The sequence below is a fragment of the Papaver somniferum genome, chromosome 8, assembly GCF_003573695.1.
Source record: "Papaver somniferum cultivar HN1 chromosome 8, ASM357369v1, whole genome shotgun sequence".
NCBI lineage: Eukaryota > Viridiplantae > Streptophyta > Magnoliopsida > Ranunculales > Papaveraceae > Papaver > Papaver somniferum.
In genome coordinates this window covers 113,026,794-113,170,972 of record NC_039365.1, presented here as the reverse complement: position 1 = coordinate 113,170,972, position 144,179 = coordinate 113,026,794, and the positions used below count along the sequence as shown (strand labels likewise).

Here is a 144,179-nt window from a genome sequence, read left to right as displayed (position 1 = left end):
AACATTGTTGTTGTTGTAAACTCCTCAGAGGTGTCATCCAGAAGTAACCCCAATAAGTTGAACCTTGAAGATTTACTTTCTTTGAAACCATTGTTCTGCGTAATCTACTGTACAGTAAAATGGTCTAGAGATTGGTCAGTAAATAGTCTTGTTATTGTGTAATGTTTTTCTTTAAACTTGGTAGAGAATGTGAGGTGGTTTCTGAATTTGTGTCTTGTTGTATCTACTTGGGAATGAACCATGCTTCTATAAATAACTGTTTTTGTTTGTCTTGTTGGAATAATTAGGAATATGATGGTGAAATGATCTTTATTGAACTGATGGGAACTTCTTTTTGATATAGCCAAAGAACACGCAAAGTGATGACTACGTCGTTCTTTTTTGTATATGTACTTGTAAAGGAAACACGCATTTATCTTTTGGGGCTTCCACACTTCTTTTTTGATAGGTTTGTCAACTTCTGTGGCTATATTACGACAGATTACTAACTACGGCTGGCGAACTTGTAGTTATCAGGCTAAAAAAGTCCGCCAACTTTTGTATTTATTATATTATGGCAGATGTTTACTTATAGATAGGAAAATAACTTTAATTTTTCAAATTTAAGCTTAAGTTTAAAATGGTTAGTTTTCTTTTCTGTTGAAGACAATAATTTTTTTATTTTAAGGACTCCAGACACAAAATTGAGACATCTGTTTTTAGTACCCAGCGGGTACTCGGACCCGGTGATTATCCGTATCTTTTACTGGGTCCGGTTCTGGGTCAGTAGAATAGGGAACCGGTTCCGAAACCGACACTGATATGCCGGGACCGGTTCTGGGCCATGTACTACCCGGGGGTACCCGGATCCGTTGACATCCCTGGATGTTAGACTCGAACATTAAGGGGTGTTGGTGGTGGTTGTAGCGTAATCAAGACGCATGAACTGAGCAGGAATTTGTGTGCCAGGTCGTAGATGGGGTGTGCATTGGGTCGTCAGATGGCGCTTCTTATACGTTGTCATTTAAGAAAATTAAATTTCCTGGAGGTACGAACAGGCCTATGAGAGAACAATCTCAGTATTTAATGAACAGTGGAAAGAAGAAGGACCCAAAGCTAGGCCTGAAATTCGCAACAGTACATGATAGTATGTTTAGCAGGAGTCGGAAGCAGTTGCTATAGCCTAAAACATAAAGTTTCAAACAGGAAAATACCAAGACCATTGGTGGATGTGGTCATTTAATTTAAATTTTAGCCAAAAATGGTCGAAAACAAAGGTCCAATTATGAACACCTTAGTTTGGAAATTGGAATAGAGCATGTTCTTCACATTATAGTTTCCACTGGGGATCAAAGAAACGGTTTTTGAAAAATTTACTTTGCTACATATATTAAGGTGTGAATCATAAAAAAAAAACTTAATTCACCCGGATTGGACAGCTAGTTAGCCGCACCAACAAGTTCTATGGTGGTAATTGTGAGTGCGCAATCGGATACATACGCACGTATTAGCCTAACCAATGAAGTGTCAGATCGCAGCGCATCAAATCAATCCTCTTCTACCCGTCCAATCCCGAAGCTGTTAAGATGGATGGCTAGAGATGAAGACACGTTGTTCTGTCACGTCTAAGAAGCAGAGGATTGATAAATCAAAATCTTGCAGAGAGTTCAACTTCAACCTGTGGAAAAGAGGTTGGAAGATCATCATAAGAAATGATAGGGCGAATCTACTAGTGTTCTATTGTAAATCATCTGGTAAGAGAAGACCAAATTAACTTAACATATTTGTAACCTCATTCAAATCGTTACCATACTCAAAACCCTTGTGGACATAGGCATTCGATCGAATCACGATAGCGTCGGTTATATTACTCTCTTTAGCTATATTAACAACCGAGGACTATGCATACTTGCCTTGGATCTCATTGGAAAACCTATAATTACACTAATGATAACAAAGACCCATGATAGTAAACGTACTATTTATTCTAATTTAACTTAGCTGGCTCTGGGCCTATGTATATTTATACTGCTCTGGTCACATATGCTCTCCTACAGAGGCTGCTAACCAGTCGAATGAAAGAGAAGAAAAATGTGGTTGCGGAAGTGGAAGGACCACGCTAATAGAATAGCATTGACGTTGAATAGCAAAGGCAGGCGGCCTTGCGTAAATCACATCTCATTACTAGTGAAGGTCGGGAATTTGGGACTCTCATCCATATGTAGGTGTGTACCGTGTGGCAAGTTGCATAATTATATCATTTTTTTTTGAAGCATGACATAATAATATCATTAATGAAGAAGAAATAAGAATGTTTAAGAAAGGTAATGACGACAGGCTCTGACGCGGATATAAAACTTTTTTTTCTTTTTTTTGAACTGGAAAATTGCATTGATAATCAAATAGTGTTTACATAGTTTGCATCCTCAGTGAGTTGATTAAGAATTTCAAACACCACTAATTTTATGAGTTCTAGCTAATTTAGAAAGAGAATCAACTACTTTATTTTCTTTCTTTTGGCACATACAAACACTGCCAAGAGATATGAATATTTAATAAGTTTTTTATTTCTAATATTAAGTTGTGCAACCTCCAATAAATGTTGAAAGAAACACCCACTACTGCGTCCATTATAAACTTTGCATCCAACTCAAAAATCACCTTCTCAAGTTTCTTCTCTATTGCCCACTGCATTGCCTCCCGTAGAGCTTTATTTTCAGCTTGTTCCGGACTAGTAGCTTCAGCTAAGTAGATGCATTTCGAGCCTTGGTGCGAACCTGCAAAATCACGACAAATTAGTCCAACGACACCAGTTTTATTGTCTGCAAGATAAGAGCCATCAGAGTTATTTTTGAAATAACCCCTGAAAGGAGGCTGCCAATGAAGATTAATCATGTTTTGAGGCACTGAAAGTCTATGATTTGTAACTGGTTTGTTCTCTAGGACTGCAAATTCTCTTCTGCATTTCTGAATGATGATTTCAGGGGTTAAGTTGGCTCCTTTGAAGACCATGTCACACCTAGCAGTCTATATACACCAAGCCACAATCCCTATTTTACAAACTTCATTTTTATGAATATGTCTGGCAATGAGTTTATCAAACCAAGCTGCTAGATTACTCCCCTGTGAAATATGAATTTCCTGAATTGCAAACCAAACTGCTTTAGATAAAGAGCATTCTAGGATGATATGATTAGTGGATTCAAGTTCATGAGAACAAAAGGGACAGCTAAAATCTTCATCTTGAATAACCTCCATCAAATTGTTTATAGTTGGCAAGATATCTTTTAACACATTTCTACAAGAATTGATTAGTTATTGGTAGAATAGGTAACCTCCACAGTTTCTTAAAGATTCCTAGCATCCTTGTACCTATTGAATTATCCCCATTTCTATCCTTAATCATTTTATTATAAGCTGACTTCACGGTGAATTTTCTACTTCTTTCAAGAGTCCACACTAACCTGTCTTCTTGTTGAGTGTGAATAGAGATATTCAGGATTAAAGCAGCAGTATGAGGTTCAAATAATGATAGAATTAAACTTGTATTCCAACCACCATTATCTGCAGAGAATAGTTGATTGATGTTGATACATGAAAAATATTACCCCTTAACATGGCTAGGGAGCCCCTAAAGGGGTGTCAAACCCAACATGAAACAAAGGAGACTTGGGGAAGAAGTATCCATGAGGAGAAAAGGATAATGAGGGAACTAAAGGAAAATGAAGAGGTTGCATTAGAGAAGGAATGGCATCGGTGGTAATTAAGGAAGTTTAGGACATGTGGTATGATATCATTAAAGGAATAACTTTTGGGAAAGTCTATATAAGGAGGTACATAGTAAAATGGAAAGCAAGTTCTCTCTCATACCATTCCTAGAAAGTGTAGTCATTTGGTGTAGCTAGGACGGGTAGAACCAAAATCATATTCACCCCTCAACATTTGGTGACCACACCCGGAGGCTCGTGCCTAGCTCTTCATGACGCACCCAGTTGTACCAGCTCAATCGCGTTAGGAAATCAAGCAGTTAATCAACCCACTAATCTCGACCAGGTAACAATAGAAGAAAAAAATGAAGATAACAAAGAGGAAGTGCTAGCACAAGGCGCGGACAGACAACGAACAATACATTAACCCCAGAATAGGGAGGTGGGAATGTGGTAGGCTTAGAACCTACGATTATATACCACAAGCGCACGGTGCCTATAACATAGATAACGGCAAATATGAGTCGATCCTACGGGGAGTCGGAGTGGTGAAACTAAATTTCTAAGGTCTACTAATACAAATGTAGATGAAGTGGGTTTGTTGGTACGACTGAATGGTGTTTATGTAACACAAAATAGAGAACAAAATAATGGAAATAAAAGGCACTAGGGCAGTCGAATCCACCTCTTAACCTACACTAAGCCAAATCAGTTTTAACACTATTCTTGTCCTTTGTAATGGACACTAGTCAAGATGCAAGTTTGTTGTTTATCCAGGGTAATCTTAAGTAGATGGCCTAATATCAACTAAGGTAATCAATCCCTAGCATTAGCTGTCTTCTTACAGCACAACTAATCACAGATCAAATTGAGTATTGAAGCATGAGTTGAAGCACAACATAGAGTTATTCTAACTACCTAGGTTGCATGTCAAACAAGGTGAAAAAAATATGTGTAACACAATGATTAAACCATTCCTATATCATTTAAGCACAACAAGAACAATATCATAAAATGAGTCAAACTTAGAAATAGATTAATGGTTTCATCTAAACCCTATCTAATGAGATTAGAACATGATGATAGAAATACTGAAGATAAACTACTACAGCTTGGTGCACCGGCTACTCCGGGCATGCCCTCTTCATCACAATCCCCTCCCTATTTATACACAAATTTCACCTTAAATTGGGTTTTTCATATCTCCACTATACAACTGAAATTAGGGATTGAATTTAGGGATTTGAGATGTCAATCACTCACCAAATACAATTGAAATATACTCCACTGCCTTCAACCACTTCGTTATCATCAGAACCATGCTGCTGCTGAGGGAGTTTCAGAGTTGTATTCAGACCTTAGGTTTTCAATTCCTACCCCAACGACTTTCAACCAATCTCTTCAATTGCTTATATTTCACATAAACGGCTACGGAAGAGTAGGTAAAGATGATGAAAATGGGTGATTGACATTAGAGAAAATAGTGAAGTGGTAAGGGTTTTGGTAGCAAAATTATGGTGAGGGTGTCGTAGGAACAGTATGGGAAAGAAGAGGAAATAAAATGGAGTTGGTGATGTTACAGACATCTCTCGAAATCAAAACTAACAGATTCATGAAGGACTTACTTTGGTGTTGACCATAAATACCTAGCTTAGGTATACGAGAGTTGAAGGAAGTGTTTGGTTTTGGTTTTCTTTATTAGGTGAATGGATAGCAATTTGACTTTGTCACTTGGGCCTTGTGTTAGTATCCATCTTCTGTATTAGGAAGCTTGTAAACCTTTCCAAACTATTGCACCCAGCTTGTACTTCTTAATATTTCCTTCCACCGACATTGCACTTCTTTCTTCAAAATACACTTCTCGTATGGAGCACCAGTAACATCAAATTACTTCTCATTCAGATCTTCTTGTATATCATCATTTCTGTCACTCTAGTCTCTTCAGTCACACGCCTCCATATTAATCATATCATGTAAAACAAACATAGACACCACTTAGAAGCAAATATAATTGTTTCCGACTCGGGACGCAAAATATGCAATTTGACATAAAATTAGGATACTAATGCACTTGAGATGTGATAAACACATATAAAATGACCTAGAAATATGTATTATTAGGCCCCGATCAGAATGGTATAAGGAAAGCTCACACAACAAATGACTCAACTATCACAGATCTCGCCCATAACACCGCAAGACATACAGAAGGAGTTGGAAGTACGTGCACAAAGGAAACAAGAGCTAAGAATATGGATGGAACGGGCTACAATAACAAGCCAATATATCTCCAAAGGAATGACAGCGAATGAGGAACACAAGGATGACGAGCCAACAACAATGTCACAAGAAGCCGTGGAAAGATACCTAGAGTCAAACTACCGCGTGGTGAGACAAGACAACTACGGTGCTATGAGCAGCCCCTACCCAGCGAGAATCAATACTCGGAGGATTATATATCCCCAAAATTCAGAACATATGACGGGTAAGGGAATGCGCGAGAACACCTTAGTCGATTTTTATCAACAATGAACGATAGGGCCTCTAACGGGAAGTTATGCTTAAGATAATTCTTTAAATAACTCACAGGAACGACGTTCACTTGGTACGATAACTTAAAAGCAGAAAACGTGGACTCATGGCAAACCATGTACGCCCTCTTTCTCGGGAAATTTTACTCGGCCAAAAGAAAGATCATATCAATAGACTTGAGCAGGTGCAACCAACGGGAGGAGAAGAAATAGGGAAATATATTCTTCGATTTCGGCATCTCGCGTTGGACTGCCACGACGACATCGGCGTAGGAGCGCTAGATGAGCTTTGCATACGCGGGATGGCGTCTTCCTTTAAGAGGAGTCTGATCAACTTCAGATTCCAAACGTCCGTCGAGATGGAAGAAGCATTATAGAGGATTTTCGACTGTGTCGAAGAAACACATGCATACCATCCCTGGAAACACACAATCAGTGTCGTCTCTGAATACCCACGTAATGTAAGGCTCAACATTGGCAAAGGGCGGAAGGATTCATTCCAGACCGCTAAGGGAAACCCCGGGGGATTCATAGGAACAAAGAGAGACAACCCTCCATGTCCTCTACCATGCATCCAGGAGCAGATAATCGAACTCTTGGAACAATGGGTAAAAAACAATGAAATCAATCTACCTCCAACGGTGCTAGATGTCAACAAAATAGACAAAAGCGCAGCCAGGTAATGTCATTATCATCAAAGGTCAGGCCACCCAAAAATAGAGTGCTTTGCCATTAGGAGCATTTTCGACCGCAAGCACACAGCTGGAGAAATCGAAATAACATAGCAAGCAATCGGACACGACTTCCTCCCTCGCCATTAAACCAAAACTGAGAACGACATCCATAGAACAAGCATGCTAGTAAAAAGTCGTAGCCCTCCCCTTGAAAAACCAGCAGCGGACAACGACGTCCAACAACTAAGGAAAGATGTATTCCTTTTTTGTATCTATGAATAATAATTTATAATAAAGAAGCGTTGGAAAAAAGAGAGAAAAACAAAAAAGGCTACGAGATGCATAGACACCCGGATAGCTGATGAATTTACAAAAGTCCACGAGATGCGTAGACACCCGGTCAGCTAACGAGTTTATAAAAGGCCACATGATGCATAGACACCCGGTCGGATGACGAATTTACGAAAGGCTACGGGATGCATTGACACCCGATAGCTAACGAGTTTACAAAAGGACACGTGATGCATAGACACCCGGTCGGCTAACGAATTTAAGAAAGGCTACGGGATACATATACACTCGAATAGCTAACGAGTTTACAAAAGTCCACGGGATGCATAGATACCAGGTCGGCTGACGAATTTACGAAAAGCTACGGGATGCATAGACACCCGAATATCTAACGAGTTTACAAAAGGCCACGGGATGCATAAACACCCGGTCGGCTGACGAATTTACTGAAGTCTACGGGATGCACAGACACTTGGTAGGCCGACGAATCTACAAAAAACTATGGGATGCATAGACACCCGTATGGATGAAAAATTCACGAAAAGCCTCGAGATGCATAGACACTCAGCTGGCTGATTTATAAAAGGCTATGAGATACAAAGAGTACTTGGATAACTAATTAACTCGCAGAGGTACTAAATCAAACGCTACCTTCCATATAAAATGAACAAAATATGGAGTAGGCGCGTTTCAATTCTACAATTCCTCGGAAAAACTAAAAAGGAGTAGGCGTGTATGTTATACGTCCTGTCCACCCAACCCCCCCCAACCCCCACCCCACCCCCACCCCACACACACACCCATCCCACCCACTTATTTAAAGAAAGAGGAGGGAGTAGACGCGTTCCACGCAATCCGATCCATCTAAAGCAACAAGAGTAGGGCGGAGTATGCGTGTTTATCACACGCCCTTCCAATCCAAATTCCACTTTCCATTTAAAGAAAAATGGGGAAGTAGGCACGTTTCTCACACGCCCTACCTACCCAAACGTCGCTTTCCATTTAAAGAAAGGGGGAATAGGCGCGTTCCACGCAATATGATCCATCTAAAGCAAAAAGAAAAGGGCGGAGTAGGCGCGTTTCTCACACGTCGTGCGCTACTCACGATCTATTAAAAAAGAGGGGGTAAGCGCGTTTCTCATGCCCTTCCTGAACCCGTTAATTCGAACACACAACGCCACCTTCTATCTCAGAAATAAGCGTGTTTTCCTTCCCAGAAGGAAAAACACAATGTCGTGGCCCAAACGTAAATCTAGCCTAAATTTTGACAAACGCTAAGTTAGCACATTCGGCACAGAGAACTCCACATACAACATCACAAGACAGAATTAACAATAACATGGGATAAATCAAAGAAAACACGGAATGCATGTTCCAAACTTAAGATAACAATCTAAAATAACACAACACCCCACATAATATCTATAAACAACCAAACACATAAATCGTTCAAAGGAAAGAAAATGTAAGGAATGAAGAGGAAATGGAAGAAGAAGCATCAGGTGGACTGGAACAGAGTCCACTCATGTCTTTTCCTTTCGAGAACCGCGCGAACTTTCTCCTCTGCGCCCTCTGCTTGCTGAGCTGCGACGGCCGTCGTTCCCGCGCTGGCGGTAAGTTGGTTCGGCGCAACTTTATTATCGTAAGTAACCTTTGAAAGACGGGCTATCTCCTCCTCGAGTTTTGCAATCTAGCCAGGGAAATGTACATGCGGGTCATTACGATCTTTCACCTTCGTCAACAACTCGTCCAACCATTTTACTCTAAATCCGAGATTGTCCGCGGCACGAATAGTGGTCTCCCAACCACGCAAAACACTAGTATCAATGGGACCATCCCTCACCCGCGCAAGCTGGTCGGCTACCTCGAGGAGATTCTTGTTCATATAGCATAATGTCCTCATATCAAGGAGATCACCATATGACCACCGATGCGCTCGACGATATCCGTGTAAGTTACATCAAGAGCAGATGGCACCCAAAATCCATGAATCGGTCTGTAAACGGCAGGATCAACGCGAGCCTCAGCAGCATCTACCACCTTTGGAAAGCGAAACTGTATATCCTCAGGAATCGATAACGGGTTAGAAGTATTGGGGTGCCTCTCCGGATGATCAACTGATGAAGAGACATTACCATCTAATCGAGAAAGTTTCACAGTCCCATCACCAGGGATCATGCTTCTCCCACCTTCAATGCTAGAACCCTCATGCTTACTGGTTTCCTTACGTTTGTGACCCATATCCTAGAAAACGGTATACGCGATGAGTAAGCACTAATAAACGTACAAAAGAGTAATGAATAAGGAAAGCGCTAAGGTAAAAGGCCAGGCAGAGAAGAGACCAACCTCGGGAGATCGTGAGGTTTCTGATAAGACGCAGACGAAGTAGAAGAAGACTCGGAGTCATCGTAGAACCTACAAAACAAGGAATAAATGACATTACAGAAAAGAACTCGAATATATAAAAAAAAGGGGGGGGGGGGAGAGAAAGCGGGAAGGCAAAAGATACCATTAAATAAAGGTACACATGTCAATGAGTAGTCACATTCAGAATGATCTGGCTGGGGTGCCATGTAAGCTAAGGACCCACCTGGAATCGACCGATTTGACCCGGAAGGACTCAGCGAATATAGCACATCACTAGGGGATTCCAAAGCTTGGACCCTAACACGAAGGGTCTATGCCCACAAAGGATTGACAGATGATATGTGAAAGCGTGGAGACCCCTAACCATCCCCTTTAGACAATTTAACGCCGAGGTTTTGCACAAGATTTACGAATGATGGGGTCGGGCTACCACCAGTTCCGCTCTGAGATCGTGATTGGGCTGTTTGGACGAGCCTGCAGAGAGCGCATAAACAAGACATTAGCAAGACTCTTCTCGGACTAATCACTCATAGGCATGTTGAGGTACTCATCCATCAAATAAGAAGGCGCCTTCCAACCCACGATATTAGACAAAGAAGCTTCCTGAGACTGCAGGTTTCACCCGCCTCTTTTACGAAAAAGATAACAAGCAAAACAATGACAAAAACGAATAAGACGTGAACAAAGGAACTACATGGAGCACTAGTGAACTAGCCGTGGGCTTAGGAATATGGAGTCTATGAGGTTTCCGATTAGAATACGACTTCACACCTTTCTTATTTCTTATGGGCTCGTGACCATCAGGAGGATCCAAGGAAGTCACCAACAGATCCAGAGGGCGACCCTTGGTATCCGAGGTGAGGCTATTTTTGTCGGTTATCCCATCGTCAAGCTTAATCCGACCAGACGCATGCAAAATACGGAGATCCGCAGAAGACAAGTCAGGAGGATGAGATGCGTCACGCAAAAGAAGATTCAAGGCTTGGCGGCGAGTGAGAAGCTGATATCCGTGAGCCAACTTAGTTAACGCTAAAGGACGCTCGGGAAAAGGATGTCGCAAGAGAAATTAATTCTTCGATCGCTTAGGCGCGTTGGTACTCTAAAAATAATACGATCAAAGCTGGCGACAATAATGTCCGCAATCTCGGAGCCAGTCCAAGGTGGGAAAATTGCGGGATCCCCCTGATCAAGCCCAACTTGCGGAGCCGCATGGTCAGGATTATAATACATAGCCATAAACTTACCATCATGAAAACCAGGGAAGTAACCGGTCATCACCGCCATCACGGAATCACAATCGGATTCTGATAATTATTATGTTGAGTCCAATTCCACTTCCTCCAGTGGAGAGGTGAAATCATAATACCCCGGACCTGAAAGACCATCATGGTAAGGAAAGGGTTTGAAGTCCTTGGCTACATCCATAAATTTAGCTATGTCGCCCTTGGGTACCTTCCCTTTACCATTCCAGAGGGCCATCCGTGGATAACCATAAGTGACAACGGTTTTCTTAGCGATACCATCTTCTTGTTCAATATCCTCCTCTCGAAGAACTTCCAAAACATGAGGATCGGGAGCATACTCGGGGAGGTGTTCCTAAGACCACGCTTGCATGAAGGAAGCGGGTATATAAGTCTCAACCTTGTGAACTCCATTAACTATGCGAACATCATGAAAAAACAGACCCAAGTAACGATATAGACCACCCAAGAACATAGAAGCAAGAGGAAAAGAAACACCCCAAGACAACATCACGGCCATTGGCACAAGCTCGCTCTTGATGGTATCCTGAGGATATACTCAAACACATCATGACAAATCTAGAATAAAATGTAAGCTTCCAACTCAGTGCGGGTATTCTCTTCTCTCCTAAGAGGAGGCATAACCTTTTTATTAACCATCCTCGAACCCCCAATAGTTGGCCCACAAAAGGAAAGAGGCGTGTTTGTTGCGCTTGATAACCATCTCAGGAATTACTGCGTCGAACCATGGATTGCTTCATAAGCGCGAGTGGATATAGCAAGTAAGCGCTCCCCTGCAGGGCGCGATGGAGAAGGCTTCTTATCCTTGACTGCTCTAGTTTTGTCTTTGGCAGCACCAGATGATCGCTCTTCCTTGTCTATAATCGTAGCTTTTCCTTTACTCCCCTGCCGAGCTGGCAATTGATATTTTCTCATACACTCATTGCGCGAATCATCTTTATAATCTAACAGATGAGCCCACAACTTCATGTCTTTATCATTTAGATACGCGTAGACAGCAGCCTCCTGTATGAATGATTGTCATGGACGGGCAATCTCGTGAGGGAAACCACGTCCTCTAGAACCATGTTGGCTTCCCCCCATGCAAATGACAAGGTGTGGACAGGGGACACCCAGCGATAGAAAATCCGTGTCATGTCGCGCATACACCTAACCACTTATCGCTTAAGAGACGAGTTTATAACCTCATCGATACCTGCTAAACGAAGAATAGTTGCATGGTCCGGGTTGGAACGGATGTAAGACGTCCAATGCGGCCATATGGCAGGCGTCGCAGATGAATAACAGATCTAAATAGCAGGGAGATCATAATCATCACGGTGAATAGCCGCTCGCGGAACCTTCTTAAACGAAAAAGTGTCCAAGTTATCTACCTCGAAATACATAAGTCATCCAAGAGAGCAGGTTAGGGTAATACAAAAGGATTGAGGAGGTTTGGAACCAAGATTTCGTCTAAGGGGGAAAATGATTTGACCATCACGGAGGCCTCTCAGTTTCGACGCGCACTTCAGAATGGGGGTGATCGTGATCCCTCTAATTGTGTATGATACTCCGTCTATTGGCAGTAGTAATTGTAATTCTTCCTGAGCCGTTTAATCAGTCTCTTCGGACGGAGACCTCACCACCTCCTCGGACTCCACCTCTTCCTCTTCGGATGAACTATTGCTGGAAGAATCGCTGGACATGGCGCGCATAAGGGTATGTTCAAGGATGAAGTGAAAGAATAAATGATGGGGTAAAACGAGAGAAATGAACAACCCAAAAAATCTATATATAGGCGATCTTGAGACTTGAACGTAGCGGTTATAATGGGCAGAAAAACTGAAAGAAACCGTAAAGTTTCTCCCAAGTCGCGGGAGGCCAACCCTCACTTAAGAGATGTGTGTAAAGAACTTGTTGACTATCGGGACATTTTGCAAGTGACCCAATAGTCAGGGAACTAATGTTGATACATGAAAATTATTACCCCTTAACAGGGCTAGGGAGCCTCTAAAGGGGTGTCAAACCCAACATGAAACAAAGGGGACTTGGGGACTAAAGTCCAAGTCCACTAAGAAGTATCCATGAGGAAAAAAGGATAATGAGGGAACTAAAGGAAATGGAAGAGGTTGGATTAGAGAAGGAATGATATCAGTGATAATTAAGGAAGTTTAGGACATGTTGCATGATGTCATAAAAGGAAGGGCTTTTGGGAAAGTCTATATAAGGAGGTACATAGTACAATGGAAAGCAAGTTCTCTCTCATACCATTCCTAGAAAGTGTAGTCATTTGGTGTGTCTAGGACGGGTAGAACCAAAATCATATTCACCCCTCAACAATTAACATAAGTATAACCTTGAAAATGAGAAGAACCAGCTTTAGGAGTGGGAGGATTTTCCAGTTCAGGCATCCATCTATGACGCCATATCATTATTTTTTTGACCATTTCCTACACTCCAGCAGCTATATCTCTTGATGAAATGCAATTGAGACCTGATAATTTTCCAGGACCAGGTGGAGCTATCATTATCTGAAATATTGAAGAGTTGACCATCTTGGAAATATTTGGCTTGTAGAGAGGCAACACAGATAGAAGTGTTGTCAGTACATAATTTTCATACGGATTTTGCAAGAAGAGCTCTGTTGAATAAATGTAAATCTCTGAAACCCAATCCTCCAACTAATGAAGTGCTTTCCTCTATTATTCTTCTTGTTTCTCCAAAAAAAATTGTTGAATAAAGTTTAATTGATCAATGGTGTTGTCTGGTAACTTGAAACTGATCATATGGTGTACTGGAACTGCATTGGTCACATTTTTTATCATGGCAGATCTTCCAGATTCAGACATGTTTGAACCATTTCATCTTGAAAGTCTATTTTCCATCTTAGTAATGAGGGTGGTAAGGGGAATCTTCTTGTTCCTGCATACAAAGAAAGGAAGACCTAGATACTTGTCCTCTTCAATGTTTAATTGCCTAACTTGAAGAATACCACTTATAAGTTGGCAAGAATGATGACTCATGTCGTTGCTAAGGTATACTGCAATCTTGTGAAAATTTATAAGTTGGCCTGAGCAGGCGCTGAATTCTTCTATCAACTGAAGTATCTTATTTGTTTGCACCTGATTAGCTTTACAGAAGAGTAAGCAATCATCTGCATACAATAGGTGGTTAATCTTTGGAGCATTTATAGATTTTTTCATACCTTTTAACAGATCCATGTGTTCATGATGATTCATTGGTCTTGAAAAAGCTTTAATTGCAAGAATAAAGAGGTAAGGAGATAAGGGATCTTCTTACTTGTATTCCTCTTGTAGTTTTGTAAGCTTTAGAAGGAGAGCCATTAACCGTAATTTCCACTTGAGTAGTACTGGTAAACTGCATTATAAGATGAAAAAAATTCACATAAACCAAATTTTCTGACCACCTCCATGAGAAATGACCATTCTAGTCTGTCAAATGCTTTTGACATATCCATTTTAAGTGCAAGGTGACCAGTTCTTCCTCTTTTCCTCTTTATTGCTTTCACAAGCTCTTAAACCAAACATCTATTCTTAGAAATTAATCTACCAGGCACATATGCAGATTGCAATGGTGATATAATGTTGACCATGTGTTTTTTGAGTCTTAAAGCAATTATTTTTGAAATAAGCTGGTAAACTGTGTCGCAAAGAGCAACGGGCCTGAAATCTTCTGGCTTATGTGCTGAAGTAGTCTTAGGAATCAATGTAATTATGGTATTGTTAAGTTTCTTTAGGAGAAATCCTGAGCTGAAAAAAGACTGAACCGTTTTACACACATCATCTTGAACTTTCTGCCACTGAGATTGATAGAAACCTGGAGGAAAGCCATCAGGTCCTGTGGAAGTCCATGGATCCATTAATTTTAAATCTTGTAGAATCTCTTGGTTTGAAGGAATATAAATTAAGTCTGCATTGTCTTCCTCTGAGATACAAGAAGTAATGTGTTGCGGAAAATTATCTCTATCAGCTGGGTTTGAAGTTGTGATTATTTTCTTGAAATGAGAAACTAGAAGGTCTTATGTAGTGCTTTTATCTTGAAACCATGTACCATCTGGAGCTTCCAAGGAGTCTATTATGTTTCTAACTTTTCTCTGGTTTACTCTAATATGAAAGAACTTGGAATTTCTGTCCATGTTATTGTAGAAGTGATCTTTGGACTTCTGCCTATTTGAGGAAGTTTGTATTTCATTTAATGTATCGATTTTTTTCTCAAGATTCACGACCTCATCAGTGTTACTACATTGAATATTTGCAGATTGCAATTGAGATAATTGTTGTTGGAGAGTTTTGATTTTTCCTTGAATATGCCCATAAATTTGTTTACTCCATCTAGATAAGATATGTATATTGTTAGAAAACTTATCATTCATAATAAATGTTGCAGAATATGTAATGTTACAAACCCAAGCATTCTTGATTTCATTTATGCATGTATCATTTTGAAGCCAATGTTCAAAAAATTTCAAAGTTCTTCCTGAGCCTAAGAAGTTTGTATACAAGGAAAAAAGTATTGGGGCATGATCTGAACCTTTTATTGGTAGATGAACTAATTTTGAATCAGGGAAAGTAAGTAGCCAATCACTATTGACCAAAGACCTATCTAATCTGGTTTTAATTCTACCAGTGCCATGATTATTACTACTAGTCCAAGTAAAAGGATTTCCACTGAAGCCTAAATCATGAAGATCAGCTTCTCTAATATGATCAATGACCTCATCAGGAGTTGTTTTTGTATTAGTGTTTCTCTCAGATGTTTCCATAGTGATATTAAGATTCCCTATAAGAACCTAGGGAACATTGACCAATTTCCTAAGATTTTGAATGTATTCCCATTGAGATGGTTGGTCATCTCTGTTAGAGCATAGCTCGGTTGAACCCACCAAGCGTTGGTATGTCAAGTTTGGTTGTCATATTTTAGTGAATCAAAACTCATTTAAAGACTCGCTTGATTATTACTAGAGTCAACTTCGTATAGGTTAGCTTGAAAGTATTATGATATGAGACATTACAAGTATTACATGAATACTTGAAGATGCGAAGAAGTAAGGAGATACAACGACAACATCATCCTTCCTCTTGAGGTTAGTAATATTTGACTTGAACTGCTTCATTCCCTAACGTATCTTTCAAGTCGTGCATATTGAAAACATAATTGTGAAGCATGAATGATTATACTCTAGTTAGACATAGTATTAAGGAATACAATACGAAGTATAACGCTTATCCTTTGAACTTTGTATATAAGACATCGACATAATCGTATGAGGTGAAGATTTCATCCAAGGAAACAATGTTTTACATTCGTTTAAAGGAAATGGTTCATAAACTTGATTTGTGAATCGAAAGGGAAATCGCTAGGCTTATTGGTATATGTTATTCATTAAAAATATTTGGATTACCAATATGTGTGATTAGTATAACCGCTCATGACTTGTTTATGTTCTTGGTAAAACTATTCACAAGGCCTGACTTTTGTGTTGGTATGACTTTTATTAGTGAAACCGATCTTAAGTAATCACCTGAGATGGTATGATCGATTTGTTTGTTATTGGTATGACCAACTCTAGTCATTAGGGAACCGATCCTATGAAGAGGTGCAACCGATCACAAAAGGGGAATCGACCTTGTAAAGGGTTCAGCAAGTTTCTAGTTATTGGGGACCGATCCTATGAACATGTGCAACACGTTTTTAGATATTGGGAACCGATCCTATGGACATGTGCACCAAATACAAGTTATATACCATATATATGTGAGAACCGATACTAGTACCAAGTCAACCGAATTTTGGAAAGCTAGTGTGACTAAGTCCAGTACTCACATGGAGGTAGAACCGAAACTTGTTTTGGCAGAACCGTGAAACCCATGATTAGTGATTGAGTGTTCTTGATCAATCATATAGTTTTTGGAAGTCAGATGAACCAATTCTAAACTTGTTTGGAAGTGTGGTAAATCGGTTCCAAGATTGTAAATATGAAAAAGGATTTACAAAGTAAAGATGTCGATATACGTTGAACATGTGCAATAACTCTTATCTTTTATTTTTCAAAGATATTCCTTAATAGCTAAAGGAAAGAATCCTGGATCGAAATAAATTGAGAATCTTTTAATTAAGGTTTTTTAGTTTTATATGCTTTTATTTTCCAACAAATAAATGCATATCTTTAGAAAGTTAAAATTGGTAATGTACATTTACTAATTAATATTTTCTTTAGAGATTTAGGTCAATATTTGGACAAAGCATTTATAGAAATTATGAAAACCGAATCTGGGCGTCAATGCATATCTTGAGAATATTTTGGTGTCCAAACTTCCTTGGTCCATAAATATAAAAGTTTGCATTTTAAGAAAACTCATCCTCAGAGCCAGCAAAACTACCTAGTTGTGTTGTTACTGGTGGAGCCGCCTATTCGGAGAGGAAAGTAACCTAATTAGGCGAAATCTCTTACGGCCGCTCGGTTTAAAGATTTCTTTGGGATTGAGAATCTCTATTAGTACCGTTGGTGGGAAACTAGATAATTGCAGTTTATTATTAGTTTTCGATTGATTTGATTGACTAACGGTGGTTGAACTTTAATTGCATCTAGTTTGTTTATGCTTGAGAATCTTTTCTTATGATATAAGATTCACTCAAACTAGATCAAAGTTTCGACGGGGATCTTTAGACTCCATTATGTGTGTGATTGATCACAAGATTTTCAAGTTGATTGTGTGAAGGTGTTTATTGAAGATCTAAGAAGATTTGAAGATAAAGAAGACTTTGAAGATTTCTGATTTGGGTTCATAATCTTTAGTGTGCACAATACTTATTTCGGCTGGAAAAGGATCCAACTATAATCGGTTTATCCTTGTGGTAGATTGGATTGATTAGTTGTGTAGATCGGCATCAATATCATTTTTTGGATTAAGAACATTGATTACATAATCTAGACGATTACTTCGGTAATTATTATTGGATTGATCTAAGAACCTGACAAAGGAGTTTATTGGGATAAACGGAAGAGCCTTTTTTCGAACTCATATCACTTGATTGAAAAGAATTGTTACCGAACAGATTTTTTATTCCTTTACTGTTTGGAATACGAGCCAAAGGAATTGTTCCAAGCGCGTTACTTATTTATAAGTTGGAGGCGTGAGAATACAGACGGAACTAGGTGAACTATAGATTTAGTTGCTTGGTCTCAACTATATGAAGTTGGTTTAGATTTTGTATAGCGGCTTAATCCTGAGAGTATTCAATTCTGGACAAGGTCCAGGGGTTTTTCTGCATTTGCGGTTTCCTTGTTAACAAAATCTTGTTGTGTCATTTACTTTTATTTTCCGCAATTATAATTGTTGTTATTATAATTTAAAATAAATCACACAAACGTTAATTCCTATTTACTTGATAACAACCCTATTGTGTTTGGTTAAGTCTGAACCTTTTATCAAGTAAACATACTTCGTTGTTGTATTGTCTCGATCTTGTATCCATAGACGATCACACGAAGTGTGAACCGATTAGTTATATTATCTCGACTCAGTCCATAGACAATCACTTTCAGAGAAAGGAATTATAGCTGTAAAAGTTTAAGATTGTGGTGTATTTGGGTACCCTCGTCTTTTCAATTGGTATCAGAGTAGGCAAACACAAAAAGATCTAACAATCTGTGTTTGGTGCGATCCAACTGTTCGAGGGTGAAAACAGTTTCTGCTGGTTTCGGTAATTTCGTGTGTTGTGGGTGAGAAACGAGTCTAAACCCTAAAAATGTACTGCAAGGGAGTACTTTAGATTCGAGAGATCAATCTGTACAAATCCGGCCTAAACTAAGAAATGGCCGTTCCAGACTTGCTTCGGTCACAAAGTGAAAGAGAAAGGTTGGTTTTGAGGAGGGAAGCGAAGAGAGTGTTGAGACCAGAATAGTTGATCTGGAAGAGTATTTGTTTTGACTTGTATCAGAAAGCGTAAGCTAACAGATGGGAAAGCTAACAGATGATGATTAAGTGTTATATGCTCCTGACCAAAACTTGTTGTTCGGTGGTAATAGGTAAGACCTATTTATACAAGTCGAAGTGAAACGTACTATGATCTCGTAAGAAATGGAAACTGATGAGTAAATGGGAGGAGGTGGTAACTGGTAACGCCTGGAATTGATGTTCCATAATGAAGGAAAGCGTTTCACCATTACTCCCTGTATTTACCAACCGCCTCATTCGTATGACACTGTTTTGTAACGGGCGTAGTGTACGCCGCATGCTGTACACCCCAAACCAATACCCTAATGAGCATCCCCCAGTTTGTGACATGTGTTGATGTCTCGAGTGTTTTCGTCGAAAACATGTAGCATGTTGTGTTTGGCAAGTTGAGCTTGGGAGACTTGCCGGCTCGGTGGTGACCCTCGACGATCGAGATTTGTATCTTGAGAGGAAAGGTAGCCATTGATTATTGCAACCCTTCGTTTGGTAGCCAGCGGCATGAAAGCATGGCCGACATGGCTTTGACTTGGTTTGGCGTGGCCAAGCTTTTATTTTGGCATAGTTTAGGCGCGGCCAAGAACTAGGGTTTTGGCATAGTTTGGGCGCGACCAAAATTAGGGCTTGGCATTAGGTCAAAGGTCGCCACGCGTTAGATGGTGACCTTGGACGGCTAATATCTGAATCTTAAATGGAAGGGTAGTCGTTAATTGTCTCAACCCTTCGTTTTGGCAGCCAACGACATGGAGAAAGGCTGGCATGGCTTTGGCACAACGGTGCGGCTGGCATGGTTTGCATGCCTTGGAGTGGAGATGTGGCTGGCATGCCATTGGCACATGTGGAGCACCATCATGGTTGGTATGCTTTGGGAGCGGAGATGTGGCGTGGCATGCCTTTGGCACATGCGGCATGGTAGGCATGCCTTGGCGCGGAAAGGTTGCACGGCATGCCATTGGCACATGTGGCATGGTTGGCATGCCTTGGCATGGAGATGCGGCTGACACGGCACGCCATTGGCACATGAGGCACGGTTGGCATGCCTTGGCGCGGAAAGGTTGCATGGCATGTCATTGGCACATGTGGTGGGGCTGGCATGCCTTGGCGTGGAGGTGCGGCTGACATGGCATGCCATTGGCACATGTGGAACGATTGGAATGCCTTGGCGCGAAAAGGTTGCACGGCATGCCATTGGCACATATGGTGCGGACGGCATAGTTTAGGCGTGGCCAAGCTAGGATTTTGGCATAGTTTAGGCGCAGCCAAAAACTAGGGTTTTGGCATAGTTTGGGCGCGGCCAAAATTGGTGCTGGGCATTGGGCCAAAGGTTACCACGCATTTGCTGGCAACCTTGGACGGCTAAGATTTGCATCTTAGATGGAAGGGTAGCCGTTGATTGTTGTAACCCTTCGTTTGGGTAGTCGTGAAGGAAAGGCCGGTCATGGCATGATTTAGGCGTGTCCAAGCTAGGATTTTGGCATAGTTTAGGCGCGGCCAAAAACTAGGGTTTTGGAATAGTTTGGGCGCGGCCAAAATTAGGGATTGAAGTTGTCCAAAGGTTACCACGCGTTAGCTGGCGACCTTGAACGGCTAAGATTTGCATCTTAGATAGAAGGGTGGTCGTTGATTGTTGTAAACCTTCGTTTTGGCAGCCGTGAAGGAAAGGCCGGTCATGGAATGATTTAGGCGTGTCCAAGCTAGGATTTTGGCATAGTTTAGGCGCGGCCAAAAACTAGGGTTTTGGCATAGTTTGGGCGCGGCCAAAATTAGGGCTTGACGTTGGGCCAAAGGTTACCGCGCGTTAGCTGGCGACCTTGGACGGTTAATATTTGCATCTTAGATGGCCGTTGATTGTTGCAACCCTTCGTTTTGGCAGCCAGCGGCATGTAGTAGGGCCGACATGGCTTTGGCATGGAGACGTAGCTGGCATGGTTTTCCATTGGCACGGTGGCGCGGCTGGCATGGTTGGCATGCCTTGGCGCGGAGACGTGGTTGGCATGGTTTTCCATTGGAACGGTGGCGCGGCTGGAATGGTTGGAATGCCTTGGCGCGGAGACATGGATGGAATGGTGACGCGACAGGCATGGTTGGCATACCTTGGCGCGGGGATGTGGCTGGCATGGTTTTCCATTGGCACGGTGGCGCGGCTGGCATGGTTGGCATGCCTTGGCGCAGAGACGTGGCTGGCATGGTTTGCCATTGGAACGGTGACGCGGCTGGCATGGTTGGCATGCCTTGGCGCGGAGACGTGGCTGACATGGTTTGTCATTGGCACGGTGGTGCGGCTGGCATAGTTGGCATTCCTTGGCGCGGAGACGTGGCTGGCACGGTGGCACGGTTGGCATGGTTTTCCATTGGAACGGTGGCGCGGCTGGCATGATTGGCATGCCTTGGCGCGGAGACGTGGCTGGCATGGTTTTCCATTGGCACGGTGGCGCGGCTGGCATGGTTGGCATGCCTTGGCACGGAGACGTGGCTGACGTGGTTTGCTATTGGCACGGTGGCGCGGCTGGCATGGTTGGCATGCCTTGGCACGGAGACGTGGATGACATGGTTTGCCATTGGCACGGTGGCGCCGCTGGCATGGTTGGCATTCCTTGGCGCGGAGACGTGGCTGGCATGGTTTGCTATTGGCACGGTGGCGCGGCTGGCATGGTTGGTATGCCTTGTTGCGGAGACGTGGCTTGCATGGTTGGCATGCCTTAGCGCGGAGACATGTCTAGCATGGTTTTCCATTGGCACGGTAGCGCGGCTGGCATGGTTGGTATGCCTTGGAACGGTAGCATGGCTGTCATGGTTGGCATGCCTTGGCGCGGAGACGTGGCTGGCATGGTTTTCCATTGACACGGACGCGCGGCTGGCATGGTTGGCATGCCTTGGCGCGGAGACGTGGCTGGCATGGTTTGTCATTGGCACGGTGGCGCGGCTGGCATGGTTGGCATGCCTTGGCACGGAGACGTGGCTGGCATGGTTTGCCATTGACACGATAGCGCGGTTGGCATGGTTTGCCATTAGAACGGAGGCGTGAGAATTAGGGTTTAGTACGGTCAATACTAAGGGTTCTGTCGTGGAACATGACACATGTATAAAAAAAAGGTACCCTGGTAATTCTTACGTAGGCATGTTGAATGATTCAATAAATGCACTAGTGGTCGTAGTGACGTCATGTCAGATATAAGGTTTTACGATTTTAACCCTAAGCTAAAAACCACCATCAACATTAAGCCCCCTGCTTAGCTCAGAACAGAAGCATTGTTGAGAGGTAAGCATAAGATGGTGACATGCAAGGACAAAATCGAAATGGCAAGTCATGAAAAGATGGTCAGGAAGACCCGGCTAACCTTTTTCGAGAGGTAAGGAGAATTCGTGATTCTTGTGTTGGCGGCCTTGTGTAAATTCTACTCGTGGTATTGCTGGCTAAACCGTGAAATGGTAGAGGCGGTTGCTGGTTGAGATGCAGACTGTTGGCATCAGCTTGGAAGGGAGGCGCTAGCATAGACTTGGCGTGAAATGGGGAATTGGCGTTAGTTGGCTTAGAATGGAGCCGTCAGCATTGGTCGGCTTGGAATGGAGTCGTCAGCATAGGTCGGCTTGGAATGGAGCCGTTAGCATTAGTCGGCTTGGAACGGAGAAAATGATGATGATGCTGGAACTTCGGCTATCAAATGGTGGTGATGGCGCTGGATCTTTGATGTAGTTTTTTAAGTGGTAAATAAAGTTCGTTCAACTCGGACTTGTGTAAACTCAATTTCATACTTAACAATAGAAAACAATAAAAATAAAGAAAATATATACACAAGGTTTGTCACAATGTCGAGAGATTACTGAGACTCAGGATTCCACCAAACCTCATACCATGTGGTTCAAAAATCAATTCTTAGACAATTATAGCTCTTGTTTATTGACTCTAATTCTTTGCCAGGGTAGATTTTAAAAAGATTAACTGTAAATCACTAGCATGATGCATCAAAAGCACTTAGACCAAGCATACATCATCATACGACTTCACAACTAATTAAGAAAAATCATAAAACGATGAAATTAATGCAAAAAGTCATAAAAAGAATTAAATATAATTACCACACGTATGAAATATGGCTTCCTACGTCATCCCAGTGTTGGGGTTTAGCTCCTCATATTAATCATGATCTCAAAATATGTGTTTGTTGCTCAAAAGATGATTAAAAGAGTGAAAAGTAATAACACAGACTGTTTGCAACAGTGTATTGGTGTTGCAAAACAGCTGTTACAATGGAATTATTACAGAAAAACTGTTGCTTTGTCGCTGATTTTAAAACCCTAGAATAAGACTTCCCTGAACAGCTTAATGTTCTTCAGCTGTTAAACAACGACACTTTTTTGCGACTGTCTACCGAGGGTCAATGTTCTTCAGCTGTTCTTCTTCTTCAACAGCAGCAGCAGCAGAAACAGAGTTTGGTAAAGCTCTGATTTCTTCTTCTCTTGCTCTCCTTAGGTTCCCAAACTCTCGACACCTATTCTATATGACCCAAGACATCTATTTATATCAAAAATACTGATTAAATCTCTCCCAAATCTTCCAGAATCTCTTTCCTTCTCTTCACGGCCAACTTGCGACAATTTCTTGTTTTAGGATTTCTACACGTTTCTGAGCTTTCATTTTTATTCTAAACTCTTCCTTAGATAGATACAAATCTTTGAGAAGGTTTACAGCGTTTTAATCACTCTAAAATTCCCTAAAACAGGTCACACACGTGACTTTCCATATTTTCTTGTTGTGAGAAAAATCCGTCGTTTGAGCCCAATCTAATCGATTTAAACACCCACATAAGATTCCTAGACCCATAAGGAGTCCATCCTATGAAAATCAGAGGTTTAATCGACCTCAAACTCCTCCAAATCACGATTGCCAAAACTGCTCTTTAACTACACTTTTTTCCCGCCAAAACCTGATTTTTGAATGTTGAAGATGGTTGCCCCTTATCCAGAGTAGGGGTGCGATCAGCAGATGCCTGGAAATGGGATTCCCTTAGTAATTAGGTTACCCCTTATCCAAAGTGAGGGTTTGAATAGCAAATGTCCTCCCATGAACGCAATAAACACTTTCCGAGCCAATTTCGCCACAAAATCTTATTTTTCCAAAAACACCTACAAAGACATAAAAAGCCAAAATAAATACAAAATCGAGCACTAACAATATATACAATTGAGATTATATCAGACACAAAAATGTGTCTATCAAATACCCCCAAACCTATTATTTGCTAGTCCTCGAGCAAAAATAAAATAGAAATAAAATCCTAACTCACTGTCGCAGGCATATTCGATTGCATTTAGCGTATGCAATAAGCCTTTAAACCCCTAGATGTCCCTAGTGACGGAGTGTTGTCTCCGGAGGGCTTACCAGAGGTATGCCCACAAAACCTTTTTACTCCAGACCCTAGCTATCTACACAGAACCTTGGAAGGCACTAAAGAATCTCCGGAGTCAAAACTAATCACATGGATAGATCAAGAAGATGGATATAGAAAAACATAGATGGTTTTGATGTTTACTAGGTGAACGGTGTTTCTCATATCTGTCTGAAGGCCTCCGCCAAAATGAACCTGTCATAATGGACTGAGATACTAGTCTGACTAATATCAACACACTGGCATATACAAGGGAACCAGTGATTGATAATCCTAACTCTAGGTCAACACAACTGGCATATACAAGGGTTCCAGTGGTCGACTTTATTGAATTTATTCCAGTTGGTCTGATGGTCTGGTCTCTTTTTTCTTTCTTTTTTCAACTTTTTTTTTTCAACTTTTTTTTTTGTATCTCAATCACTCTAATTCACCCTAGCATTGGTAACAACTTGAATCGTGAGCCCCACCTAATCACTTAGAGAAACATAGTTTAAAAACAAAACAAAATAAAAACAGAATTGAAAAGGACTCAACGAGATATGGTGAAACTACCATGTTATTTCTAACACCTGAGCTCTGTGCTTTTATGAATAGACTCTTTAGATGTTGCCATCTAGTCAGATTGGTTCCTCAACTCCTACAACCAAAATGCTTCCATCCACTTAGATTGGTTAGTGTCATCCTTAATAAGCATAAATTTCTAGGCTCTGGAGTTTAATTGTGCAACTAAAAAGTTTCTCCTATACCCCCAAACTTAAATCTAACATTGTCCTCAATGTTCTAAAGATCAAATTAAAAGCATGAACAAGGAGAAACTGTTACCATTTGAAGCAAAAGAGATAAGGAAAGATATTACCGTGTTGCATGAGAATGGGTTACCTCCCAAGAAGTGCTAAGTTTAATGTCTTCAGCCAGACTAAGAAAGGATTAGTCACCTTATAAAATCATAAAGTAATAGCCGAAATATCTGTGGGTCATCAAAACCAAATAGAGCTATCACAAGTAAAAGGAATCTGCAACATGCCAAGAAAATGAACAAATAAAGCACACCCTTGTCTAGTTTCCTGTTTAAGACAACTACATCTAGTTGTGGTTCAGGTTCAGGATCTATAACTTGGTCCAAATAAAATATTTTCATGGGTTGCGTTTCCTCATAGGTTAGATCCAAATGTTCAGGTTCTAGAGTCTGGAAAAACTCAAATAAAAACTTAGAAGCACATAATAATAACATGAATAATTGAGGATCCTCTAAGTCAAACAGATTTGACTTACACAGTTGACCACAATGAGAGTGGTGATCTTCCTTAAACAAGTATGTCGACCCTAATCTCCTAAAGTAATTAGGTTTAGTCTCAAAACTTAATATTCGACACATTTGAAAATCAAACATTCCCACATTTGGAAGAAAAATATTTGGTGGGAAAACAAAGTCAATATGGGTATCATAACCTGGGTAAACCACATGAACCAGAGGATGGGTTTCTAATAACTGAAATTTCTTATGGACATCACTAGGTTCAGGAAAACGTGCATGAAGATAATCTTGTAAAATGGTTGAGGCACATATGTCAAGTCCCAAGTGAGGGATCTCTGTAAGAGCTAAAGCTAAGGCACAATGAGAATGATAATCACCCCCAAACTTAGAGTTTTGTGTGTCCCTAGAAAGACTAGTCACAACTTCCCTAATTTCAAGGTCATCTAGTTCACGAAAATGGTCAATTGATTCTTCTAAGTCAGGTACATCCTCACTCATCTCGACGAGTTCATTTTCTTTTTCTAAGTCTATTGTTTCTTAATCGCTACACTCAAAATATACTCGTTCCTCTAAACCATTATTAGCTTCGTAATCAAAAGGAAATACTACATCGTCTAAAACGGGGGTATCTCTAGTCAAATCCTCGTCCTTTTGAACAGGTGAATAATTATTAAAATTATTTGGATTTGAACTAGAAATAATATTATTATTAAGCTCAGTTGGAGTAGCAAATTCCTGATCACTATGCCTATTTATTTCAAATTCTTCATCAACACTATCCTCATCATAATCATTATAATAACATGAAAATGGTTGAACCTCATATAAACAACAAGTAGTGTTACCAATTATATCCTCATCATCTTGATTATGCAAATAACTATCCTCATTTTCAAGGGTATTATTGGAGACACTGTATTGAAAATTAAGATTATTTCGAGCAATTCTTTCGTTCGTCTCAGCTATCAGCTTGAGGGATTCCTCTAAAGAAAGTTTTCTTTCGTCATAAACTAAGTTATTCATCTCAGCTATCCTACGTGTCGACTCTTCTAATTTCCTGAGAGACTCTTCTAAAGGAGAAACATAAGAATTTTTCTCATATGATCGGTACTTATATGGATAGTAATTGGGCTCACCATGGTATGGACCATAATCTTCAAAAGGCTGATGTTCCCAACCACTATTCACACAATGGTCAAAGTAGTAACGTCCATTTTGAAACTCAGTCGGATATTCGTTGTATTGGCTATTGTAATACCAGTTCGACATTCTACAGCAGGAGTGTGAGTTGTCACACAAAATAAAACCCACTGACAGGGGATTCGTGGGTGGATAAAGTCTTACCTCCCGTACCAGACGGGCGATGAAACGTTGAAGTCGACTCAGGCCACCGACTCCTATGTCAGTGTACGAACCCGAGGGGCCGAGACAGTATCGTAACTGTCGTCCTTCCGTGCAAACAGTTTATATTTAATTTTAACCCTTCCTTAGGGTTTAAAAATAAAAATGTCCAAGTGCAAAAATAAAAATGTCCAAAAAGGAAAAGAAAAATTACAAAAATAAAACCATATTTACAGTTTCTAAAAATAAAACAAAATAACTATATACAAAATCTTCTTCTTCACTCCTTTCAGATTCCTCTTTTCTTTCCTTCTTTGGCGATGCTTTGCTTTTATAGTACTTTTCTTTCCTTGTAGCTTCGCTCCAAATCTGAAAAGAATCGAAAAATACCAAAACGCGTAAAAAAGAACAAAAAAAAATAATAAAAATAAAAATAAACCTAAAATAAATCTAAATACAAATCCGCGTCGGCGGCGCCAAAAATTGATGTAGTTTTTTAAGTGGTAAATAAAGTTCGTTCAACTCGGACTTGTGTAGACTCAATTTCATACTTAATAATAAAAAACAATAAAAATAAATAAAATATATACACAAGGTTTGTCACAATGTCGAGAGATTACTGAGACTCAGGATTCCACCAAACCTCATACCATGTGGTTCAAAAATCAATTCTTAGACAATTATAGCTCTGTTTATTGACTCTAATTCTTTGCCAGGGTATATTTTAAAAAGATTAACTGTAAATCACTAGCATGATGCATCAAAAGCACTTAGACCAATCATACATCATCATACGACTTCACAACTAATTAAGAAAAATGATAAAACGATTAAATTAATGCAAAAAGTCATAAAAAGAATTAAATATAATTACCACACGTATGAAATATGGCTTCCTCCGTCATCCCAGTGTTGGGGTTTAGCTCCTCATATTAATCATGATCTCAAAATATGTGTTTGTTGCTCAAAAGATGATTAAAAGAGTGAAAAGTAATAACACAGAATGTTTGCAACAGTGTATTGGTGTTGCAAAACAGCTGTTACAATGGAACTGTTACAGAAAAACTGTTGCTTTGTCGCTGATTTTAAAACCCTAGAATAAGACTGCCCTGGACAGCTTAATGTTCTTCAGCTGTTAAACAGCGACACTTTTCTGCGACTGTCTACTGAGGGTCAATGTTCTTCAGCTGTTCTTCTTCTTCAACAGCAGCAGCAGCAGAAACAGAGTTTGGTAAAGCTCTGATTTCTTCTTCTCTGGCTCTCCTTAGGTTCCCAAACTCTCGACACCTCTTCTATATGACCCAAGGCATCTATTTATATCAAAAATACCGATTAAATCTTTCCCAAATCTTCCAAAATCTCTTTCTTTCTCTTCACGGCCAAGTTGCGACAATTTCTTGTTTTAGGATTTCTACGCGTTTCTGAGCTTTCCTTTTTATTCTAAACTCTTCCTTAGATAGATACAAATCTTTGGGAAGGTTTACAGCGTTTTAATCACTCTAAAATTCCCTAAAACAGGTCACACACGTGACTTTCCATATTTTCTTGTTGTGTGAAAAATCCGTCGTTTGAGCCCAATCTAATCGATTGAAACACCCATATCAGATTCCTAGACTTATAAGGAGTCTATCCTATGAAAATCAAAGGTTTAATCGACCTCAAACTCCTTCAAATCACGATTGCCAAAACTGCTCTTTAACTACACTTTTTTCCCGCCAAAACCTGATTTTTGAATGTTGAAGATGGTTTCCCCTTATCCAGAGTAGGGGTGCGATTAGAAAATGCCTGGAATGGGATGCCCCTTAGTAATTAGGCTACCCTGTATCCAAAGTGAGGGTCCGAATAGCAAATGTCCTCCCATGAACGCAAAAACACTTTTCGAGCCAATTTCGCCGCAAAATCTTATTTTTCCAAAAACACCTACAAAGACATAGAAAGCCAAAATAAATACAAAATCGAGCACTAACAATATATACAATTGAGATTATATCGGTCACAAAAATGTGTCTATCAATCTTCGGCCACCAGGTGGTGATGACGCCTGGCAACTTTGTCGAAATCAGGGTTTGGGATGCCGAAACCCTAATTAGCGCTCCTTGCTAAAATCGTTGTAGAATTCTCGTACGAACTTGGATTTTAACGGTCCGCCCCTTCATATGACCGGAAAAGAATTTCCTATCTTCTTACGCGGGAATATTTAGGTTTTAAGCTCGTTAGGTAGGTGAAAACTGCCCGACAGTAAAATTCAGGAGGGATGTTGCTGGACCGAGGTGGCATAGTCGCGCCCAGTCATCTATTCCCGTTCATGGAGCAAGAAGGAATGTTTATTCTGTTCAAACTCTAGAAACTACGTCTGCATGAAAAGAGGTATCGACCCTCTTCCGTTTTCTGTTGCTCGTCTGGGTCCGTGCTTTCGTCTGCAGTGTCTCTCCAGTGGATTCCAAAATTTACCAAACTCCATTGCATTCTTGGGATGGATGGATGAAATATATGCTCGGCAACGATCATGTCAGGGCTAATCTTCGAGATTGTGGTTGCGTTGTCGGTCCATCATTGACTTTAGGTTGTTCAGTGTATGGACCTTCTGATATGTTGTGGATCATTTTATGGTAGAAATATTCCGAAGCCACGGGATGAAATAGATGAGTTGGGAGATATTCTGTTGTCGATGTGCTGCTATCGAGTCTTCAAGGACTTTGTTCCAAGAGACATCCTTCGAACCAGCTTCTGAATCTTGGGTTACCGTATGGACTGGGATGCGGTGAGCAGTCCCCAGTTATATTTCCGTTAGATCCGATGGCATGGCCGAATATATGAATGTATCTTTGTGACGTGCTTTTGGAGTATTCGATGCATATATACGGCTTTATGTTGAGAAATTCCTGCGGCTCGTAAAACTTTGGCAGTGATGATGTTTAAATCGGAAATAATCAGGGTGAGGGGGGTGAAAGCGTCCCATGTGTAGCCTAATTTCATTGCATCGCCTTGAATCCATGCCCACGGGATTCGATACAAGCTTATTGTACTCTTCTGGATGTGACGCTGGGATGCTCAGGATATCACAAGGACGAAATATTATGGATAGAGAAGAGGTAGGAATGAGAGATATGTTGTTTATAATGGCTCCCTCTGTTTCTTCAAGAAAATGTTTCAGCCGCGTCTCTGGAGTTATCTCATGAGTCTTTGATGGTCGCCGGGATGGACTGCGATGAGCAGTCCCCAGTCGCATTTTTCTTTAGTTTTTGAAGTTGTTTTCCTCTAAGCAGGCTCGGGATCCTCCGCGATCTCATAAAGTGTTGAAGGCGGCTTCTAGACAGAGAGGTGATGATATTCTTGCATTGCACCCTCGAAGAGTAGCTGACCTTGTTGTGGATGCGGCCTTTTGGTTGAATGTGTCTTCTGAGCTTTGACAGTGAAGGGATTCCGTATATATTCTCAGTCCCCAAGTATGGTTTACATATTTTCATCTTTGTAGTGATTGCTGCTATGGTGAATCTCTGGATGGTATCAACAAATGAGTGGCAACAGTTCTTGGTAGCAGATGTAATCAGAAATACTACATTGTCGTGGTAACAAAGTAGGTTGGCTGGAATTGTATGGGCATCCATGGAAGTAAAAGGATTGGTTGGATGCATAAGTGAGAAAACTGTCCACTATCATGAGTTTTGGCGGGATTGATCAAAAGGCGGTCATGACTACGAAGATTGGCTGGCTGCGATCATGATCCTTGACATGGGGAGTGTGATGGTATGACCCTTTACAGGAAGGAGTAGCGGCCACGGTACGATCCTTGGCAGGCGAAAGCCGCGTTGAAGCGGCTTCGGCTCTTGGAGAGGATGTTAAAACTTAAGAAGCCAAACGCCGAAGCTTCGGCTTCGGATCCTGGAGCAGCTTATGGAGAGAATGCTGAAGCGAAGCGGCTTCTGGAGCGAGCGTTAAAGCGGAGCGGCTGCTGAAGCGAACGTTGAAACGGAGCCGCTGCTGGAGGATGGTGAAGCGGAGAAGCTGCGTCAATCAATATGCTGTCAAAATGGACACCCTTCAAGCGAACTGTGGTTAGGAGTCCCCAGTTCCATCTATCGTGCTTTCCAAGAGAGGTACGGGTTTGAGAACGGCTTCCTGGCTGGAAATAGCTTCTTTCCTGACGCGGCGCGGTTGAGGGCTGCAAGTATGTCTTGACGTTGCGCCTTGGGAAAATATATAATCTCTCATAAATGTTTCATCATAGACTGCACGATTTTTTAGACGAAGTCCCCATAAATCATGCATCTCCTGACAGGAAGAGCGTCTTTGTGGACTCAGGGGGTTGCTGATTTCCTTCTACTGAGCGTTCAAGAGCAACGCTGGAAGGATGCAAGCTGCTGGTGCTGGGAAGATGCAAGTTGTTAGCGTTGGAAGGATGCAAGTTGTCAGTTGGAAGGGATGCAAGCTGTTAGCGCTGGAAAGATGCAAGTTGTTAGCGCTGGATCGGCTTGGAATGGGCGCTGGCTTGGCATGGGCGCTGGCTTGGCGTGGACGCTGGGTTGGCGAGGCGCTGGCTTGGCATGGATGCTAGCTTGGCATGGCGCGGACTGTTGACTTGACACGGCGTTGGCTTGGCACGACGTCGGCTTGGCGTGGCGCGGTAGCAATAAAGTGGGCAAGCATATTCCAGGTATGTACTCCAGCGTTTCTCTTTCAATTTATTTTCTTGTTTTTCTTGTGTTGGTGCAAACCCTAGCCATAGGTATTCCTTCCATAAATCTGTAGAAATATTGTTCTTCTGAACTTGTGTAAACCCTAGCCGTAGGTATGCCTTTCATAAACTTGTAGAAATAATTCATCATAAACAATTCCTCTTCGAATATCACCGTAGTAACGTCGGTACCTCATGAATAATGACGGGTAATCATTATTATGCAAAGTAGGTATGTACGGGTAGGTGACTGATTCCACGAATAACCGAGCGTTAGGGTTTTGCTCTCTTTTTTTTAAGTCAAACAAAGCGCCTGGTTTATAGTTTGATTTGAATTGATAGATAACTTTTATCTATGAGGGTTTTGGATTATTCTTTTTGAATGAATTGTTTTAGAATAATGTTGTCTTGGTTACGATTGCAAGTGACGCAAGCATCCCAGGAAAACCATGGAACCGTGAGCGTTCCGTGTCGGTAGAGAGCATGAGATGAAACATGACATGGCTATCGGTTTTATCATTCCCGTGAAAACTTGAGGTAGTAAACCATGTATTTTGTCTAGGCAAGACTTACTTGGTTTTTCGGATCTCTTGACGAAAAATGAATCTTCCGGGTGTAAGTCCGAGTTTTGTGGGAAGCACCTCCATGATTGTGGAAAGTCCCCAGTCTTCCCTGAGTCACCTGATAACCGAGTCGTCGATCCCTGGGTGGATCGTTTGCTTCTACCATCTTGGAAGTCCCCAGTCACCTTTTGTCGTGTCATGATTGGTAACTGAGTCGCCTGGTAACTGAGTCGCCGATCCCTGAGCGGATCGTTTGCTTCTACCACCTTTATGTCTGGGTTGAAGTATGATATTGGGAATTGGAAATCTATATTTTAACCGAGAGATTAATCTCCCACTTTGGTCGCCAATCGTTTGAGGGTGAAAACAGTTTCAGCTGGTTTCGGTAATTTCGTGTGTTGTGGGTGAGAAACGAGTCTAAACCCTAAAAAATATACTGCAAGGGAGTCCTTTAGATTCGAGAGATCAATCTGTACAAATCCGGACTAAACGAAGAAATGGTCGTCCCAGACTTGCTTCAGTCATAAAGTGAAGGAGAAGGGTTGGATTTGGGGAGGGAAGCGAAGAGAGTGTTGAGACCAGAATAGTTGATTCTGGAAGAGTAGTTGTTTTGACTTGTATCAGAAAGCGTAAGCTAACAGATGGGAAAGCTAACAGGTGATTTCTGAGTGTTGTATGCTCCTGACTAAAACTTGTTGTTCGGTGGTAATAGGTAAGATCTATTTATACAAGTCGAAGTGAAACGTACTATGATCTCGTAAGAAATGGAAACGGATGAGTAAATGGGAGGAGGTGGTAACTGGTAACGCCTGGAATTGATGTTCCATAATGAAGGAAATCGTTTCACCATTAATCCCTATAATTACTAACCGCCTCATTCTTATGACACTGTCTTGTAACGGGCGTAGTGTACGCCGCATGCTGTAAACCTCCAAACCAACACCCTAATGAGCATCCCCCAGTTTGTGACATGTGTTGATGTCTCGAGTGTTTTCGTGTAAAACATGTAGCATGTTGTTGTTGTTTGGCAAGTTAAGATTGGGAGATTTTCCGGCTCGGTCGTGACCCTCGACGGTCGAGATTTGCATCCTGAAAGGAAAGGTAGTCGTTGATTATTGCAACCCTTCATTTGGTAGCCAGCGGCATGAAAGTATGGCCGGCATGGCTTTGACATGGTTAGGCGTGGCCAAGCTTGTATTTGGCATAGTTTAGGCGCGTCCAAGAACTAGGGTTTTGGCATAGTTTGGTCGCAGCCAAAATTAGGGCTTGGCGTTGGGCCAAAGGTCGCCACGTGTTAGCTAGTGACCTTGGACGGCTAAGATATGCATCTTAAATGGAAGGGTGGACGTTGATTGTCTCAACCCTTCGTTTTGGCATCCAACGGCATGGAGAAAGGATGGCATGGCTTTGGCACAGCGGTACGGCTGGCATGGTTGGCACGCCTTGGCGCGGAGATGTGGATGGCATGCCATTGGCACATGTGGAGCGTCGACATGGTTGGTATGCTTTGGGCGCGGAGATGTGTCGCGGCATGCCGTTGGCACATGCGGCATGGTTGGCATGCCTTGGCGCGGAAAGGTTGCACGGCATGCCATTGGCACATCTGGCATGGTTGGCATGCCTTGGCGTGGAGATGCGGCTGACACGGCATGTCGTTGGCACATGTGCCACAGTTGGCATGCCTTGGAGCGGAAAGGTTGCACGGCATGCCATTGGCACATGTGGTGCGGCTGGCATGCCTTGGCGTGGAGATGCGGATGACACGGCATGCCATTGGCACATGTGGCACGATTGGCATGCCTTGGCGCGGAAAGGTTGCACGGCATGCCATTGGAACATGTGGCATGGTTTGCATGACTTGGCATGGAGATGCGGCTACACGGCATGCCATTGGCACATGTGGCATGGTTGGAATGCCTTGGAGCGAAAAGGTTGCACGGCATGCCATTGGCACATGTGATGCGGCTGGCATGCCTTGGCGTGGAGATGCGGCTGACACGGCATGTCATTGGCACATGTGGCACGGTTGGCATGCCTTGGCGCGGAAAGGTTGCACGGCATGCCATTGGCACATGTGGTGCGTCTGGCATGGTTTAGGCGTGGCCAAGCTAGGATTTTGGCATAGTTTAGGCGCGGCCAAAAACTAGGGTTTTGGCATAGTTTGGGCGCGGCCAAAATTGGGGCTGGGTGTTGGGTCAAAGGTTACCACGTGTTAGCTGGCGACCTTGGACGGATAAGATTTGCATCTTAGATGGAAGGGTGGTTGTTGATTGTTGCAACCCTTCTTTTTGGTAGATGTGAAGGAAAGGCCGGTCATGGCATGATTTAGGCGTGGCCAAGCTAGGATTTTCGCATAGTTTAGGCGCGGCCAAAAACTAGGGTTTTGGCATAGTTTGGGCACGGCCAAAATTAGGGCTTGACGTTGGGCCAAAGGTTACCGCGCATTAGATGGCGACCTTGGACGGCTAAGATTTGCATCTTAGATGGAAGGGTGGTCGTTGATTGTTGCAACCCTTCATTTTGGCAGCTACCGGCATGTAGTAGGGCCGACATGGCTTTGGCATGGAGACGTAGCTGGCATGGTTTTCCATAGGCACGGTCGCGCGGCTGGCATGGTTGGCATGCCTTGGCGCGGAGACGTGGCTGGCATGGTTTTCCATTGGCACGGTGGCGCAGCTGGCATGGTTGGCATGCATTGGCGCGGAGACGTGGCTGGTATGGTTTGTGGTGTGATGATAAGATGCACACAAAACACTTGCAAGTATACAAGGTCAAGATTTGTAATAAGATGGTGAGTAGGGGTTTGTCCACAGGGAGAGGAGCATATAAGAAGTTTTCCTAGGCTAACAAGAGTGGCAATGCACTATGGCAGTGAGCTAAAGGCAACCAAGGTTTCAGGCATACAAACAAGAACACAAGGTAAAGCAATAGAGAAACATGCTAAGAACCACAGCAGGGAAAGATAAGCAAAGAACCAAAAATGCAGGGTAAAGCAATAAAGAAGCAGTTAAGAAAAGCAACAAACAACCAAGGCTTGGCAGCCAAGGGCAAGAGGCAGGATTGTGCACTGCCTTCAGTGCACAGTAGCTACAAGGTGCAAGAAAATAAAAAGCAAGAAAATATAACTGAAATTGCAAACACACAGGTCTTGAAAATAAAAGTGACTGAAATTAAGATTGACTGAAAGAGAAGTGGTGGTAAGCCAAGGCTTATGATCCACCTTGTGTCCTAATCAAGTGACATGGTCTAGGTTATGTTCAATCCTAAGCATACATCTAGAAATGGAAGAACACCAAATTGCTCACTAGTCTACCCCTAGCATTGGCTGTCTTTTGACAGTACAGCCAATCACAGGCTCTATGAGCATTGGTATCTCTCATTTGCACAATCAAAACACAGCAACAGGAAGTAACTATCCTAGCTCATTCACACTTGACAGTGCACAAGGCTTCACTGAGCCTTGGCCTGAAGCTGATTAGCTCATGCTAACCATGAAGTGGCAACATACATACACTAACATAGATAATTCATACATAACTAGCAACATATCAGATAACTCAACACATAAGCAACTTGCAACTGTTAACTGAGAAAAACACTGAAATTTGAAGTTCATAAAATTTTAGCAAATTCTCTACTGGCTAGTCCAGAGAGGAAATCGTCTACACACACACCAACACCCATTTATACCCAATACACATAATTTTGGTTTTCCCCAATTTTTCCCCAAAGTCAGTAGAACTAGGGTTTGGTGAAATTGATTTACCTACTGTTGATGAGATACTCGCTCCATCTCGTCGACCCAATCTTCTCCTGCTTCTTCTCGTTCCTCTCGAGCTCCAATTGATGCTTTAATCATCATTATATCCCCAATTTCTCACCTAGGGTTTCAGGCAGAGAGATGAGAAATTGAGGTTGTAAATGATGATTAAAGAGATGGTACGTGATGGGTTTAGGTAGAATAGAGTTGGGGAGAAATTAGTGGAGTGATTTGGGGTGGGGTGAGGTGGTGGTGATGGAGACGGACATGGTGGTGGTACGGGGCATGGTGGTTCTGCAGAGGGGGTGATGGAGGAGATGGTTCGATGGAGAAAGGGAAGGGTGCGTTTGTTTGAGGTGTAGGTGCTCGGCGCTAGGGTGTGAGGCGAGTGTATCGAGTTTGATGATCTGCGACGCTGAGCCGTGGGATAGGGAGATGAAAGATCAATCGGACGGTGAGATGAAGTGAAGCTTGTAGCGACCGCTGGATTATAATACAACAAAATCAACGACGCCAGATGGAGTTAGGTGTTGTAGTGTAAGGCGGAGATATCAAACGTTGATGAACAGCAAGGGAGCGACCGTTGGATTCAACTACCATCTAATCTGAAGGCTTGGAATTTCAGCGCTGTGGTGCTTGGCAGAGACTTCAGATTTTGATGCTCTATGAAGGAGCGACCATCGGATGCTTCTGAGAACTGATCTGACGGCTGAGAACGGAGGCGCTTTTGTGTGTAGAAAATGAGGTTGTGCGCACCATTCTTCGCGGCTTCCTTGCGTAATTTCTCCCGGCTTTTCACTACTTTTCTGCTCTTTTCGCTCCGCGACTCATCCGAACTTTATTTATTACCTAAAAATGCAAAATTAATTAAAAAAATATTTATTCTTGAAAACAATGAAAATACAGAATATGGGATAAAATGTAGAATTAATGCAAAAGATGAGTTAAAATGCCAACAAAAAGGGATAAATATATACAATATTTGGCACTCATCAAATACCCCCAAACCTGAATTTTACTTGTCCTCAAGTAAAACAAAACTAAGGAAATCCTAACTATACCACTGTCGCTGGTCTCTCGAATGCATTTAGCGTATGCACTAAGCCTTTTAAACCACTAAGTGTCCCTAGTGGACGAGTTGAAGTCTCGTGAAGGTTTAGGGTGCCTACAAACCTAGGTCAAAATATAAGCTATTCCATCAAATGTGACATGTGCAAAACAGTTAAGCTCACAGCAAAATGGAGATGTCAATCTAGCTATCGAAGGCACAATCCTAGCACTGATAACAAAAAAGACATGTGATAAGAGTGTAAAGTGTATCTACACATGTGTAAAGAAAGATCTGAAGTCATGACTACTAATCACCAAGAGATAGTTTCTCAGGCTAAGAACTGAGGTCGAAATCTAGCTAGCTGTCCGGACTTTACGAGAATTGTGAATGAGTTGGAGGTATTTCACAATTACTCGCGTTGTACATCAATGGCATACACCCTCCTTGCTTATTACAAAACAAAAGATGACTATTTACATGACTCTTATTTACATTGACTATTCTCTTTTTATTTTTGGAACAAGAGATGATGGAATTGATAAATACTTGATTTTTTTGTATTTTTCTGATATTTTTTTCTGAATATATACATCGTTTTTTTTTTTTTTTTTTTTTTTTTGAACTGAACACTTTTGATACATAACAAAAGAAACAAAAATTACATGACACTTTGCAAGAGGTAGCCCTTTTTGATGCACCCAGTTAAATTCGATGGTTGTCTTTCTTAATGTAACCTCCACTTCTATCCCAACCAACCAAAGAACAAGCTAGTCAAGTTTCGTTCAGTATTCTAAAGTGATTGGCAATCGTAACTTCCTATCAAACACCTTGAAGATCGAGGCCATACATGTATTGGTAGATCGTGCGCGTGCAAATTTCTTATCACTATGTGAATTGTGCTAGAATCAGGGTGCCTAAATATCTAGACTAAGACTCCTAATAAAAATACATATTTGCACAAGAGTCAACATTTCAAGGTAAATGAGCTCCATTTTTATGTTTTTTTTCTTTTTTAATTTTTTTTTTTTTTTTTTTTTTTTGAATTTTGATTTTTCAATTTTTTTCAAAGAAGAAGGAGTTGTTTTCAATTATAGCAAATTATCATGGTATCTACTCTATACCCCCAAACCTAAACTAAACATTGTCCTCAATGTTTCAAAATATGGAAAGAATTATAAAACAATATATGAAGAGGAACATGCTGAGTAGAGTAAAAGGAGAGAGAATACCCGATTGTACGGCGAGCTCGATTAAAACTCCGTTATTCAAGGCAAAAATCCATCATATTAGAGTCACAATGGATGAGCACAAAATATACACAAAAGGAAATTTAACTAACACATTATCTACAAGAAAATTTTGGTTTTTAATGGGATTGGACTTTTTGGAAAAAATTTGGTTTTGTTGGGATACATTTGGTTTTGATGGGAAAACGAAAAATTTTGGTTTTTAGGGAAACATTTGGAAAACTGTTTGGTTATTTAGGGAAAGAGTGGACCAGTTTAGTCCACATAGACTGGGTCCTCCAGGTCGGTTGTTTCAATGTCGGGTGGAAATGGCTCAAGGAATGGCTTTAATCTCTGCCCGTTGACTTTGAAAACGTTCTTGTTGGAGACATCCTCCAGCTCTACAGCTCCATGAGGAAAAACTGTGCGTACTAGGTACGGACCCTTCCATCTGGAACGCAGTTTTCCTGGAAAAAGATGTAATCGGGAGTCATACAGCAAGACTTTCTGACCAGGAGTGAAGGATTTGCGTAGAATACGCTTATCATGAAACATCTTCATCTTCTGCTTGTACAGCTTGGCACTGTCATAAGCCTCATTTCTCAATTCTTCCAACTCGTTGAGTTGAAGTTTCCTTTGAATTCCAGCTTCGTCCAGAGAAAAGTTCAGCTCTTTGATTGCCCAGTAGGCACGATGTTCTAATTCCACAGGTAGATGGCACGGCTTTCCATACACTAGACGATAGGGGGACATGCCAATTGGTGTCTTATAAGCTGTTCTATAGGCCCACAAAGCATCATTCAATCTCAATGACCAATCTTTCCTGGACGGGTTGACCGTCTTCTCCAGAATGTGCTTAATTTCCCTATTAGACACTTCCACTTGTCCACTAGTCTGAGGGTGGTACGGAGTAGCAACCTTGTGAGTTATGCCATACTTGCGTACTAAAGACTCAAAGTACTTGTTACGAAAATGTGAACCGCCGTCACTGATGATAGCTCTAGGGGTACCAAAACGTGAAAATATGTTCTCCTTTAGAAATGAAAGTACCACCTTGTGGTCATTTGTTCTGGTTGCTATGGCTTCTACCCACTTAGAAACGTAATCAACTGCGACTAGGATGTACAACTTGCTGTCAGACATGGGAAATGGACCCATGAAGTCTATCCCCCAAACATCAAAAATCTCCACAATCAAAATGGGGTTATAACCGGAAAAGCCATCTAGAAAACAGTAGTGACTGTGTCCAGACACACGTTCTAGCATTTGGTCAATGAAAGGGAGCGGGAAGTGATCCTTCCTTGTTACTGTGTTCAACTTCCTGTAGTCGATGCATACTCGCCATCCTGTGATTGTACGAGTAGGGACTAATTCATTCTTGTCGTTCTGAACAACAGTAATGCCTGACTTCTTAGGCACAACTTGAATGGGACTAACCCATTTGCTATCGGGAATTGGGTATATGATACCCGCATCAAGTAGTTTCAGGATCTCTCCTTTGACTACATCTCTCATGTTAGGATTAAGTCTCCTTTGCATTTCCCTCGATGGTTTGGCATTCTCTTCAAGGTTAATGTGGTGCATGCAAATGGTGGGACTAATTCCTTTGAGATCTGAGATGGTCCATCCTAAGGCCTCTTTGTGTTCCTTAAGTACTTCTAAAAGCTTACTTTCCTGTTCCGTGTCTAAACATGATGAAATAATGACAGGTAAAGTATCAGAAGAACCTAGGAATGCGTACTTCAACGTACTAGGCAATGGTTTCAATTCAAGCTTGGGTGGCTCAACAATGGATGGAATAAGCTTGGAATCAGAGAATAGGGGTGTTCCACTTCATATTTCCTTTCAGTGACGTCCATTTGAGGTACAGATTCGAGCAGAGATAGGACGTCACTACAGTATGCATCATCATAGAAATCAGGGTTAAAGTTCTCCATACATGCTTGAAAGGGGTCAACGGATAGAATGTTAGTCAACGAATCTTGCATTAATCCTTCAATCATATTAACTTCATGTACATCATCATCATCAAGATTCACAGGTTGTTGACTAATATCGAACACATTCAATTCTACCGTCATGTTACCAAAAGACAGTTTTAACACTCCATTCCGACAGTTGATGATCGCGTTGGACGTAGCCAAGAAAGGACGTCCTAAGATGACAGGAATGTGACAGTCTGGGTTTTGTACAGGTTGAGTGTCTAAGACAATGAAGTCTACGGGAAAATAGAATTTGTCAACCTTGATCAAAACATCTTCCACCACTCCACGAGGAATCTTGACAGATCGGTCTGCCAGTTGTAGAGTGATAGATGTTGGTTTCAACTCCCCAAGACCTAACTGCTCATAAACAGAATATGGCAGTAGGTTAACACTTGCACCTAGGTCTAATAACGCTTTATTGACCGTGTGTTCTCCTATAGTGCAAGAAATTGTTGGACATCCTGGATCCCTAAACTTGGGTGGAGTTTTGTTCAGAATGATGGAACTTACCTGCTCAGCTAAGAAAGCACGTTTTTGCACATTGAGCTTGCGCTTTTGAGTACACAAGTCTTTGAGGAATTTGGCATAAGCAGGGATTTGCTTGATTGCTTCAAGAAAAGGAATGTTGATGTTGACTCTCTTGAACAGATCTAACATCTCATTGTAATGGGTACTTTTCTGTTGATAGATCAATCTTTGAGGAAATGGAGCAACAGGAAGATGAGTTGGCAAAGGGACATTCACAGCAGTAGAATTGTCAGATTTTCCAACTTGCTCAGATTCTTTGGTTTTCTGGGGTTGTGGAGACAACGTGGAATTTGTATCAGACTCATTAGGTTCGCCTACGTTGTTCTCGATGACTTTACCACTTCGGAGGGTGGTAATGGCATGGATTTGATCAGGTGAGGTTTCAGTGCAGGATGTTGTGCCTGTTTGAAATATCCTCTTTGGATTTTGTTGGGGTTGGCTCGGAAGTTTACCCTTTTCTCTCTCACATATTTGATCCATCTTTTGATCTAGATTTTTCTGACTTTGCATCAAACTCTGGAACATTCCTCTAAGGTGGACAATCTCTTGTCGGTATTGTGTTGAGGATATGAGTTGTTGTTGAGGGTTTCTCGGGTGTTGATAACCTTGATTGTTCTGATATCCCTGATTGTTTTGATAGCTCTGATTGGGTTGAGATGGTCCTCCTTGAGTGGGTCCTTTTGACCATGAAAAGTTAGGGTGGTTTCTCCATCCTGGATTGTAGGTCTGTGAATAAGGGTTATGCTCTGGTTTTTGAAACATGGCATGTGCCTGTTCAAGCCTAGACTCCTGGACTGCAAGCAAATCTGGACAATTTTGGAATTGATGGTTGGGGTCGTTACAAGCAGCACAAACAGATGAAGCGACATGTTCTCGGAGAGTAGTGGTGGAAGGTTTTGAATTTTTATGTAGTTCTAACTCTTCTAATCTCCTAACTATTGATGCCATGTTTGCTCTACCCTCAAAATCCGCTTCAATCCTAAAAGCCTTTGCTTCGGATGTAGTCTTTCTGGTTTCACGGATGGATTCCCACTGTTGCGTCTTTTCAGCTACTTCAATCAAGAAGTCCCAAGACGCGTCAGCAGTTTTATCTACGAATAGACCATTACACATCGACTCAACCGTTGTTCGGGTGGACACATCTAGACCTTCATACAAAATTTGCACAAGTCTCCATTTTTCAAAACCATGATGGGGACATTGGAGCAATAATTCATTGAATCTCTCCAGGTATCTAGCTAAGGTCTCACCTTCTAATTGCACAAAGCTATTCAGACTTTGACGAATTGTCGCAGTCTTGTGGTTCGGGAAAAACTTTTTGAAAAACTCCTTTATGAGGTCATCCCATGTCATGATGGATTGAGGCTGTAAAGCATAGAGCCAGGCCTTTGCCTTATCTTTCAGGGAGAAAGGAAAAAGCCTTAACTTCAGGGTTTCGTCGGTCATTTGAGTGAAACGCAGAGTTCCACAAATTTCCTCGAATTCTCTCACGTGGTGGTACGGGTTTTCATTCTCAACACCTCTAAAAATAGGAAGCATCTGTATTGTGCTTGATTTCAGCTCATAATGGCCATTAGCCTCGGGCACAATACAAGAAGGTTGACTGGCTCTAGTTGGGTACATATAATCCTTGAGGGTACGTGGTTCTCCCATTGTTTCTGGTTGATCTGGACTGTCTCCCTCAGAACTTAGAATTTCGATAGGTTCGTCTGGGTTAATTCTAACAAGTCTGTTTGTCTGGTCTCTGTAGGTCACAATCATGTCCTAGTAGGTACCTTAACTAACATGTTGGTCAGACAGAGCAATCGGAAACAATTTGGCCCAAGGGTTATGAAGATTTGGTTTTGAATGGGTTTTGGTTTAAAAAGGGGTTTTGTTTTTGGTTTAAAAATTTTGGGTTTTGAAAATTTTTGAACTAAACCTAGCATAAATTATCACAACTCATAAAAGAAAATAAAAACAATAATAATAATTAAAACAAACCCATAAAAAAAAAAGAAAAATAAAAGAAAAATAAAGAAAAACAAAAAAAAATAAAAAAATTACAATCCCAAATAAAAAAAAAGAAAAAGAAAATAAAAATTATTACAATCCCAAAATAAATAATTAAATAATTATTACAAGCCCAAATTTGAATTTAAATGAGGCCCAAGTGGGTTAACTCATGGGTTAGGCTTACTTGTTTTTGGAGGGAAGCCCAAAAATAGGCTTTTAGTCCCCTTTTAGTTGCAAGGCCCAGTTGGGCTTTAGGATCGTCCTAGCAGCTCACGTCCAAGCCCAGCAGCAACAGGTGGAGCAGAGCCCAGCAGCAGCAGCAACGGAGCCCAGCTGAAGTTGCAAGCCCAAGAGCAGAAGTTACAGCCCAGCTCAGTTGGTTCAAGCCCAGCAGCAGAGGTGCACAAGCCCAGCAAAGCTTCAGTTGGCTTGCAGCAGGCTTGGCAGCAACAGCAGCAGCAGCAGCTTGGCAGCAGCAACAGCAACAGCAGCAGCTTGGCAAGAGAAAGGGCAAACAGCAGCAGCAACAGAGCAGCAGCTTGGCTTTGGCTTGGCAGCAGCACAGCAGCAGCAACAGCACAGCAGCAGCAGAAGCAACAGCAGCAGCAGGCTTTGCAGCAGGCTTTGCAGCAGCACACAACAACAAATAATGCACAGCTCCAGCAGCAGTTAGCAAGTGAACAAGATAGCAATGAACACACACAACTATGCAAGCACAACAAGGCCACAACAGCTATGAAAACTTCAAAAATGGCAGCCAGCTCCCCGGCAGCGGCGCCAAAAACTTGGTTGATGATAAGATGCACACAAACACTTGCAAGTATACAAGGTCAAGATTTGTAATAAATGGTGAGTAGGGGTTTGTCCACAGGGAGAGGAGCATATAGAAGTTTTCCTAGGCTAACAAGAGTGGCAATGCACTATGGCAGGAGCTAAGCAACAAGGTTTCAGGCATACAAAAAGAACACAAGGTAAAGCAATAGAGAAACAGGCTAAGAACCACAGCAGGGAAAGATAAGCAAAGAACCAAAATGCAGGGTAAAGCAATAAAGAAGCAGTTAAGAAAAGCAACAAACAACCAAGGCTTGGCAGCCAAGGGCAAGAGGCAGGATTGTGCACTGACTTCAGTGCACAGTAGCTACAAGTGCAAGAAAATAAAAAGCAAGAAAAGTAACTGAAATTGCAAACACACAGGTCTTGAAAAAAAGTGACTGAAATTAGATTGACTGAAAGAGAAGTGGTGGTAAGCCAAGGCTATGATCCACCTTGTGTCCTAATCAAGTGACATGGTCTAGGTTATGTTCAATCCTAAGCATACATCTAGAAATGGAAGAACACCAACTTGCTCACTAGTCTACCCCCTAGCATTGGCTGTCTTTTGACAGTACAGCCAATCACAGGCTCTATGAGCATTGATCTCTCATTTGCACAATCAAAACACAGCAACAGGAAGTAACTATCCTAGCTCATTCACACTGACAGTGCACAAGGCTTCACTGAGCCTTGGCCTGAAGCTGATTAGCTCATGCTAACCATGAAGTGGCAACATACATACACTAAATAGATAATTAACACAATAGCAACATATAAGATAACTCAACACATAAGCAATTGCAACTGTTAACTGAGAAAAACTGAAATTTTAAGTTCATAAAATTTTTAGCAAATTCTCTACTGGCTAGTCCAGAGAGGTAAACGTGTCCTCTACACTTCACCCAAACACCCATTTATACCCAATACACATAATTTTGGTTTTCCCCAATTTTTCCCCAAAGTCAGTAGAACTAGGGTTTGGTGAATTGATTTACCTACTGTTGATGAGATACTCGCTCCATCTCGTCGACCCAATCTTCTCCTGCTTCTTCTCGTTCTCTCGAGCTCCAATTGATGCTTTAATCATCATTATATCACCAATTTCTCACCTAGGGTTTCAGGCAGAGAGATGAGAATTGAGGTTGTAAATGATGATTAAAGAGATGGTACGTGATGGGTTTAGGTAGAATAGAGTTGGGGAGAAATTAGTGGATGATTTGGGGTGAGGTGGTGGTGATGGAGACGGACATGGTGGTGGTACGGAGTATGGTGGTTCTGCAGAGGGGGGTGATGGAGGAGATGGTTCGATGGAGAAAGGAAGGGTGCGTTTGTTTGAGGTCTAGGTGTCGGCACTGGGTGTGAGGCGAGTGTATCGAGTTTGATGATCTGCGACGCTGAGCCGTGGGATATGGAGATGAAAGATCAATCGGACGGTGAGATGAAGTGAAGCTTGTAGCGACCGCTGGATTATATAATACAACAAAATCAACGACGGAGATGGAGTTAGTGTGGTGTGTAGTAAGGCGGAGATATCAAACGTTGATGAACAGCAAGGGAGCGACCGTTGGATTCAACTACCATCTAATCCTGAAGGCTTGGAATTTCAGCGCTGTGGTGCTTGGCAGAGACTTCAGATTTTGATGCTCTATGAAGGAGCGACCATCGGATGCTTCTGAGAACTGATCTGACGGCTGAGAACGGAGGCGCTTTTGTGTGTAGAAAATGAGGTTGTGCGCACCATTCTTCGCGGCTTCCTTGCGTAATTTCTCCCGGCTTTTCACTGCTTTTCCGCTCTTTTCGCTCCGCGACTCATCCGAACTTTATTTATTACCTAAAAATGCAAAATTAATTAATAAAAATATTTATTCTTGAAAACAATGAAAATACAGAATATGGGATAAAATGTAGAATTAATGCATAAAAGATGAGTTAAAATGCCAACAAAAAGGGATAAATATATACAATATTTGGCACTCATCAGTTTGTCATTGGCACGGTGGCGCGGCTGGCATGGTTGGCATGCCTTGGTGCGGAGACGTGGCTGGCATGGTTTTCCATTGGCACGGTAGCGCGACCGGCATGGTTGGAATGCCTTGGCGCGGAGACATGGATGGCATGGTTTTCCATTGGCACGGTGGCGCGGCTGGCATGGTTGGCATGCCTTGGCGCGGAGACGTGGCTGCCACGGTTTTCCATTGGCACGGTGGCGCGGCTGGCATGGTTGGAATGCCTTGGCGCGGAGACATGGATGTCATGGTTTTCCATTGGCACGGTGGCGCGGCTGGCATGGTTTGCATGCCTTGGCGTGGAGACGTGGCTGGCATTGTTTGCCATTGGCACGGTGGCACGGCTGGCATGGTTGGCATGCCTTGGCGCAGAGACGTGATTGGCATGGTTTTCCGTTGGCACGATAGCGCGGCTGGCATGGTTGGCATGCCTTGGCGCGGAGACGTGGCTGGCATGGTTTTCCATTGGCAAGGTAGCGCGGCTGGTATGGTTGGCATGCCTTGGCACGGAGATGTGGTTGGCATGCCTTGGCACAGAGACGTGGATTGCATGGTTTTCCATTGGCACGGTAGAGCGGATGGCATGGTTGGCATGCCTTGGCGCGGAGACGTGGCTGGCATGGTTGGCATGCCTTGGCGCGGAGACGTGGCTGGCATGGTTGGCATGCCTTGGCGTGAAGACGTGGCTGGCATGGTTTTCCATTGGCACGGTGGCGCAGCTGGCATGGTTGGCATGCCTTGGCGCGGAGACGTGGCTGGAATGGTTTACCATTGGCACGGTAGCGCGGCTGGCATGGTTGGCATGCCTTGGCGCGGAGACATGGCTTGCATGGTTTGCCATTGGCATGGAGGCGTGAGAATTAGGGTTTAGTACGGTCAATACTAAGGGTTCTGTCGTGGAACAAGACACATGTATAAAAAAAAAGGTACCTTGGTAATTCTTACGTAGGCATGTTGAATGATTCAATAAATGCGCTAGTGGTCGTAGTGACGTCATGTCAGATGTAAGGTTTTGCGATTTTAACCCTAAGCTAAAAACCACCATCAACACCAACCTATAAGAAATTGAATCTATGTCTGATTCATTTAACGTAGATCAAGAAGATGATATACTTTTGAAAGGATATTTGTTTTCAAAACCTGATAAACAGCTCAGCACTGTTAGTTCACTTTTGGAACACAACTCAGGAAATATTAACCATGATGTGTTAATAAGAAAACAAATACTTTAGACAAACAAGTCAGATTCAGATGAAATCAAATTTTTCATTAAGCTTGCAGAAAAAATATAATCTAAAGGATAATATATATTATCCATCTGCCGAGAGAATCGTCAGAGAATCCTTGATTCATGAAGATGCTGAATCTAAAGGACTTGAATCTGTTCAAGCCAAAAAGGGTATATTAGTTAAAACAAGGATATGCGATTCTAATCTCCAGAATCTCTTAACTAATATACAACATTGTGATTCTAATAGTCTAACCACTCACAAGAATCATAATGGATGTGTTTCAAAGGGTAATCCTATGACTAGTATCCATTCAAGACCATCTGTCATCTATGATGATAATGATTATATCTTAGACAGAGGAAAAGATCAATTCTTGTACCCAAAAGGAAATAATTTCATATCTTGTTGTTTTGTTGTTGATCAACTGTCTAACATTGAATCCAAGAAACAATCTCATCAAATGAAGGTGTCATATTCCAAGAAATACTTGGGTCGATATAAGGGTTCTGGTTATTTCAAAACTCTAGAAACTTCAAGTCACGCTTATGATCATGTTCATCGAACTGATCATTCTGTTAAATCAAATCACCTCAGATGTGACACAGTAAAAGAAGTTTATTCTTGGAAGAATCCCATGAGGAAAGATATTCGAAAATATCATGACGGATCATATTCCCAAAGCTGAGTTATCACTAGCTCACTCCAACAACAAATAAAATGGGAAGTTCTTAAAAGGAGCACAGGAATATGAAGGTTGTATATTACAGTCTATCTATGAACGTCGAAAGTGTTTCTCTATGGTTGGAATACTTTTTCTAATTTTAGAAAAATACTTTCGATCTTTGGAAAGTTCATGAGAAAATTTAAGAAAAATTTCTGGATCCTCTCAATCATACTGTTTCGGAAAAATTCATGTACGCATTGTTTCCGAAAGTGTATATTTTCACAAATAATATACCTTGATTAGGTATCTCAATCTTGGAAACCAAGTTTGAATACAAACCATCTATAGGACCGATACTTCTCTATGTTATATCTATGGTCAAAGATGGGTAAAAGTACTATTGACATTGAATCTCAACTTCGAAAACTTAACCTTTCCAGTTGAGTTCAAATGCTACTTCTCAAACGAACATAAAAAGAATCATATTTCTTTTGAGCTTATGCTTATGTTGATGGGAGATTTTGAAGTCGCTCGTGATGTTTTACAAACTGCAGTCTTGGACGAAAAACTGCTCGATTCAAACCTCTTGAAGTTGATTGTGGAATTGAATCTTCTGAAACAAAGACTCAATCATCTGAAAGAAAAGACAAGACTCAAGAATCAGAACACCGAGTAATCTTCGGTAAATAAAGAGAACTCTTCTAGAGATTAAGAAAAAATAGACATCAGTTTTTGAATTCTTTCAATAATTGTATAATGTCTATTATGAATAAAACTATCTATTATTTATGAATTAAATTATTTGGTTTATAACTTTTTTTGTGATAGTTTTTGATTACATAGCCTGTTCTTGGATGATTTATCTTATTGTTATGTATGTGTATGGGATGTTTAATTTCGGTTTTATTAATTACCTTGATATTCAATCTCATATGTATTGAACCCTTATGGTTTGGGTGACTTTTTGGTTAGCAGGATTAAGTTCTAGCCCAAGTTGGTAGGCTTTATCAAAGAATCATGAGAGGTTCAGATTGCAACAATATGTGAAAAAGTCACAATATGTTGAATCGTCTTGGTTTAGCATAAAAGCATATGTGTTTTGGGGTTTTCAACTTTTGCTTTGCATAAGTTAAAACCGGTTGTTGTTGTTCTTTTGTTTTGCAAGAGGATGACAACATAGTGATATTTTGGTATCAATTCTCCCTGGAAAAAACGCGAAGATTTTGGAGAAAATGATGCTCAATTTGAGGTAACGACTTTGTTAGTTAATTGTTTTCCTGTTTAAGAAAAGCCTGATTTTATTGCTTATATCTATTGGTTTTGCTTAACAAAATTTCGGTACAATTGATGTTTATTCCATTATGTGTGTATGGATGTGCGTGTATGATTCAATTGTTTCCGGTTAAGAAAAACTATTATTATCTTGCTTTGTTGTTTGGTATCAATTGTTTAGGCTTACAAAATTTACGATGCAATTGCGGTGCTTTAATTATATGTTGTTTCAATTGCTTCCGGTTGATATAAATAATTATGCAAGTTGATTTATTTGGTTTGTACAAAATTTTTATAGCTTAACAAAAGAGTTTCGGGATCAATTGTTTAGTCCAAATCGATTCCGGATAAGAGAAACTAAGTTAATTCTGATCTTAGTTAGACTTATCAAGGTGTAGGATTCGGTTATTCAAGTCTAATCGAATGTCTTAACAAGAAATGCTAGTTAACTAACCTAGTACTTGTCTTGTTTAAAGTAAAAGGTCTAAGTTATTTATTCGAATAATTAGAACCTAATAAGAAAAATAAAATTAATTCTGAGCTTTATTTTGGTCTTATCAAATAAGCGACTGTATTTGTGCAATCGGTTTAGAAAAGGAACTAAGGTGTTTAGTCAATTTTTGGTTTGCTAAACTATTAGGGAAAATTGCTTCGGGCAATTGTTTCCTTGGTAACATATCAAAACAAAATTACTTTGTAGTTTCGGTTTTGATATTGGTTATAAAAAATGGTGTGTGGAACCCTCGTGCTTAAATCTTATAGGTTTGCAAGTCTATTTGAGATTTGTAAGATCCTTTCGGTTTGTCCTTTATTGCTCGTACCTTTGCCATTTTGTGAAAAAAAAGGGGACAAATATATGGAGTAAACAAGTGATATTAGGAATTGGTATCACTAAAGGGAAAGGACGATGGTGCTTAAACGTTATATCTAACGAAAGAGTAAAGCAGACTAAGGGGGAGTAGCATATCATATTGATTTGGAAGACAACAAAGACGTGCGGATTGAAAATCTACCTATCTTACCTTTAGGGGGAGTATTAGCTTTGTTATTATAATGTCAATAGCGGCATTTATGGATTGAATGTATACAGGGTATTGTGTTGTTGAATTTGGGAATCAAGCGCATATATAATGAATTTGTTTATCCATATGATGTAAGAGTTTTGTCACTAAAATTGACAAAAGGGGAGATTGTTAGAGCATAGATCGGTTGAACCCACCAAGCGTTGGTATATCAAGTTTGGTTATCATATTTTAGTGAATCAAAACTCATTTAAAGAGTCGCTTAATTATGTACTAGAGTCAACTTTGTATAGGTTAGCTTGAAAGTACTAGGATATGAGACATTACAAGTATTACATGAAGACTTGAAGAAGCGAAGAAGCAAGGATCTACAACGAAAACATCATCCTTCCTCTTGAGGTTAGCAATATTTGACTTGAACTGTTTCATTCCCTAACTTATCTTTCAAGTCGTGCATATTGAAAACATAACTGCGAAGCATGAATGATTATACTCTAGTTAGACATAGTATTAAGGAATAAAATACGAAGTATAACGCTTATCTTTTGAACTTCGTACATAAGACATCGACATAATCGTATGAATGCTATTATGATTATGTGTATGGGTAAAGGTGAATATTTCATCCTAGGAAATAATGTTTTACATTCGTTTAAAGGAAGTAGTTCATAAACTTGGTTTGTGAATCGAAAGGGAAATCGCTAGGCTTATTGGTATATGTTATTCATTATAAATATTTGGATTACCAATATGTGTGATTAGTATAACCGCTCATGACTTGTTTATGTTCTTGGTAAAACTATTCACAAGGCCTGAATTTTGTATTGGTATGACTTTTATTAGTGAAACCGATCTTAAGTAATCACCTGAGATGGTATGATCGATTTGTTTGTTATTGGTATCACCAACTCTAGTCATTGGGCAACCGATCCTATGAAGAGGTGCAACCGATCACAAAAGGGGAATCGATCCTTGTAAGGGGTTGAATAAGTTTCTAGTTATTGGGAGCCGATCCTATGAACATGTGCAACACGTTTTTAGATAGTGGGAATCGATCCTATGGACATGTGCACCAAATACAAGTTATGTGGGAACCGATCCTAATACCTAGTCAACCGAATTTTGGAAAGCTAGTGTTACTAAGTCCAGTACTCACATGGAGGTAAAACCCGAAACTTGTTTTGGTAGAACCGTGAAACCCATGATTAGTGATTGAGTGTTCTTGATCAATCACATAGTTCTTGGAAGTCATATGAACCAATTCTAAACTTCTTTGGAAGTGTGGTAAATCGGTTCCAGGATTGTAAATATGAAAAAGGATTTACAAAGTAAAGATGTCGACATACTTTGAACATGTGCAGTAACACTTATCTTTTATTGTTCAAAGTTATTCCTTAATAGCTAAAGGAAAGAATCACGGATCCAAATAAATTGAGAATCTTTTAATTAAGGTTTTTTAGTTTTATATGTTTTTATTTTCCAGAAAATAAATGCATATCTTTAGAAAGTTAAAATTGGTAATGTGCATTTAATAGTATATATTTTCTTTAGAGATTTCGGTCAATATTTGGACAAAGCATTTCCAGGAATTATGAAAACCCAATATGGGTGTTAATGCATCTCTTGAGAATATTTTCGCTTTTGGAAATTCCTTGGTGTCCAAACTTCCTTGGTCTATAAATATCAAAGTTTGCATTTCAAGAAAACTAATCCTCAGAGCCAGAAAAACTACCTAGTTGTGTTGTTACTGGTGGAGCCGCCTATTCGGAGAGGAAATTAACCTAATTAAGAGAAATCTCTTACGGCCGCTCGGTTTAAAGACTTCTTTGGGATTGAGAATCTCTATTAGTACCGTTGGTGGGAAACTAGATAATTGCAGTTTATTATTAGTTTTCGATTGATTTGATTGACTAATGGTGGTTGAACTTTGCTTTCACCTAGTTTGTTTATGCTTGAGAATCTTCTCTTCTGATATAAGATTCACTCAAACTAGATCGAAGTTTCGATGGGGATCTTTAGACTGTTTGTAGATTTAAAGACATCTTGTGATAATCCAACGTTAACGGACTCCGTTTTATGTGTGATTGATCACAAGACATTCAAGTTGATTGTGTGAAGGTGTTTATTGAAGGTCTAAGAAGATTTGAATATAAAGAAGACATTGAAGATTTTTGATTTGGGTTCATAATCTTTGGTGTGCACAATACTTGTTTCAGCTGGAAAAAAATCCAACTATAATCGGTTTATCCTTGTGGTATATTGGATTGATTAGTTGTGCAGATCGGCATCAATATCATTTTTTGGATTAAGAATATTTATTTCATAGTCTAGACGATTACTTCGGTAATTATTATTGGATTGATCTAAGAACCTGACAAAGGAGTTTATTGGGATAAACGGAAGAGCCTTTTGTCGAACTCATATCACTTGATTGAAAAGAGTTGTTACCGAACAGATTTGTTGTTCCTTTACTGTTTGGAATATGAGCCAAAGGAATTGTTCCAAGCACGTGACTTATTTATAAGTTGGAGGCGTGGGAATACATACGGAACTAGGTGAACTATAGATTTAGTTGCTTGGTATCAACTGTACGAAGTTGGTTTAGATTTTGTATAGAGGCTTAATCCTGAGAGTATTCAATTCTGGACAAGGTCCCTGGGTTTTTCTGCATTTGCGGTTTCCTCGTTAAGAAAATCTTGTTGTGTCATTTACTTTTATTTTCTACAATTATAATTGTTGTTATTATAATTTAAAATAAATCACACAAACGTTAATTCCTATTTACTTGATAACTGAAAAAGCAGGGGCCTAACAAAACCACCCAATATTTCTCTTAGCAATATGTATGGACAAACTCGAATATACTTTTAAGAGAATCAACAAGACTCAATCAATTAAAAGTACATCAACGAGTTTATATCTCTCTCTCTTGATTTGATTTCCTCAAACAGAAACTGCGAGTACTAATCAAATACAAGGAATAACTTGAATGGTACCAAAGACCAATATCCAAGGATCAATCAATGACAATCAATTATATATCTCTCTCTTGGTTGGATTACTCTAATTGATGATCTAACGCACAACCTGTATTATTTCAAATCAACCAGAAATTTTGTTAACGAGGAAACCGCAAATGCAGAAAAACCCCGGGACCTAGTCTATATTGAACACAAATTGTATTAAGACGCTACATACACTAGCCTACAACAAGCTAACTTCGTACTGGACTGTAGTTGAACCCCAATCAGTCTATCACTGATCCAAGGTACAGTTGTACTCCCTACGCCTCTGATCCCAGCAGGATATTGCGCACTTGATTCCCTTAGATGATCTCACCCACAACTAAGAGTTGCTACGACCCAAAATCGCAGGATCAATCTGTCTCCCACGGAAAAACCCTAAAGTTTTTGTTTCGTCTTTTGATAATAATCAAGGTGAACAGGAACCAATTGATAATCCGGTCTTATATTCCCGAAGAACAGCCTAGATAAATCAATCACCTCACAACAATCTTAATCGTATGGTAGCGAAACAAATTGTTGCGGAATGACAAACAATGAGACGAAGATGTTTGTGACTACTTTTTATATCTTGCCTATCGGAGATATTAATCTCAATCCAATCAATCTGATTGTACTCGTACGATAGAAGATACAAGATCAGATCACACAACTACGATAAAAGTAGTATCGGTCTGGCTTCACAATCCCAATGAAGTCTTTAAGTCGTTAACCTGGTTTTAGATGAAGAAAACCAAAGGTTAAAGGAGAAACGACTCTAGAAAGAAAATTAGTATCACACGTGAAGTGTGGGGATTAGTTTTGCAGAGTTGCTAGATGTCCCCTTATATAGTCTTTCAAATAAGGGTCGCCTTGGTCACAAAGCAAACAATATCCACCGTTAGATGAAAACCTGATTTAGATTCAAGCTAATATTTCTCAACCGTTAGATCGAAAACTTAGCTTGTTAAACACAAATGAAATGCCGCTTCTAGGTTTGTTAACCGTACCCAAATGTCTACATTGTTGGTTCAACAATAGTTAACCAAAATGTTAGCCATATGAGCATTTCATACCCCACCATATTCTTCTTCACCAGAACTAGTTCAAATGACTCAATTGAACTAGTTATAGAGTTGTTCAATTACAAGGAAATCTTATGTACTACACAAGACACAATTGAAGCAAAGATGATTTGATTCACTCGAATCGGTTCATGAACTTTATATCCACGGTTTGCAAATTGCATTCTTTATTATTTATAAGTTTAAGTTCAGAAATCATCTTCATATGTATAACCTTCTTAAGTTCGCACACTAGGTTCGTGGATTTAAGCTACCGGGAAGAGTTTACAAACTCCGGAAGAAAATCTCGCCAAATACTTTTCGCCGGTTCGCGGACTGGTACTCACGCAACAAGTTTGTCAACTCCAGCAGAATTTCTCGGGATGAGAATTTCGGCAGTTCGCGGACTGAGTTCCACGGACTTGGCAACAAGCCATTCTTCCGGTTTCTCTTGATCAACAAAGTTCGCAAACTTTGGTTAAAGGGATAGGACTTATGCACATATGTGTTTCCACAATAATACTTATGTCCACCATTGGCTATGTAATCTAAACTCTCATTCCAACCATTGAAACATTCTTAGAGGACGTTATACAGTTGCTACACCATTTCTCGTCAAAGCAATTTTCAAAGTGATTGAAACTTATCATGACTTTCGTCACTAGGTAAAGATAAACATGGTCGAAGCGAAACGCTGACCAACACATATTTCGAGATGTAGATAGGCGAGGTATACTCGGCTCGAAATAACAAATGTGTATAATCTAAGTCTATATATAGCATACGAGTAGATAGACTTTTGAGTGACGGATAAGTTCAAGTCTTCACATACCTTTTTGTCGAGAAGTTCCACCGGTTCCTTGAGTAGTTCTTCTTCTTGTATGATGAATCACCATGAAGTCGTTGAGCTCAATTACACTTTCGAGACTTAGCTATAGTAGACTAGAAATCAAGACTTATAGTTTTGATCACCAACATTGAAAAACATGCTTTAGATAGCAACGCATGCGAGTTCGACCGAGGAATGCTCTAACAATCTCCCCCTTTGTAAACTTTAGTGACAAAACTATCAATACATATGGAATACAAAAAAGATAAAGAAACTTTAGTAGCTCCTATTCCACATGTCTAATCTTCAACATTCCTCGAAATCTTCGTCACTTCCAAATACTCCAATGATCCCAAAGGTTGTAAGTTTAGCATCACTTGTTGAAGATCCGTAGCTATAACAATGAGAAAGCATCGGTCTCGATCATTTTTATACAGTGTCATAGTATTATTACACAGTGTCAAAGTCCAATTGTATCACAACTTCAACAATAATACTATGGTGATATGTATCACTCCCCCTTAGTCAATACTCCATCTCACATGGAAACCACTCCCCCTTACACAATGATCCAAAAACCATATGTATTTGTAGTGTGAACTACATATTAATTCTCCCCCTTTTTGTCAATAAAATTGGCAAAGGTACAAGAAGGGGATCATAATGAAATTTTCGTAAGAGACATTTCATGACTAAAAGAAAATACATACCATCTAATTTAGATGCAATCATATAGCCGAAGCTAATAGCATTCATCAAGGAGTTTAAAGATACAAGATAACCCCTTTAAAATTCCACAGCCGTACCCCTCAAGATATGACCATTAAGCACGAGTTCAAAATAACTCTCCCACATTTGATGTCATTCCCAAGGGAACAACAAGTGTGACCTTAATTTCAAAAGAAAAGAATGATTTTTATTGGACACCAAAAACCATGAGAATGATTTTCTATATCCAAAAACTCAATCAAATTAATCACAAGTAAATCCATGATTAATTTAATCGGAATACGCAATCAAATTAAACACAAAAGTGATCAACTTAATTGATTATGCTCGACATAAGATAACTTACGGAACATGCGACTAACATAACCATTAGAAATGAATAGGATAGTCGTTCATATACTCAACAGAAGAGGAATCTTACGGAGTATGAAAATACTCAACTAGATTAATTACAAGAGAACCCATAATTAATCTAATTGGATTATACAACCAAACTAATTGCAAAAGTAATCAATTTAATTGTCATTTGTTTTGTTCGACATAAAAATACTTATGGAGCAATAACTAAATAACCAAACAAGATGATTAATTTATTTCAAGAATGCTCAACATAAAGTACCTTACGGAACAACCAACAAAGCTAATCAAAAAATAATCAACTTGGTTGTATCGTGCTCAACATAAGACACATTACGGAGCCTCACTGTATTACATAAAATATGGATCAGTGAAGATCAATACTGTGGAATACACATGGATTCATTCTATCTTCCATCACTATTTGCATAACGATATTTAATAGACATAATCCTTGAACACAAAAGATTTTAACCTATCTCCCATCAAAGAATTGACAATATAGGCTTAACTTTTGTATATGTCAAAAGTCTATTCATCCTTAAATCAATACATGAATACCGATCATGAACGACTTTACTTTTGACAAAATATGGGACATCATAGTTCACGTACGTAAACACTAATATCATATAAAAAATTGCAATATAACAAATCATAAAGATTAAATACTGCAAACCATCATCCTCCAAATATTTTAACCAATAAACATAAAAAAAAAAGAACAAGAAGATGAAAAATAATAGCTATGTGTAGTCACAATCGTTGCTATTCAAGCACTAGTTATTCTTCCAACTAAACCAAAAAGAAGACATACTAGGAAACAATATCTTTGAGAAATTCCTTATCATTCCCGAACTCCTTGTCGTCAACAGCCATCGGAATATAAGGTTCGTGGAGGAAGGAGCCAATACCAACAAACCGTCTTGGCTGATGATGTCGAACCAGGGCCTTTTGAATTTCCAAAGATCTTAAAACGCAAGCCTTTATTTCACTAATCTCCTTTCTTACTTCCTTCAACTCATCAAGAACATCGGAAAACTTCTGAGAGTTAGAAGGGACAGCCCTTGGCTTTCTTGTATTCCTCCTCTTTCTTTTCAAGGAAGGAGTTACTGGAGATTTCTCTTTTTCCTTGATTGATGGCTTAACAATCACATTAACATATTTTCCATCCAAAGACATGATGCTTAGAGAACAGTTATAAACAACTGGTTTTTGTGAGTGGAATTCACAATCTCATCAAGCAGTCTTAAGATATAAAGATATCAGAGAGGAAAAAGGAATGTAAGGTTCGTAACCTTTAAACAGGTTCGTGGACGCCCAATTCTGAACCCTATAAAGAGTAGAATTGTCGATAATAACCCTTTACTTTATTTGATAGACAGGAAAAACAATCCTAAGAAAAAAAACTTTTCCTAAATCCTGAGCGGTACACAATCTTATCTTTTTTTTATCAGGCACATGAGACAAGATTTACCAAACAACACAATTAATTTGTGTTGTGGTGAACAACAATTTGTCCACAATTTTCCTCTTGAGAGGAATCCTCAGACTTCTGTCTATCAAAGCGATTTAACCATACCTTGTTTTTTAATGGTCTTATTTTTGTCTTTGGAAACCAACTTCTTAGACGAAGATAAAATCCTACATACCTCAGCAGTCTTCTGAGCAATTTTAAGCTTCCTTGCCAATCGATTTGATCTTCGTTGAAGTTTGTTGGTGTGCCTCACTTGATGTTTGTACTTGTAACATCTTGATAGTTCATGACCCTTCTGAGAACAAAATGAGCACGTCAAACTTGGATAGTATTCAGGCATCCGTGGTGTGAAAGCATCCAGACACATAGTAGATCATGAAACATTACAACCAGAGTTTCCAAAGGATGGGTCAATTGATTCTTCCAGCTTGATTGGATTCTCTTCTTCACTGAAACCATCAAGGTTGATATATGTATTGCTACAATTATCAAAATCAATGTTTTCACATAGAAGACCAACACTTGATTTCCTATCTTCATCAGAATCATAGATCTCAGACATCTCATCAAGAGTTACAGCAAGACCTTTGTTCCCAGTGTATTTTCTATGATTTTGGCACTTGTTTGCAAAAAGACCAAAACCTTTACACTTAAAGCACTGTGGCATATCCTCGTCATCAGCCTCGTCAGCATCCCTGTTTTTAGGAGGAACGCGATTGTGAGGTTTATCTGACGACCTAGGTTTGTCTCTTGAAAACCGTTTACTTCTCTTTAACATAAGATCCCTAAATTGTCTTGTGATCAGGGAGACTGATTTGTCAAGATCTTCATCCGAAAAATCACCCTCAGACTGATCATCCTCAGAGACATAAACACCTTTACTTTTATCAAGTAACTTAGTGTTCTTCTATGCTTTAAAGGCGACATCCTTTCCAATTTTGGATGTATGCTCATGATCAAATATCTTTAGCTTTCCAACCAATGTATTTCTGGAAATATTATCAAGGTTATTTCCCTCAACGATGGCATGCTTCTTAGACTCGTATCTAGATGGCAGTGATCTGAGAATTTTCATCACAATGTCCTTTTCAGGAATAGTCTTACACAATGCAAAAGATGCATTAACAATTTCAGACACTCTGCGATTAAACTCATCAAATGTATCTTCGTCTGCCATACGAAGGTTCTCCCCATCGGAATTAAGGTTTTGAAGCCTAGCTTCCTTTTCACTGGAGTTTCCTTCAAATACGTTTTCTAAAATATCCCAAGCATATTTAGACCTAGTGCAATTTGACACATGGTGCTGAAGATTTGGGGTGATGGCATGTATGACGGCGTTCAAACCGTCAAAATTTTGCTTTGCAGCAAGTATCTCGGCAGGATTATATTCACCAATATTCTTGGGAACGTTTACATCTCCAACTGCCACAACGGGAGCATCATGGCCATTAACAACATATACCCATGATTGAAAAATCACGCGCTTGAAGAAAAACTCGCATAGCAATTTTCTATCGTAAGTAATTAAAGCCATCAAAGACTGGTGGTACGTTAATAGAGATAGCACCTCTGTCCATAGAGTCAGATCGCTAGAAACACAGACTTGTAATGTCTTGAACGTGTTTGCCTGCTCTAATGCCAATTGAAAAAGTGGGGGTCTAACAACACCACCCAATATTTCGCTTAGCAATCTGTATGGACAAACTCGAATATACTTTTAAGAGAATCAACAAGACTCAATCAATTAAAAGTACATCAACGAGTTTATATCTCTCTCTCTTGATTTGATTTCCTCAAACAGAAACTGCAAGTAGTAATCAAATACAAGAAATAACTTGGATGGTACCAAAGACCAATATCCAAGGATCAATTAATGACAGTCAACAACCAAAGGTTGGATTACTCTAATTGATGATCTAACGCACAACCTGTATTATTTCAATTATAAAGATAAAACAATATAATGTGGAAACTGAAATAACACGGACACCAGAAATTTTGTTAACGAGGAAACCGCAAATGCAGAAAAACCTCGGGACCTAGTCTAGATTGAACACACACTGTAAGTCGCTACATACACTAGCCTACTCCAATCTAACTTCGGACTGGACCGTAGTTGAACCCCAATCAGTCTCCCACTGATCCAAGGTACAGTTGTACTCCCTACGCCTCTGATCCCAATAGGATACTTCGCACTTGATTCCCTTAGATGATCTCACCCACAACTAAGAGTTGCTACGACCCAAAATCGCAGGCTTTGACAATAAACAAATCTGTCTCACACAGACAAGTCTATCAAAGTATCAATCTATCTCCCACGGAGAAACCCTAAAGTTTTTGTTTCGTCTTTTGATAATAATCAAGGTGAACAGGAACCAATTGATAATCCGGTCTTATATTCCCGAAGAACATCCTAGATAAATCAATCACCTCACAACAATCTTAATTGTATGGTAGCGAAACAAATTGTTGCGGAATGACAAACAATGAGACGAAGATGTTTGTGACTACTTTTTATATCTTGCCTATCGGAGATATTAATCCCAAGCCAATCAATCTGATTGTACTCGTACGATAGAAGATACAAGATCAGATCACACAACTACGATAAAAGTAGTATCGGTCTGGCTTCACAATCCCAATGAAGTCTTTAAGTCGTTAACCTGGTTTTAGAAGAAGAAAACCAAAGTTTAAAGGAGAAACGACTCTAGAAAGCAAACTAGTATCACACGTGAAGTGTGGGGATTAGTTTTGCAGAGTTGCTAGATGTCCCCTTATATAGTCCTTCAAATAAGGGTTTCGCCTTGGTCATAAAGCAAACAATATCCACCGTGAGATGAAAAAATGATTTAGATTCAATCTAATATTTCTCAACCGTTAGATTAAAAACTTAGCTTGTTATACACAAATAAATGCACGCTTCTAGGTTTGTTAACCGTACCCAAATGTGTACATTGTTGGTTCAACAATAGTTAACCAAAAGGTTAGCCCTATGAGCATTTCATACCAACCATATTCTTCTTCACCATAACTAGTTCAAATGACTCAATTGAACTAGTTAGAGAGTTGTTCAATTGCAAGGAATATTTATGTACTAAACAAGACATAATTGAAGCAAAGATGATTTGATTCACTCGAATCGGTTCATGAACTTTATAGACACGGTTTGCAAATTGCATTGCTTAGTCTTTATAAGTTTAAGTTTAGAAATCATCTTCATATATATAACCTTCTTAAGTTCGCACACTAGGTTCGCGGACTTAAGCAACCGTGCAGAGTTTACAAACTCCGGCATAAAATCTCGGCAAAGACTTTCTGCCGGTTCGCGGACTGGTACTCACGCAACAAGTTTGTCAACTCCAGCAGAATTTCTCAGGATGAGAAGTTCGCAGTTCGCAGACTGAGTTCGCGGACTTGGCAACAAGCCATTCTTCCGGTTTCTCTTTATCAACAAAGTTCGCAAACTTTGGTTCAAGGGATAGAACTTATGCACATATGTGTTTCCACAATAATACTTATGTCCATCATTGGTTATGTAATCTAAACTCTCATTCCAACCATTGAAACATTCTTAGAGGACGTTATACAGTTGTTACACCATTTCTCGTCAAAGCAATATTCAAAGTGATTGAAAGATATCATGAATTTCGTCACTAGGTAAAGATAAACATGGTCGAGGCAAAACGCTTACCATCACATATTTAGAGATATAGATAGGCGAGGTATACTCGGCTCGAAATACCAAATGTGTATAACCTAAGTCTATATATAGCATACGACTTTTTGTCGCAAGAAGTAGGAGATAGAGTAGATAGACTTTTGAGTGACAGATAAGTTCAAGTCTTCACATACCTTTTTGTCGAGAAGTTCCACCGGTTCCTTGAGTAGTTCTTCTTCTTGTATGATGAATCGCCATGAAGTCCTTGAGCTCAACTACACTTTCTATCCTAGACCGAGACTTAGCTATAGTAGACTAGAAATCAAGACTTATATTTTTGATCACTAACATTGACAAACATGCTTGAGATAGCAACGCATGTGATTTCGACCGAGCAATGCTCTAACAATAACAATCCTATTGTGTTTGGTTAAGTCTGAACCTTTTATCAAGTAAACATACTTCGTTGTTGTATTATCTCGATCTCGTATCCATAGACGATCACACGAAGTGTGAACCGATTAGTTGTATTGTATCGACTCAGTCCATAGACAATCACTTTCGGAGAAAGGACTTATAGGTGGAAAAGTTTAAGATTGTAGTGTATTTGGTTACCCACGTCTTTTCAATCTCTATAAGTTGTGTCATAAACGCAAGAAACAAACCATTCTCCTCTAGCTGGATCATTTATGACTAAAGCATGAAACATGTTTTTAGAAAGAGTTGACAATTTCTAAAGAGAAACCATCTTTCCGTAAAAAATTAATACCACCAGCTTGTCCAATGGAAGGAACAAAAGAGCTGTCAGGCATCATAATAAAATTTATAAGATTTATAGTCCTATTGTCATTTATTTTAATTTCAGACAAAAAAAATATACCTAGAGAATGCAAATTATTCAGATGCAATAAATGTTTTCTGGTTTCTTTTCCTAAAAATCCCTGACCCATGCTCTATATTTTCATTGTGGAAAAAATCAAGGAAAAACTAAACTTGATACCCAAGCTATTGTACGGAAACAATGAGAAATTCAATGAATGCAAGTTTGAGATACAGATAGTTATATAAGTTTTCGTACCAGTTTAGTGAAAGATAGTAATGGTATTGACAAAGAAAAAGTTTGTCTGAGATAGAAAATTGAATTACCAATTTTGGAGTGGCCCCGTTCATCTCATGAGAATTCTCCTTTGTTTCCTTAACTCCATCCTCAACCAGATCATGTTCCATTTCATCAGCCTATGTTGCAAGAGAGAAGTTACCAGTATTACTTTCCATGTTGTTGTCATCCAAGCTAACGGTATCTTGAACATCAGTTATAGATCTTTTATTTCCCCTATTCTCCTCTTCTTCATTAGCTTATTCTATCAGTTTGCGACTAGCTTCACAAATTTTTTGCAACAATAGATCCAAATCTCAATAATCTTCACAAATTCGTATATCTCCTTATCATGAGGTTATCAACTACAATGTCACATTCTTCATCCTTGTGATCAAATGTAAAACACTTGGGACAGATATTATGAGGTTGTCTTTCCCAGGAAAAAACGAATTCAAGTGACCTCTCCTGATGCAGTGTTCCACCATCCTCCCCTGTGAAGTGGTTTGGATAGACCAATATTAATTCTTGTCGTAATCGTGCTACCATAAACATGAGTACAGTCTTCCGGATCCGTCCATATTTTTGTTCCCATTCCTCAATAGCTTCATCAACGATTTCCTTCGAGTGGTGTTCAAGTAAAAGATTCTTGAATTGAACGTTCCATTCTTGGTGAGAGAAAACCCATTTCTCAACTGGTATAGTCGTATCATATTTTAGGAGATTCAGGTGACACTTTTTTTGCATTACAAGGACCTTTTTTTAGTATAGCATTCATAACTTCTACATTGTGAAACTTAAACAGATAAATATTTTTACCAATGGCTCTCACCTCCTTTGTTTTGTATTTGTTCCATAGTTGTTTGACTTCCTTTCTTATATCATCAGTATCGAAAGTGTCCTTTGAAAATAACTTTCCAATAAGAGTATTACTCAAATCCTCAACGGCTTTGTTGATTGTTGTTTTTGTACCTACTTCTCTTCTCATCTGTCTCGCACAGATGTCTCTTATTTGAGTATTTTGCATCTTGCCAGTAATTGTCGAGATCTGGGTATTAGAGGACGAAGCTATGTATTATTCAAGATTAACTTCTTTGTAGGGATTTGATGAAGAAAATTGGATTCAAAGTGGTTTCTAGGGTTATAAGGATTCTGATATTAAGATGAGAAATACAGCTGGTATAACTATAATTGGTTACGCAAGAATTATTTTTTCATTCAACAACATTAATGAAGATAATTCCTAAAAGATACGAGGTACATGTTTTAAGAGGAAAGTTGACTATCCTTTGAGTAAATTGCGGCTGAGTAAAAGTGATCCTTGCATTTCTGGGAGTAATAGGGGAAAAGTTGAAAATTTTGAAATTCAAAAATTCCAAGTGCATAGACTGAGTTGTTGCGACCAAGTTGATCAAAGTTGGATCAATAACACCATTTAAATCATAAACATGACAAAGAAAATAATATTGGTTCATACTGATAAAATCCTCTTCAACATTGGATGCTTGCAAAACTGCTGAATAATGTGATGAAATAACAATAGTTGGTTGTAACAAGGAGGAGACTATTGAAAATAAAGGTCCAATACTGAATGCTTCCCATGATCTGATGAACATAATAGGCCTGAAAAATTAGCAAAACACCATAAGATTTTAGTACAAAGGTAAAAAATAGAACATAATCTAATGCGAAAACTGGAAGAGATGAAAAAGAAAAACGAGTTTAAAAGAAATCTAAAAGAGCATATTAATTGAAAAGAAAGGAATCAGAGTAAAACGAAAGTAATTTGAGATAGAGAAGATAAAGATCCGTGGATATAAACCTTGATATGGTTAACCGAGTGCCTTCATTATACATTTTTAACACTTTAATATTAATGTATTGTATCGCCAGGAAGACCAACAGTACACCCAAACAACAATCTTAAAAGTATTATCAAGGTTATCAGTCAAGTATATCAAGTGTAGATTTACGAGTAAGCAAAGTAAAAAGACACAGACAGTTTAAGTGGTTTGGTGTTAAAACCTAAATCCAAGGGGTGATTTAATTATGGATGGATGATGATTACAAGCTCTCAGTGAAGCAAAAGATATCTCTCAGTATACTATGAACCCTAACAATCTCAACCCTTCTAGGTCTGTTTACAATTCCTTTTATAGGCAAAATACAATAGTGGATGACAGCTATTCTGCTCGCTGATGTCGCTCGGAAATACTTTCTACTGTAGCTTTTTTTCTAAAGGGTTCATCTTCGATGTTATTTGTCCTCTCACAACTCGCCTATTATCCTTCGTTGAAGATTTCCCTATTACTCTGTGCATCGTCGTATTATATCTCGCCACTTGTGTCGTCATAATGTAGATTGTTGGTCTGACCATTTTGCTCTCTTATGCCCAACTACCCATTTCAAACTTGGTCGTAGATCCCGTTCTAGTACTTTCCGCTTGTATGGATCTCATGAAACAAGTAAATATCTCAAAAGCGGGAAAATTGTTGTTAATGTGCCCAACGTTTACCAGAAAATTGGCTCTCTTGTATTTGTACCTGGTGATGCTTACACATGGCAATGTGATTTTTTGTCCACACATTTTACATGTTTGCTTATCATCACGAACAAGGGTGAGATGGGAAGAGAATTTTTCAGTTTTAAAACTGTCTCCCGTCTCCTGAATTTGCGCATAACCGTCTCCACGTCTTAACTTCTTCACTTTATAGTTGACATGTCATCAATTATGTTACCTTTAAGACCTTCTACCTCTTTAGTCGTTTACCTATGATATAAATACACCCTAGAGAATGTTTTTCCTCGTTAAGTTTTATTCTCTGGCTCTTCTTCTTCCATGCAACCTTCTCGGAAACTTCTGATTCTCTACCATCATTTCCTCTCTTTAACTCTTTTTATGTATGCAAACCGTAGAGTTTCTCTGCAAGTAGCAGATGTGCCCGTTGATAACCCCTCATTTTCGGATGATTGCAGTGGTACCCGTTGAAAACCCCACATTTTCGGATGACCGCAATGACTAAGTTGGAAAATTATCGGTAAAGGATCGTTCATTATAAATGGTATCACAGCCAACGACGGGTCACTTATTGAGGAAGAGAGAGTACGCTGAACGAGTTAGGTCAGATATCGGTCTCATGAGTAGCAGGGGACGTCGAAGATCCGGACTTATATATATTCCGGATTCGGGGACTTGTATATATAATACCTAGATTCGGCAGGTATGGTTCACCGATTCAAACATAAGTAATGATTTGTATTTTCCCAACACCGAGTCCTTTCAGTACAATTGACTCAAGAGTTGGATGGAAAAATCTGCGTGCTCGGGTGGGAGTAAACCAGGGATGAGTGACCTCCCAAGAAGTTATTGTTGGATGACCGCTATAGTTCCCGTTGAAAACCCCTTACTGTCGGATGACCGCAATGGTTAAGAAGGGAGAATATCTATGGATGGTCAGTCACAACAGACGACGGGTCACCTATCGAGGGTGAGAGAGTACGTTGACTGGGTTAGGTCAGGTGATGGTCTCACGAGTGAAAGGAAACATCGGAGATCTGGGCTTGTATATATATTCTGGAGCCGAGGATGGCTTCAATTTAAGGTGGTGGTATTATAACACCTAGATTCGATAGGTACGGTTCGTCGATCGGAATATAAGTAATGAAATTTTTTTCCTAATATCGAGGTATTTTCAGCACGATTAGTTCAAGAGTTGTCTGAAAGCTCTATAGTTAAGCATTTTCGGACGGGAGTAAACCAGGGATGGGTGACCTCCCGGGAAGCTGTTGTTGGATGATCTAAGCAGTGCTCGTTGAAATCCCCATACTACTGGATGACCGTAATGTCTAAGTGAGAAAAATATTGGTGGAGAGTCGGGACATTAAAAATGGTGTCATGGTCGATGACGGTTCACCTGTCGAGCGTAAGAAAGTAATCTTGACAGATTGGGTCAGAAACTAGTCTAACAAGCGCATGGAATGTCGGAGATCTTGGATTAAATATATTCTAGAGCCTAGGACGGCTCCAATTTATGATGGTGGTATGGTAATACCCCGATTCAGCAGGTAGGGTTCACCGAACGGAATATATACGGTGATTTATCCTTTCATAACAACGAGGCTTTTTCAACATAATTGGCTCCAGAGTTGGCAGAAAGCTCTACATTTAAGCGTGCTCAGGGGGGGGGGGGGGGGGGGTAATCCAGGAATGGGTGACCTCCTAGGAATCTGCTGCTAGATGACCCATAGGGTCCCTTTGAGACGAATAACCACAGTGGATAAATGGGGACTATATTGGTGGAGGGTCCGATCATTACAAATGGTATGATAGTCGTCGATAGGTCACCTGTCGAGGGTGAGAGGAGTAATTTAGACGAGGTAAGTCAGGTACTGGTCTCATGAGGGGCAGAGAACGCCGGAGATCTGAGTTTGAATATATACCGGATCCGAGGATAAATCCAGTCTATGGTGGTGGTATTCTAATACCCCGATTCGACAGGTAGGAATCATTGAACGGAATATAGGTAACGGTTTGTCCTTTCCTAATGTCAAGGCATTTTTACATTATTGATTCAGAGTTGGAAGACAAATTTATAGCTAAGCTTGCTCGGGATAGAGAAATTCGGGAACGGGTGACCTCCCGGGAAGCTTCTGTTGGGTGACCGCAATGGTGCCTCTTGAAATCCCACGGCACCGGATAATCGCAATGGTTAAGTGGGAACAGTATCGTTGGATGGTCGGTTATTAAAAATGGTATAAGAGTTGATGATGGATTGTCGAGGGTGCGCGAGTACGCTGGACGGGATAGGTCAGCTAGTGGTCTCATGAGGGGCAGGGAGCGTCGGAAATATGGGCTTGTATATATTCCTGAGACAGAGATGGCTCTAATTTAAGGTAGTGGTATTGTAATACCATGATTCGCAAGTAGGGTTCGCCGAGTGAAATATAGGTAATGGTTTATCCTTTCCTAACAACGAGGCCTTTTCAGCACTGCTGGCTCCAGAGCTGGCAGAAAGCTCGGCAGTTAAGCATGCTCGGGCGGAGTAATCCAGGGATGGATAACCTTCCGGGAATCTGTTGCTGGATGATCGTAATATTTCTTATTGAAAACCCCACACTGCCGGATAATTGTAATGGATAAATGGGGACAGTATCGGTAGAGAGTCGTGTCATTACAAATAGTATCAAAGTCGGTGGTGGGTCATCTGTCGAGGGTGAGTGAATATGATGAACGGGTCAGGTCAGGTACTGGTCTTATTATTGGAAGAGAACTTCCGATATCTAGACTTGTATATATATTTTGGAGCCAAGGACGGCTCCAATTTAAGTAGGTGGTATTATAATGCCTCGATACGGAAGGTACAGTTCGCCGACGGGAATATAAGTAATGATTTTTCCGTTCCTAACACCGAGGCCGTTTTCGGCATAATTGTCTCAAGAGTTGGCTGAAGACTCAACATTTAAGCATGATCGGACGAGAATAGACCAAGGATGGGTGGCCTCCGTGGAAATTGTTGTTGGATGACTGCAGCGGTTCCCGTTGAAAACCCTACATTGCCAGATGACCGCAATGGCTAAGTGGGGGAAAGTATTAGTGGAGGGTCGAGTCATTACATACTGCTTATTTTGTGACATTTATTATTTGCTATCATATTTCTGGTAATTAGAACAGATATATTATATGTTCTCATAGGTTAATCTCTTAACTCTTTATGTTCAACACCAAAAAGGGAATAAACTATTTTGAGAATTGCAATATTGATCTTCCCACAATTACACGCTGTAAATATATTGCAGGGACTCCGTAAGATGTTCTCTAGTTGTCGTCTTTCCTCCCTGAAACCGTGACTGGAATGGAATGAGATCGAAAATTTTATCTCTATGTTAATACATGTCTAGATAAGATATAATTATTATGTTGAGTCATATTGTTAAAATTGTCCTCTTTGTTCGTAACTGGCGAGAAGAGAAAAAAATATTTGGGATACAAACTTACTTTGTTCGGAACGGTCGAGTAAATTAATGTCAAAGAAAATACTTATCTTGTAGTTAGAGAAAGGTCGTTCATGTTGTTCTTTTGAGAATGACATTAAATGGGGGAGAGTTCAATTTCAACTTGTGCTTAATCGATATATCTTTGTGGGGAGTGCGGTTGTGGAATTGATTGTACCTTTATATCTCCTTGATGAAGATGCTAAGTTTACTTGGTGAAATTGTCTAAATAAAAAGATAGTATCTCTAATCTCGACAACTGTTTTGTGTAATTCATTATGATCCCTTGTTTTTCGCATTTGCCAATTTTGTTGACAAAAAACGAGAGAATATATTATTTAACAGTATTCGACCATAACATATGGCTTCTCAGAGCAATATGTAAGGAAAAGTGGATTATAAATTATAGGTTTTACCTATTATATGCAAAAGAGGTAACTAAAAACTATGGGGAACATATCACCATAGTATTGCTTCAAAGTTGTCGTACAATTGGACTTTGAGGAAGGTAACGATACTATGAAATCGGTATAACAACCATTTAGTTGAGTGATTTTATCATTATATAAAAGCTCTAAACCAAGTATACGCATAAGTTATTATCTCTAAGGATCTTCAACAAAAAAGGTGCTGAAACAATCATATGCAGAACCATTTAAGAACTTGAACTCAAGACGATGTTGAAGAACTAGGGAAATTTATTTATTTTGAATCCATATGTATTGATAGTTTTACACTAAAATTTACAAAGGGGATCGAGGACCGTTAGAGCATTGTTCGGTCGAACTCGCAAGTTTTGTTATCTCAAGCTTGTTATCAATGTTAGATGCACATAACTATATCTTGATTTCTAATCTACTAAATTCAAGTCTCGGACTAGGATTAGAGTATGGAAGTTGAGTATCAGAGATTAGTGAATAATCCTCGAAGATTGAAGACTAAAGATCAAATGAGGATATTTGAAGAACTTCGTCGACATAGAGGTATGTGAAGACCGAACGATCCTATTTACTCACGATATTTACCATTTTATCTTTATGACACTATGTCGTATGATTTTAGTAGTTTTTATATTGCAAAAAATAAATTTTAATTCAAGCTTGTCTTGATTAAATCACTCGAAATATGATTCCAGCAATGGATGATCATAGATCCTTAACAATTTTAGTTATAAAACAGTTTTTATTATTCAAGCGTTATTTTTGTTTCAAGTTGATCATTTGGAAATTTCCTAAGCAATGATATTTCACATCTATAGCAATTGGCAATGTTTCAAATTGTTTAAAGAGAGTTTTCAAAACTTCTGAGATCCTGGACACAGGAAGGTACACGTACCCTAGAAATCTGAGTTCCAGAATAAGAAAAGTATGCATACCCAGTACATGTACCCTAAGGTTTTGAATTCATGAATGAGGGGAGTTATGCGTGCTGGAAGGATCAGGAAAAAAATCGGATCGAATCTCCTGCGGGAATGCCTTGGAAGATCCAAAACCAAAAAGAGTGATATTTTCTAGCAACAACATAATGGAGGCAATCAATCAATATAGATTGATCTGAAATCTGATTAAAAATCCAATATAGTACCTATGGGCACATAACAAATGTATAGAATCGATTCTTTTATGGAACTCAAAAGGGATCAAATAAAGAAGGAAAATAATTGAATAGAAGAACTTTTGGTGAAATGCAAAATCAGCTTGCATTATGGTGCAATCTTTGTGATGCATTGCTAGGAGAAATGTATCAACCCGAACTTTTGGTGCACGCTTCATAAAAACGATGCAATATCAGTTTGCATTATGATGCCACTGCATCATTAAGCTTGTCCGTTACCAAGAAATGTTATATTTCTTTATGTGGTTTACCGAAGGAAGCATCAATAATGTTGATTTCGTCATGGGTGATTTCGTCATGGGTGATTTCGTCACATAGAAATGTTATGTTTCTCTATGTTGCTTACCGAGGTAATTAGTCATGGCTGTCCAATATATCCAAATATATATTTTGTAAAAATGTCAATAGACATACTCTATCTGTTTCAAAAAGACTGTCCGCGTTGACTTTGTCAAAATATTAAAGAGTCCATAGTATTTTACTTGACTACCATTAGTTACTTACCTATTTTATTTTAATAAAAATGCTAGAAATGAAAACTACCTAAAATTGTTTGGAAATTATAAATACGAAATGTAAAAGGGAGAGTGGAGTAGAGGGCATGGATGACAATTTTTATAAGGCTTTGAATGCACTATAAGAAACTCTTCCTGATTATGACTTTAGCAGCTTCACAAGTAAGGACATCGTCCCCTTTAAAGCACAAAGTAACCTGGCGAGTGCTCTTTTTGGTAAAATGGTTAAAGACATAGATAGAGATTATGGGTTATCTGACATACAGAAAGCGGTCTTAGGTTGTCTGCAAGCCCAGGATTTTCTTCTTGCTATTCCGATTGAGGGTCTTGGACAGAGGATGTCACCCGTGGAATATCGGTTCATCCTCAAGTACAGGTTAATGATTCCTTTATACCTTTCAGATTCACGTTGTCCGGCATGTATCACAGGTTGCTTAGACACATATGGGGAACACGCAGTCCATTGTAAGGTGGATCCCGGTTTCAAATACATACATGATCATGTGAGAGATACGTTGTATGATGTTCTATGGAGAGTTGGTATTTCAGCTAAAGAAGAAGTGGTTGTCAACTTTTTGACAAACCCACTTGAGGGGAGATCCACTCAGGCCAGCGGAGGTTCTTATTTTTGGATGGGTTAATGGCAAACACACATGTGTTGACCTTACTGGGGTTTCTCTGTTAGTAGGTATTGGACATGGCACCTTTACAGTTGGCCAGGCAGCGCTGAAGGCTGCCTCAGGTAAGATAGCGAAGCATGAGAAAGCATGTATTGATAATGGACATGCTTTTATCCCCTTTGCTTTTGATACTTTCGGTTTCTTGGCTCCAGAGACAGTTGGACTACTCAAGAAAGTTCAGAAAGTCATGCACAGTAATGTCATGATCCTTGGTTTGAGAGAGTTTATTCTTAAGAGGATAAGTTTTGCAATTCAAAAAGGGCTTGCGGCGTAGCTTGTTGCTCGCTTTCCTTCTATGTAGTTTATTTTCTTGTACTTTTTCTAAGATGTTCCTGATTTTATGGATTCTAAAATGTAAAAGGAAAATTAGAAGATATCAAATTTATGGAGCATAAACTTTATATGGAATTTAATTGTTGGAGTATTCTCTTAAAAGGAATGAAGGATATATTTGTTTCCTTGATTATATGGATTTCTTTAATATCTTAGATCGGGTCTCGTTAAAAATAAGTTTATGAACATAAAAAGTTTAAGGATATATTAGAGAGTTCATTGGAAAAATATGAGTATAAACAGAAGCTGGACACAATTTTGAAACAGACGAAAATAAAATAGAGGACAGTCTTTTGAAAACAGAGGGAGTATATAAGGAGTGGATGGTAGTTGAAGATGCATCAAAGTTAAAATGCACCTCTAAACTACAAAGTTTTGCCGGTAAAGCATATTAATGCGAAATTATCAATATAGGGGAAAAAAAGAAAAAGCCTTGTTTGTAGAGGTGTAGAATTTGCACTCACAAAAGAATTACAACAAAAATCATACTTACTCTATATTTAATAGTTACACCAACTTTACACTCCATTGACAACACAAAAAAAGAAACAAATTGAGATCATACATGGGAAGAGTAAACAGTTATACCAGAAGATGGGAGTTAGAGAAAAATTGCTTTGTTGGGAAGATTTTGACGATGAAGGGATGGAGAAGAGTGTCTCTCTCTTACGATGGAGTATACGGACAAAAAAAGTGTGGTTTTTTAGAATAATTTTCATTTCCATGTTATTTGCATGAGCCTTCGAGTCTAAGGTTGCGTATCTGTTTTTTAAGCAAACGAGATCCCATGATAAAGTTCTTCATTGTAGTGATGCCAATAAAGGGCCAACATAAGGAAAACAAAAACTTTTTTTCTCTCTAACGTCCTGCCAAGGCAGAGACGCTGAGTAACAAATCTCTAGTCTACCTATATAATAAAAAGTTGGACATTCCCTTCCCATGCAAATAGCACCATTATTTTGTCTTAAACATGATGATACTCATATTCTTTGCCCTCTTATGCCTTCTTCCTCATCTTCCTCCAACAATCTCTCTTGATCACCAAACATTTCTAGATGTAACCTATGATAACGTCAAGTCTGAAAATGATCTCCTTGCTTTGTATTGGAAATGGATCTCAATTTATCGGCCAAATGATTACAATTTTCCAAACAACATACTCATCGATTCGCAAAGTGAGAAACTGTTTACGAAAAGATATGATACTTTTAAGCACAACGTTCGGTTAATCCATGCACATAACAAAAGAAGTGATGGTATAACATATAGTCTTGGGCTCAACAAGTTTGCAGATTTGAGTGACGATGAATTTCGAGCAATCTATAGTACTGGATTACCCCAAAAAAATACTAGAGCAAGAAAGACGAGAAGAAAAGATCAAGCACAAATTTACACACGAAAATAGTAGTCGTAATCCGTTGCCAAGCTCGGTGGACTGGAGGGAAAAAGGAGCAGTCACTGGTGTCAAAGATCAAGGACATTGCGGTATGTAGCACATATTATATGCTTATTTCTTAATATCATAGGTTGATGCTTACTTGGAGCTGCAAAATTATGCTATTGCTTGCAGGTAGTTGTTGGGCTTTCGCAGCAGTTGCAGCAACTGAAGGAATAAACCAAATTAGAACTGGTAAACTAATTTCTTTATCAGAACAAGAACTCATTGACTGCGACAGGGGCATTAATGTAGGTTGTGGTGGAGGTCTAATGGCCTACGCTTATGAATTCATTGTTAAAAATGGAGGAATTAGCAGTGAACGTGATTATCCATACCTTGCCGCTGACAACGATTGCGATCTGCAAAAGGTAAGTAACGGACACTAGTCTTTAAAAATAAATATTCATTGCTTTTATAGAAGTATATAAGGCAAGATTAATTTCTGCAGAAGAACCTGCCCGTTGTAAAAATTGATGGTTATGAAAAGGTTCCCAAGAACAATGGAGATGCCTTGATGAAGGCCGTGGCCAATCAACCTGTCTCAGTGGCTATTGAAGCTGCAGGACATGATTTTCGGTTCTACAAGGAAGTACGTATAGATTTTTTTTCTGTTAATTCATAATTGATATTTTGAACATACATATATATAAGAAAGGCTGACTAACCTTCTGGCAATCATGTAGGGAGTATTCAGTGGGGATTGTGGCACGTCGGTGGATCATGGAGCTACAGTAGTTGGGTTTGGTGAAACAAGCAAAGGACTCAAGTACTGGATCGTAAAGAACTCGTGGGGAGCAAATTGGGGAGAGAATGGGTACGTTAGAATGCAGAGAAACGATGAAATGAAAGGTCTCTGTGGGATAAACACGTTGGCATCCTATCCTGTCAAATCCACCCACAGCAGTACATCTTCCTTGGACAAAAATGATCATCTGATTCGTTTTCCTGCTGAAAGAAACCCCGTGGATTCCATTGCCGCAGCATGAGAAGTGATCCCAGCCAGTAGCTTGTTATAATGATAATCATGGCAATAGATGTCAACAACAAAAACTACTGTTCTATTGAAGCTGACCTCTCTTTTTCCTGTTGGCACCAATTAAAGTTAGGCATGTCCTAACTATTAAGTGCAAGTGATGAACTAAAAGAAACATCAATAATATACTAAAACAGCATAAAAAAACAAAATTACATATTGATCGCTGTTTACTACTCAATTCCACTCAGTGAGGTAGCTATACCTCAAGCTTTTAAAACTTTACCTAACAGCATATAAGTTTCCCTGAGAAAGTGCATAACCTGCCCTTTTAACATGGTAACACATCAAAATCTAAGCTTTTATTTTAACCAGGAGTGAAGTATAATCCTCCTAATTCTGTTGCTTTTCTTGCAAAACTCCTTACCTCAAGCAATGTCATTATAAGCAGTGTCATTTCCTTAACTAACAACATCATTTCTCAAAGCAATGATGATCATGGTGGTGTTTGTTTTCTTCAGTATATTATGCCTCATTCCTCATCTTCCTTGTACCTCCTCCTCTGAGCCCAACCACGCAATCGTGTTGGAGGTAACTGACGAACATGTCAAGTCAGAAAAGAATCTTCTCACTTTGTACTCAAAATGGCTTTCCATTCACCGGCCTAACGGATACAATTATCAAAAAAACAATCTTAATTTGCAACAAGAGAACATTGTCATGAAGAGGTATTGGATCTTCAAGGATAACGTTCAGTTTATCCATCGAAGTAACAAAGGAAATAGTATGACTTTTACTCTTGGACTCAACAAATTTGCTGACTTGAGTACTGAAGAGTTTCGAGCGGCATACACTGGATTACACCATAAGTTAATTGGTGAAAAGAAAAGAACGGAGAGAAAACAAAGAGTAGTGCAGAGAAACAAAAGTATGCCGCTGCCAACTTCAGTAGACTGGAGAGAGATGGGAGCTGTAACTGGTGTCAAAGATCAAGGACCATGCGGTAAGTACAAAATGGAGAGATACCGCAGTTGGTTAGTATGCTTACACATTCAACAGACCCTCAAGGAAAAACTAAGGTGAGAATTTAAGCTTTTGTATGTAAAGATTAAACTTAGTGCGTATTTGCAAACTGTAGGTAGTTGCTGGGCTTTCTCAACAGTTGCATCGGTAGAAGGAATAAACAAGATCAGATCTGGAAAACTGATTTCGTTGTCAGAGCAAGAACTCGTTGACTGTGACAAGAAGGTAGATGCAGGTTGTGGTGGAGGGCTAATGAACTATGCTTTCCAATTCATTATTGAAAATGGAGGAATCAGCAGCGAAGCAGATTACCCTTACACTGCGAGTGACAATGACTGCGACTTCGAAGTGGTGAGAGATTAAAATGCTAATTCTATTCATGCCTAAAGAAAGCTCTTGGTTTAAAAATTATGAACTGAGTACTCTTCTACCTTGGAATGATACCTGAGAACCAAGATTGTATGTGCAGAAGAACTTACCTGTCGTCGCTATTGATGGTTTTGAAGACGTTCTAGCCAACAGTGATGCTGACCTGATGAAAGCTGTTGCAACTTAGCCTGTTTCAGTAGCAATAGAAGCTGGAGGACCTTACTTTCAGTTCTACTCAAAAGTAAGCATTTTCTTCCATTCATACAGCACATACATTACTCAAGTTTCATTTGGATAACTAAAAAACATCAAAAGCCAAATATATCGTACAAAAAGTTGAATTATAATAATGCAGGGTGTCTTTAGCGGAACATGTGGAACAAACCTGGACATGGAGTTGCAATTGTTGGGTATGGAGAAACAAGTGAAGGGGTCAAGCATTGGATTGTGAAGAACTCATGGGGAGCAGATTGGGGAGAGAGAGGATACATTAGGATGCACAGAAGCGAAGTAAAGGAGGGTCTATGTGGGATAAACACAATGGCATCCTATCCTATAAAATCCATCATCAACACTACATCTTCCCTAAACACAAACGATTTCCTGATCCGCCACTCTCTTTAAAGAAAGTTCAGAGAAAATCATGTTGATTGAGCTTGTGGCAAGATTGAACAAGAAAAATACATGCATGAATTTTCATTCTCCATAGAAGATAAAATTTTGAACTATATATATATGACATATTTTCGTGCCAAGCTTTTGTCCATTCACAAATTAGAGATTTTTAATGACAAGTATAGATACAAAATAAATCAATCTAAAGTACTTAAACTAGCCACTACAACATGAACTATAAAAGGCCACAACTAACTAAACCAACTCTTCCTTATGAATGTGAAGTGCAGAAGCTAGCAACAGATATTAGCAGAGTTTCCCCATATATACAGTCTTTGGTGTATAAAGAAGACTAGTTGAAGTGAAGCTAATTTCTTGACCTTTAGGACCTGATAACCCAATACAATCAGAGTAGTAGGCTTGAGCATTGAGATAATGAATAAGCCTCTAACGAGTCTACCTCTGGACCTATGTTACCTTTTCATGACTCTCGACAACACAAAAAATTGAGAGAATGGGAGCTAGTGGCAGATTTACCTATCTGTCCTAGCTGGAAGACGTACGAGAAATCATGCTGCGATGAACTAGCACAGGTTCATAACTTGTGGCTTTCGAAGCAGCAATTTCGTCCAGACGCTTCCATATGGCTTCACGCCTTGCTTTAATCTCGTTTTCTCCTGCTTCTTCTTCCTGAAACTTGATCAGGCACTCCTCAAACAGCTCAGGATCAAGGTCGGAGAAGAGCTTGCGGACATTGAGAGTTAAATTTTGAACAGACTGGTTCCAGTGGTTTCTAGCATTTCTCTCCAAGGCAGGGAAGATAATTGGTAATATAACTCCACGATTTTGCTTGATTAAGGTCTCGATATGATCATTGTTCCACAAAAATAACGTCCTTTCAGCCACCTGCACGACACATTGGTTGAACAGATACAACCAAGCCAGAATCCCAGTATTGAGACCAATAACCATGTCTATTATATGCCAGCAAATCGTTAATGGGATTTTAAAACCTTTCAATTTGGTGGTAGAGAAGGGACCACAAAGTGCACGTGATTGGTGTTACGAAAAAGAATTAGAGGAAATATGTCAAGAGAAGTAGGTCTTGCATGTTCGATACATTAAGATGCCTAGTGTGTGAATCAATTGGTAGGACAATGCTTCCATCAGGAGAATGGACCAAGTAACTACTTTTTACCTACCCTGGGTGACACTTGTGTTTTCCTCATATTGTTGAGATGAGTTACTGTTGCTACTTCGTCTAGATCCTAAAAAATATTCTGTCTGTAAAGTTTCACTAAAAGAGAGACATACTAAATCAAGAGATTCTAAGGACGAAATTTCCACATCACCGCTAGCTCTAGATGGTATACCCATGAAAGACACAAAAAAAAGTAAACAGTATTTTCTGTTTTGACACTAGGGAGACAAAATAATGATAACTAGTCTATTCTTCGGACTGTTTAGCAACCTATAAAGTTCACAAGGAATCTCAACTAGATATATCTACACTGGAGAAATAATGTATCTCGTATTGTTCATCCAGTGTTTATACGAGTCCCAAATAATGAAATACGTCACAGTGAATCAATTTGTTACATGATTTTTAACGAAATCAACTTGATTTTACAGCATACTGATACTATCGTTCAAAATGACAGATGTAAAAGCATAATACCTGAAAGTGTGACCTGCTCATGCTACGAGCAAGCTGACTAAACAAGGGAACCATGCACCTTTGAAACTCTGGGAGCTGAGTTGCCTCTAAAACTTCCTCCAGCTCCCCTAAGAACAAGACCTCTTTAGAGCTATTTGTGATAGGCCAATACTTCACCAGACCCCGTATCACAGTATCTGCAAGCTTGCAGTCTTTCTCTAGAAATTGTGTAATGCAGTATGACAGTTGTTGGTGATACATTGCTATGCATTTAGGTTTGTGGAGAGGAATGAGAGCCCGAACAAGAAATAGTTTATGTTCTTCTTTCAGTGGCAAGGCAAACCCATTGATTATACTGCCTAAGATCTCTAAAAGCTCGGCAATCCCACTATGTTTCTCCGTCTCAAAAATAAAACGGTAAAAGATGTTATTGATAGCTTTTCTTATGTAAGGCCTGTGTACCATAAACTTTCCATAGACGCGGTGAAGAATCGTTTTCAAATACTCCCTCTCTCTTGGGTCTTCAGAGTCAAAAAGATCTAGCAATCTAAGAACAAAAGAGTGATCGATATATCTCTTAGCCAATTTTGCGTCTGTCTCGGGGGATGCCACAAACCTCAGTAGTAACTCATACACAATCTGCAAGTGAGTCCAAGCTGGATCCATCATGGGCTCATCATCTTCCACATCAAATGCTTCCAAGACCTTACTTTCTCGGGGTTGACAAGTATCTGTTCTAAACAAATTCACAGATAACATCTTTGTAAGCTCTTGCATGACAACTTCAGTAAACTTCCCATTTGCTGAAGTAACATAATCCACAAGCTCCAATAACGTCTGCCGCTTAATCTCTTTTTCTTTCACATTTTTTGTGGGATCCGTGAAATCAAACACAACACAACACAAATTCAACTTCTTCACAAAGAGGTTCTGCTTCTCAGCACTAGGCACGTCTCTAAAACCAGGCAAAGCTTCATAGCGTGAAGCAGAAGAGCTCCCATTCAAATTTAAATTTTCTACTTCAGGATACCTGTTGACATCATTTAATCCCATGGTACTAGGAGGAGAGACATTGCTTAAATTCCCAGACTTGTTACTGGTGGTAGAAGTAGCAGGAGCAGATGTTCCCCCTGATTCATGATGTCCAGTAGACTTGAAATGTTTACGGGGTAGCCTACCAAGTATCTGTTTGATCATAGCTGTGAGTGTGAGATAAGAACAATACCCGTATTCTCTCGAAAAACATGTGGGCACTGCTCCAATCTCTTGCAGATCAAAACACACTCCTTCCACAAGATCCACTTGCCCCTTTTCTCTAATGAGCTCAGTTTTTAGTCCCTCTCTTGTCTTCCATCAGAAAAAGGCTAAATTTACTCAAAAACTTTTTCCAGGAACCAAGAAAGAACCACTCCTTTACACATTAACTAACAAAAAGCCAAACTTCAGTTCCACAATTATGGAGTCCCAATTATAAGAAGAAAACTATGTCAACCCTTAAATCAAGCAAAACCTTAAAAGTATCAAATCTGAAAAGAAAACCCTCTGAATCAAAGCAAAGAAGAAGAATAGATGTGAGTAGGTTTGATACTTACAGAACAGACAAGGGGGGGTCAATTGTTGTTGTTGATAGATGTGAGAAGTTTGGAGAGTATTGGGGAAAACGAGGAATTTCTGGATTTTCAGATATTTATTGTCTAAACCAAAAACACCCCCACAACCTAAAACCGGGGGTTCACCAAATTCACTCTTCTTCAGACCACCACTATCTGTTTTTCCTTTGATCTTTTCACCCACCAAGCACACAGAACAAGGGAGAGAGACTAAACCAGACTTCAATTGTCGATATCTAATAATTTCCAGGAAAAAGGAATAGAAAATGGGATTTTATTAAGCGCTTTATTTATCCACTATAAGACTTTCTCCCAATTTCCATGTACGCAACTTGTATTTTGCTTCTTCTTTTTATGTTGTTTCATTCTCACCCTGTATCGGCTTTACTTTTGGAAACTTTTTCTTTTTTATTTACAAATTGTGGGATCTTCTAATGGGGTACCAGGACTATGCTCGGAGTTGATAAATTTTGCGTGAAAGCTTAAACTGGATTAGAAAACACATTCTAACTATGCTTTGGTCCTTCGTAAACTGAACTCAATTCCATTCTCAGCATATACAAAATTTCATGGGCAGTTGTACCTGTAATTCTTTCCTAAAACACAAGCCTACTAGTGAGTCCATGAATTTAATCCTTGCCAAGGATCAGGTGCGTGGAGAGGGCTTGCAAATATGTTAGTAAATACCAAAATTACATTTGCATCCGCTTGTAAGTTCATCACTGATGCAAGTTTTCTCAAGAAGAGTCCGTTTTGTTGTCAATATAAGCTTGAATTGATGGTTCTCTTCCCAAAAAGTCTGATAAAAGCTCGATGGGTTCTTTTGATCCTCCAGGGGCCAATACCTGCATATAATGCAGACAAGGTTTTAGCTGATCTGTACTTCTGAACCATAAAATAGTCAAATAGAATTCATGTACCTTATTTCTGAACTGCATGCCTACATGAGGATTTACAAGGCCATCTTGAAACTTGGTTGCAAATATATCCGCAGCAAAAACCTGTACACGTACATTTTGAGAGTGATTCTTTCCATCTTACGCAATGTCAATATCATAACATTTACGAGTTCTGAGGATGGAGACCTACCTCACTCCAAATGCGACTATAGCAAGTGGCTTCATAACCAATAGCAAGACGTGGAAAACTTGAAGCTGGATTTGTTCCCTCTAGAATTGGTAACCCTAACATCACCTAGAAAACAATCTCGGTTATTACATTTTTTTCATGAGAATGTTTTCACACTTAAAAATGGCTAAAAACCTATCGGGATAGTTTTACCTTTGGGTGAAGATGCTTGACTAGTTCCATTGTGTCAACATTTTCACTTGAATGTATAATTTGATCCAAAAGACCTGATAATTCACAAAAGTATGCTTCATTACTAGGGTTACATATTCTGTGATAAAATTCATAGTTCATGTATTGTTAGTGCACAGGCATCATCAATCTAAAAAGAAAACTAGTTCATTTGGCTGAAGATCCCATTTGGGGGGAGTAAGTTCCAGCTATGTCCGGAGAATGGTAGGAGGCTTACAGAGAAGAATTTCTTGCTTCAACTTAATTGCAGAAAATGAATCCCGCCTTTTCTTCAATGAAGAGCACATTTCATCTATAACTGGTTTAGTAATGTCCTGCAAGTAGTAATACAATAATCGCTTCTAGATACAAAAAGAGAATAACATCCTTTAAGAACTCGACCAACAATTCTGGATAACCTATTTTGTATAATCACCTGATGGAAACCAGACATTAACTTCAAAGTGCTGCTTTCGTAACACCTGGAAAACACAATTTCATTAGGCACTGGTTGCATGGATATGTGAGCTCTAAGCCTCTAATCATAAGAAAAAGAACGCCAAATAAATCAGACATACCAGTTTTCTAGAACTTGACTAGGAATCTCAACAAAATCTGGATCAACATGGAACCCCGAGAATCTAGCAAATGACGCACGATTGCAGATATGATGGACCTGAGAACTCAATATCCGGTAAGGAACAACTTATCTGATACTCTACCATAAATGTAAGCAAGTACTTCAGACCAGATTTCCTACTCAACGGTGTTCAAATTAGCAAGAATTTTATAAGATGTGCTAAGGCTCTGAAACATTACAGCCATGCTGCCGTATATCCAAAAGAGGTTTGTAACGTTGCAGTCAAAAGGACCTCAGGACAACACTGATTATTTTCATGTGTAAGAAAAAAGGCTTGTATAGTTGCACGACTAATAAGTTAAATGTAGTTGCAACTTGGAAGTGTAGAAAAAAAAATCTTGGAAGTAGCATGGTCAAGAGTAAAAAGTTAAAATCAAACAGCTTCAATCTAATGGGTGACCCAGGTCCTATAGTCTGCACCAAACATTTAGCAAGTTCTGTGATTGTAACTCTATATAAGTCCAATTCTGTAATTGCACGAATGGAATGAGTCTTACCACATACACAAGTAACATTTAAAGTTTATCAAAAAACTGGATATTGAATGTCAGAACAATTCCTAAAATTATGTTTACTTTTACTTTAAAAGAATCCCATGCCACACTTCTGAGTAACTAAAGTTAGAAGTTAGAACATTAACTAACTTTAGAGCTACTGTAGTGGTATTAAAAAAAATACAGAAATTGCGGTCTTAGCAGACATAGAAAGTGATCGTATTTATGAAAATTGAAAAACATACCACATGACCAAGTTCGTGGAAAAGATTAACCACCTCCGAGAATCGCAACAACCGAGAGCTACCATCAACTTCATTTTGAAAGTGGGACAATAGTAGTGCTACTGGCATCTAGATATAAAATTAAAGAGACTATATAAGTAACCAAATAAGTAATGAGTAAACTGCAGTTAAATACACTTCATGCATGCAATGATAGATAATAAAATCAGAAATTAAAGAGAAGCACCTTCACCTTTGAAACTATCTATTTGCTATACATGTAATAAATCATTGCCCATTTCCATACACAAAGATAAATAAATCAGTACCCAAATTAGAGTTCATGCACTGTAGCTGACTCGATAGATGCATTGACAGTTCCATTCATCAATCCCTTAATGTTGTTAATGACATTAACAGAACTGTTAGACTAAGCACCGCCGACACAAACCCACTCAATCATCTTATACCATGGGAAAACCACTACCAACATTCTGAGATCTTTCTTTTTTTTTTAAATAGAAAACACGAGAGGCATAAAAAGGATAGTCACCTGGCGTGCACCATTTGATGATAAAGAACCATTTTGCAGGGCCACAACACAAGTTTGGTCATACTTCCCTTCCCTGCCCAATAGTAATAACTAACCAGTTAATCATCTGTGTCGAGAAAATGAAGAGAAAAAGAACTACAGGCTCAATTGAAAAATGACCTGGCATAGAGATCTAGGTAGAAATAACCTAAGAGCTCACTAGAACTTAAGTCCAAAGCAGAGAAACAGAGAACATCATTATGCCAAACCTCAGCATCTGCCATCTCCTCAAATTTTAGGCCTAGAAAATGACAAAATGAATTTTAATATTCAATGGAGATGAGAGATTCAAATAAGTTACACGACATGGTCTCCACATAATAATTTCGAAATGACATCTTAAATTGGCGTGTCAAGTCAAATTTAGTTACCAAATAAGTCTTGGAAAATTTTGAAAATCCCTGAAAGAACCAAGCTAGTAGGAAAATATTGATTGACAACTCCACAGTCAAGATCAAGCTTCTGTTGTTCAGCCCTTTTCACATAATACAGTAGGTCTTCCATTCCAAAGGGAGATTGCCCTTCCTCTTGCTTCTGATTTGCCAGAAAGCTCAAAATGATCAGATACTAAAAAGAACAGGGTACGCAAGGGAAAGGATTAGAAAAACAAACCTTCAGATCTTTAAGTGCAGCAAGTTCTTTAGTAGCCAAGCCCGTTAAACTGATAGAGATGTTCTCTAGGAACTCAAACACCTGGAAATGCAAACCAAACAATTTCAAGTCAACAAGGAAAGACTAATGAAAGCAGTGACCTCTATGGGAACAAGCCAATGAAACAGTTACCACAAGAACTAAATGAACGAGCACTAAGAAAGAAGGCATTTCCAGATATCCTACACAATAGTTTACGTTCAAATTCTCTGGCTTCTTTTACTGCAATAGTTATCAGCGTAACTATATTTACGTATAGTGACAAAACTTTAAGGTTTCACTGGATTCATGAAAATTTCAGTGACAAAACTAGTATTATGGTTCTCTTACATGTGTCTGCAAAACTAAACTAGTTGTCACCGTAATCATATTTAGGTAAGTCACTAACTTTAAGATTTCACTGGATTCATGAAAATTTTAGTGACAAAAACTAGTATTATGGTAGTCTTACATGTGTCGCAAAACATTATTTGTTATTAACAACAAAATCCAGTGAAACTTTCAGAGCAGTTATCAATACCAGAAAAGCGTGCATAACACTAGTACAGAATAGCAAACAGCATTATGATATCTCCTCAGCATTATGCTCCTGGCACAAAGTTTTAAAATTTACATGGTATCACAGTGCGAAATCATTTGATCTACCTTAGCAGACATCTTCGCCATTCTAGGCTCAACAGCATAGTCAGCATAGTTTGAATAGCCAAGCAACCTAGCAAGTTTATGACGTCTCTGAACCTGAAAGGAGATAGAAAGATGAATTGCAATCCAAGTTAACGTACACAACACTGTCAATGGAAAGTATCCAGTACGCCAACCCTTTACATCATCGAGTGACTCATTACCAGATTTTCTAAGAGGGAAAGATTGGTTACTCCGCATCTCCGACCATAGGCAATTGCCACCATCTTCCTCGTGCTTCCCACCTTCACAAGATAGAAAGGAAGTTATAACATACAAGACAAGGAATGCAAACATGATGCTCTTGTCAAAAAACTAAGTAGAAAATACAATAGTTAAAACGAAAGATGAACTACGAAACAGCAATGACATTATACTGTAGAAATTGAAGCTATAGTTTGTTAAAAAAAATAATAATAAATAAATAAATATTGAAGCCTATTTCTGGTCAATAAAATTCTGTATTCAGATTTGCCCAACGAATGGTATGAACCACGGAACCAAATTCAACATATCAAAAACACAAGGAAATGCAAATTATCTGCAAAAAAAAATCTTAAGGAACTTGGCATTCTAGAAACAACATTATGCTAGTGAAATACCCAACTGTACTAGCACTCAACAGTTAACAAGGAGTCAAGAACCAAAGTTATAAGTGACCAAACAAAGCAGCAGTCAATCTGGAAAGCAAAGCGACAAGAGAAATAAAATAACGAAGCCTGAACAAGTAAGTTCATAGAAAGTTACCTTGCAATGCTCTAGTAATGGAGAAACATGCTGACCTCTAAGGTTGATCTTTAATTTTCCATTGTTGGCCTTGTCCAAGCTCTGATAATGTACACATCTTTAGATTCTATTAAATCAATCATATGATACCATCATTAAGTTATAGCAAAGCTAGAAAGAATATAATTAAGGTAAAAATGAGCATTCTTAACCTGAATAAATTTTGGTGGCAATCCAAGCAGATCTGCCTCACTGAAGAGAAGAGAAGTGCAATCATCATTCAAGTTTTGGATATACCGCATGCTCAGCTCATCAATTTGAGCTCGCAATCGTTGAACTTCTTCTCTTTTGCTGGAAGATAGGTTCAATCCATTCCGCTCAAAATCCTGAACCTGTCACTGATTAATGGAGAAATTAGCATGTGAACTCCAAGTGATATGGCAGTAGACAACTGCATGCAAGCATTCAGGGCTACAGTGTATTTAGTAGTTGTCAAAGATAAGCACAGGTTTCTCAAACACACAATTCCATAGATAGCCAGCTAAATAGAGAAATAAAGACCAAATGACTCAATATTCAAGATACTACCTCATTTTTCAGACTCGGAGGAACCAATATTTATAATACTCAAGTTCACAAATAACCAGTTTGCACAGATATAAAGATGAAATGACATGTCGGTAGTCTATGAGCAACAGCTTCAACTTTAACAGCACAGCTAGAGTTCTATATACTAATGTAACTGATAATGAGGGTAAGAATGTGAAAGTTTATCCTCACCAGGCACTGAACGTAACGTTCTGCTTCTGGGTTAATCCATTCACCTTTTGTGGTAAAAGCCTTGATTACACGATACACATCCTCACGCTTGCTGATCACCTTGCATTTAACAATATAGACATTAACACCAACAGATTGCAACATTTGCCCCACCACCTTAGATTCTTTATATCATTATGAAAAACTTTCCACAACTAAAACCTGCACATAAGGATATGATCATCTATCTTCTTCTCAGCTTCAGCACTAGCTTTACGAACTTCCTCCGAAATAGCAACCATCTTTTGAAACACACATGACTGTACTAATGGAAATTGACGTGCTTCTAGTTCTGCAATAGGCAAAATCACATTCGCATATGTAACCTACAACAACACACATAGCCCATGTAACTAGGCATTAGAAAGAATAAATCTCCCCCAACTTGATGCAAGTAGGATCCGTACCCCAAATCTCGTAGTACAGCTACCAAGCGCCTAACCAATTCAATCACTAAACTACAAAATGAAACACAACACAAATTGCAATACCTTGTCTAGTGAGACTGAAGCTACTGCACTATAAACCTCTTTAGATTTTGCAATTACTTGATCAGCTAGTTTAAGTATCTCACTCGCCGTCAAGTTAACACGAACATTTGAACCTGGAATATCTGTATCGAACACCCAGAAGTTAATCAAATGAAACCCTAGATTTATCAATATAAAACATCATTTCAATCTCTATCCGAATGTCTTCTAATGGGAATACCTTTTTTGGATTTGTTCTTGTTTTTTTGTTTATTGTTATGAATGGCTGAGATGATTAGGTTTAGAGCAAAAGCTGCAATAGCTATTCCTCCTGTAAATGCTAATATTTTTCTCTCTTTCTTATCTTGCTTCGCCATTACTTCTTTCTTTATCTACTTCTTCTTCTCCTTCTCTGTTTCTATCTGTTACGCTTGATTTAGAGAGCGATAATTGCGAGGGAAAACTCGAATATTTAAAGGGAAAAGTTTTTTTCGGACAAAGGAGGAAGAGAAATGACGCCAAGATATCATCCGTAGAAATAAATTTGCGTCAACGACGTTGTCTACTTTAGGTAATACCAGTATAACAACTATGTCAACCTAATACTTGGATTGAACTTTTTTAAGGAACCATAATATTGGGCATACCAAAATCTTCCAAGGCATATTGAATGAAGACAAAAAAAAAGGTTGTGAAATAGCAAAATCAGATAACCCCTTAACCCAAAAAAAATTTAATAGCAAATCTGCCCTTTACGTATTAGTGTTAATAATCTTGATTAGTGATTAAATCTTTTGTTTAGTGATTAAAATAATTTTCAGAATTATAAGAGTTGTTTAGATGAAAAATTTGAGGAAAAAAAAATCAAAGTTTTGGTTTGGTTAAGAAGGAGAGAAAGAGAAGGAGAAAGTGAGAAAATTCTAATTCTTGATTCAATGGAGGATGAGGAGGGTCATCATTCATCTAAAAAACCTAGGAAAATACATATCAACTACAACAATGATCCAGAAATGGCTGATTTCTTAGATTATGAGAATGATTTTACACCCACTCAAACTCAAGCTCAAACTCAAACACAAACTCAAGATGATGATTTTTATGAGCCAAATCATGATGATGAAGACATTGATGAGGAACCCAATGCTTCTAATACACAGGTACACTTATATCATATACTTAATCTCACTTCTATAGCTCTCAATTATCAAAAGTTAGGTTTTTTGAATCATGGTTCGGCGAAACAGGTTGAGGTTCGGCTCACATCTATGAGCCGAATCTACCAATTGATGAACGGTTCGGCTTACTGAATCTGTTTACTGCATGCGCCGAACCTATAATTTCCAATTCCAACCCTTTTGCTAGACACTAGTTCGGCTTATATGAAAGTTTCATAGTAAGCCGAACAACATCCTGAATAGCCCGGAATAGAATCATTACTAATTCGGCTTATATATCCAAAATTGTATGTGCCGAACATAATTTTTTAATTTCTGGGTTGAAATATTGTTACTAGTTCGGCACATATGGAGAATATCGTATCAGCCGAAACCTCTTATGTTCAAGGTTCGGCACATAATATGATTATCGTCTGAGTCGAATATGAATTTGTTAATTTTTGGGTTAAAATATTGTTCGTGGTTCGGCACATATTGAGGATATCGTATAAGCAGAAACCTGTAAATGTTTATAGTTCGGCACATAATGTGATTATCGAATGCGCCGAACCTTGTTATTATATTCCCTTTCTAGTGTTTAACCTTGTGATATTCTTTGTAGATCGTGCTTGGACCCATGGAAAATCAACCTGATCCGGTAGACATAATTCACGAGGATACCAAAGGATCACTTCCAAAATGATTTGGTATGTAAGAACCTTTTGTTTACCTTAATGTTGTCGGAATATTCCAAATTTTTCTTACAAATTACTTGTTTGGGAATGAACGTAGATATGGAAAACTAAACCAGAAGTTCTGGATTGGCTTGAGGAACACGCGATGAAGATAAATTGTGTACTAGTGAAAGGACAACAAAGCCGATGGGATCGGTTTGAAATGATTTGTGAGCGTAGTGGAACCGGCGCTAGCAAGGTTAAAAAGGGTATTGTATACGTTGGGAAGACCGGGAGAAAGAATAGGACGAAGACGAAGAAAAGAAATTTCCCTTTCAAGATCGTTTTCAACCTCAAGAATAAGTCCATGAACAAAGAAGATCAATATTGGATAATGAATTAGATCTTATCTTCAACGTGGGATAAGAATATTGGATACCAAGGTCCATATTAAACTCATTAAAATCAATTAGATCTTATCTTCAACTTCAAGAGAATGAAAATAAAAACACAACGCAAAAAGAATGAGGTCATTCCGACATCGGACGAAAAAGTTATGGACAAAACAAGATCGAAAAACTTGAGTGTGCAAAGAGAAGGTTCGGCTGATAACTCAACAAGACGAGCTAGCGGAACCTAGAGCCTGCAAATCAATATTCTCGAAGTGTTTACAGAGAGAGTTTCGGCTTGAAAGTGATCTAATCGAGTCAGCCGAACCTGATAACTACCTGGGGTAAATTTCACTTCTCAGGTTCGGCCGGGAAGGTTTGCAAGGTATTAGCCGAACCTGACACTGCTCTGGGACGTATTCAATACACATTTTGGGGTTCGGCTAAAAATTGACATTTACGGGTTAGCCGAACTGTTCATAGACACTTTCAGGGTAAAATTTCAAGAACAGTTCGGCTCAAAACTCAACTCAATTATCATCCGAACCCGCTACTGTAATCGTCAAAAACCCTAAATTTTTAGCAATTTAACTCATTCAATCCATGAAAAACAACAAATAAAAGATTGGTTTTGTAGGGAATACCTTCTTATCCTCATTTCAGTATTTGGAGCTTCAAATGGTTGAATTTTCGATTCAATTTCTGGTTCAATTATAGTTTTTATACCTTCATCTTCAATGGATTCTTCTTCTTTAATTCATGGATTGGAAGAGGATTTAGAACACCTGACGTTTGGTTTTTTCTTTGTACGATCTATTATATAGTTCAATTTAACCGATGATCGAAATTTCACGAATCGATAATTAATTACAGTGATGAAAAAAAATAATCCGAGAGAAAAGGAAGGTGGTTTAGCTGGAGGAAGAAGAAAAGATGTTTAGGATAGTTTATTTTTTGATTTTAGGTTCAACGGTATATATGTAATTGAAATACTCAATAGACACCCCTTATAAGGTCACCTATGATGGGAAAACTATTTTGTATGCCTTGAAAGTTTTTGGTATGCCTAAAATCATAGTTCTTTTTAACACCATGAATTACAAAGAATGGCATGTTCAAGGACAATCTTATATGGACACGTCTTACAAGATCAGGCCCAGTTTTTTTAGAATCCCAACGACGATGATTAAAATATATATTTTGATGATACGGTTTTTCGGTATATGCACTCTACAAGATTCTGAAAATTATGTATATTACACTGTTCTAATTATGATAGATTTTTCAGGAAACATCATTGGCTCTAGAGGACATCCAGGACACTATGGAGAAGGAGGAGTCACAGGAAGGGAAACCTAGCTTTCCAATGGGCCAAAGAGATGCAGCATACAAACATTGCAATATTTGTTGAATCAATGGACATTCTAGATCATCTCAAGTTGCTCTACCATGAAGTTGCTCAAGGAAGATTTCACCTTAATTACTATGAAACAAGTAATAGTCAAGAAGATAATCATAGAAATATGGTCATAAACCTCATATCTTTTGTTTTACTAAACCTTAGCATTGTCCAACGTAGTCAAAATTTGGAGGCTTTCAAACTAGATCTTTCTTATAAGATCAATGCTGGCAGGCTGAGTGGTACATCCACAGCCATTGCCAACACAACTCTTTTGTACTGCTCTTAGTGCCTTTTCAGGCCTAAGCTTTTCCTATAGAAAAAAAGATGATATGTTTTTCGTACTAAATTCTAGATCCCTATCAAAAATGAGCACAATGATAGGAAAAAATATCCTAGAATTTCTATAAATTAATTCGCGATAAATTAATAATCACAAATTAATAATTTTGCCAATCTAAGTCATTAAATTAATAATTCGCTAAATTTTATAAACTAATAAAATTTAAACGTTCTATAATTCCCTTCGGATATTTAAACTTTATGCTAATTTGGTAAAGAGTGATTCAATTATGACCTTTTGTTTTTTTTGAAATTGATGTCATATGGAATTTCATCTTGGATTTTTCGTCGTATTGGAATAATTTTTGGTGTTGTCGTTATGTGATGAAATAAAAAACTATTCAATGTCTTCACAGCTTTAATAGCTTTTTTACATGAAGATGGCTTTATAACCTCACTATTTCATCTTTGGTTCGCATATTATCATTTTTTTTCCATGATACTCTCAGTTATTTCCTTGTCAGTCATCAAATCCGGAATAGTATTCTCTTGAGGGTAGTTACAAAAGGTGTTCAACGTCATTCCATTGCGATGATTCAATCCTTTGATCAAATTTTCCAGTTCTTTTTAGTGCCTTCATTGTCTAATGTTTCACTTGAATTCTCTCTTACATGGCGTCCTCCATGATTGAATTCCACAACGAACAGACAATTTGCAATGACATTTGCACGAACATCTATTGTCCAAGCTGAAACGGAAAGGTTCATTGTGTCTAAAACAATAATCTTTTCAGGATTTGGTTCTCCCGCTTCATAAGCCTCCAAAAGACTGCGATAGAATCGACGACGATAATGTATCTTGAAAGCTCTTACAATCCCGTGTTACAAGGTTGGGTCTTTGATGTCGTGTTTGGCGGCAAGAATTAGACAATATTTTGATAAATTAATAAATTATTATTTAATATATAAATTAATAAGAAATTTCTAAATTAAAATATATATATACATATATTGATAATTGTTTTGTTATCGATTGATAAATTTTTCCGGTCCCAACGCTACTATTTTATAGGGTTATAATGTAAAAATCGGGAAAGAGAAGGATTTGTATTGAGTAGAGTAGTGGGGTTATATGGATATAATACAAGATAAGTAAAAACCCTAGCCATCTAGATGGACAACACATCGATGGGCCATAGGCTCTATTAACACTCCTCCTTGTGCAGTTCAATAGAAGAACTTCAAATGTGTTGCCTAATTTAAACCTTGTTAAGGAAAACCCCAATGGGACAGAACCTCAACGAAGGGAAAAGAGTACAACATATTAAGTCCTTGTAGAGTTGTTCCGTTAAAGCTGACAACTTCTCTTGTTGCTTCAGAAATTCATAAAATAGAAAAACCTCGTGGGAAAAGAAAAACTCAATCGAGAAATTATAATCTTGGTGTTGTCTCATTAAAAACCTTGTCGAGTAACAAAACCCAATGAGAAAAAATAATATCGGTGAAGGAAAAAAGGAGTTCAACGCACCGAGCTAGATGGCACCGAGTAGCAAAAAGCTTCCAACACATATTTCGAGAAATGGATAAGCGAGATAAACTCAGCTCGAAATATCAAATGTGTATAATTTAAAAGTATATATAGCTATACGACTTAGTCTCATTAAAAGATATAATAAAATAGACTTCTAAGTGATAAATAAGTTTTAGTATCCACACACCTTTTGTTGATGAAGTTCCTCCATGCTCCTCAGTAGATCTTCGTCTTCAATTGGTGAACACCGTGAAGTCTAAAGCTAAACTACACATTTTTTCCTAATCCGAGACATAGTTATAAGTAGACTAGAAATCAAGTATATAGTTTTGATCAACTAAACCTGACAAACAAGCTTGAGATAGCAAAGCTTGCGAGTTCGATCGAGCAGTGCTATAACAAATTGTTTTTCTAAGATTGACTTGAGGACTGGGTATCATCAAGTATTAATTCGTGAAGGTGATGTTTCCAAAACAGCGTTTGTGACTCATTATGGCTCGTTCGAATTTGTTGTGATGCCATTTTGGTTGACAAATGCACACAGTTTTTATGGATTTGATGAACCGTGTGTTTCGAGAATTTTTAGATCAGTTTGTGATGGTATTTATATATGATATCCATATTTACTCTAAGACTCCCAAAGATCATGCAGAACATCTTCGTCGAGTGCTTCAGACTTTGAAAGATCACCAGTTGTATGCTAAGTTTGAGAAGTGTGAGTTCTGGAAGCAAGAGGTGAAATTTTTGGGTCATGTCATATTGGGAGATGGTATATCTGTTGATCCTTTTAAGGTTCGGGTTGTATCAGACTCGAAGCAACCAAAGACAGTGACTGAATTCCGAAGTTTCTTGGGGTTGGATGGTTATTACCGTCGATTCATCAAATAGTTTTCTATACTTGCTGGTCCTTTGAAAATCTGACGAAGAAGGATGTTCCTTTCAAGTGGACTGTTGAGTGTGATAAGGATTTTTGTGAACTTAAGAGTAGACTAACTTCTGCACCAGTTCTGATCATAAAGTGGGGTGAACAAGGTAATTTATACTGACGCTTCAAACATGGGTTGCAATGTTTGTTGATGTAAAGTGAAAGGGTAGTTTCCTATGTTTCGCGACAGTTGAGACCTCTTGAGAAAAATTATCCTACACGTGACCTCGAGTTGGCAGTTGTGGTGTTTGCGATTAAGATTTAGGGGCACTACTTGTATGGTGAAAGGTTTGAGCTCTTTACTTACCATAAGAGTCTCAAGTACCTATTTTCTCATAAGGAGCTGAATATGCGTCATATGAGATGGATGGAGTTGATTAAAGACTATAACTTCAAAATGGAACATCATCCCGGGAAAGCTACTGTGGTTTCCGATGCTTTGAGCCGATAACCAATGGGAATCGTGGCTTCAATGATCGTATGATAGTGGAGTATGTTAGAAGAGGTTGCTTGTTTTAACTTCGACATGACTACAACTGGAGGACAAGACTTGTTCTTTGGTAGCATGGTTATCAAACCATCCCCGTTGGGTTGTATAGTGGAAGCTCAAATTGATGATGAGTGGTGTAAAAATTCGGGAGTTAGCAGATGACAACTATGTTGTGGGACAAGACGGTGGGTTGAGATTCCGTGGAAGGTTATGTGTTCCTAAAGTTCAAGATCTAAGATGAGCTATTTTATATGAGGCACGCTGAAGTGAGTACATTATACATACCGGTGGTTATAAGATGTATAAGGATTTGAGGCGGCAATACTAGTGGTCAGGATGAAGCAAGATGTGGCTGAGTACGTCCAAAAGTGTTTGACATATCAACAACTTAAGATCGAACACCAACACCCAGCTGGTAAATTTCAACCTTTACCTATTCCAGAGTGGAAGTGGGAGAACATATCTATGGATTTTATTACTGGGTTGTCGCGATCGAGTAAGGGTCACGACGCAATTTGGGTGATAGTTGATAGCTTGATGAAGTCATCACATTTCTTACCAGTCAAGACGGCTGATATCGATGATAAACTAGCTTAGTTATACATGAGTGAGATATTCAAGCTTGATGGTGTGCCGGTATCGATTGTTTCTGATAGAGAATCATCTTTCACATCACGTTTTTGGAAGAGTTTTCAGTCGTCTTTAGGGTCTTCATTAAACTTTAGTACAACCTTTCATCCCCAGAATGACAGGCAGACGGAACGAGTGAATCAGGTTCTTGAGGATATATTCAGATGCACCATTGTTGATCTTGGGGGTAGTTGGCAGAATCACTTATCCTTGATAGAGTTTGCATATAACAATAGCTACCATTCTAGCATTGGCATGGATCCGTTTGAGGATTTGTATAGAAGACCATGTCGTTCACCCTCATGTTCGACAGAAGCTAGAGCTTCCAATCTCCTAGGCACGAAAATAATTAACGAATCGTCCGAAAATATTTTCATAATTAGGAAAAGGTTGTGCACCGCGCAGGGTAGGCAGAAAAACTATGCGGATAGGAAACGTCAAGTTAGAGAGTTTGAGGTGAGAGACCTAGTGCTTCTCAAAGTATCACCTATGAAGAGTGTCCTGCGTTTTGGTAAAAAGAAAAAGCTTGATCCTCACTTCATTGGACCGTTCCCCATTATTGAAAGGATTGGGAAGGTCGCTTGTAGAACTTAACTGTGAGTTTCCAATGATAACCGTTTGTATGGATATCTTTGAAACTTAACAAGGTGTGGTTAGCTCTTAGTGCATGTAAAGCTTCTGTGACTTTAATCACCGTGATATTTGGAAACAATAATTGAGCATTACCTCTCCCAATTATCACTTTTGATAATCCAATCATCATAGTCACAGATGTACTATAAGGAATCAAGTTAACAAACAATTGTTTATTTCTTAAGATAATATGTGTTAGAGCACTGCTCGGTTGAACCCAACACAACTTGATTATTCTAAAAGTGCATCCTCTCCAAGAAATTCCCTATTAAAAATATGGTGAGGGAAACAACAGAATTGGGGCGCACACATTATGATGAGTAAGTTATTGAATAATATTTGGTAAAGCCGTAGGATTCACGATTGGATTCTTCTGAAAGGTATGCCTGTAAACTTGAGAAAGTTTTATTATTTTATCATTATATGCTTGATGCCATGATCTATTGATATCAAATACGTTTTTGTTTTTGTACTCTTATTTTTTTCGCCATTAGCTAAGAGTTAATAGTTCATAGGTGAACTATTAATTATAGACAAACCAATGCGGCTAATGATCCATGTACCTTGTGTATCGTTCATATCTACCTAACTCGATTTGTGTTTAAGATTCTTAAATGTTCAGGTTTGAAGAAACAAACAGTGCCGATGACTTGTTGTTTTTGGTGAACTGCGAGGAAGAAAGTTCAAGAACTTTATGTTTTCTTCTTTGTCAAGGAAATATTTTTTAACGCTTTTGGTAGCAATTCTTGGTGTAAATCCCGGAGAAAAAGATTGATTCTTCCCTCTAGGAGCAAATCAACTTGTATGTTCTTTACAAGTCTATGTCTTAGAGAAAATGAAGTTCTAGTATTTAATCTTATTGGTTATATGTATAGCAAAGTCTTATGAGATATATGTGTCCTTTACTTTTTTAAATTGAACTGGTATCCCATATATGCCCGGAAGTTAAATCTATTATGTTTTTATAAGCTAGAAATAAAACAAACTCTTTGAGAATTTTCTCATAGTACCAATCTACTCGTGATCACACTCCTGTGTTATTAATGCACTATACACTATGTAAGATTTTCTTATGCTGAGTCATACCGATTAAAATTATCTCCTTGTTCGTAAATGACGTTGAGATTAGTTTAAGTCGATGTTCAAGATACAAATCCATGTGATTTTTTAATGTCCAATGAAATCCTTATTTTTACAAAAGTAAGTTCAGTCATGTTGTTCTCTTGGGACATCAAATGGGGGAGAGTTCTTAAATGAACTTGTGCTTAATTGCTATATCTTTGTGGGGTGTGTGGATGTGGAATTTAAAGGGGATGCTTATATCTTAAATCTCCTAGATGGCGCTAAGTATCTCATACTATGTGAAATCATATAAATAAAGTAGATATAAGGAGTTACATGTTAACTATGTTATTATGTATTATCTCTAATTTCCTTTAAATCTTGAAGTATCTTTTGGTTGAATTCATGACGATCCTATTTTTGTACCTTTGCAAATTTTTATTGACAAAAAGGGGGGAAATTAATTAGTAGTTTCGCACTACATACATATGGTTTACGGATCATTATGTGGGGGGGGGGGGGGGGTGAATCAATAATATATAAGTTTCACCTATTATGCAAAAGATATGAGTATTGATTAAGAGGGAGAAACATATCACCGTGGTATTACTTCAAAGTTGTGATACAATTGAACTTTGGAGAAGATAGTAATAATATGTTTCTGTATGACGACGAATGAGAATATTTGTTTTTAAAGTTGTTATTGCTACGGATCTTAAACAACAACGATGCTGAGTTGAACACGTTCAGAATCATTGCAACTTGAAGTAACGAAGAATTCAAGGAGTTGAAGAAACCAAGAAAATCAAGCATGATGGATTCAAGGAGTTTTTGAAGCTTTATTTTTTAATCCATATGTATTGATAGTTTTGTCACTAAAATTAACAAAGGGGGAGATTGTTAGAGAATTACTCGATCGAACTCACAAGTGTTGCCATCTTAATATTGTTGTCAAATTTAGTTGTGAAAATTATATCTTGACTTCTAGTCTACAATTATTTAATTCTCGGACTAGGATAAAAGATGTAGTTGAGAATCGGACATCACTACGTTCTATCATTTGATGTCGAAGATCAAACAAAGCTTTTGGAGAACTTCTTCAACAAAAGGTAAGTGAAGACTGAACCACCTATTTCTCAAGTTATATTAATCTTTCTATCTATGAGACTTTGTCACATAACTAATTAGACTATCATAAGCATATCAAGAATTTCGAGTCGAGTTTATCTTAGTAATTAGTTCTCGAAATATACATGACTAAGCTTAATGAGCATTTTTCATACTTGATGAATTTTGGTTAAGAACAATTTGTTGTTCGCAATCTAGATTATGATTCAAGATTATCATTCGAAAACTAGAGTCGTTCTCTTCCTAAAATCCTTTTAGGGTTTGGCAACTAAAAAGACTTCATAGGGATTCGTGAAGCCATGTCCAATTATCTTTATCTTGATAGTTCGTGTATCCTGATCTTGTTTGATTGTTGAGCTACTCACTCAAACAAGATATATAGAAATCACAAAGTTCTCTTCGTCTCGAACTTTGTGATTCCACAAGTTTAATAATTGTAAGGTGAATAATAATCTAGGATGCTCTTCGGGAAGCATAAGTCCAGATTTTGAGGTTAGCTAGACTTTATCTATTGCTATCGATTTCTTACAATCAAAAAGAAAATCACCATATAGGCTTATCTGTGGGAGGAAGATTAGTTTAAAGTCCTCAATTGAGTTGAAGCAACTCTAAGGCTGTCAAGGACGCCAGCTAAGGGAACAATTACGCGGAGCCCTACTGGGATTCAAGAGGCGTAAGGAGCGCGAATGTAACTGAATTTATGTGAGGGTTTAATATGGTCGCAACTACACTCCATTCTGAAGTTCTGATAGTAGGATAGAGTATGTAGCGATTTAATACAGTTTGGTGCTCAATCTGGACTAGGTCGCGGGATTTTTTTGCATTTGCTATTTTTTCGTTAACAAAATTTCTAGTGCCTGTGTTATTTCCTTTTCCTCATTATATTATTTATATTTATAATTGAAATATCACAGGTTGTACATTAATCAATGGAAGTAGATACATTTATCCTTGTTTTTTGGATACGACTTGATTGATTCTTGGATATTGATCTTTGGAATCGTCCAAGTACTATCACACGCAAATCAGGTTTATAGATTTGTCTCTGTAAACTTTCTGATTGTGGGAGAAAGAGATATAACTCTAAATATTATTCCTTTATTGAGATTCATTAAGTCGAACACTCGGAATTGTATTTAGGTTTGTCCATATAGGTTGCCTAAGAAAAAGTTGATGGTGTATTTTGGTACCCCCGGTGTTTTCAAAGATAGATAAGAAAAGTAATACAAGGTAAAGTGCAAGAATCAAAGAAACTATTAGTATGGATTTGACACTCTAAATATGTAAATTAAGCGCCTATCAACGACATATGAAGTAGTTGATGAAGGGAGATTTATGGAAACTAAATTTATTATCAATGACATATAAAGTAGTCCAGGCCATCAAAAGAAATTATTCAACCAAAGTCCACTAAGACATAAAACACTAAAAATAAATGTTTAGGATCAACAGACAATTAATGGCAGCATTCAACCAAAATCAGGTGTATCCAATGGGACATAACTCTTGTTGCTCTTGAAATCATAAATTGTGAGGTTGATGTCAGGGGTATACTCATTTTCTTTCATATAGTGAGCTTCTTGTTTTACAGAATCCTTATACTTCGTGTATATGAATGCAATTTTGTTACTATCCTTGCATTCCTGGTATCAATGTGCATAGATCCACACTTATAATAAGGTCTATTCCAACTTCGTCCTTCTTATCTCTAGGAGTTTTCTCGACCTTGGTACTGCCACTAATTGGGCCAGAGTGTCCATATCTGTGTTAAAATTGGAATCACCTTCATGCGTTGACCTCTATTAGGTCCCTTGTGTTCTATTTCACATGTGGTAGCTTCACGGCATATCAAGAACTAAATTGTGAATGATCAACATGTCTAACCCTATTTATTTTGGGTTTTTTTGCTCTATTAACCTTGCCATAATTAGTTTCGGAAATTTTCTTTTTCCCGGCAACTCTAACATTGTTGTTGACAAGGATTTCATTATTCCTCTCGGTTACTTGAAGTAAATTAACTAGCTTACTAAAAGTTTAGATCATTTTATTGTGTACCTCGAATCAATACTGGTTCGTTAATATCATTAAAGACGTAGGTAAAGTGGGAAACATTTTCTGGATCATTTTAGCACTATTAATTCTTGTCACAAAAGTAAACACGTGCTTGTAGCTTCAGCATGTCTTTTTGAAAGTTATTCACTTTGACATAATCCAGGAAGCGAATTTTATTCTACTGATCTTTTAGCAATAAGAGCAAATAGTCATAAATGTTCCAGGAATTATTTTCAAGGGCATCCGATATATCTTTTGGAGTTTTCAAATGGTGGTAACCCCACCATATGTTAGGGTCGATATATCTCTTGAGAAACATAAGAGCATCGGATTTTTATTTTTTCGATCGCTGGAACAGAATAATCATCTTGCAGCAACAACACAAGGCCTTCCCTGTAATGCCAACATTAACTCAATCCATTCTTCCATAGCACCACAGTCTTAGTAACTCCATTGTTTTATACAATGTGAGGTCAAGTAACTTCATGAGTGATGCCCTTAGAAAAGAGAAAAGAATTTAACAAATGATGAAGAAATTCACCACCACCATTAGTTCCAAGAATTTGAACTTTGAATTGAAGTAAAATTTCAGACTACAAACTAAAAATGAACTTGAAATGTGATTTGTTTGACATTAGAACAATTCATAATTTTAGAGTAGTCATGAATTATACTGGCATAATAAGAGCAATCACTAAAAGAGAAACATGACAAACGGTTGGCTAAAGGTTGAGAAGAAGAGTTACATGAAATTTGAAATGGTAATTTATGACTTCTACTTAGCTTACATTCATTACGAAGGTATGGTGGCTTTGCAGCTGATATATCTAAAATCTTACATACATGTTATAAAGTTTGAAAAGAGGATGGCCTAGTCTTCCATGTAAGATAGTAGTAGTATGAGTTGTAGTAGCAGACAATGCAGTTGAAGATGTTGTTTTGACTTGAGTTTGGTGGTGGCAGTGTTGGTATGATGTAATGGATAAAGACCATTCTCATGAGGCTTTTGGAAAAGAATCGTGAGGTCAAATCCTAAAAAAAACCATGAGACAAAGGATTAGGTACAGTGATTATCAGAAAATAAATTTATAAACTGATAATTAGTTATGTGTGGACTTAGGAACAACAAGCACATTGTTCAACATAAAGAATGATCACTGCCAGTTATATTAGAAGGGCCAAATTGAGAGATTGGCATACCTTGTCCACTTCCAGTAGCAATTTGGTTACATCCATCATAGAGAGGAAGGTTGGTGAGGAAGTTACTATCACCAGTGATATGTTAGTTTGCTCCGGAACCATCACACCAAGTAGAGTGTTTTTCATGAACAAAAAAACTTAACGAACCGACAAAAAACTAAACAAAAACCGTGCCCCTCACATTCACTCAATGATGGACCCCCCACTAATCTCCCTGACACGCGGGACCCGCCCCTCTTTGAGGGGGCAGTTTTTGTTTAATTTTTTCTTGCGGTTCATATAAAACTGTTGTTTCATGAATTGTTGCCGCAACTAACATAGCTCGAAGATTGCAAGGAGGAGTGTGACCTTGGTATATGAAATTGCGTATGTGTGTGCACTCCAGAGCAGTGTGGCCATTCTTATGACAAATCTGACATTAAGGTGTAGATGATGAAATAGGTTCATAAAAAGTTGGAGAACCAGCTTAGGATCTATTGAAATATAAATGTTAAGATCTTGCTCCAGGACCACAACCTCTGAAACTGCCATAAGAGCAAGTCTATGGTGGAAGAGTTCCATCTTCCACGCCACCTCATCATTTGGAATCGTGGATGGAAGCGCAAGTGTAGTGGTGGAACAACAAAAACGCTTATCTTAATAGCTCTGAGCGCTAATCAGAATAGCGCTAAAAAAAGCTAATCAGAATAGCACAAAACGCTATTAAGATTAACGTTATTTTCTCAGCCATTAGATTTCCGATGGCTCGTTTAAATCTACGGATAAAAAAAAAGCTATTCTGAATAGCGCTTTGTACTATTCTGAATAGTGTTTAAATTTTTCATGGAAAGCATCAATTTGAAAGTCACTAGACTTGACTTTCATGGTTTTTCCACACTTGGAATATGATGGATTCCACCATACCACTTGCTCTAAGAACCTCAAAATAAAGATTAAGGTAGACACTAAACAACACTGCCATAGGATTTATTGAAATAAAGATAAGGGCTAGCTACGAGCTAAATACAGTTTCAGTGTTATCACATTGGGAGAATTTATAAAGTACCCCCGTTTTATTGACCTCGTTTTTTTTTGTTACCCCTATTTTTTAGAAATTTTCTAAAGTGCCCCAACTGTTTAGTTTTCCATCCTAGTTAGTCAACACTAGTTTACTTTCTTTAAAGTTTACTTCTTTACCCTTTACTTGTTAGTATGTTTACCTTCTACATCATTTTTTCAATTTGTCGAGCTCGGTTCAGGATCGTGTCATCATTTTCAGGTTTGTTTCATCATTCCCTGAAAGGGTTCATCATTCCCAAGTGTCTTGGGGTTTTTGGTTGGTGGAGAATCAATCTTCTACAATATTTTTCCGGTTAGTCGAGCCCGATTCAGGATCGTTACAACACTTTCAGTTTCGTCGAGCCTAGTTTAGGATCGTTACACCCTCTTTCAGGATCGTCGAATCATTATCCTCTCTACCAAGGAGATGTAGTTCAGGGATAAATAGGACTTTAATAGAAAAGATAACTGCCACTTAACACTTAACTGGATGGAATTTGCCTTTTGAATAAAACGGGTACTTTAGAAAGTTTGTAAAAAACGGGGGTAGTTTTGAAGTGTACATTTCAAAACATGGGTACATTATAAAGTATCCCTATCACATTTCATTTCATGCCATTAAGATTTCTCATTTTTCATTATTCATCTTCTAAATATTCATCTTCTAAAATTTGAGAGAGAGAGAGAGAAAAGAAGAAAACCAGAGTGATGGAAATCGGCCATGGTATCTTCTTCTTTTGCTAGACTGACGATGGGAACCAATATTAGCGACAGGTCTGAATCTCTCTCTACTTCTTCTCGTTTCTTACACTGTCTTTCTTCTTCGAACTTATTATCATTGAAGTATTAGGTTTTGAGTACTTATGGGTCTAATCCACCACTCTAGGTTTGATATTGATGTCAATATAGTGGTTTAGGTTTAAGTTTTTTCTTTTAATTGGACCTTCTGATTTGATGATTTAGTGTTCTTACAATGCTGAACTGTGACGATGGTTTTTGAAGTGTTTGCTTTGTGGTTCCTTAGTATTGCTAATGTTCTTATGATTCTATTTGTATGATGTAGAATTTATGTTTCTTCTTAGGATCCTTATTACATTGTTAAGTCATACTTTCATTGATTCCTAATATTACAGTAGGAAACATACATATTGGTTTGCTTTCAATACCTGTTCACTTGATCCTTAGTGGCCGCTTAATTTGCGATCCTTAGTGGCTGCTTCATTTGCCAACCGGAAAGGAAACTTTTTGTTTCTTGATTTTATTTCTTTTCGTTCTTTGATAAATCCAGCTCTGCAAATTGGGCATGGAAAACCTGTATTGTTTGTCTGTGGAATCTCTGTCTGGCTAACATGGTGGATTTTAAAACTGTAGCTAAGCCCGTCATGTTGATTTGGATTGGATATATGTAAATATAGTTAACCATCTCTGTTGGCCCCTAGTTGCTTACTCTGAATGATGATAATTTTGAAGTTTGTAGCCTCGATTTAACTTTTTTGAATTAAATACAGAATCCTGTCAGGCATAGTGTTGCCTTAGTCTTGCACACCTGTTACAAATCCAGCTAGTTTGTTATAATCCGGACTCAGTGATAATACATAGCTGTATCTAAGCATAGCCAGTAGCTAGATGCAGTAATTCAAAACCTGATGAACCCTCAGACTTTACTCACTTTGTTGTTATCATTATCTCAATGCCATTCTATCATCCAAGGGAGTAACATAAGGATAAAAAATTGGCTGGATTTGAAGAGGCACCGCCATGATATTGTAAAAACTTGTTGCATGTAGGAGGTTTATGACTTATGCTAGGCAGCAACATATCCCAAAAATTGGCTTAGGGTTATCAATATGCATATTTTTCATGTTAATTGAATAATTTTGGCCATATGTATAGTCGAGTACTCTTGGAATTTGAACTGCATTGAAAATCTTACTATATCTTCTACTTTAATTTCTTGGAGTAGTGAAAAGCAACTTTCACATACGTGTGGGGTTTTGAAAATAACAAACTAGTGAGCTAGATTAGATAGAGAAGTACATGGGTATTGAGCTGTTTGGAGAAAAATTTGTGCATTGCTCTATTTTTTGTTTCTTGACTTTGGATCAATTAAAGCTATTTAGTAATGGCTGGTCATGGTGCATGGTGACGATCTAGCTACTGGAGTCGATTTTGGCAATGGCTTCCATTTTTGGTTTCAACTCCGTGTAAATGAAAGAAAGGTATCTTCTGTTTTGATTATTATGTATAAGTTAGTGCAATGTGGAAAGTGCATTCCCAATGCTATTTTTGTTACACGTTATTGGTTACTTAATGGCTCGGTAGAGTTGTTGTTGTGGAACTAGGAATCCTGCTGTTTAGTCTTCTTATGAGACCATCTGCTAGGTTGTAGGTAAAACAAGCTAAGCACAAGCACCTGCCTGCTAGATGTGAAGTGAATATTTGGTAGCCGATTAAACCAGGAAGGACAGAAACCTGTAAATTATAGGATGAACTATCCCAATACTGGCGATTACGTTCTGTTATATATATAGGAATTTACTTTTTTCTGATATGCCTGCTTAAAACACTTTGATATAGTAATAAAAAAAAAACACTTCGACATCAGTTCGATGTTTTCATATGTTTATTTATCAATGATCTTAATTTGGAGTTCGGTGTTTTCATCAGTTTTATGATTTTCCGCTGTTATTCCCAAAATGCTTATAAAAATATGTATTTATTAGTTAGTATGGGTCCGGAGAAAAGATGATGTATGTCATGCACAAAGTTTGTGTCCTACATTTTCTTATCCTTAATGGTAAGTATTTTCTTCTTTCAGATATTTCTTCTGCAGTTGAAGAGAGGAAGTGAATCTGGTGAATACCATGGGCGAGACTGCTAAAAAAAATTGGTGTCTCTGGCCTCATTTCGTATTGTGATGATCTTGTTAGAGTTCTTCAGAACAAAAAGGACACTAATAATTTGATGCCGTGTACTGACAATGTCGAATTGTTTCAATCATCATGTGATGGGGATTTTTCCGAGGTTCAAACTTCTTTGGAAGATTTGTTCAGTTTTCCTCTTAAAATTTCTATGCCTTTTTGCGAGTCTCTGTAAAAAGATTTATTCCTTGTGCTTTCGTTACGCATCTCTTTATAAGTATAATGTTCTTCAAGTAGTTCAACTAGATATAGTATCTAAAACATCTGATGCAAAGAAATCTCGTTTTAATATCTTTTCTTGTTCATTGTGTCGAGTTTTGGATTCTCTTCCATTTTTCGTGAATGGCCATGATAATAGTCCAGTAATCAATCATTGTTCCAATATTACTTCCATCTGTTGTAGCCACTTGACAACCTCCTTTCCGACGCATATCAGAAGAAGATAGATGAATGCCAGCGAAGGATAAATGGTGTGAAAAGTAAAGTTGTTAATGATGCTGAGTTAGATTCTCTCCAAAAAGAATATGAGGAACTTAACAGAAAAAGTTGAGTGTTCTGTTGATTTTTGAGGTGTCCCTGATGACTTATGGCAAGGAAACTATAGTGGTTTTGGTTACTGATATTCTTTTGTTTTCAATTCACACAATTGTCAGTGACAAGATCAACCAGCTGGAGCAACAGAGGGTTTCGCTCGAAGAACGAGAGCAGAACTTGAAGAAAGCTGATAAGGATGAATTTAGAGAACAGTAAGTATTTTGATGATTTTACTGTCTTGCACCAGTTCTTTTCTTGTGGTGAAAAGAACGCTAGATTGGCTAGTTATGTAGTAAACAATATTCAATATAATTAGGCTGAATTATCAGCTAGTGATAATGAGCATTTACTTCATCTCCTGCCATTTGTAACAATTATATTAATCTGTTTACATTCCTGAGTTAGTCAATGACTCTTGATTGTTCTTGTGATACTTATTAAAATTTGAGTTGAATGAAACCAAGGGGATAGGTTGAAGTTATCCTTCTACGCTTTTGAATGTGGAACTCTGACATAAGTTTACTTGACCGCAGGAAGAAGCTGTCCATGTATGCATCTGTGACTAATATCATTCCAAATATGGATATTGGAACAAAAATTTCTGGTCGTATCCTTTTCCTAGAAATGTGTAAAAAGATGTATCTTTTGTTGTATGATTGATGTATCCTTTTCCTAGAAATGTGTAAAAAGATGTATCTTTTGTTGTATGATTGATGAACCGTGGACCATCAACACTAATTTTTTTTCTATTGATCATGGTGGAAAGTTAAGTTGAGTTGCTACTCTTGGGTTTTCCTTAATTGAAGTACAGATATCGTGGAAAGGGAAAAAAGGACTGGAAACATTTGAATTTGAAGCAGCAAATTCATCGTCATCATCGATAGAGAATTAGAAATATGTAACAGCGTCTGGAAAACGATCTCTTGAGAGCTTTACTAGATATGGTAAATATGTGTTAGATATGGTGGATTTGTTACTAGGGCGCGTTGAAAGTTGTCACAGTCTGGTCCCTCTGCCTCTGCCACTCCGAATCCTGACAAGCCTGAAGCTTAAAGTTGCTGACGAGCTCTTCCTTGTCGTCTCTGCACTGTTGTTGGTGTCTTTTTATTTATTTTTATTTTTTTCAAATGAACCCTTTTACGGTGTTTATTGTGGGATTTGGCTGATTGTTATATTTTGTTGTAAGTTGTAACCTTGGCTCCCAAGCTTGGTATTTTTGTTACTGTTTCTTCTCTTTCAAATCTTTTATTTACTAGTGGATTGCCCGTGCCATAATGGCACGGGGCAGAAGCAATGCTGGTGATTTAATGGTGTATTGGATCGATATCCACCAATTTGTGATGAATATTTTACATAGTAGACAGTTTTACTTATTTTGGATTTAATTGGTTTTATTGATTTCAAGTAATATTTTGATCCTTGTCTTTATGTAAATTGCATCAAGGCGAGCTACCAAAATGCATAACGGATAGTCAATAAGAACGAACTAATATAGTTTAAACCTGAGTTTATTTGTAAAAAGATTGGTATTTGTATGTTCTTTATGTTACTCAATCTATTTGTACTTCTTTTTTTATCTATAATTGTGTGCCAATGTAGTTTACGTATTGGCAAAGAACAAAAATAACAATCCTATCAGTGGTGGTGAGTTAATTGACGGTTTTGTTTTGGTTTTAGTTTAGGGACTATTCAAATAAGTTTTCTTTGTGGAGCAAACCTTTTTAATACGAAAGGAAATTATATTAAATTGAAGGTAACTACAATTGTTTATCTTCTTGTAGACATAAAGAAATCCAAGAAGGAAAATGATCACTCCATTCTTCCTCGCTAGAAAGATTTTTAGCATATTTTGTTAGAGAATCTGCAACATGATTTGCATCTCTATGCACATAAGTGCAAAGCCAATCCTCAAATTCAACTAGTAATTCTAAACAATCCACAATAATGTTTCTGGTTGTCCACTTTATTGATTCCAAAGTCCAAACTACCATTAATAGCTCTAATAACATTAGAGCAGTCTCCTTCTAAGTGAAGCTTTCTGACTCCTTTCCTTTGTGCCCAAATTATCGCCCCCATGAGTGCAAAAGCTTCAGCTTGTTCTGGATCTATAGCTTTTGAGTGCCAGCATCTACCTCCATTACAGTCACCTGTAAAATCACGCATTATCAGTCCTATTCCAACATCCTTGGTTAACTCTATAAATGAAGCATCAAAGTTAACTTTAACAAAATTATTTTCAGGGTTTTCCATTTCTTGGAAAACTCATTTGAATCTGGAACAATCTCATTGTGGGTAATGTTTATTCTGAACCAAGTGTAATAATCTGTCTGAATAGTATGAGCAACTTGTGAGTATGCCAATTGAACATTATCAAAAGCTTTTTTACATCTGGATTTCCAAATGTGCCATAAAACAAACCCATACCAATCTAACATAGAGGTACTAACATGTTGAGAAGTACTTATATAGATAATGAATGCATCACTAGAAATGTAAACCCTATAAATAATAAATGCTTGAATGAAACTAAAATTAAAGGAAATTAAAAGTTTTAAAATAAAAAGAAGAAATGATACCTGATTCCCCTTGTTAGTGCTAGTTGTTTGATTATCTCTTGAAGTGACCATGTGAGTAGTCTGGCCGATTGAAGTGGTATCCGATGAGGTGCTTTGAGTGGAGGTCTCAGCAATTTTGTGCCTCTTACCTAGTCTACTATCCTCGTCAGTATCATGACCATCTTTTTTAAGAAGGAAATCCAAGTTGATGAATTCAACATCTTTGGGAGGAACAAAGACAGTTTTTTTGACAAACTTCTTCTGATTCTTCTTCACAGTTGGTGCTACATTAGAGGAAATGACAATGATACTCTTGCGAATATTGTTAATTTTTCCAAAGAAGTAGGGTTTTTCGTGAGATTTGTTGAGAAAGATAGCTGCATCCAAGGTTTTTAAATCGTGAATCGAATCGTAAATCGTTTTTTGAAATTTGCGAATCGAATCGTATGTTAAATCGTGAATCGAAGATTCATGGGTTCATTATTAAATCGTAAACGTATGCCTATAAATATTGTGGAACCATACAAAATACTACTCAATGTTTGGTTTATTTTCCTAGTTTTGGTCTTTGGTTCGTATATATACTAATAAAGTCCACTAAACATCAAAAAAAATCAAGTTGGAACATTGGTTCAAGGTCACTCCTGTCGCGCAGGAGGCCATGGCTTCGAAACTGAATCCTTTCATTTTTGAAAAAAACAGCTTGGACCTTTGAATTAAGTCAAGAATCGTAAGTCAAACTTGGTTGACTACGATTCATGGGAAGAACGCTTCACACAGTCGATCTGAAGCGAATTGGTGGGAAATGAAGCGAATCGTGTGATTCACGAGTTGAATCGCACGATTTTAGACTATGGATGCATCCTTACAGGGACCCTTAGAGTGATTAATGATATAACACTTTGTGCATATGCTGCTTGGTTGACGTTCATAGAAAAACTTTTTCCATTTGTTAACTCCAGCATTAGTAGTGTATTTGACTCCTCTTCTTAATGACATCGATAGATCTACATTCACACAAACTTTAATCGGATCACTGCCAACTGGTATTGCATCCTTGGGTTCAATACCAGTCACCTCTCCCATCACTTCTCTTATCTTGCGTGACTGATGAAACATTCATGTGCTCAGGTAATAGAAACTTGAGCTGAATCCAAAATTGTTGGCACCCCCAATGCTTCTCTGTGTAAATCATGCCTGGGATATAATCATGAACCACCAAAATGTGCTTATTGATGCTCCAAGATCTCTCTTCAATGACTCTTTTCAAATGATCCCACTTGTTAAACTTGAAAATCATCATATTAGGTTCCACTTCTACAATCCTTGAATCTTCAGAAGTCAAGAAAGGCCAGGTGAAGATAATATACTTCAAAACAGTGTCATAATTCATTCTTCCTTCAATAATGATTTTTTCAATCGTACTTGCTTCACATTTGGAGTCATCTTCTTACCCATTGTTATTGCTTTGCTGAACAACGACCACTTCATTTGTGTCTCCAAGCTCCAGAGTAGCTTTCTTGAATTTGTTAACTAAATCACCAACCTCACTAGTATTTCCTTCTTCTGTTGTGGTAGTAACAATCAAAGGGTTGTCTATATGAAAATGGAAGTTTCTGAAACAAGAAAATTTAGGATACGAGGTGTTAAAGGAGGTAAAATGGTATGAATAGATAATTAAATTAGGGTTCTGAGGGTAAAAAAGACTTAAAGGATATATTAGAGATGAATGCGCAAATATATTCTGGATATTAATACGTAACAATAATTTTTAGAATATTTACTTGTTAGGTAAGTATAATAGCTGGCTGATAATATAAACAGTAAAATCAGAAAACAAAATTTCCTCTTGAGTATGACTTTTTGAATTTTGAATACGTTTGAATTGACTTTAGGGCGGGGTAATCTGCTACCGATTTTAACTGAGTTGAAACAAAACCGAGACCTCTCCAACACAACACCATGGATACCTTTGATACTAATACAATCGAATCCTTTAAGAAAAAGCTTGAAGACATACTCAGCAAACGTTATGACCACAACATACACAGAGGCAAAATCCATTAGAGATAATCGAAACTGCAAGCGCAAAAGAGGAACAAGAAGGATTAGTTACACATGAGACTTGATGAAAACAAAAATTTAATGATTGAAAAAGCTATGAAATCCTAAAAAACATGATTGTTAAAACAATAGAAAGAACTGATAAAGAACAAAAAAAGACAAATAAGTTAAAAATCAAATTATAACAAAACATAACACAAATCTAAGAAGAAAAAGAATGAAACTGGATGTAAAATTTAAGACTGAGTTGAATCAGTTGATCGCCCGATTCTCAGTGCTTTTTGACTTGACACCATTTCAATTTTTTATATTGCAAATACAATACAGTAGAAAAATTGTTTAGTCTTGTCACTTATTTGTCTCATTGTTTCTATTAATTAATTATTACTAGTTAATATATGCTTGTTGTGCACTTTGGGTCTATTTGAGATCTTGGAAATGGGAACACATAAACTAGCGTAGTGTATCTTAATTTTATTTATGGTAACCTTGAGATTGATCGATTTGAATGTTGTTTGTCTAAAATTTTATCCAGTCTTGGATTAACTGAACTTGTGTTTGTTTGACACTTAATCTAGCAGTAGATTAACCTTCAGATTGATCAGTTTTAATTCAACTTGTGCAAGTATATCATATATCGAGGTAAACTAGTTGAGCAAATAACAAAATAGTAAAAAAAAATGGAGTATGCGGTTTTATCCCAGGTTAGAAAATGAGGAAAAGCAGAATAATACCATAAACCTAACAATTTAGCCTCTGAAAACCAATGATGGATTAACTATCCTTATCCCAAATTGGATTAAAATGAAAACAAATACTTTTCAACTTTTTTTTTTTGTTGATAACCCAACCTGGATTGGGATATCCAAGTTCGAGTATACCTTGAAATTAATAGATCATTTTGGTTTCGAATAACCACAACACTCTAGGTTGACATTTGTTTTGAATATAATTAGGAATTTTTTTCCATAGACCAACTCCAATTATACGGTAACCAAGAACTAACGAAATCTCATGTTTCTAGCGGGAAAAAAATACAACAAAATTTCATTTGCACGACCATGGTTGAGGATTGTTGTTTTGATATTCGACTTGTTATGGTTAAGGAGAAGATATTTCATAGTAGTGCGCATGTTAAAATTCGGCTTGTTATGGTTAAGGAGAAGATATTTTATAGTAATGCGCATGTTAAAAAAATATGTCAGAGCTAATGGTGATGTGGACTTTATCAAAAAAAGAAAAAGAAAAAAAGAACAATAATGTGGATGGAAACACGAAATAGGTTCAAAATGATTAGATGATATATTCCCTAATTACTAGTAATTACTTTTTTTTTGATACGCTAGACTAGTAGTACCTAGACTATTTCCAAACTCCGTAAATCTTAAACTGGAATGATTTTTGACAATTACGGAGTTCAAACCCTCTGCAACGGGAGGGAGTATGAGAACCGTGAAACTACTTGACTAGTAATTACATTTAGGTTGATACCCCTTATGATATTTCCCATCGGATTTGTTTATTTGAGGATTCCTAATGGAGCTTCACAAGGCCAACAAATAATGCCTATTCCTATTGGAACTGTCCCAACACATGGAGTACTATAAACCCAAAGGTCCCAAACCACTAGTTATATGGTCAAGCAGAGTCAAGACTATACTTGACTTTTTATTATAGAATAAATTAAGACTGAGAAAGTAACGCCTCCTCAGACAAAACTCGCAGTCACAGGAGAAAAAACCAAATCCATGGAGGCAAAAGAGAAACCTAAATCTTCACCACAACAACCAACTGTCGCAATTGAAGATCTCTTTACTGATCTCAATCGTCATGTTCATAATTCAGAATTCGAAAAAGCTGTCAAAATTGCAGATCAAGGTTATCTTTTTCCCCAATCTGATGAATTTTTTTTTTTTTTTTTGATAGTTGGATTTTTTGTTTTGTTTGTGTAGTTCTTACAATTGCAGCTGGTGACAAAGATGCTTTAAACTGTAAGATTGTAGCTTTGATTAAAGCTGATAATATAGACCTTGCATTGTCAACTATACAATCTTCAAAAAATGTTACGGTCGATTTTGGCTTTTATAAGGTATGTATTTTGGTTTACTGATTTAACTTTTATTTGAGCAGCTTATACTTGTTAACATTGAGATGTACATAAAAGTTATTGAGTTGATCAACTCCTAGCATAAAAATATCCTAATGTCTAAATTTGATTTACCGAAGTCTACAATTTCTAAGATAATGATTTATGAAAATTAGGCACAATTTGGTTCTGTTGTCACTCATATATCTGGAGAAGTGCGCGTGGTCTGCATTGCAAGTTTTCTTGTTGCAAAGTTTCCTTTACTTAAACATATACCACGTTTGAAATGCCATTCCATGTGTTTGAACTTTAAGGCAATAAGAATGTGTATAAGATGCACACATACACGCACATGTCCATGGTTGTTTATTTGTTAAAAGATTGGAGATTACTTTCTGTGAGGAATTTGTGCTGGTCGTTTATAGATTGAGTGAGACATTCTTATTTCGCTGTTGCCTGTTGAAGTTAGCAAAACTCTTTTACATGTGGTAAATGGCTGTCAAAGGGAGTAACTATGTTGTTTCCACGATCTCTCTTCACTGAGAGAGGGGATACATAATTTTTATTTGTTACTCTGTGGAACTTTCTTTTTGTTTATACGTCCATAAGGTGAATTATGGGGGTGACTGAATTGCTTACTGTGTATGTCACCTTTTTCTTTCACTCTCTATGACCCCCTTTTTTTGTTGTCCTTTCTATTTTCTTATTCAGAAAGGACTCCATAATGTTCATTGTAACTGCAAACAGTGTGATTGATTCTATAGCTTTATTTGGCACTGTGAGTAATGATTTGGGTATCATAATGTGCCCAAACTATGAATATCTATCTGATGTAATCCCATGTTTTTGCCATGCAGGCATATTGTTTATACAGACAAAACAAGCTGGATGAAGCTATGGATTCCCTATCAAGTCTGGAGAGGACCTCCGCGACAATGCAATTAGAAACTCAGATTCTTTATCGTCTGGGGAAGATGGAGCCTTGTATGGATCTCTATCAGAAGCTTCAAAATCTGAAGATAGACTCCTTGGAAATCAATATTGTGGCTGGTTTAGTATCCCCTGGAAGAGCTTTTGAAGTTCAAGGGACATTGAATGCACTCAAAGTTAAACCAAACAGCAGTTTTGAACTTGCATATAATAATGCTTGTTCTTTGATTGAGAGGCAAAAATATGTGGAAGCGGAACAACAATTGCTCTCAGCCAGAAGGTGCACGTAGATAACTATTAGTTTGTTTGTTCTATATGTTTCCCTTGTTGTACTATATCACTTACATTAGCATTCCATCTTTACTTTAATGAGGAACTCAATGGAATCAAATCCCTTATTTTGACAGAATTGGCCAAGAAACACCAATGGGGCACAATTGGGTTGATGATGAGATAGAGATGGAACTTGCTCCTATAGCCGTGCAGTTGGCATATGTTCGGCAGGTAAATACATGATTGTATTGGAGAATTTTATTTCATGAAGTAGTACTTTATCTGTCAATAATGCAAATTAAATTTATTTCCAGCTACTTGGACACCCAAAAGAAGCCATTGAAACTTACGTGGATATCATAACCCGAAACCTAATTGACGATTCATCACTTGCAGTGGCAATAAACAACCTTATTGCACTAAAGGGTCCAAAATATGCATCTGACGGCCTTAGAAAACTTGATAAGCTGATAGAGAAAGGTAATGCAGCACATTGCTTCCAGCTTGCTCGAGGGCTTGATTTGAAGCTATCCTCGAAACAGAAAGAGGCAATATACACTAACCGTGTGCTTCTACTGCTCCATGCATCAAGGTTAGATCAGGTGCGCTGCTACATTCTACCCCTCCCCTCTACTACCTATGAGGTTATCAAATGTTCAGAAAAATTTCTATGTTCCTCTCCTAGAAGAGACGAAAACTGATTTTGGTGTCCTTTTTTTTCCGTTCTACATTATTGTGAGAAGTTCCAGTATTTGAAATTACACAATAGCTTTAGCTTTGTTTCTTCAATTTTTCTCCTCGATGCACTAATACAGGTTCTTCTTTATTATTCAAGCTATACTCATGCACTTTGCCTGTTTGCGATAAAACTGCAGGCTCGAGAACTGGTAACTGCTTTTTCAGAGGTGTTCACAGGTAGTGTGATGCCAACACTTCTTCAGCGGCGGTGTTTCTTAAAGAGAACAAAGCCGTAAAAGCTGAAGAGATCCTTGGCCAGTTTGCCAACCGATTCCCATAAAATTCAAAGGTGGCCCTCCTTGCACGTGCTCAAATTGCTGCTGCTGCCAACCATGCTAAGGTAGCTGTAGATTCACCATCCAGGATTCCTGATATACAACACATGCCAGCTACTGTCGCCACACTTGTCTCCCTGAAAGAACGAGATGGGGATATTGATGGTGCAGCTGCAGTTCTGGATTCTGCTATTACTTGGTGGTCTTATGCCATGAGTGATGATAACAAGCTTGACGTGATCATGCATGATCAGCTACTGTCCCCACACTTGTCTCCCTGAAAGAACGAGATGGGGATATTGATGGTGCAGCTGCAGTTCTGGATTCTGTATTACTTGGTGGTCTTATGCCATGAGTGATGATAACAAGCTTGACGTGATCATGCATGAGGCTGCAAGATTTAAGCTCAAGCATGGGCGAGAAGAAGAGGTAGCCCACTTATACAAAGACTTGTTCAAGAGCCACAAAAGTGTTGAGGCTTTGGTTGGGTTGGTTACCACTGCTGCACAAGCAGATGTGGAGAAGGCAAAAACCTATGAGAAAAAGTTAAAGCCGCTGCTGGGGCTTAAAGGAGTGGATGTGGATTCTTTGGAGAAAACATCTGGTGCTAAGCATGTTGAGAATAATGCTGACTTGTGTATTATAGAAGATGAGGATGCAAAGGGCAAAGCAAAATCAAAGAAAAAGAGAAAGCGAAAGCCTAAACATCCTAAAGGGTTTGATCCTAAAAACCCAAGCCCTCCACCAGATCCCAGAGCGATGGTTGCCCAAGAGGGAGAGGTCTAGTTACAGGCCGAAGAGGAAGGATAAAAGAGCTCAGCTTAGAGGTTCTCAGGGTTCGGTGTCTAGAGACAAGCAGGACACAAGTAATGCAGCATCCAGCAGCACTAACACCAGCAATGCGAAATTAAAATCTAACCAGGCAACAACTACTTCTACAAAACCAACTGCAGAGCAGTCCAGGCCTTCCTCATCAAGGTCATCAAAAAAGAAGTCAAGACGCTAAATTTTGGCAGATATTGACGTGGAAACAGTTTTGATGAGATAGAATTCCGGGAATTTGACTTTCGTTTATGAAATTAGACACGTTTCAAGATTTTATTAACTGGTGTAAATTTTTCTAATTGCTCTATTTCTTGATAGAAGAGAACAGACCCATTTTTGGTTACAAACCATATTACAGTAATTCTTTTTAGCTGGACTTATCATCAGGTTTTGGCGATGACTGATGGTCTATAAAGGATGAACTTTAAAACATGTCCTGCGTGCAAGGTAAGTGATTTCGACACTCAAAGAACACGATTCCTTCCTTTGTAGCGGCTCATTTGGAATTGTCTCTAAGGGCTGAACTTCGGACTTAAAAGGTTTAGCCTTTTACATTAGAATTGCGCATATATACTGTATATAAATATTCCAAAACTGCAGCTCAACGGTGACCATGCTACAGTATTTTGTCTGTTTTTGTGGTCTGAGAGCCTGTATAACGTAAATGGGTACAATATGACCGCATGTCCAGTGTTTGAGTAGTTATAACAGTCCAACATGGCCGTCATGACCTTTTTGTCAAACTCTTCCCCTTTTCCATGTGATGACGGTTTTTTTTCCTATGGAAAAGGGTCAGACTCCCTGACCTGTGTTCAAAACCCATTTTTCAAATTTGCACACAAATTGTTCAGCTTCTTCTGGATCTGTTTAATGCAGTCGTTCGTTCCACAGAGAAATTAGTACAGACCATTATTTTTTTTAGTAGTTTTTCACCCGTGCGATGCACGGGTCAGTCTCTCTTTTGAAATATTTGATCATGTTTTAGAATTTATTTTTATTATTACTGTAGAATTAATAAAAATTCAATACGTTCATGAACCTATGAGTCAATATAAAACATTTAATAATAAGCTAATAAAAACAACATGTAATAAAAAAAAGAACTAAAAAGTTGTGGATCGGCATTGCAACATTTTCGAAGCGTACGTAGCATTTGTTCTAGCTTTATAAAATTGATTACATGTTACCTCCCTCTCGTTCTTTCCCAAATCTTGATATTCTATAGATTTTCAAAGCTCGTGATTTTTGTTTCTTTATATACTCTTGTCCGATCATTATATGCATGTATTTCGTCGGCATAAGTATTATCAACATCGCGGTATATCATAATCTCAACAAAAAAAAATCGCTCGTCTGTTAATTTTTTTATAAATTCCTCCATTGGAATTATGTTAGTAAAATGGATATGAGTAGAGATTTTCTTCAATTCAGTAACTTAATAACCTTCTTATCGTTTTCTTTCTCTTTTAAAAAACCTAAAAAACCTAAAAGTATTTCTATATGAAAATTATCAATCATAAAATAAATAGAATTAATCTAATTAACATAAAAAAATATTAGATACAAAGTAGAGATAAAAATAGAGATAGTTATGATTACGTGCGAATTTTACTTGAATATCCTAGTAAAATTAAACTCCGAAAATGGTATTTTTCCCCACATTTTGGTTATTCGGATTATTGTAGAAGCTATGACCATTCATAAGTTTATTTATAATATCTCGCATCCCCATGCTTGTAGTGCACCATCTTAAAAAACTACATCACTTGTTTCGCGAAAATTAGTTACCTTTGTTTTGTTTTTCACATTTGTTTGAGTTTTTGGTTACATCACCATAAATTATACGGATAAATTTTTGATGGGGGCGTTCATTGATCCCCATAAATGCATACAAACCAACTTTAAAGTCTATAATGAAATCCAAAGGAATGTTGTCCATCAAGTTACCTCCAAGCTTGTCAATTTATCATAGGAATCTCTTTTAATTTCGTGCATCCAAGGAACAATGTTCGTACTCTATATTGGGTGCATAATCAAAAATAAGGAAAAATCAAATAAGCAAAAGTTATTGATACTTAGCTCCTTTATAACGGAAGTGATCGATTTGATGAAACGGACGAGCTCTCCATATCTCCGCAACAATAACAAGGCAAAACTTTGGAAAAACAGAGTGAGTCACGTGTTCAACACGTTGCCCTTAAGACATTAGCGCCCGGCTACACTCAAGAGTGATGATGTAGCCCTCACAGGACGGATATCTCCAGGATAAAACACCCTATTACACCTACTACTAGCATATGTAGTAGATGCTCAACTTGAGTTTGGCAACTCCAAAAAAAACCATAAAGGAAAATCTCGAACACTTGAGAAAACAAAATAAAATGTTTTTTCCCTTAGGGGTTGATTATAATTTTGATTGTTGTTGTAGTAATGAGGTTCAAACTCTCGGACTTGTGAAGATTAAATTTAAAGATTTAATAAAATTATATACAAAAATATTAACAAAATGGGCGAGAGGTAACCAAGACACTAGATTCCACTATTACACATGAATCATGTCAAATATTTCATAACTCTAATTATCCTTTTAATCCTTTATTTCTTAATCCACAAATAATCAAACATATTCTCAAAAATTAATCGTATCCCTTAAGCATAGATTATCTAACCAAAGCATAACCTATCTAATTGAATCACAACTAATGAAGAAAATTATGTAAACTTTTAAGAACTCTGCAAAAGCAGTGATTGAGTGAATTATAATTAAATATTAGAGAAAATGAAATAGTTACCCATTGTTCACGTGTGAATAGCTTCATCCATTGCCTTGGTTACGAGAGAATTAACTGCTCATCATGTTGGAAACACGCTCAAAAGTTGATTTCATTTATGCTCAAAGGGTTACAAATGATGAATAAGGGAGAATTATAATAAAAATCGGGTTTGCAATGCTTATAACTATTGCAAAAGCCGTTACAAAGAGCCGTTACTGTACTGTTGCGTTTTTTAAGTCTGTCTCTGATCTGCGACCAACAGTATGAGTCGCTGACACTGTTTAAAAACAACGGTTGTCGCGAGTCTGTTCTTCGTGTTCTTCAGTGTTCTTCAATGGCAGCAGCAGGTGGTCTCTCTGCAAATTCGATTTTTTTGACTCTGTGGTGCTCTAAACTTCTCCCAATCTCTCCGTCTCCGTCTATGGACCTGGAGCCATATATTTATACTCCTAAGCCTCATTTAATCACACCATATCTCCCAAATAATCTTCATTCATCATCATTATTCTCTACGGCCAAAATTTCCATTTTTATCTTCACCACACGTTAAACTTCTTCCAGCACGCTCCAATTCGTCATGTACACGCCTCAGATGTAGTTATACACACTTTTATCTCACGCCATGCACAGGAGAGCACGTCCAATCCCGTGAAACACTTCTACCGTTGATGTGCTGCCCTGTTTTTTTCTTGCGAGTTATCTAGCCAAATTTAACTGAAACAATCAACTATACCACGTCTGTTATGCTCAATCAAGTCTTCCCATAAAATTTTAGCCATTGAATCACACTATAACCCTCCAAATCACGAACTGAAAATCTGTTTTCTAAAAATATCTTTTCCCGCCAAAAACCAGTTTCAAATGGAGAAGATGGGTGTTGTGGATTAATTTGGGCTACACATAGCCGTGAGTGCTGAGAATAAGGGTGCCCCTTAGCAAAAGTGGGGGTCCGTATAGCAATTGTCCTCCGGGGGTGCTCCGAGCAACTTTTCGCGCCGAATTTTCCAACAATATTTATTTTCCAAAAATACCTAAAAACACACAAAACACCACAATAAGTACGAAAACGAGTACTAACAATACGGAACATTGAGGACAAATTAGACACATAAATGCGTCTATCAGGGTCCCTCTAAATATAGATCAACCCCTTTCCCATAGATTTCACAAAAATAGTGAATTTGTTTATATAATTGAAAAATACAACTTAAGAAGAAAAACTCCCCGATGTGGGACTAAAAGGTTTATGTATTTTCTTAAAACTACTAAAAATTGGAAACTTCACAATGTGAGACTAATAAGTTTCATTCACAAAAGAAAACAATAAATTATAATTTTTTATTAAAACTTTAAAAAAGTATTTTTATTAATCTTTTCCAACAATCCCCCACATGAATGAAAACTCAATAAAACATGAAAACACAGATAGATCTTGGTAAATCAACATCCCAATCTCACGATCCAAACAGAGTGATCGTGCAAGTGTTGAAATCATACTAGTTATTTCTACGTCCTCTCCCTCACACAAAAGTGTGTTGACCCCAGGGTCATATTATGGATTGCACAAATCATAATAGTATTGAGAGCTTTCATCTTTAGTTCTCACATGGTGAGACTATAGGTATCTTTCACCAAAGTGAAAAAGCATGAACTAGTGAACCCTTAGTGACCTTTAGGTCCTAAGTTCCAGTAATACCAAAACCATCAAAACGAAAATCACATAAAAAACGCAGGAAATACCATTTTAGGAAGAGGTGTCCATGAGGTCTTGAACCTTTGCTTAGTGAGATATTACCGGAATTACTTGCTAGAGACAGTGAACTACGTCTTGAACTGCTAGCATTTGATGTAATTCGCGATAACAACCACGGGTGATATCTCCAAGGTTGCTGCCAAGCTCGTGTCGTTTTGTCCAATTCGGCCCTGGACATATCCTGTTTCTCAAAATGCTCTAGAGAATCGAAGCTCATATTCTCATCGGAAGCAGCCCACTTCCTCATTCAGATAGGTGAGTTTCCATAAAGAGTGTTACTGCTACACCCCACTTCAATCTTAAATTGAAACAATAGAACTCATTAAGACTTCTTAAAAGTCATCCTTCACATGCAGTCACACTATCACGTCTACACCATAGGGGAGGAGGGACAGAGAATAAAATTCTCTGATAGTGTTTACCTTTACCCACCACAAATTAGTTGTCTCATTCGAAACCTTGATCTTGGGATCTCCAGTCAGCAAGGTTGAGTATCCTTCATGGAAAGTTTAATTTATGAGCTTAAGCCCCTTCCCCCTCGATGCATTTCTAACTATCTCTTGGGATAAACCTTTCGTCAAAGGTTGCGCGATATTCTCCTTGGACTTTATCCAATCAATGGAAATAACGCCGATTGAGATTAGTTATTTTCAGCTTTAGCTATTATAGCTTGGCTAACACAATGTATAGATATAGCTGGCACAGGCCTATGCCAGAGAGGAATGTCTTCTAAAAAGCATCTTAGGCACTCGACCCCCTCTCGTGCTTTATCTAACTCAATACTCTCAGATTCCATAATGAATTGAGCAATATATATTTGTTTGTAAATCTTCCAAAAACAAACCCTCATGCTAGAGAGAAACATATCCACTCGTAGACTTAGACTCCTCTGAGTCAACTATCCAGTTTACATCACAAAGTCCCTCAAGGACAGCAAGATACCTTTGATAAATCAAATAAAAGGTAATGGAGTATTTTAGGTACCATAATACTCTACTCAGTGCATCTGAATGCTATTGCTCTGGACTACAATTATATCTACTTAACTTACTCACAGTATAGGCAATGTCTGGACTCTTACAGTTCATTAAATTCATCAGACATCCTATAACTCTTGAGTATTCAAGTTAAGATACTCCATTACCCTTTTTTCTTGAGTCTACAAGAATAATCGTACGGAGTACAAGCAGGCTTTACAATCACACTGATTGTATCTCTTAAGCACAAATTCAACATAATGAGAATAACTAAGACTACATATGTTAGATTATTTTCTAATCCTCATCCCTAAGATTACATCAACAGGGCCTAAGTCTTTCAAGTCAACGTTCTCATTCAGCGCATGTTTTTAGTGGAATTAATCACATCTATGTTTGTATCAAGTATAAGCATATCATCAACATACAAGTATACAATCACACAAGCATCCTTAACAAGTTACTTGTAAATATACTTGTCAGATTCATTAACTTAAATCCACTATACATTATCACATGATCAAATTTTCCATGTCACTGTTTACGTGCTTATTTTATAAACCATACAAAATTTTGTTCAACTTATAAACTTTGTCATCATAACCTTTCACTACAAAGTCCTCAGGTTGGTATATGTAAATTTCTTTATCTAATTCACGATTTTAGAAAAGCTGTCTTAACATCCATCTGATGTATCTCTAATTTTTTTATGACAGCAATAACAATTAGCATATCAACGGAAGTAAATCTCGTCACATGTGAATAAGAATCAAGGAAATATACACCTTCTTTTAGTTTATAGCCTTTAGCTACCAACTTAGCCTAATATTTTTCCACAGTTCCATATACCTAATGTTTCCTCTTAAAGACTCATTTACATCTCATGGTCTTACTCTCCGGAGGTAAACTATAAACCTCCCAATTCAGGTTCCGACGGACTGAGTCCATTTCACTAAATGAAGCTTCTTACCAGAATGGGGTTTCAGTAGATATCAAGGCTTCTTTACAAGTCCAGGGCTTAGACTAAGCTAGGAATGTTATGAAGTCGGCTTCATAAGAAGTCTCAAGTCTAATTTTTTTACTTCTCTTAGGCTCAACCTTAACTTCATCTTCCTTTAAGATAAGTTCTGACTATTTGAAAATAAATCTAGGGGATCAACAATACATATCTAATGAGGTACAGGTTTAAGAATAAACATGTTCAAAGAACTCAGCATCCCTAGATTATGTAATAGTATTCACAACAAAATCAGAAAAATCACACCAAAGTATGAAAAATCAGAACACACAACCAAAAATTTATATGTAGAAGTATACTCAGCATACCCTACATGAAGACACAATCAACATTTTTGGTTTTTATCTAGTTCTTTTAGGAAGAGGAATGCCAATCTTAGTCAAACACCCCCACACTTTGACGTATTCATAATAAGTTCATCTACCTTTCCATAAATCATATGGAGTTTCATCTGATCCTTAAGGGTACTATATTCAGGATATACTATTTAAGAGGATTGCCTCCTCCCACAAGGCCGCAGGTAATCCTTAACTAATCAACATGGCAATTATCATCTTCTTAAGGATAAAGTTGTTATGTTCAAGGCTTCTAATTGGTTTTGAACTTCAAGTTTATACATCTTAAGGCTTCTAAGGCATCATCCTTATCCCTAAGAAAGTATACAAGATAGTACCTCGTACAATCATCCACGAAAGTTATAAACCATCTTTTACCATAGTGGTTTTGGGTTGAACTCATGTCAACTAGGCCTAACTGAATTAATTCTAAGGGCTTAGAATTACTATGAACATTTGTGCTAAAAGATTTTATAGCATATTCATTTCACTTTTGTGTTCAAGATCCAAATTAGATTTGGGTACGTAGCCTATGCTAGGAAGTTTATGCATTGACTTATAATTTTACGGCTCCAAGTCTACCATGCAAAACATTCAAAGACACACAAAAGAAAGCACAAGAATCAACTATGTTCACTTCATCAGATTTTCCTTTAAACTTATATAGACCCTAAGTCCTATAACTGTTGCCTAAAAAATCAATGCCCTTAGTTATAACAAGTTTTCCACATTTAATTAAGATCTTCAATCTTTTACCATCTTCAAGAGAACAAGATACAAGATTCTTTCATTTACTCGGAACATGAAAACTTCATTCAGTGTGAGAATATTACAGATATGAGCTTATGCTCGACCTTTACCTTTTATGCAACCTCTGTCGCAGATGAGTTACTCATATAGAGTTTCTCGACATCCCTTATCCTCTGATAAGAGGTGAACAGGTCTCTGTTTCAACAAACATACTTAGTGGCTCCAGATTCCACCCACCAGTCTCTCACATTGGTTATTAAAATAACTTCCGACATCATGTCAATGAACTTGTTCTAATTTGTTTCAACTAAATTAACATTAACTCTCTACTTATTAAGGTTTTATGTTGTCTACACTTTACTGCCATATGGCCAGGAATTTTACAAACATAACAATCACCCTTAATTAAAGTAATGCCGGATTCAGTTTTACGAAACATACCTTTCTTATGAAGACTATGCTTAGAGTTGTGTTTGATGTTCTCGCCTTTGTCAGCTTTGGAAGACTTGTGTTCATCCACATGCGCCTGGTAGCCATGTTCCTTTTCAATTTCATGTCACAAACTTCGTTTATACTCTGACCACGAACACGGTAATTTCCCAATCACCTAATACACCACATCTCACAAACCTTAGTTCAAATAAAATATGAGTTTTGAAGATAATATCTAGATTTATAAACTTCATTTGAACCACCATATCAAAAAACTAATGGTTACCCCATAAAAACTACTTTAGTTAACAACAAAATTCTGCCCGTCAGAATTTTTCAGGAACGTTTCTCTGTTTTGTAAAATATCAAAACAATACTTTTACAACTCCAAAAATTCTGAAATTTTACGTGGGTAACTATCAGGATGTCTAATACGTTGTGTCAAAATATTTCATCGATATTACTTCTAGGTTAAGAGATAAACTCGAAACTCTACAGCTGACCAAAAATTCGTTTTTGTTTTTCACTCCACAATTAACATCCATGATTCACAAACCAACCAACCATTTTCGATTATTACAAATTCTAATGTCTTAATATTATTGGGTGCATAATCAAAACCAAGGAAAAATCAAATAAGCAAAAGTTATTGATACTTAGCTCCTTTATAATGGAAGTGATCAATTTGATGAAACGGACGAGCTCTCCATATCTCCGCAACAGCAACAAGGCAAAACTTTGGAAAAACAGAGTGAGTCACGTGTTCAACACGTTGCCCTTAAGACATTAGCGTCCGGCTACACTCAAGAGTGATTCTATAGACCTCACAGGACGGATATCTCCAGGATAAAACACTCTATTACACCTACTACTAGCATATGTAGTAGATGCTCAACTTGAGCTTGGCAACTCCGAAAAAAACCATAAAGGAAAATCTCGAACACTTGAGAAAACAAAATAAAATGTTTTTTCCCTTAGGGGTCCCTCTAAATATAGAGCAACCCCTTTCCCATAGATTTTACAAAAGTAGTGAATTTGTTTATATAATTGACAAATATAACTTAAGAAGAAAAACTCCCCGATGTGGGACTAAAAGATTTATGTATTTTCTTAAAATTACTAAAAATTGAAAACTCCACAATGTGGGACTAATAAGTTTCATTTACAAAAGAAAACAATAAATTATAATTTTTTATTAAAACTTTAAAAAAATATTTTTTATTAATCGTTTTCCAACACTCTATCCCGCCACTACGCCACTAACGTTGTCATCCAATCGGGACACTCAACGCAGCGTAATCCTATCTCTCTCGGTCTCTCCTATGAATTGACTATCCAATCAAGGAATGCTCCTTTTTAACTATAGAAATCTCTTATTTTCTAAAAAGGAATATGTTGTTTTCACTCCCGTTCAACGTGTGTTCAATCCGGCAGCTAAGAGATTTTACTTTCTTTACATGTTTCCATAGGAATACGTTATTTCTTCTAGTCACTAAGCAAGGAACAATAAGGAGTAGAAAAAAAACACAAAATTAACTCAAAAAATACAAAATAAAATTATAAAAATATAAATGCCTTTTTCGTTTGTCTTCATTTACCCTGGGTACAAAGTCTTTAGTCATGTTATTGGGAGCATACGTAGATTAGCTCCAAGATTCTGAGATAACCTTGATTTTATATATCAGCAGATCAACATCTTTTAAGTCATCCATTTAAGTCATCCAAAAATAATATAAAACAAAAGAAAATAGTTTTTTATACGGGCATAAAATTGAGAAAAAAAAGGAAACTAAAAATAGAAGAAGGAAAACTGAGCTGACCTTGATTGATATGCATGCACCAAGATTTAAAAGAGATAACGATATTAATTACCAATTTCTTTCATGTGATATTTGTATAGCGCCATGCAAAACAAACAACAACCAATGGATACCTGCAAAATAAACAAAAAACTCGGATCAGACACCAAAACGATCATCGAAAAAGTCAAAACAACCAGAAAGAAACCGCGTTGGAACAATGGGTTTAGATTTTGATCGAATGCTTTGTAAAGCAGACATCCAAACCATAATTGGAAAACTTTATTTTTGAAATGATCAATATCTAAAAGTATCTGAAGTTTCTATATTTTTGGCTACCCATTTTACCTAATGTAGTATATTTTTCAAAGCTCAAGCCATCGAGATCATAGGTTTATCTATTTTTATTATTTTTTACCAATCATATTTACCTAAAAAAAAAATTATATCTTATTTAGTGCACTAAATACTTTCAATTGATCTTATTAACAAAAATAGCAATAAAATCACAATGTTTTTAATTGAGAATATTTTGCCATATTTATCCGCAAAATTTTATTTATGGATAATGGCATTTATTTGTTGCCTGCAAGGAATAAAAAGTATTGTTTATTTTCTATGGAGTAAACAATTTTAATAAAATAAATAAAAAGTAATAATGAAATTCATTTTTGCTGTCTATTGCACCTCGTTTTTAGTTCTAAGGTTTTTTTCTTGCTTAAATATGATGTTCTAATAGCTCCAAATGTTTTATTAAATTAACAAATTTTGAATATTGAACATGATGAACAATTATATCTTTTTTCCCTTTTTAGCGAAAGAGGAAGCGCGTTCCGGTCTAGCCACAAGTAAGTATCTACAATTACATATATTTTAATATTAAATTATAATCACTAACCTAAATACGATCAGATCTTATTTAATTTCATCGGGATCATACCGGTTTCTGCTTATTTAATTTCACGGAATAAAAGTTTTAATAGCAACAAAATAATTTATACACCTATAACATACCTATATTTTGAATCTTGTTAGTATCTTGAAGCGGCCTTGTATGCAGCCAGTTGATTGTCAATAAAAATTTGAAAATTGAAATTATAATCAACGTATTATCAAAATATGAGTATTTATGATCATGATTAGATATGTTACTAAGTAGCCATGGATCCAAACGGACTTCCACCGTCAAGTGAAAGGAAGGTAGTTGTGAGTCTTCTCGATCACTTCCTCTCTCACCTATAAAACAACACCAGCAAGAGTTGCTCTTGATAAAAACAAATAAAAAAAGAAACAAAATCGATTGCAGTATCATGAAAAGAAAAAACAAAAAAAAAAGACGCAAAATCGATTGCAATAAGTAGTACCTTGTGAAAGGTGTAGTTAGAACCAAATGTAACATCAACAAACGACAATATATACCAACAAATCAACAGAAACCGAGTTAATGTTGAATTTTCATACCTACAGAAGGAGAAGCAACACCCGTGGGAGAAAAAAGAAGCAATCAACTACATCTTTTTGTTTTAGAATACCTTATACCTGCAAAACAAATAATAAACAATATCAGAATGCAAAATCTTAAACTGGAAAAAAAAGCGAGAAATGGGCAAAACAAATGAGGTTTGGCCTTTGCTCGAAAACCTTTTATAGAGAGACATGCAGACTATTTTTGGAAAACAATCTTGATTAAATCTAAAAACGTGTAATTTTTTTAAAATTTTGGATAGCGTATTACACTTTGATGTATTATTATTGACTAATTGATAAATAATACTTTATTTAGTCATTAGAGTAAAAAGGGAGAAAAAAATCTCCACTAATTAATTTTGTTTCGATTTTATAAATTACCATAAATTCGTAGGTAATATTTGACAGCTATAGATACACCTAAAATATATTTAATTTTCATGATTTTTTTTTCCTTTTTTTCGCAATGATTTATGTTTGGATACCAGGTATATTTTTAGATAACAATAATATATACCAACAAATCAACAGAAACCGAGCTAATGTTGATACCTACAGAAGGAGAAGCAACACCCATGGGAGAAAAAAAAAGCAATCAACTACATCTTTTTGTTTTAGAATACCTTATACCTGCAAAACAAATAATAGACAATATCAGAATGCAAAACCCTAAACTGAGAAAAAAAAAAAAGCGAGAAATGGGCAAAGCAAATGAGGTTTGGCTTTTGTTCGAAAACCTTTTATAGAGAGACATGCAGACTATTTTTGGAAAACAATCTTGATTAAATCTAAAAACTTGTAAATTTTTTTTAATTTTGGATAGCGTATCACACTTTGATGTATTATTATTAACTAATTGGTAAATAATACTTTATTTAGTCATTAGAGTAAAAAGGGAGAAAAAAAATCTCCACTAATTCTTTTTTTTTCTCGATTTTATAATTACCATAAATTCGTAGGTAATATTTGATAGCTATAGATACACCTAAAATATATTTAATTTTCATGTTTTTTTTTTCCTTTTTTCGCAATGATTTATGTTTGGATACCAGGTATATTTTTGGATAGCAATATGTACTTTTTTTTCTTTAATGCACCATACAATTAGTTGCTGCAATATTACCATCCAAGAAAACATTGAGCATATCCTAAGTATCTAGCAATATATAGAAACTTTATTTATTTTTCATTTTTTTATGAAATTAACAATATTAAGAAAAATAATAGTGAAACTCATTCTTTTTTGTGTATTGCATTTTTCTGTTAACTTTTTTTTAATTTGTTCTCTAGTTTTCAAAATTTTACTTAATGTCTTGTATTGTCATCACGATTTTCTATTGACGAACTCGTATTTCGATTATTGGACAGGAGTAACAATCGATTCTTTTGTAGAATAGGAAGCACGATTCAATCTACAAGCAAGTATCCAAAATTTTCTATGTATTCTGATTTAAGTTTCAATCATTGATCTAAATTTGATCAAGATTTCGTTTATTTCGTTGGAATTGTAATTGTAGGTAAAATTAATTTTTCAGTTGATTGAAACTGTAATCAGGATTATTTTAGTTATAAAAAATGTAATTGGATATTTGACATTATTTTTGATTTTTTTTTTATGATTGATTTAATCTCATGATGAAATCACGATGAACATTTTTCAAATGTATAATTATATTCTAATTTAGATTTGTTTTATCTACTTATTTGGAATTTAAATTATGCTTAAATATATTTATAACGATTTTTTTTATATTTTTGGTAATACTGTGAGATTGTATAGGATCTAGTTGTAACCGGTAATTTCTTTATTCCTGGCCGAAAATTATTATATTCCAAAAATAAAAATATGGTGGGCCAAAATTAACCAGAAACGAGAATCAACCAGGAGCTCCGGTGAATGAGAACGCTCAAAAAAAACTCTGTTATTATATAGAGAATTGGTACAAACCGGGCTAAGAGCGTCCACAGTGGTACGATCAAAACCAAAGATCAAAGACCAAAACAAACGATCAAATTTGAGTTTAGTCTGTAGTGTCACGTTAAGGCAGTGGAGTATATTTAGTCGGGCGGATGTATAATCCACGCTTGCATGTGGAGCGTTGGTATAATCTTCGTTTGGGTCGGGCGGAGATATAATTAACGCTGCTTGTGGGGCGTTGATAAAGAATACGCTTGTTGTGGGGCGTACATATATTTCACGCTCGGAGAAGGGGCGTTTGTATAATCTACGCCTGGTGTGGCGAACGTATAATCAACGCCTAAATGAAGCGTTTGTATAATCAACGCCTGACGTGGGGCGGACGTATAATCAACGCCTGTATCAGGCGTACGTATAATCAACGCCTGACGTGGGGCGGACGTATAATCAACGCCTGTATCAGGCGTACGTATAATCAACGCCTGACGTGGGGCGGACGTATAATCAACGCCTGTATCAGGCGTACGTATAATCAACGCCTGTTTTGAGGCGTAAGTATAATCAACGCCTGTTTGAGGCGAACGTATAATCAACGCCTGACGTGGGGCGTACGTATAATCAACGCCTCCTCTTCTCTCAGGCGTACGTATAATCAACGCTTGGTTTGCAGGCGTACGTATAGTGTTGGACTTCCATTAACACACGTATCTAGCACGTGTGGCATTAAAGCCCGGCCAATCTCTAACCACCACGTATAGCCCACGTGTTCACTTTCCCTTTACCCTAATCTTCTCCGTCTTCTTCTTTTCTTTTCTACCTCCTCTTTGTTTCTTTGTTTCTACCGCCCACAAACACAGCTTCTTAACAAAAACATCACAGTGAAGAGCAGTAAAAGAAAAGAAAAAACCAAGATACTTGATGAACCCGGGTTACAAAAGAGGTATGTTTTTTTTTTTCTTAATCTCTTTTGTTTTATCCATATTGTTTGTATAATTTATTTAGGGTTTTATTTGTTAAAATTAGTTTATCTAAAATTTGGTTTTAACGAACAAATATGAATATGAAATTGGTTAAATTTAATTGGGTATGTGTGTTTTATCTTTTTATAGAGATTAATATGTATGTGAAAAAAACCATATTTGATGATTATGTAAATTTGGTTAAATTTTTTTTTAAAATAGTTAGAGCTTAAAAAAATTTGAGATTAATATTTGTGGGTATGTGTGTTTTATGTTTTTATAGAGATTAATATGTATGTGAAAAAATTGGGTATGTGTGTTTTATGTTTTTATAGAGATTAATATTTATTAGAGCTTCCACAGTGGTTGTAAAAATTTATTTGTGGGTATTGTAAAAGTTTGATTTGTGGGTATTGTAAATTTTTATTTGATTTATAATCTATTCACTAAAATTTATTAGAGCTTCCACAGTGGTATTGTAAAAATTTGATTTATTATTTTTGGGTATTGTAAAAATCCGTGGTTATGTAGATTATGTGGGAAATAGTTCTCACCCTTCAACTGTTTCAATCAACCTATTTCAATTGAGAGCTTCCTTTATTGTTTTTCTTCATGTTGTATGTTGGTAATTAATTTTAGTGAATATGGTTATCAATAATTGTAGTTATGTAAATTATTGGATTAATTTTAAATTATTGTAAATTATTGTAGTTATGTAAATTATTGGATTAATTATTGGTTTTCTGCATGTTGTATGTGATTATGGTTACCAATAATTGAATTTGTATTGTTTTTTATTGAATTTTGAGGTGATTAATTTTAGTTATGTAAATTGTAGTTATGTAAATTTTGGGAGTTACATATGTAGAAGAGCTAATTGCGTGAGTATGGAATTGATTTTTTAGTGATTTTTATGGAATCTTGAAGTGATTAAATTGGGTTGTGGAATCTTGTAATGATTTTGGAAATGCATCGGTGACGATTTAATTTGTGTTTCTGGAATTATAGAATTTGGAATTGATATGGTTTGTGTTAAGGATTTATAGTATTTGGAATATAAATGGTGATGGACTAATAAAAATATTCGTTAATGAGGGTTGGTCTTTTAATAATGTAACTGCATCTATATTGTGTGTGCACAGATGTTGAACAAATTCACAACGCGTTTCAATGGTCGCATGAAGACGAACAAGAAACAAAAATCTGTAGCCGAAGAGGATTATAACTTAATCGCTACTGGTACAATTAAGGAGGTTGATATTCCCCGGTTAGGGAGGTTTCCTATACTGCAAGATGATAAACCGCACGCTACTACGGACATCACATTTACAGGGGAGCACAAATTGAAGTATCAACATCGTGGATCTTTGGCATCGGTAATTCATCACTATCAAACTATTTCACAACACTGTCCTAGAGCTAAATATATTATTGAAAAAGCGGGATGGCAAAATTTACTGGACATACAATGTAGCGAAACCAACCATTCAATGGTTGATTATATTGCTGAGCGGTTTTGGGATACAACAAACACTTTTCACTTCCCATTTGGTGAGATGGGATTCACCCCCTAGATTGGCTCATGTTGACTGGACTGAGTATCGGTGATGGGCCTGATGTTCCTTATGATTCGGGGAAGTACCAATTTGACTGAGTATCAGTGATGGGCCTGAGTCAGGGGCTGAACTTCTATGGAACGACTATTTCTCTCCGTACCCAAACCAACCACCCAATGTTTTTCGCAGAAGATTTAGAATGCGTCGACAATTGTTTAACCGGATAGTGGAAGGTGTTACCAATGCAAACAGATATTTTGTTCAAAAGCCCGATGCTTGTGGAGTTTTAGGATTAAACCCTCATCAAAAAGTAACAGCAGCAGTACGAATGTTAGCTTACGGATGTGCGGCAGATGCAATAGACGAGTACTTACGCATAGGAGAAACAACTGTGTTGGAAGCTACTCGTAGGTTCTGTAAGACGATTGTGAATTTGTATGGGAAAGAATATTTGCATGAACCAACGGCTGGTGATATTGAACTGTTGCTCAAGCAAAACAAAGACCGGGGATTTCCTGGGATGCTGGGTAGTCTAGATTGCATGCATTGGAAATGGGATAAATGTCCGTCGGCAGAATCTGGGGCTTACACCGCGTATAAAGGGAGCGAAAGTATCGTGTTGGAGGCAGTGGTGTCGTATGACCTATGGTTTTGGCATGCTTTTTTTGGTATGCCCGGTTCTAATAACGATATTAATGTTATGAACCGTTCATATGTTTTTCGAAGTCTTGTAACAGGAAAAGCACCGCCGGTGAGCTATGAGGTGAACAGACATTCATATGATATGCCGTATTATCTAGGTGATGGAATATACCCAGAGATTCCTACTATTATTACGGCCATTAAACATCCGGTGGGTAGGAAAAAGGAAATATTTTCATCGATGCAAGAGGGTGCAAGAAAAGATGTTGAACGGGGATTTGGTGTACTTCAAAAACAATTTGGAATCATCAAACAACCTGCAAGAATGTGGAATCCAGATGTGCTTGCCTATATCATGAAAACTTGTATTATCTTACATAATATGATAGTCGAGGATGAGCGTCTACCCGGTGACTGGCCACATGTTTATGAACAACGTAGCAACGCAGCACCGGTTAATATATTAAGAGGCAATAGTGACGAGTTTTCCCAAATTAGAGCTCAGCAACGCCGATGTGCAATGCGTAACAAAGATGCACATATTCGCTTGCGTGATGACTTGATCGAATATATATGGGCAGAATATGGGAATTAAAAATTGTCGTTTGTCATTTCCTTTCTATTATCTCTTTGTATGTAAACATCCTCAAGTTTTAATTAAGGTCGTATGTTTCAAAAAAGTAGAAATTTAATTCAAATCAACGGAAGTAAATTTAAAATCCAAAAATTACATAATAATAATGCTAATTGTTCAGATACTAAGAAATTTAAAACATAATAATACTACTAATCACTAAATAGGAGAAATAATCAAGGTTTGAACTATTCCGCCTTTGTGTTAAGATTGGTTTCTTTTATTCCGAACTATGTCCGCCCTGCGAAGTCGGAAGTACTCTTGTTGTACAGGTTCCATTTTTTCAAGATCCATCATAATGATGCGAAATTCTTCGTCTTCAGCTTGCTTGGCTATTTTTGCAGCATGTTCAGCTTGTTTTGCTGCAAACTCTGCTGCTCTTTGTTCCATCTTGAATCTTGATTGTGCTTGGTAATGAGTATTGAAATTTTGTTGTTCTTTAATAATTATTCCCATCAATTCCTCTTGGTGACTGGATTTCTCTCTCCCTGTTTTCTTCAATCTTTTTGCTGCTTTTTTCCCCATCTTACGAAGATATGTGTTCTCTATGTCTCCCCCATCTGTGTCGTTACCGGTCTCTCCTTGAGTTGTTGTTTGCGGTCCTTCATCATCTTCCTCGTTATTCTCATAAGTGTCCAAATCATGCGTCGTATCGAATACAAAAGTCGATCGTCGATTATATTTATATTTTCTAACACAACTTGGTAGCACTCTTCGTGCTTAAATTTTTTCCCATCGTTGCATTCCTTGAACCTCTTGTTAACTTCTTCAAGCTGTTAATGTTTTTAAAAACACTTAAGTACATGGGCGCTTATTAAATATTAGAAAACAATGGTTGGAAAAATCAAGAATGCTTACCTTCTTTTCAGGACCCCATCCAGTATGATATTCACCTTCAACTTCTGCCTCTTTTGCCGAAAATAACGCCACATCTTTACTTATTCCCTGATATCGTTTTTGCCAAGAACTCCAAGACCGCTCTGGATTATTAGGTAAATGAAGTTCAATATCATCCTTGATACGAGTCCACAACGTCGCCTCTGATTGATCTGCTCCAACACTAGAATCTTGAGATATAGATAAATGAATTTTACACATTGTTACATCTTCGATTGTCGTAAAATTTGGACCTCGTGCTACTCTTGGTGCCATTGTAAGCGAATCCGTGAAAATTTTCCAACTGATTTGAAAGCAGAAACAATATTTCTTCTTATTGGTGTGGATAGTTTGAAGTATTGGTCGTGGGAAAATGTCACAGGATCTCATGTGTATATATAGGTGTTTCTTCCGAAAAAACCGAAATGTCTTCCAAACTTTCCAACGTTCCAAATTATCCAACGTTCCATTTTCTTCAACGTTCCATTTTCTTCAACGGTCGAATTACCAACGGTATAAAAAAATTTCAAAATCAATTTTGTCTAAGTATTTTATTTATTTTTTTAAACTCAAGCTTGGGGCGTTAACTATATAAACGCCTGGCGTGGGGCGTTAACTATATCAACGCCGGGATGGGGCGTTAATTATATCACCGCCTGGCATGGGGCGTTAATTATATCACCGCCTGTCTGGGGCGTTAACTATATAAACGCCTGGCGTGAGGCGTTAACTATATCAACGCCTGAATGGGGCGTACACTTTATCAACGCATGGCGTGGGGCGTACACTTTATCAACGCCTGGCGTGGGGCGTTAAGAATATCAACGCCGGGATGGGGCGTTTGTATAATCTTCGTCTGAATGGGGCGTTCATTTTATTAACGCCTGACGTGGGGCGTAAACTTTATCAACGTCCCAACGGGCGAACATTTTATCAACGCCTGAACCGAGCGTAACTTATATACACGCCTCTTTATGGGGCGGTGACTTTACGTACGTTTCACAACAGGCGTAGATTATATATACGCCCGATGCCAAACGGTGATTATACTTCCGCTCCACTATATATAGTTTTGGTCTTGGTCCCAGACCAAATATGGTCTGAAATTTGGTTTTGGTCCAGATTTTAGTCTTTACTCCGTCCCGTTGCGTCTCGTCCGCGTCTCGTCCCTGGATCATAATTATAGGTTTACTCGTCCATTGCAGTTGCTCTAAAGAGTAGTCCGTTTTGAGCTATTTCCACTTCCCGAGCACTTAGTCACTGGAGGATAATTTGGTAAATTACAAATTATCGATCAAGACTTTCCAAAATTTAAAATCGCCGCATATAAATAAGGGATTTGATAAGTTCAGTGGTTTTTCAAGTTATTGCGTTTGCGTGTGTGAATATTGGGAATTGGGTGGCCTTATTACTGAATGTATTATTTTCGGTGATGAGAATTGAAAATTCCCTGTCACCTTGTAGTACTGTAATCAAGAGAAGAAGGTTAATGAGTTCTGATCCCATGGAGTCTGACCTAGCTAAGGTTTTCTTCTTCAATAACTCTCTTTTTCTATTCCGCTCTTGATTTTAGATTATTTTGTACAAATATTGTTTCTTTGATTTGAGATTGTAGAACCATAATTTAGTTTTCTGTTCTTGATTTGAGATTAGACCCAGATTTCAATTTGGGTTTCTTTAATGTTCTCTGATTGATCGTTCTTTGAGATAGGTACCTACTTGATTTCACTCAGGGCAGACTGTAAAATGACCTAATTGATGACTGTTAGGTTTAACTAGAAAGCATCTTGACGTCAAGAAGCAGTAGGACTTGAAATAAAGAACCGATTGCACTAGAACTTAGCAATGAGATTCTGTGATAATCTGAGAAATTGGATTAGTTGCTTTAGGAATCCTTGAGTATTGAATCTAAGTCACAGTCGATAACAATAGGAACAGATTAATGTAGCTGCTGATCGATAAGTCTTAGTTGTTCTAATAAGGGAATTGCCATACATGTAATTCATTTCGTTTTTCTCTTGTGTGCCATCTTTATCTTTATTGCTAAAAACTGTTTTCCTTGTTATAGTTCAATTGATGGAAGTGGGTTATCTTTTCTGCAATGAAAGTTGACGAGGTTATTTTCATTTTGTTAATATTTACAGGCCAAGCTTGCTGCTGTGGCAGAAAGACTTGGAAGGGAAGTTCGTGTGTTTGAGACAATGGCTACCTCTATGTCAGATAAAGCATCTACAGATGATATGAGTGAGTGCAACTTTTAATCTTGTTTGGCTATTACTACTGTTCCTGTATATGTTATTCATGAATCGCTGCAGATGGGTATTGTTGTCTGCAGGATATCCTGCTTAGTTTTAGCTGCTTGTCAACCTTGGATCTATGAAAAACCCAACATTTTATTTGTATGCATAATGTGTTTGAAATGTTTATTTGTTGGTCTTGGCAGAGGAGCCAGGCGATGACTTCTACGAGTTTACTGCAGAAGACTACTACCGCACTTTGTCTTCGAAGAAGGATGGTAAATATTCACTACTCTTTTACGAATAGTACAATTGAACTTTCGTAGAACCACGATTTCACCTATGCAATGACTACGTTTTTCCCGATATCTCCTCTATAATTATCCTTCGTGTAGTGTTGGATTGAGCATACTCTTACGTAATTCTTATGCTTTCAATAAGTTTTCGTGAAGTAAATTTCCTGTGGAGATGGCAGTTAAACATTTTCTTACTATTTGCTTGGGAATGTAAACAGATAAAACCATGAAGACTAGGAAACTCCGAGAAGCAGAGCAGGCTGCCCGCAGAGCAAGAATAACTAAGGTGCTGTAGGATCCTTGAACTCTTCGTTTATGTGTTTTACAATGCTATTTGATCTCGGTATTTGTCTTGCTTTGATCAGCTACACTGGCTTAAGTTGTGTAATTATTTTATGCAGGCCATAATTAGGATCCGCTTTCCTGATAATTACACACTAGAAGTAAAATTTCATCCCTCCGAGACGCTTCAAAGTTTGATAGATCTCCTCCAGAAAGTAGTTTCTCGTCCAGAACTTCCGTTTTATATATGTAAGTACTGTTTTAAAGTTGCTCCATTACATGGGTAGTCCTTATTCGTTTCAGATGCATGTATTTCCTCTGGTAGGAGTTTAAAGTTTGAATTTGTTTGGTTTCTTAGATACCACTCCCCCAAAAAAGCAAGTAAAAGACATGTCTCAAGATTTCTACTCTGCTGGCTTTGCTCCAGGGGCTATTGTGTATTTCTCATATGACCTGCCTATGGGTAATTGTTTTATTCCTTTGATATTTATAGTTTCGTTTGACAGCAATCAAGAGCTTATTGTGTTTGTTCCGTACCCTTATAGTGTTTGTACACTAGTACTAAGGCCTAGTTTTCTCATATTAAAACAAGTATACTTGTTACCAATTATTTCCTCGTAACTCAAAAGCTTATGTTGTTGGATGCACAGGAGATGATTCTGCAAATGCGAACTTGGGATCATTCCTTCAGGATGATATTCTTTCTTTGAATGGCCTAGATCTCATTCAGGAGGAGGTCAAGCAGGTGGAGTCTGCACCAGAACCAGTAGTTGAGCAGCCTACACCTAATGCCCAAGAAGTTACACCTTCTGAAAAGAAACCTATTAAGCCAAAGTGGTTCAAAAGATGATAACATGGTTACCGAGGTGAGATGATGTTATTTTCTTGTGCATTAGGTTTCATGTTTGTTTAGCAGACATTTTTCTTATGTACATCATCACCATCGAAACACAGACTCATTAACAAAGATTACCCGAGATTGCCAGTGCAACTTTTTGATTTCTAAATCAGCTCACTGAAATCTATTCTTTAGCCCTGCTACATATTTTACCTAGTCCTTCAAGGGCTGAATCTAACAATGTAGTATGTTGCTAATCACAGGTGGGCATGCCAGAACTGAGACTAGCTTTACCTGTGTAAGATAAACTTTGCCAACCGATTGAACCTGCAGTAGTATGAAATCTGTCAGCTATTTGATCCTATATATTGGCAGCTTGCTATCTGTTACTTTCTTGGACTTGCACGTCATATATGAATATCCTGAGGATGTGTATCACTTCTTTGAAGTTTCCAATTTCTAATGAAAGTTCTCATTGTGTTTTGTTCCATTATATCGCATTTTAAGTGATAGTTAGAGTTCCCGTTTGAAATCTATAAGTTGATTTCATTCTGTCGGTCTTCACCAGATAATGTCAACCGTTCTGTGCCTAGACGAGAATATCTCCTAATTACTGTGAGAAACATTACTTTTTTTGTTGTTGTTGTTGTAGCCGAATCGCTTTTCCAGCCCCAACATGGACATGGTGCTGTTTTAGTGGCTGGAAAAACAATAGCAGGGCCCCACAAATACATGGGTTATTGTTATGTTTGTATTATGATTGAAACAATTAGCAGTTTCAAAGGCAACAAGCATTCCTCCTATGGTTGTGCTAGTATGACACAAAAACAGGGGTTAGTGTCGTGTGAGTAAAAGGTGGTGAACAAGCATGATTCTACAAGGCCAAACCACCGCCCAGAAGCCTAGAACTTTTTTTGGCCTGCATTGGTTTTGTTTAGCTTATAGTCGCTTTGGCCCTGTAATCTCTTTCATTCGTCAGAACGAAGAAGGCAATAAAAACCTCGCAAGTCTTTTTCTTCGGGTACTTTTACGATGATTACTTCATTAGCTGTATCTAAACTTAGGTAGTAGGTAGCCTACAAGGTGGTTTAGTAGTGGGGTATACATGTATCACTAATGTAATATGGTAAGGAAATGATTCAAAAGAAAGAGAGAGCAGAAAGAACACCCGGGGGAGATTGGGGTATATCCAGATTAATTGGGGTATATCCAAATTTAAGTGGACTTTTTTTAAGGGCTAAGAGGGGTGTTTTAATGGGTGAAGTTACAAAACTATTTTTTCTCTTTTTTTTAAGCGAAGGCCTTCAAAAAGGCAGACAGTCTACCTCAACTGTCGGGGATAGCCAAACATGAGAACAAGACTGGTACAGATAGGCAAGCCAAAAGGCAAGAAACAACGTAAGAAATTTAAAAGACAACAAAGGGAAATAAAAAGATAGATACTACTGCTCCAGATTGCTACTAAATAAGAGAGAACATCGTCAAGGACTAAAGGGGCTTCATCCACGACCAAACAAGTTATCAGCACTACAAACCAACTGTAGGAGAACAATCCAAACCACACGAAAATTCTATCAAGATAGGTAAATGCTGGGTCGACTTGAGGGTAATAAGAGCTTGCACACCACAAAGGAAACAACGCAAAACATACCGCTCCCAAGCCCTCCGAGGAGTTTTGGATTAAAGAAAAAGTGTCACGCTTCTCATCAGAAGAATGATAGTAATAATAGTATAAACAATGCTGTAAATCCGAAGAATTGCAGCTAAGAACATGAACATCAACAACAAAATCAACCCCAGGAGAAATGGAAGATAGAACCACAACATTGCAATTAGCACAGAACAAATAGCTAAGAAAGATGCCAAGAAGAACTTCAAATACATACTCACTCCACATCCAAGCAATCCCCTTGCGACCGTCAACAGAATGCATCATACACTTGTACAGATATATGTACTTACTTCCAAAGCCCTCACCGAAGGAGTAAAATGGCTTAAAGGTCTAACGTGGAGGTATATCAAAAAGAAGTGCAAATTGAAATCTTGTAAACAATCGCAAGTGTTTAAGATACCAGACTAATTGTAGGGGAAGTACATAGCTAAAAGATCCTCCAAATCCTGCCAAGAAGAGAATAGAGTCCATATAGACATCCAAACAGACCAACTGTACCTAGTATTAGAAAGCTCCTTATACCCATGCCATATATAAGAATTTCCAGCCCAAATTTCCAAAAGTGTAGACTGACTACAGGTTCTAGTAAAACTGTAATCACCCATGGAGAAGAGATCCCAGCAAACAAACTTATCTTCAAAAGATGTCAAATAGTCAGTTTCACACTCTAGAAGAGCAAGGGAAGTTAAACCATTCAAATCCTGAGAGAACAGATATAAATCTAGTTTGATTTGCCTTGAAGTATTAATCTTAATGATTTCTAGCTTGTGGAAAGCTCCGAAGGTACAAATAAGTGCCCATTCATGCCTTACAATTTGATCCAAGCCACAACAATCTTCAACATGCTGCTCATTTACTTTATCATCCCCACAGGAGTGCACACGATATCTGTACCTCAGAGGCATATCTATCCAGTAGTAAGCTTCATCCAAGCATCTAAGAAAGGAATCAGGAAGAGAAAACCATAGACCAACTTCACCCTCCAATATAATAGTACAAATTTCATCATTCATTCTAAGAGTCAGAATGCTAAAGCACTTCCACTCTCGATAGAACAAGTAAAGATCGAGTCTAATTTTTTAGATGACCACATTTTTGTCAGCACAATAAAGGTAATCATTATAGGCATTCTCACAGACAGAACTAACCTTCAGAGACCAACCAACACTACTACAATAAATATTGAGCAGGTCATTGGACTTGTCCACCTCATACAGATAAGTTAGATAGCTGATCTTTAGAGAAAGTTGAGTGTTCGAACCCTTATCACCTGGTTAATCAAGTAAGAAACAAGTTGTGACTGTTTCATGTTTGAACATATAGATTTACCAACAATCTAGTAATAATTACCCACCTCATAAAAATAAGCTATGTAACTAGGATTCAATAACATTATCGTCAATAATTGACAAATCCTTTCCTTAACATCAAGCACGAATAAATAGTGGTGCAGCTGAACTTGTCTTAGAGTTGTGAAAAAAGAAATCGTGACATCACTGCTATAAGTGCTACCATTTCGATACAGTAAAAATAGCATACGAGATAACATAGGAAGGTACCATATGATGATAAAATCAACAACAAACCATATAATGACGTGAGCAAGAAAAAAATATTGATGGAGGAAATAGAGATAATAATTCAATAATGGCATCCTTTGTACAGAAGACCAGGCCACATTAGAGATCACGAGAAGAAAACACCAAACATAAGTGTTTGTATTGTCAGATGATATTCCAAAGAGACTGAGAGAGGGCGTGTACTTAAAAGTTAGTACTGCAAGGGGTTAACAGAATACCTTGTTTGAGTACTTCCGCCAGGCACGTCAGACGGATAGATATTATTAGTAGTTCCGACCAAAGGCTTATACCAACCATTAACTTGACCGGCCCAAGAATTGATTTGACCTATCCATTGGCTTTGACCAAGGAAAATATTGACTTGACTCAACCTTTGACTCTGCACAAAACTCGTATTGACTGGGCAAGACTCGCTGGAGACTTCACCAAAGATTAGGTCACCGTATTCATTGGTATCAGTAGTTGGAACACAGTTATAACCCTCTATATTCTCAGAAGCATAAGTGTAATTTTGAGTTCTTTATTAGATTTGTTATAATTCACCAATTCAGTAGAACCACCGGAAACAGATGTTTCCTCAGAGCCAAACAAATTACTATCTCCTGAGATCCCGATCTTAATATCCCTGATAACCGCAATTCTTTCCTTCTCGTCGACAACATTAAAATTAATCGATTCTGTCTGACGCAGATTGTAGGTAGGATTGATTTCAGTCACCAGAAAACTGTTATGACTCCCTGAAGGTTCATCAACACAAGTAGAGAGAGAAACAAGACTTTCATCAACAAAGTTACCTACTCAGTGAATCAATTTACTTGAGGGCACAAATCTTTCTGCATGATCACAAAGAGCGTTGATCTTAAGGATCCGTTTGACAATGGGTTCTCGAGAACTAAGATTTAACTCCAATTGATTAAGTAACTGGCACATCAACTCTACCTCCATGAGAGAACAGAAGAGAAAGGAAAAGAACTCGAAAAACAGGAAGGAGAAAGCTCAGTAAACAGAAGAAAATAACTGAAATCAAACTTGCTAAAGAAAAGTGAAACCAAATCACTATTCAGAACACTGAACAACCATTTAATAAACAGATCCAAAATCCATCAAGAAATCTTGGGAGAAGAAACAAAAGGAAGAATGAAAGGGATTTGAAACGATTTACTACTGATGAACTAGGGGATCTGAGCTATCCACTAAGAAGGCTAGATAGAACTAAAAAAGAACAAGTTAAGCGGTTTCAGAGAAGAGAAGGATGGTTTTCAGAGATAATAAAGTGGTTTAGATGAAAAAATAGTGGTATTTGACTAGTCAAAGGAGGTTTAGAGAGAAAATTTCTTTAGGGTGGGAGAGAGTTGTACGACTCCATCTCTCTCCTCTCAGGCAGTTGTTAGTGCATGATTTTTCAAACAATGACAGTCTCCCTTTCCCATTATAATTCTTATTACCCTAATCAGTTATCACTCTCATTTCATCTTCTCCCATTCTTTTCCTCCTCTACCATACCGGCTTCTCCATCCCCCACCATCAAAAACTCGTCGACTCGAAAAATCGATTAATCTTCAAACATAGAGGAGCGTCCGAAGGCTACTCGTATGAAACAAATAAATAGAAAACCTAATCGAAATAACCCTGGAATTGCAAAAATAGTTCAATACAAATGGAAGTCAAAAACCGTTGAAGAAGAAGAAATCATTGAAGCCGCTGAAACCGAAGAAATAACACAATTGAGAAAGTAATGGCCTACTTAAACTCACTCCAGTACTTCAATTTTATGTTTGCATATCAAATTAGGGCAGAAAAATCGAATTTGTGAATCCGCAGTTATTTAGCTGGTAAGGTGTTTGTTTCACGACTCTGCCGGATTTTCATGTTTAGGGTTAATCGTTACCTTCCTAGGTTGAAGATCTTGGAGGCTGTTAATATCTGTAACTGCTATTTTCAGAGTCGGCACGGTATTCAACCTTAATACCATGCCGAATAAATGTGTTTTTAACAATCGTTGGATTTAAATTTTTTACCCTGCCGACTAATGTTTTGAAAATGTTTGTGTTTCCTGAGGCCATTAAGTTATAAGATTGGCATGGTATTTGAATACCACCATGCCGGATGCGTATTAGTCGACATTGTATGGAATATAGACCCTGCCGACTAATTGTGTATAAAATCATTTGTACTTCCTGTGTTCCGTTTTTTCATGGGCCGACATGGTATTGAATACGACCCTGCCGACTATGTTTAGTCGGCAAATATTATAGTTATCGACCATGCCGACTAGTTGATTTTTGTTTTCATTGTTCTTGTTTAGGATGCAAAAGGTCAAGCAAGGAAAGTGAAAAAGCATGGGTCTAACAAATATTTCTCTTAGCAATCTGTATGGACTAACTCCAATATACTTTCAAGAGAATCAAGTAGACAGTCAGACTTAATCTTAAGAAAAGTATATCAAAGAGTTATATCTCAATTCAATCCGCAATCAAACAAATAATAATTTGCGAGCCCGATTGAATATAAGAGAGATAACTTGAACGGTACCAAAGACCAATGTTCAAGGATCAATAAATTTCAATCAACAACCAAAGGTTGGATTTACCAATTGATAGATTCAGCGACAACCTGTGATATTTCAATTACAGACAACAGAAGTTTTGTTAACGAGGAAACCGCAAAAGCAGAAAATCCCCGGGATCTAGTCCAGATTGAACACCACACTGTATTAAGCCGCTTTAGACACTAGCCTACTACAAACTAACTTCGGTATGAACTGTAGTTGAACCCCAATCAATCTCACACTGATTCAAGGTACATTTGCGTTCTTTACGTCTCTGATCCCAGCAGGATACTACACACTTGATTCCCTTGGCTGATCTCAACCACAACTAAGAGTTTCTACGACCCAAAGTCGAAGACTTGATAAACAAATCTGTCTCACACAGAAAAGTCTATAGGAATAGATAAATCTGTGTCCCACAGAAATACCTACGAGTTTTTGTTCCGTCTTTTGATAAATCAAGGTGAACAGGAACCAATTGATATACCAGACTTATATACCCGAAGAATAGCCTAGAAATATCAATCACCTCACAATAAACTTAATCGACTAGCGAAACAAGATATTGTGGAATCAGAAACGATGATACGAAGATGTTCGTGACTACTTTTCTATCTTGCCCATCAGAGATATAAATCTCAATCCAATCTTACGATTGCACTCAATCACGATAGAAGCATCAAGATCAGATGACGCAACTACAGAGAAAATAGTTGGGTCTGGCTTCACAATCCCAATGCAGTCTTCAAGTCGTTAACCTACAGGGTTTCGTGAAAAACCTAAGGTTAAAGGAGAATCGACTCTATTTTATGCAACTAGTATCAAGCAGGAGGTGTTGGGATTAGGTTTCCCAGTTTCTAGAGTTCTCCTTTATATAGTCTCCAAATCAGTGTTTGCAATCTAAGTTACCTTGGTAACAAAGCATTCAATATTCACAGTTATATGGAAACCTGATTAGATTCAAGCTAATATCTTTCAACCGTTTGATCGAACTTAGCTTGTGATAAGTGCATAATTCATATGATTTTAGTATCCATTCCATACTTGCTTTAGCTATTATTCTTGCATATTTTCGTATTATTTGCCTCTAATAGGTGAATCATCCAAAAAGGTGATACAAAGTGCTGAAAAGAGCTAATTAGAGAAGTATTCCAAGCATCCAAGTGCCCAAGTCCAAGAGAAGTGGAAGAAGTGCGAAGAAAAGGAGCAAAACGCCCAAAATTAATAGACGGGCCAAATACGGATCTTAACTCATTCAAATTAAGGATTTCTCATCATCATCTTGAATAGAATTGAAAGATAAAAAGAATGCGAAAAGAATGAGGTCATTCCGAGTTCGGATGAAGAAGTTATTGCCAAAACAAGCTTTTATTGAATACCAAGAAAGTGAAGTCCGCGAACTGGGTTCGCATACCGGGTTCACAGACTTAATTCCGAAAATATCTGCTGGAATTTGAATTTTGCGAACTTAGGTAATAGGAAACGTGTATTTACACTTTGGAAGGCCTAAGGGCACGTTTGGAGTCGTTAGGTCATATTTTTGGGTCGGGTTCCTAAACCAAACTAAGTACGTGAAGACCAAGCAATGTATACCTATAAAAAGGTATTAGGTTATGTAAAAGAGGATGAATCATCGATCTCATATCACAAGTTCTACATCAAAACCTAGGGTTTACCCCTTTAGGGGGAAACCACCATTATTGTTCTTCTTCGTAATATGAGTAGCTAAATCCTTTGTTGATTAAGAATGAATTCAATATTCTAAGTGTGAATCTTTATTAATAATACAAATCTATTGAGAGTTTTTATCATCGTCGTTTGTCTTTACCATATCTAGGGTTTATGAGTGATTCTTAGATTGATTTGGGATGCATACTAGATTAGTCTATTGATCGTTCTATCGCTAGTAGAAGTTATGAGCAAAGTAATCGTCGATTAACTCTCTACACAAGTAGAAATCGCGATACCTTACAGAGGGATTCTGTGGAGCAATCTTGTGTGAAGACAACACCAGCAAGTAAAACTTGATCTAAGAGTTTAACTACTGGGATCAACCTAAATTCACAAAGCTTAAAGCGTTCGATTGGATTACACCTTGAGTGATCTACTACTTGGTGGTTCGTTGGATAGAATCTGGTAGTCGAGAACTTCCGTATCCAGTGATTGAAGGAGTTTTGGGGATAACACTGATCTAACTGTTATTCTACGATTGGTGATAAATGGTTCTTACGAACAATAGATAAGTATTCTAATCCTGTTAACGCTTGGTAACGACGAAGGATTCCTTAATCATCTCTTTCTTTTATTATTATCTTTTTATTAATCTTAAAACCAAATCCCCCTTTGTTATTTACTTTATCTTGATGATCAAATAACCTATCAATTACACAGCTCTCTGTGGGAACAATCTCTTACTACCGCTATATTACCTGTTAATTAGTGGGAAATATATTTATTAATTTGTTGTGCCTACGACAGCCCATACAAATTTTAGCGCTGCTGCCGAGGAGCAGTAGCTAATTGATTTGTTATTTGTTTAGCTTGTTTTTGTTTTATTTTCTCTTTTACTCTTGTGAATCGTCATGTTTCCTTATGGAAATAACATGTACGGAGCACAAGATTACACATACAAAAGTGGTAATCAATATGGTTTTCAATCTCATTCATGTGATAACTACCAATCATCCTATGGGTATAATCAAAACCAATCTTTTGGCCATTATCAATATCCCACGGAACCTTATGGATATTCTCATACATGCCAACAACCTTATGACGGGCATGTAAGTGAACAATCACAAGGATGAAATGATAGTTATGCTTCTGATCAATCGTTTTATAGTAATGTGCAGACAAGATGAAGTTATGATACTGAATCAACACCCACTCCTCTTTATCGTGCTTTTCCTTCTCTCTTTCCAAAAGAACAGGTACGTACTAGGGGTGTTAATCTCATAAAACTTAAGAGATACAATCAACTGGAAGAAGATGGTGCATCAGAAGAGACTCTTCAAGAAATTGATAGAGTCATACGAACCGAACTTCAACGTCGTTGGGATATGGAAGATGATGAGGTTGGCGAAGATTCTGATGAAGATGAGCAACCTTTGGAAAATCTTGTAACAATGATACAATTATTCCAACTCCGGATCATAATAACGATCACTCGCCTATTCAAAAGGAGGAGATTGGGTATGACATATCTATTGCTATAAATGGTGTAACGTACTCAAACGAAGAAATTAGGAGTTGCATCAATGAACTAGAAATTTTAGGAGAGGATTCCGATTCCGATGACGAGGTTGTTGAAGAGCTAGAGATTGAGAATGACACCAAATTGATTAAAGTCGTGGAAGACCCAATTGAGCTAGATAATAATTGTTCGATAGAGGACCACGATATACTTGAGGTAAATAATTCAATGTTAATTACGAATGAGGATCCGAAACAAGGTTTGTCTAATCCTTTGCATAATTTTATATCTATTGATCCTTTTCCTCTAATCGAAGTAGCTTCTCAAAGAGTTGTTAACCCAAATTTTAAGAAAATACCTCACTTAGGATTGGAGTTGTGTGCTTCTTAAGTTTTAACGGATTATTTTGCTTCTAAGTATCCACCACTTGATGTGTTTGATTCGAGTATTGTGCAGGTTCACTAAGCTGGAGAACCTTTTGAAGTTCCCGAATTCTGTGTTCTCTATTCACTTTCGAGTGTAGAAAGGACTAAGTGTGGGGGAAACTTCAATAAATTGATAGCTTCAATATTTATATTTTGTGCTAATGTTTTTGTGAAGCTGTTATTTGAATTGCAGATTGTTATTTGGAAGGATTACCAAATTTTCAGATTGTTGGCGTACGGACGATAACAATAACGTCGGGCTGA

General features: G+C 37.9%; 5 protein-coding genes and 2 pseudogenes across 15 annotated transcripts; 5 read left to right on the top strand and 2 right to left on the bottom strand.

Moving 5' to 3' along the window:
• The first annotated feature begins 72,416 nt into the window (after window positions 1–72,416).
• Window positions 72,417–73,406, top strand: LOC113302658 (KDEL-tailed cysteine endopeptidase CEP1-like). Its single transcript, XM_026551606.1, has 3 exons — window positions 72,417–72,692; window positions 72,773–72,913; window positions 73,008–73,406. Exons 1-3 carry the CDS (start codon window positions 72,417–72,419, stop codon window positions 73,308–73,310), a joined length of 720 nt encoding a protein of 239 aa, XP_026407391.1. The 3' UTR covers window positions 73,311–73,406.
• Window positions 73,380–78,933, bottom strand: LOC113302655 (serine/threonine protein phosphatase 2A 57 kDa regulatory subunit B' theta isoform-like). 4 transcript variants are annotated; one of them, XM_026551604.1, is made up of 3 exons: window positions 76,983–78,933; window positions 75,842–76,210; window positions 73,380–73,407 (listed from the first exon to the last, which is right to left on the bottom strand). In XM_026551604.1, exons 1-2 carry the CDS (start codon window positions 78,156–78,158, stop codon window positions 75,851–75,853), a joined length of 1,536 nt encoding a protein of 511 aa, XP_026407389.1. In that variant the 5' UTR covers window positions 78,159–78,933; the 3' UTR covers window positions 73,380–73,407; window positions 75,842–75,850. The 4 variants fall into 4 exon arrangements, with proteins under 4 accessions (XP_026407389.1, XP_026407387.1, XP_026407388.1 ...); XM_026551602.1 differs by lacking the exon at window positions 73,380–73,407 and adding an exon at window positions 74,103–74,877; XM_026551603.1 differs by lacking the exon at window positions 73,380–73,407 and adding an exon at window positions 74,103–74,862.
• On the top strand, window positions 73,415–75,348 carry LOC113302657 (annotated as a pseudogene).
• Window positions 78,934–79,095: 162 nt separating the features above from the next.
• Window positions 79,096–85,722, bottom strand: LOC113302654 (probable thimet oligopeptidase). 2 transcript variants are annotated; one of them, XM_026551600.1, is made up of 20 exons: window positions 85,409–85,722; window positions 85,189–85,310; window positions 84,860–85,023; window positions 84,659–84,749; window positions 84,091–84,270; window positions 83,900–83,980; window positions 83,317–83,397; window positions 83,117–83,209; window positions 82,433–82,513; window positions 82,192–82,354; window positions 81,941–82,061; window positions 81,782–81,854; window positions 81,250–81,357; window positions 80,449–80,546; window positions 80,307–80,352; window positions 80,109–80,205; window positions 79,853–79,926; window positions 79,661–79,765; window positions 79,492–79,572; window positions 79,096–79,416 (listed from the first exon to the last, which is right to left on the bottom strand). In XM_026551600.1, exons 1-20 carry the CDS (start codon window positions 85,542–85,544, stop codon window positions 79,309–79,311), a joined length of 2,103 nt encoding a protein of 700 aa, XP_026407385.1. In that variant the 5' UTR covers window positions 85,545–85,722; the 3' UTR covers window positions 79,096–79,308. The 2 variants fall into 2 exon arrangements, with proteins under 2 accessions (XP_026407385.1, XP_026407384.1); XM_026551599.1 differs by having other exon boundaries at window positions 79,096–79,572.
• A 14,659-nt stretch (window positions 85,723–100,381) lies between these two features.
• LOC113302653 (kinetochore protein SPC24 homolog) lies at window positions 100,382–104,444 on the top strand. Of its 7 annotated transcripts, none has more exons than XR_003336998.1 (6): window positions 100,382–100,527; window positions 101,908–101,972; window positions 102,572–102,777; window positions 103,111–103,420; window positions 103,742–103,815; window positions 104,020–104,444. XR_003336998.1 is itself a non-coding variant. In XM_026551598.1 (4 exons), the coding sequence occupies exons 2-4, from the start codon at window positions 103,254–103,256 to the stop codon at window positions 104,055–104,057; spliced, it is 279 nt and encodes a 92-aa protein (XP_026407383.1). In that variant the 5' UTR covers window positions 100,382–100,527; window positions 103,111–103,253; the 3' UTR covers window positions 104,058–104,444. The 7 variants fall into 7 exon arrangements, 2 of the variants coding, with proteins under 2 accessions (XP_026407383.1, XP_026407382.1); XR_003336997.1 differs by having other exon boundaries at window positions 103,078–103,420; XR_003336999.1 differs by having other exon boundaries at window positions 102,572–103,219; window positions 103,328–103,420.
• Window positions 104,445–109,547: 5,103 nt separating this feature from the next.
• LOC113302652 lies at window positions 109,548–113,386 on the top strand (annotated as a pseudogene).
• An 18,818-nt stretch (window positions 113,387–132,204) lies between these two features.
• On the top strand, window positions 132,205–135,126 carry LOC113302651 (plant UBX domain-containing protein 1-like). The gene is made up of 8 exons (XM_026551595.1): window positions 132,205–132,369; window positions 132,989–133,088; window positions 133,288–133,359; window positions 133,596–133,663; window positions 133,779–133,908; window positions 134,018–134,122; window positions 134,310–134,525; window positions 134,761–135,126. Exons 1-7 carry the CDS (start codon window positions 132,277–132,279, stop codon window positions 134,507–134,509), a joined length of 768 nt encoding a protein of 255 aa, XP_026407380.1. The 5' UTR covers window positions 132,205–132,276; the 3' UTR covers window positions 134,510–134,525; window positions 134,761–135,126.
• The last annotated feature ends 9,053 nt before the right edge of the window (window positions 135,127–144,179 follow it).

What these genes read in the sequence shown, in the direction of transcription:
- LOC113302651 (XM_026551595.1), top strand. Translation starts at nt 132,277, where the DNA reads ATGAGAATTGAAAATTCCCTGTCACCTTGTAGTACTGTAATCAAGAGA. An exon ending in TGGAGTCTGACCTAGCTAAG is followed by an intron (nt 132,370 to 132,988) that starts GTTTTCTTCTTC and finishes TAATATTTACAG; the next exon opens with GCCAAGCTTGCTGCTGTGGC. An exon ending in AGAACTTCCGTTTTATATAT is followed by an intron (nt 133,909 to 134,017) that starts GTAAGTACTGTT and finishes TTGGTTTCTTAG; the next exon opens with ATACCACTCCCCCAAAAAAG.
- LOC113302654 (XM_026551599.1), bottom strand. Translation starts at nt 85,544, where the DNA reads ATGGCGAAGCAAGATAAGAAAGAGAGAAAAATATTAGCATTTACAGGA. An exon ending in TACCTAGATCTCTATGCCAG is followed by an intron (nt 81,855 to 81,940) that starts GTCATTTTTCAA and finishes ACTATTGGGCAG; the next exon opens with GGAAGGGAAGTATGACCAAA. An exon ending in AGTCAAGTTCTAGAAAACTG is followed by an intron (nt 80,353 to 80,448) that starts GTATGTCTGATT and finishes TGTGTTTTCCAG; the next exon opens with GTGTTACGAAAGCAGCACTT.
- LOC113302655 (XM_026551604.1), bottom strand. Translation starts at nt 78,158, where the DNA reads ATGATCAAACAGATACTTGGTAGGCTACCCCGTAAACATTTCAAGTCT. An exon ending in TGAGCAGGTCACACTTTCAG is followed by an intron (nt 76,211 to 76,982) that starts GTATTATGCTTT and finishes TGTGTCGTGCAG; the next exon opens with GTGGCTGAAAGGACGTTATT.
- LOC113302653 (XM_026551598.1), top strand. Translation starts at nt 103,254, where the DNA reads ATGACTTATGGCAAGGAAACTATAGTGGTTTTGGTTACTGATATTCTT. An exon ending in AAGGATGAATTTAGAGAACA is followed by an intron (nt 103,421 to 103,741) that starts GTAAGTATTTTG and finishes ACTTGACCGCAG; the next exon opens with GAAGAAGCTGTCCATGTATG. An exon ending in TGGAACAAAAATTTCTGGTC is followed by an intron (nt 103,816 to 104,019) that starts GTATCCTTTTCC and finishes ATTGAAGTACAG; the next exon opens with ATATCGTGGAAAGGGAAAAA.
- LOC113302658 (XM_026551606.1), top strand. Translation starts at nt 72,417, where the DNA reads ATGCTTACTTGGAGCTGCAAAATTATGCTATTGCTTGCAGGTAGTTGT. An exon ending in ACGATTGCGATCTGCAAAAG is followed by an intron (nt 72,693 to 72,772) that starts GTAAGTAACGGA and finishes TAATTTCTGCAG; the next exon opens with AAGAACCTGCCCGTTGTAAA. An exon ending in ATTTTCGGTTCTACAAGGAA is followed by an intron (nt 72,914 to 73,007) that starts GTACGTATAGAT and finishes GCAATCATGTAG; the next exon opens with GGAGTATTCAGTGGGGATTG.